The 144179-nt window shown below is 40.2% G+C and overlaps 2 protein-coding genes across 3 annotated transcripts; one reads left to right on the forward strand and one right to left on the reverse strand.

Annotated features, from left to right (window-relative positions):
• Positions 1 to 20560: 20560 nt before the first annotated feature.
• Positions 20561 to 40070, reverse strand: LOC126176856 (transmembrane protein 11 homolog, mitochondrial). Its single transcript, XM_049924042.1, has 3 exons — positions 39965 to 40070; positions 31665 to 31885; positions 20561 to 22066 (listed from the first exon to the last, which is right to left on the reverse strand). Exons 1-3 carry the CDS (start codon positions 39985 to 39987, stop codon positions 21783 to 21785), a joined length of 528 nt encoding a protein of 175 aa, XP_049779999.1. The 5' UTR covers positions 39988 to 40070; the 3' UTR covers positions 20561 to 21782.
• A 317-nt stretch (positions 40071 to 40387) lies between these two features.
• On the forward strand, positions 40388 to 78411 carry LOC126176854 (E3 ubiquitin-protein ligase MSL2). 2 transcript variants are annotated; one of them, XR_007535680.1, is made up of 4 exons: positions 40388 to 41201; positions 63338 to 63571; positions 72554 to 72774; positions 77643 to 77773. XR_007535680.1 is itself a non-coding variant. In XM_049924039.1 (3 exons), the coding sequence occupies exons 1-3, from the start codon at positions 40470 to 40472 to the stop codon at positions 77826 to 77828; spliced, it is 1152 nt and encodes a 383-aa protein (XP_049779996.1). In that variant the 5' UTR covers positions 40393 to 40469; the 3' UTR covers positions 77829 to 78411. The 2 variants fall into 2 exon arrangements, 1 of the variants encoding a protein (XP_049779996.1); XM_049924039.1 differs by lacking the exon at positions 72554 to 72774 and having other exon boundaries at positions 40393 to 41201; positions 77643 to 78411.
• Positions 78412 to 144179: the final 65768 nt, after the last annotated feature.

A 144179-nucleotide genomic window follows, 5' to 3' on the forward strand; every position in this document is an offset into this window, starting at 1 on the left:
TGCCTGAGAAGTAGTTGAAGTTCTGATGAAGGATGTGGTGAGCTTTTCAAGGCCAGGGTGATAGTGAGCGATCAGAGAAGACCTGGTTAACAGATGTAACGGTGTCACAGGAGCAGATGGCATGAGGGATCTGTTTATGGATGAGCCTGATAGAATACTGCCTGTCAACAAAGGCTACAGCAACTACTCAGTCGACTGTTGTGTGGTGCATAGAAACATGCAACAGAAGACAGTATTTACACTAACTTTCAACCTGTTGCTTTTTCTCTAGTTAAAGTGCACACATTCACACACACAGTCACACAGACACCCAAACACCAAATGCCTCTCCAATGGCTCCATAAACATGTCTGTTCATATCAAGTGCACCAACCAGCAACAGGTTTCCCAGTGATGGAGAAGGTTATGTCACAGGGTATCTGTTTACGGATGATCTGGATAGGATACTGTGTGTCATAGGATCTTGGTAAAGTTATTAGTATATTTTGACATCTCCTACTTTCCAATGCAGATATGGTGTCAGTGGGTGGTAAGGCAAGAGACTTTCTGACATGGAATGAGTGATAGGTATCAAAGTGGAGATACTGTTGATGGTTGGAGCACTTGATGTGAACACATGTGAGAAATGGAGACTAATATCTCGGAAGGTGGCTCATTGAGCTGAGAAGGACCACGTGAAGTGGATTGGGGAGTAGGTGTTGAGGTTATGAAGGAAAGAACAGAGGGTGTTTCTGCCATGAGTCCAGATCATGAAAATATTACAATGAACTGAACCACATAAGGGGTTTTAGGTGCTGACTGGGTAGGAAGGAGAGTCAGTCTCCACCTATCCTCGTTTGTTGTTCCCTATCCCTTCCCCCTCTTCCCACACTTCCACCTGCCCAGGCATCTGCTATCAATGATCAAAAACCAACAGTCAGTCTCGCCACAGCCACGGGATGTGTGCATTTGGGTATCTGTGTGGTTGTGTGTGTGAATGTGTGTACCTTAACTGGAGAAAGAGCAACAGCTCAAAAGTTAGTGTACATATGATCTTCTGTTGCGTATTTCTAGATGCCATAATCAGTCAGCTAAAAGTGATTGGTTGCCTTTCCTTTATTTCTTCCATCCCATTTATCTTGGTTACTGTCATTCTTTACTTATCTAACAACTCATTTGTCCATTCTTTATTCACTATTATGTCTATACTTTCTTGTTATATGCAGTTCTTCCTGCAAAACACATGCTGGCCACCCTGTGTTGTGCAATTTGTATACCCACTGTTGTAAAGGTCCACCATGCTAGTAACTGCTGTACTATAACTCCCTGCTCTCGCAGTCTGATGGCCCCTTTTTGAACATTTAATTCCAGTGCTGTTTCTAACATATTCTCCATTTGGACCTCGTACTCCCCAACTTAACTGTTGACTATATACGTATATTTATTTACAATCACATGCATTTATTTAAAGTCACACATGCCAATTTGTGATCGAACATGCCTATTTATGAGTGCACCTATGACTTCTTGCTTCTTTAAAACATTTTCTGACTGTCCTTCTAAATTCCTGAATACATAGTACCTACCCTTTATTTATGTTATAACACTCTGACCACAAATTTTCATCTTCTCCTTTTCAATCATTTTTTAAGCTATTTTTATCAGTCACTCCTCTAGTTTCCTGACTCAGAGTTCACAGATTTCAGCACAGAGCTGCAGCAGTGAAGTAGTCCACGTTAATGCCAGCTACATGGTTTGTTTGAACATTATTGCACACTGCAGCAGTTCCGATCTTAGAGAGTAACAGCACTCATAATCTGAACATAAGTTTTCTCACACAAAACCAAGTTAGTGAACGGGGAACATTTCAATTTTTGAAATCACAATCCTACCTTTCATACATTAATCCACTGTCAGTGATAATTTGTAATGGTCAACGTAAGACACATTCTGCATAATCTCTCATGATATAATATTTTCTGTCCTCTCATTAACTAACAGTGTTTCGTCATGGTCCCCCTGTGAGAAGGGAAGCTCCCAATCTCTAGTTTATAAGGTTATTTTGTTTCATTCACAGCAGATTCTTTCAACATTTTTGTGTTAGTGTATAGTAGCACAGTAAATTACATTATTCTAACATGTAATATACACATACATTTTCCAATATAGTTTAGATGGTCATATATGAGTTATTGAAATCCTTTGGTCAAAAATTCAGTGCTGATACAAGCATTCACAAGTATGTGCTAATGTTGTGTTACAGCTACAAAATTTTCCAATTTGAGGGGTTTTAGACTTGACACACACAAACTTATTATTGTAAATTTTCTTGTCTTAAAGTAGACTGAAATATAAATGACAATTTTCCAATGTACATATATAAAAACATATTTATTTTATTTTTAGCATTACGAAAATGATAGATTACTACTGGCCACAAAAAGACTCTTTCAGTTGCAGACAAGGGCAATGAAAAGACTGTTACACAATCAGCAAAGTCTTTTCAGAAAAGAAAACACACATACACACAAGCTAGCACATCTCATGAACATATGACTGCAATCTCTAGCAGCTCTAACCAGACTGCAACTATCATGCTCGGGAAAGCAGCAATCTGGAGTGGGGGAGGGATAGCAGGGTACAGGTGAGGGGAAAGAAGAGAGCTCTTTGGCAGGGCTTACAGGGACTACGTAGATGGCAGCATGACAAGACTAACAGGTGTAGTGTCGGGAGTCTGTGGGGTGATGGGGAGGGGGAGCGGTTGGTGGGAAACAGCAAGTGAGAAAGCAAAGGAACAGGGAAGAGAAAAAGATGGGTCAGTGTGTTGGCAGAGAGTAGTACACAATGAGGATGATGGGCATGCAAAGTGAGGAAGTAATAAAACTGAGGGGGCAGAAACTGTTGGATGAGAGTGTGGGGACTATAGGTTACCACAAGTAGTTCAGAAAAACTAGTGGTGCAGGGCAGGATCCAGATAGCCCGAAATCAAGCATCTTATGTTCAATTACATGTTAAGCTACAGGATGGTCAACTTTTATCTTGGCCACAGTTTGGCAGTGGTCACCCATCCTGGTGGATAGCTGGATGGTAGTCAGACCAACATAAAAAGCTGTGCAATACTGGCAGCAGAGCTGGTATAGTACATAGCTGCTTTCACAGGTGGTCCAGCCCCTGATGGTGTGGGGTAAGCCTGTGACAGGGCTGGAGTAGGAACTGCTGGATGGCTGGATTGGGTGGGTGTTCCACCCTGGTCTTCTACAGGGAAATGATACCTGTGGCAGGGGACTGGGATTGGGAGTGGCATAGGGATGGACTACGACATTGTGGAGATGGGGTGGGTGACAGAATACCATTTCTGTAGAGGTGGGAAGGACCTTAGGTAGGATCTCTCATTTCAGGGCATGAGAGTAGTTAAAGTACTGACAAAGATGTGGTTCTGTTTTTCCAGTCCAGAGTGGTATTGGTTGATGAAGAGGGTGCTTTGTTGTGACTAGATCTTGGGGTTTCTGGGAGGATTGGAGGTGTGTGGGAATATGGCAAGGGAAATCTATTTGCAGACCAGGTCTGGGGGATAGTTCCAGTCTGTGTGGGTCTTGGTTAGATCTTCAGCATAATGGCAAAATATTCTGTCCCCAGATGGTCAGGCTGTATGGGAGGAAGTTTTGGTGTGGAAAAGATGGCACCTGTCAAGATGCAGGTACTATTGGTAGTTGGTGGGTTTAATGTGATCTGAGGTGTGGCTGGAGTCATCACAGAGGAGGAAGACAACGTCCAGGAATGTGGAACATTGGGTTGTGGAGGACCAGGTGAATTGGAAGACAGAGAAGTTGTTGAGGCTGTGAACCAATGAGGACAGAGTGTCTTGGCCCTCAGTCCAGATAATGAAGATATCATCAGTGAACCTGAACCAGACCAGCAGTTCAGGGTGTTGGGAGGCTAGGGCAGTTTCCTCAAGATGGCTTATAAACAGTTTGGCTTAGGAGGGTACCCATGGCTGTGCCATAGGTTTGTGTGCACACCTTCCCTTCAAAGCAGAAGTAGTAGTGTGCTAGGATAAAGTTACCAAGACGTATGATGTATGAGGAGTGGGGTATTAGGTCTGGAGTCTGAAGAACATTGGGAAAAGTAGTGTTCAATAGAAACCAGACAAGGGGCATGAGGGATGCTGGTGTACAGGGAAGTGGCGTCAGTAGAGATAAACAGAAATTCACAAGGTGAAGGGCTGGGCATGGCGGAGAGTCAGTGAAGCAAGTGGTCAGTACCTTGACATGGGAGGCTAGATTTCGGTCAATTGGTTGGAGGTGTTAAGTCAATGAGGGCTGAAATTTTTTCAGTGAGAGCACAATAACAAGCTACAATAGGGCATCCAGGGATTGTGGGGTCTGTGGATTTTGGGGACCATGTAAAAGTTGAATGTATGGGATTTCATATGGCTTTGGAGGGAAATAGATTCAGGGGACAGGTTCTGGGCAGAGCCTAAGTCTTTAAGCATAGAGCTTAAAGGTAGAAGCCTCAAACTATGGTAAGCTGCTGTCCCCACAGCTTCCATCCAACAATTTCTGCCTCCTCTGTCTTATCACCTTCTCCCTTTTCAGATCCCCTCACTCTCATCATTCACTGCTCTCCACCAGTGCACCCACCCATCTTTTCCCCTTCCCTCATCCTTTCCTTTCCCGCTCCCAGTTTTCTGCTGCTCCCAATGCACACTTTCTTGCTGTACAGTCTCCTGAAGTGCATGAGGTGTTCGCACTTGTGTGAATGTGTGTATGTGTATGTTTTAATTTTTGAAAAAACTTTGGCTGAAACCTAGATGTGGAACAGTCTTTTGTTGTACCTGTCTGTAAGTCAAAATGTCATCTTTATGGTGAGTATCAATCTATCATTTTCCTAATATTGTTGTAATCATACCAATCTTTAAACATGGAAACAGAAAAGATTGTAACAACTACAGAGGTATCTCTTTAATCAGCGTTGTGGGTAAAATCTTCTCAGGTATTGTTGAAAGGAAAGTGCGAGTATTAGTTGAGGACCAATTGGATGAAAATCAGTGTGGGTTTTGGCCTCTTAGAGGTTGTCAGGACCAGATCTTTAGCTTACGGCAAATAACGGAGAAGTGTTATGAGTGGAACAGGGAATTGTATCTATGCTTTATAGATCTAGAAAAGGCATATGACCGGGTTCCTAGGAGGAAGTTATTGTCTGTTCTACGAGATTATGGAATAGGAGGCAAACTTTTGCAAGCAATTAAAGGTCTTTACATGGATAGTCAGGCAGCAGTTAGAGTTGACGGTAAATTGAGTTCATGGTTCAGAGTAGATTCAGGGGTAAGACAAGGCTGCAACCTGTCTCCACTGTTGTTCATATTATTTATGGATCATATGTTGAAAACAATAGACTGGCTGGGTGAGATGAAGATATGTGAACACAAAATAAGCAGTCTTGCATATGCGGATGACTTAGTTGTGATGGCAGATTCGATTGAAAGTTTGCAAAGTAATATTTCAGAGCTAGATCAGAAATGTAAGGACTATGGTATGAAGATTAGCATCTCCAAAATGAAAGTAATGTCAGTGGGAAAGAAATATAAATGGATTGAGTGCCAAATAGGAAGAACAAAGTTAGAACAGGTGGACAGTCTCAAGTACTTAGGATGCATATTCTCACAGGATGGCAACATAGTGAAAGAACTGGAAGCGAGGTGTAGCAAAGCTAATGCAGTGAGCGCTCAGTTACGATCTACTCTCTTCTGCAACAAGGAAGTCAGTACCAAGACTTAGTTATCTGTGCACCGTTCAATCTTTCGACCAACTTTGTTGTATAGGAGCGAAAGCTGGGTGGATTCAGGTTACCTTATCAACAAGGTTGAGGTTACGGATATGAAAGTAGCTAGGATGATTGCAGGTACTAGTAGATGGGAACAATGGCAGGAGGGTGTCCACAATGAGGAAATCAAAGAAAAACTGGGAATGAACTCTATAGATGTAGCAGTCAGGGCGAACAGGCTTAGATGGTGGGGTCATGTTACACACATGGGATGGTGGGGTCATGTTACACACATGGGAGAAGCAAGGTTACCCAAGAGACTCATGGGTTCAGTAGTAGAGGGTAGGAGGAGTCGGGGCAGACCAAGGAGAAGGTACCTGGATTCGGTTAAGAATGATTTTGAAGTAATAGGTTTAACATCAGAAGAGGACCAATGTTAGTGCTGAATAGAGGATTGTGGAGGAATTTTAGAAGGGGGCTATGCTCCAGACTGAATGCTGAAAGGCATAATCAGTCTTAAATGATGATGATGATGATGATTTTCCAACATGGTCTATCCATTGTCTCATTTTGCCTAACAGTTAGTCTTCCATCCTACAGTCCTGTGATTTTTTCTTTGTTGCTATTCTTTAAAGCATTACTCTTCTCAATGTCAATTATTTCTCCTCTTCTTTCCTTCATTTTATCATCCTCTTCCAAACTGCATGTGCCCTGAGTTCCAAACCACACTATATCTATCTCATCCACACACAACATAAGTCTACATGAGTGCGTGGGCTGTTGGTGTAGCATCTCATGCCCCAAATTCTTCTCACCAATTATCACCATTCCTATTGATCACATTCCCTCCCTCATCCTCTTGTATTTTTGTGTGTTTTTTTCCACACAAACTTGTGAACCTCGACTGACCAATCCCGTTTCCCGTCTTCCTTCCCTTTATCCCAAAACGCACATATTCCCATACCTCATCCATTTCTTTTTTCTGTCCTTTTTATGCATTATTGTTTATTTTCACATATTTTTAATAATTGTACATTTTTGTGCATGCCTGCACTTACTTTTGTGTGTCTTTTTGATATCCAGCTCCCCTCACAACCCCCTAATGCCTTCATATGCCCATTTACTCCGTTATTTCCTATTTCCCTATGTCATCTTTGCCACAATTGATACCTGCTCCATCTTTCTGCACCAGTTCAGAAAAGGATCCCTTTCCCTGTCTAAAACACAGTCCCACACCTATTCTTTACATGTTGTCTAAAACATGGAATCCATCCCATTGCCATAACCATAAAAATTCCTTTCTCTGGATCCCACCTTCTTCTTTCTCAGTGACCTTTTCAGATTATGCCAGTCCCTGGCCCTCACTAACCTGGTACTGCCCTGAACCACCTCTGCTTCATCCACAAGATACTGCTGCTGTGCAATCCCAACTACATATGGCACATCTCTGAAATTGAATCCCTTGCTCTCCAGCACCTGGAAGAGGATTCCAGACACTGTCACCACCCTAAGTTATCCGACATGCTGCATTTGGGACCACTACCCATCCCTTATCCTACCCACATTGTTCATTCTTGTAAACCCGTCATAGCACCCAGATCCTGTCTAGCTGGCCCTTTCAACTTGACATATCATCCCAAACTGCCTACCAACTCCACTAAATCCAGAACCAAAACAATCCCAAGACATTGTTCTTAACCTTTCCATCAAAATCCTCAGCCGCATAGATGTTTCGGTCCCATCCAAAGGTCCCACCTTTCGCCCTAAACCCAAATTTAACCATGTTGGACCTGTCAAAGACCTACTCTTCTTTACCTGCCCCCTGCAATGGAAGCACTTCTTTGCAATCAATCACTCCAGCCAAGGCCAACCTAAACCCAATACTGAACCCTGCCTCTCCCAGTTTATAATACTATTCAACTTCGATCCTACCCTCCCACATAACACTGCCCAGTCTTCTTCCAGGAATTTCTTACCTCCAATTTGGCCCCATCATTCTTCCCCATGTCCCCTCCTAAGAAAACCAATCTTTCAGCAGACTAAAGGAAGGCCATACAGTCTTTTTTAAAAAAAAATCCTGGCCTAATCAACCTACCCACTGACAAAAAAAAAAAAAACTGGCCTAATCAACCTACCCACTGACAACTACAAACTCTGCCAGAGTGATCCCATCCCAGAAGTCCAATGTAACCTCCAACACCTGCTTACAGCCCTAGGCCCTTCCCAGGGCCTCACAGCCCTGAATCAATTTCCCCCCTCACCCCTGTCACATCCTGAACACCCACCTTCCACACGTTTCCTAAAATCCACAAACCCAACAATCCTTGATGCCCAATTGCAGCTGGCTATTGTGCCCCCACTGAAAGAATTTTGGCCCTCCAACCATTTATGCAAAATCTAGCCTCCCACATCAAAGATACCATCCACTTCCTTCACCAACTCTCAACCATACCCTGGATCCGTATCCATCACCGCTGATGCCACTTCCTGATACACCAACATACGTCATGCCTGCGGTCTTATCACTAATGAACACACAGGTGCCAACTCCATGGGACCTGAGGGGGTCATAGCCCTCTCAAAATTCGTTTGGGGGGGGGGGAGGTTTAATATGTCTGCTTGTGTCTGTATATGTGTGGATGGATATGTGTGTGTGTGCGAGTGTATACCCATCCTTTTTTCCCCCTAAGGTAAGTCTTTCCACTCCCGGGACTGGAATGACTCCTTACCCTCTCCCTTAAAACCCACATCCTTTCGTCTTTCCCTCTCCTTCCCTCTTTCCTGATGAGGCAACAGTTTGTTGCGGAAGCTTGAATTTTGTGTGTATGTTTGTGTTCGTTTGTGTGTCTGTTGACCTGCCAGCACTTTCATTTGGTAAGTCACATCATCTTTGTTTTTAGGTAAATTTTTCCTTCGTGGAATGTTTCCTTCTATTATAGCCATAAAAAGCTATTTACATTGAAGTTTGTGAAATGGTGCAATCTTGCATTACCAAGTGGTTTGCTTCGACTGGACTCACAAAGGTAAAGGTCATTGCAGTTGAACAAGAGTGCTTGCTTTTAGTAAACAGAGGTGAAACAAATTTGGAAAAATTAACTGAGTTTTTCAAAAATGACCTAGACATTGAGAGATTGCACTTACACTTGAATATGTTAGCAGATATTGATAATAAAAAAAACTGGTCTTAAAAAACATGCCTGATGTAAGAAAGTACATCACACAAAAGCCTGCAGTTGGAGAAATGTTACGTGAAGTAGTGAAGTGGGTTAAGCTTCTCCAAGTAGTTCCAATCATGACAGCAACAGCAGAATGGTCATTTAGCAACCTTAGACATCTGAAGTTATATATCCGATCAACAATGGGATAGAAGCGATTGAACAACTTGGCTGTTCGTCATGCCCACCGAGATGTTTTGGATCAATTGGATATCTGACCAGTCACCAACAACTTCATATTCAGTAATGCAGTCAGACGGTTGACATTTGCACCTTTCTAAAGACATTCTAGCCCTAATAATGGTGTTCAGAGCAATACTAAAAATCTTTATAAAATAGAGAATTTAAATACATACATAATGTTAAATTTTCAGTTTCAAAATATTAGTAATTGTTTAGAACTGTATTACTATAGCACTGTATTAATTATTTTCAAATACTTAAATATTTTTAGGGTGTAAGACCCAATTAAAACCCACTATTTACATACATTTTGACTGAAAGTATTAGGCATACTGTATTAACTTTATTAACTGTATTAAAGCATTAACTTTGAGATATTGTTTTTATTTAATGAACCCTGAGTCTTATTCAAAGAAAGCTTAAATTAGCTATTACATTTATTAATCAAAGTGCTATTAATGTGCGATAGCAATATTTTATGTTTTATTCTTTTAATGATAGTTTAGGATTTATTTAAATATAATTTCAGTCTTTTCAGAGATATATATTCACTGCTCTGTAATAGTCTATAAGCATGATTATTACTGTAAATTAAATTAGCTTTTTACAAAAATACCATGTGTGTTAATGTTTTGTTTCTTTTTTCAAAACCACAAGATGTGTCAGGCTTGATGAGTTTCCCAGAGTGTCAAGTTATTGAGAGTCCAGTTTTCGGAGTTCTAATGTTGATCGTATGACCCTAAAATGATTAAAAAAACTTTAAAACTCACTATTTTTCAACTATAATTTAGAAAACTTCCCAGGCCAAGACCCCCGGGGGCCACCGCAACATTTTTTAAAAGTTAGCACCCCGAATGAACACTACCTTTCCCAGCATCCTTCAGACTCCAAACCCACTACCTTATTTCTCATACACCATACTAACTTCATCATAACACACTACTACTCCTTTGAAGGGAAAGTATACGAAACAAATCTGCAGCACAGCCATGAGGACCTGCAGGACACCTTTCCATGCCAAACTGTTTATGTGTCATTTACAGGAAACCTTTCTAGCCTCCGAAAACCCCCATATTCCTGGTGTGGCTTAGGTTCATTGATGATATCTTCATGATCTGAACTCAGAGCCAAGACATCCTACCCTCATATCTTCACAACCTCAACACCTTCTCTCCCTTCCTCTTCACCTGTTCCTCCTCAATCCAGTGTCCCACCTTCCTGGACACTAACTCCTTGCTCCCTGATGGCTCCAGCCAACCTCTGTATAAATTAAACCCACCAACCAACAACATACGTGTGTTTCAACAGCGGTCATCCCTTCCCACATCAAAAACCTCTCCCATAAAATCTGGCCATCCAGGAATGGCATATTTGCAATGACAAGAACTCCCTTGGCCACTATGCTGAATATATAACAAAGACCAACACAGACCAAAGCTATCCCCTAGACCTAGTCTGCAAATACAGTGTCCTTGCCATAAACAAATATTTTTCCCGCATGTCATTTTTTCCTATGGGGATTATTTAAACCGGTGACGGCCGTATTACGCTCTTCAGTTGTTAGAGGCCATATTACGATCTCCAGTTGTTAGAGAGCGTATTACGCTCTTCAGTTGTAGGCAACTGTTGTCCACCAGGGCAGTAGTGCACTGGCTCTGTTTAATAATGGAGCGATACACCTGCAGTGAGTAAACTGATATGGTTGGTGCATACTACGTAGCGCGCCACAGCAGACGAGCTGCACAGCTGGTTTATCAATAACAATATCCTAATCGCCGTTTGCTGTGAACCAACGTTTGCGTGAGACCGGGTCATTTAGCAGATTACCTGGATAGGGACACTGTCGCATGGTAAGAACGCTGCAAGTTGAGGAAGCTGTCTTGCAGCATGTTGAGTGGGATCCTTCAATCAGCACTCGTACAATTGCATGTAAATCGGGACAAATCAGACGAATGTAAGAACAGTCCTTCGAAAGCAATTGTTACGTTCATTTCACTTACAGCGTGTCCACAACCTGGAACCAGTTGCTTATCCACCCAGAGCACAGTTTTCACAGTGGTACCTGGAAGAGTATGAAATGCATCCTACATTTCCATCCTCTGTGTTGTTTACCGATGAAACAACGTTCGGGGGTGATGGAGTCTTCAACATGCACAATTCGCATGTTTGGAGTGAGGATAATCCACATACCACAGTTACAAGCGCCCATAAAGTGCAGTTCTTCGTTAATGTGTGGGTCGGTGTTGTTGGGGACTGTTTAATTGGGCTGTATCTGCTACCTACTTGTTGTCTCTTGGTCATAAAAAAATGGAAAAGTGTTTGTTGGTTTAATTAATATGCCGCCAGAGAAATCTTCCTCTACTGGTTTAAATACTCCTCATAGGAAAACGCAGTGGTTAGCACACTGGACTCGCATTCGGGAGGACGACGGTTCAATCCCGTCTCCGGCCATCCTGATTTAGGTTTTCCGTGATTTCCCTAAATCGCTTCAGGCAAATGCCGGGATGGTTCCTTTGAAAGGGCACGGCCGATTTCCTTCCCCATCCTTCCCTCACCCGAGCTTGCGCTCCGTCTCTAATGACCTCGTTGTCGACGGGACGTTAAACACTAATCTCCTCCTCCTCATAGGAAAAATTTACTTTAGTGGAAAATATTTGTTTTGACACCCCCCCCCACATGAACCATGGACCTTGCCGTTGGTGGAGAGGCTTGCGTGCCTCAGCGATACAGATAGCCGTACCGTAGGTGCAACCACAATGGAGGGGTATCTGCTGAGAGGCCAGACAAACGTGTGGTTCCTGAAGAGGGGCAGCAGCCTTTTCAGTAGTTTCAAGGGCAACAGTCTGGATGATTGACTGGTCTGGCCTTGTAACAATAACCAAAACGGCCTTGCTGTGCTGGTACTGCGAACAGCTGAAAGCAAGGGGAAACTATGGCCGTAATTTTTCCCGAGGGCATGCAGCTTTACTGTATGATTAAATGATGATGGCGTCCTCTTGGGTAAAATATTCCGGAGGTAAAATAGTCCCCCATTCGGATCTCCGGGCGGGGACTACTCAAGAGGATGTCATTATCAGGAGAAAGAAAACTGGCGTTCTACGGATTGGAGCGTGGAATGTCAGATCCCTTAATTGGGCAGGTAGCTCAGAAAATTTAAAAAGGGAAATAGATAGGTTAAAGTTAGATATAGTGGGAATTAGTGAAGTTCGGTGGCAGGAGGAACAAGACTTTTGGTCAGGTGAATACAGGGTTATAAATACAAAAATAAATAGGGGTAATGCAGGAGTAGGTTTAATAATGAATAGGAAAATAGGAATGCGGGTAAGCTACTACAAACAGCATAGTGAACGCATTATTGTGGCCAAGATAGATACGAAGCCCACACCTACTACAGTAGTACAAGTTTATATGCCAACTAGCTCAGCAGATGACGAAGAAATTGAAGAAATGTATGATGAAATAAAAGAAATTATTCAGATAGTGAAGGGAGACGAAAATTTAATAGTCATGGGTGACTGGAATTCGAGTGTAGAAAAAGGGAGAGAAGGAAAAGTAGTAGGTGAATCTGGATTGGGGCTAAGAAATGAAAGAGGAAGCCGCCTGGTAGAATTTTGCACAGAGCATAACTTAATCATAGCTAACACTTGGTTTAAGAATCATGATAGAAGGTTGTATACATGGAAGAACCCTGGAGATACTAAAAGGTATCAGATAGATTATATAATGGTAAGACAGAGATTTAGGAACCAGGTTTTAAATTGTAAGACATTTCCAGGGGCAGATGTGGACTCTGACCACAATCTATTCAATGTGACAGTTGTAGTCTGGTTACAGCTGCAGGAGATAACAGTCATGTGTGCTTGCTTCTGTGAATGAATGTGTGTGTGTGGGGGGGGGGGGGGGGGGGGTTAATAAGATTTTGGTGGAAAGGTAAATGTTTACCAGTCTTTTTGTTGTGCCTGTCTGCAACCCAACGTTTCATCTTTGCAGTGAGGATCAATGTATTGCTTTGCTAAATTATGACGGACCGAAAGATACTTTGCTAATATTGTAGGCATTTCAACATAGACTTTCCAGTGTTGTGTTTTACTTTTCTTATATATTTTACATGAAATTGCATTCTTATGAGTTGTACTATGTTTTCATACTATAAAATGCTCTGAAATATGTATTCCTTATTTTATTGCACCACATTACCTTGCTTATAAAACTGTGTTAACACTTTCATAAAGTAACAGAAATGTTAAAATGTTGTAGACAAACCCTAATCAATTGAACCCTTCACTACGTAGCTTTGCATATCTGCAAAGTGGAATTAACAAAATTTTCTTAGGTATCTTTGCTAGTTTAACATTGAAGTTCCCTTTACACAACTGCAATGCTGCATATCTAAAACTGAGTGCAAGAATTTGCCACTAGTCGACGCCACTGTCAATTTATATGACTTACGTTTGTCGTGTACACAGAAACTTCAGTTTTAGCATGAAGCACCATCTTATAATATGTGATGCAGTAACAATGGTGAATATGTCTTCATGATGTTCGTGCACATTTGTTTCCTGTACACTTGTTGACAAAGCATTACTGTGATGGATTCCGTTGAGTATTGGGATAATAGAAAACATAAGGTTTTGACATGAGATGAATTTATGGTGATGGTTTGCCCTTCTGAGAGTGAAGAAGGGGTGGAATTGGACAATTCTGATGAAGATCCAACAATAAACGTCCAAGGCCTTAAATCTCCAGATAGCGATAGTGATCCTGGAACTCTTCTTCTTCGTCATGCTTTAGGCTTTCCCTCGGCCTGTCCCAGCTACACCTGGACCTGGTCATTCCACCATTTTGCAGGTCTTCCGATGCATCTTTTACCTTGCAGAGTATATCACCAAAAGTGTAGTGGTAATCTTGATTTGTCCATTCATAACAGATGGGATATCTGTTTTTGTCGGTATTCCTCCACTTTACTGCTTATATCGACAATATTTAATTCCTTCCTTATACCTGTATTTCTGGTGTATCCTGCTATGTACCTGAGGAATTTCATTTCATTGGCTTGTAATCTTATTTTATCTTTCTTTTTCATTACCCAAGATTCACTCCCATATAGTAATGTTGGTACTGACATAACTTTATAAAATTTTATATATGTTCCAGTTCTTGCTTTACGTTGGAGGGCTCTTCTGATGGTGCCATTTAAGTAGTTAAATTTCTCAGTTTTGTCTTTTTGATCTAGGTCTCACCTGTACAACAGCATGGTTCCTAGAAATTTGAATATATCTACTTGCTCTATAATCTTGTTGTCTATAATTATTTTTGTTCTTACTGGATTTTTCTCCACAGAAAGCCATGGCTTTAGTTTTTTGTATTGCTATTGACATATTATATATCCAGTATGTTTAGTATAGTTCTTAGGCAGCTCACTGCAGTCCATCTTCATTATTCAAAATTAACACTTGGTCATCTGTGAATAACAAAGTCATAATTTAATCTATTTGGTTGAAGTTATATGTATAGTTCTTCAGTTTCTTTCTCCATTATTGTATAGTGTTGTCAATGTATATATCAAAAAGCAGAGGACACAAGCTGCAACCTCGTCAAACTTCTAAATTAATAATCTTTATTGTTTCTTCATTATCCCCAATTATTTGGATTCTTGTATTAGCATAGATCTTGTATTACCATAGATCTTTTGAACTTCCAGGAATTCAAACTAAAATTCCTGTTACCAATACAAGAAATACAAAAAAACATCGCATTTTATGTAAAAAGCAAAGTTTTCCTTCCTTTCCCAGCAAGTTCCCATTCACAGGAAAGGACAAATTACACCAGTCGGTTCTACAGCTATCTATATCATACAAATTTTTAAAATATTTCCTCATTGATGAAATTATATAAAAAATTGTGGATGAAACAAATTTATGTTATTCAACAAAATCCAAACGAGCCAATTTATTGTACAAATTATGGCATTTATAATTTTTTTGGTATATGCATCATCAGTGCTTTGGCCCCATGAGCCAACGTCCGTGATTTATGGTGATGAAAATTGTGTAATGAAGGGTTAACAGTATGGAAGGAGTAAAGCGTATTTTCAGTGTTTATAAATGAGTACGATGGGTGAGCCATTACGGGTGTGTGTTTTGGGTGTCATTTTTGGCTCCACTTTCTACTTATTAGTTTAAAAATTGTTTTTGTATCTCTTCTACCATTGGTTCTCACTGAAATGCAGCACAGATTATAGTCATAGTCAGGCCTCTCAAGCCTAGAGCCTGTGTGTGTATGCAAGATGCATAGTCATATTACAGACAAAAGTGAATAAAACACTTTTAGTTAAAAGAAGATGACGAAATGGTAAGTGATTTACACAAAATTATCTTTTGTAGGTCACTGGTAATAGACTTGAGTATAAAAGGTAGGATTGTGACTTCCACAGTATGCATGTGTAAGCAGCAGAAATCATGCCGATTGATTTTTGATGAAAAATTCTAAGTTTTTGTGAAAGTAACTGGTATGCAGGAGTAGGTTTAATAATGAATAAAAAAATAGGAGTACAGGTAAGCTACTGCAAACAGCATAGCGAACGCATTATTGTGGCCAAGATAGACACGAAGCCCACGCCTACTACAGTAGTACAAGTTTGTATGCCAACTAGCTCTGCAGCTGACGAAGAAATTGATGAAATGTATGATGAGATAAAAGAAATTATTCAGGTAGTGAAGGGAGATGAAAATTTAATAGTCATGGGTGACTGGAATTCAAGAGCAGGAAAAGGGAGAGAAGGAAACATAGTAGGTGAATATGCATTGGGGCTAAGAAATGAAAGAGGAAGCCGCCTGGTAGAATTTTGCGCAGAGCATAACTTGATCATAGCTAACACTTGGTTCAAGAATCATGAAAGAAGGTTGTATACATGGAAGAACCCTGGAGATACTAAAAGGTTTCAGATAGATTATATAATGGTAAGACAGAGATTTAGGAACCAGGTTTTAAATTGAAAGACATTTCCAGGGGCAGATATGGACTCTGACCACAATCTATTGGTTATGAACTGTAGATTAAAACTGAAGAAACTGCAAAAAGGTGGGAATTTAAGGAGATGGGAACTGGAGAAACTGAAAGAACCAGGGTTTGTACAGAGTTTCAGGGAGAGCATAAGAGAACAATTGACAGGAACAGAGGAAAGAAATACAGTAGAAGAAGAATGGGTAGCTTTGAGGGATGAAATAGTGAAGGCAGCAGAGGATCAAATAGGTAAAAAGATGAGGGCTAGTAGAAACCCTTGGGTAACAGAAGAAATATTGAATTTGATTGATGAAAGGAGAAAACATAAAAATGCAGTAAATGAAGCAGGCAAAAAGGAATACAAACGTCTCAAAAATGATATCGACAGGAAGTGTAAGATGGCTGAGCAGGGATGGCTAGAGGACAAATGTAAGGATGTAGAGGCTTATCTCACTAGGCGTAAGATAGATACTGCCTACAGGAAAATTAAATAGACCTTTGGAGATAAGAGAACCACTTGTATGAACATCAAGAGCTCAGATGGAAACCCAGTTCTAAGCAAAGAAGGGAAAGTAGAAAGGTGGAAGGAGTATATAGAGAGTCTATACAAGGGCGATGTACTTGAGGACAATATTATGGAAATGGGAGAGGATGTAGATGAAGATGAAATGGGAGATATGATATTGCGTGAAGAGTTTGACAGAGCACTGAAAGACCTGAGTCGAAATAAGGCCCCCGGAGTAGATAACATTCCATTACAGTGTGTAAACTTTTAGACGGCAGACCTCTCCCTACTCCTGAATCGGTAGAAGTTGGTAAACATCGGGAAGTTTCGACTGCTGCCAACATTACGTAGCTGACTGTGTTGTACAAGGTAGCCATTGTCATCTGCTTCGTTATTGTTTTGCGCTGTACTGTTCTGCGTGTTTTTATTGTGCAGTTGTGCTAAACATTATCAAAATTAGTGAAGAGGCAGTTGCTGGCCCATCTCGGGAGTCGCCAACAACCCCTACCGGTAGCCCTACGATTAGAAGGAAACCAGTATTATGTAGCGATGCTCGTAAAATTATATTGCGTGTGATTGAATGCTGCGAAAGGGAAAGGGAGCAGAAAAAATTGCTTCACCCCATTTACAAATCTTCAGTGAGAGCTGCTACATACACAGGACACAGCATGCGTAGCATTGGAAGATTCAAACAGTTTTCCAAGAATCATCCTGGCATATCACCACAAACGCCTGGCAATATGAATGAAAAAAAAAAAAAATTGCAAGCAGTGGGAATCACATGCTACAATGACCTGACTCTTAAAAACATTGTATATTATTGTTTTCGGGCATTCGGAAAACAACTCACAAAAGTTTCATTGCAATCGGATGAATGGTTTGTGAGCGCATAATAGAGAAACATACATACATTCATTTATATATATATATAGATTTTAATGTACATGACGATTTCAGTTTCATTTACGAACAACACTTAAAGCGAGTTTTACTTCCAAGCCTTTCGTCTGCTTTCGTGTAAGCATGACGCACAATTTGTAGTGCCAGCACTGCAACCGGTAGGCGTGCCTTGTCCCCTCCCCAACAGCTCCTCTCCCCTCGCCAGCCAATGCTTGCTTTCTCCTCTCCCCGCACTCCCCTCACAACTCTGCCGTCTTACAGTTAACACACTGTAAAACTACTGACAGCCTTGGGAGAGCCAGTCCTCACAAAACTCTACCATCTGGTGAGCAAGATGCATGAGACAGGCGAAATACCCTCAGACTTCAAGAAGAATATAATAATCCCAATCCCAAAGAAAGCAGGTTTTGACAGATGTGAAAATTACCGAACTATCAGTTTAATAAGTCTCAGCTGCAAAATACTAACGCGAATTCTTTACAGACAAATGGAAAAACTGGTAGAAGCCGACCTTGGGGAAGATCAGTTTGGATTCCGTAGAAATGTTGGAAGACGAGAGACAATACTGACCTTACGACTTATCTTAGAAGAAAGATTAAGGAAAGGCAAACCTACGTTTCTAGCATTTCTAGACTTAGAGAAAGCTTTTGACAATGTTGACTGGAATACTCTCTTTCAAATTCTGAAGGTGGCAGGGGTAAAATACAGGGAGCGAAAGGCTATTTACAATTTGTACAGAAACCAGATGGCAGTCATACGAGTTGAGGGGTATGAAAGGGAAGCAGTGGTTGGGAAGGGAGTGAGACAGGGTTGTAGCCTATCCCCAATGTTATTCAATCTGTATATTGAGCAAGCAGTAAAGGAAACAAAAGAAAAATTCGGTATAGGTATTAAAATCCATGGAGAAGAAATAAAAACTTTGAGGTTCGCCGATGATATTGTAATTCTGTCAGAGACAGCAAAGGACTTGGAAGAGCAGTTGAACGGAATGGACAGTCTTGGAAGGAGGGTATAAGATGAACACCAACAAAAGCAAAATGAGGATAATGGAATGTAGTCGAATTAAGTCGGGTGATGTTGAGGGTACTAGATTAGGAAATGAGACACTTAAAGTAGTAAAGGAGTTTTGCTATTTGGGGAGCAAAATAACTTATGATGGTCGAAATAGAGAGGATATCAAATGTAGACTGGCAATGGCCAGGAAAGCGTTTTTGAAGAAGAAAAATTTGTTGACATCGAGTACAGATTTAAATGTCAGGAAGTCGTTTCTGAAAGTATGTGTGTGGAGTGTAGCCATGTATGGAAGTGAAACGTGGACGATAAATAGCTTAGACAAGAAGAGAATAGAAGCTTTTGAAATGTGGTGCTACAGAAGAATGCTGAAGATTAGATGGGTAGATCACATAACTAATGAGGATGTTTTGAATAGAATTGGGGAGAAGAGAAATTAGTGGCACAACTTGACTAGAAGAAGGGATCAGTTGGTAGGGCATATTCTGAGGCATCAAGGAATTACCAATTTAGTATTGGAGGGCAGTGTGGATGGTAAAAATCATAGAGGGAGAGCAAGAGATGAATACACTAAGCTGATTCAGAAGGTTGTAGGATGCAGCTGGTACTGGGAGATGAAAAATCTTGCACAGGATAGAGTAGCATGGAGAGCTGCATCAAACCAGTCTCAGGACTGAAGACCACAACAACAACAACAACAACAACAACAACAACAGGTATTATTCAATACTTTTCCAGTCATTATAGCACATACTCATAATAATGACTTAAATCATGGTTATATCTGTTTGGGGGCAATGCAGTCTTGTTAGAAACAAATACAACTAACAGAGGGGAAATCCACCACCAGTTAAGCTTTCTGACTGCCAAAAACTAATCAAATGATGATAATCTACTGGTAGAGAGCTTACGATATTCATTCCATGGAATAATGAGCCTTTTATATTCTGAAACCTTTCTTCCCTTTGATTTGTTGGGTACTTTGAGGACAGGCTGAGTTACATTTGGAAGGGGTGGGGGTGAGTGGGTGGGGAGAGGAGGTTAAAAAATTTAACCAACTGTAATTCTTATCTACCACACTTTTGCAAAAGGTTGAAATTGATTGCCTTGCTTACAATGTTGTTTTTCCCATATTGTTGTGAAAGATTTTCACAGGGGAAACGTTCTTGAAACTATTTCACATCATTCTATTGTGCAATCATTATAAAAAAAATGAGATATGCGAAAACTAGCAAAGTTTTCAATCTTGCTTATGTGGCTTTTGATGACTCAGTACCTCTGCTATTCAGTGAGTTGTCACCTTTACTCATTAATTTATTAACAATCCTCATGGTTGTCAATACAAAATGCAATGCAGAGGTCCTATTTCCAAGGCAACAATGTGGTGGAAGTAACACTTTCCACTGCTCAAGGGCTACTTGTGCAAATGAAGAAGAGTTACATAATTGATTCAAAGAAAACTGTTCCATGAACCAGCAGGGAAGAGTCAGCTTAAGACCATACAACTTTTTTTTGACACAAACATTATTTAGCGATAATGGCAACTCTCCCAATGAATGTCGGACAATTATATTTAAAAAATTGCTTTAATTATTTTGCAACAGTAGCATGCAAACACATTTCTCTTTCTATGAGAGTGAAAACTTTTTAAATATGTACACTGAAGCAAACCACTGTAAATTTCACAATTTAATGTTTATAATTTCATCAACTGAATGTTTATAATTTCATCAACTGAATGTTTATAATTTCATCAACTGAATGTTTATAATTTCATCAACTGAATGTTTATAATTTCATCAACTGAATGTTTATAATTTCATCAACTGAATGTTTATAATTTCATCAACTGAATGTTTATAATTTCATCAACTGAATGTTTATAATTTCATCAACTGAATGTTTATAATTTCATCAACTGAATGTTTATAATTTCATCAACTGAATGTTTATAATTTCATCAACTGAATATCTGGGAAGAGAAAAAAGGAAGACGAGACAATTCATTTCATCAGGTTTAGTTTATTGAGCAAACCTTTTATAACAATGCCTGCCACAATATGACGAACATCTCATCAGTCATTACAGTCTTAACAAATAAAATTCTTTTCATACTAATGCTGTACTACACTTTGGTTTACCAAAATCTTCAGATCATTTGCACAAAATATGTGACCTCATAACACACTTTTGTACATTTGTCGAATATAAAAAAGCTGTATATTATCTTTCATAAACATCCACATGTAAAAGTAAAAGAAAATAATAATAATAGTACTCGAGAATTTGTCACATTATTAACAATAAATTTCTTCGACATAAGTTTGACTGAACTTATGTGAGAAAACAAAACAGTTTATACATTTAATATAAAATCATATTTATACAATAGTAGTTTTAAAGTGGGCCTAACTTGGACTTGAGTAAGTGTGATCGTAACATCTGCCCCTTGTCTTACAACTGCAATTACCTATACCTTCTCTCAAGCCTGATTTACAAGACAGCTCTGAGCAGCTAACAAAACATAGGATTTTTAGTAACAATTTTATGCCTGAAGACAAGAAATATTGCATCTCATAATGATATAACTGCTGGGCACAAGCTCAATACCAAGAAATGTCATATGCAGAAACAGAGGAGACTAGCACAAAAAACCTGCACCAATTAAAACCAATAAAAACAGTTCCTATTAATTACATTTATTCTTTGTAATTAACTGGACAGTCAAAATTAATATTTTTTACAAATGTTAATTACAAAAAGGAACTTTCAATGGGTGTATGATATATATGCAAACTGAAAAAGCAAGCAATCGAGAGGCTTGCATGTAACGAGATAAGGATTACGAAATAGAAAGTATATCAACAATATACAGCAGACCAAATTATTGTAAAGCTATTGTTTTCCTTCTTTCATATGCAGTAAGTACACAACATAGCATAAGAGCACTGTGTCCTTAGATTTTTTATCCAGTGCTCAGTACAATGATTGCTAGTCCCCACTGGCTCAGTCTCCAAATTGACACTGACGAACATGAGATGCAGTGCGAGCACTAAAAACAGTGCTTCAAACAACCGCATTACAAGAAAATCTTTACTAATATAAATTCCTCCAGTGCTAAATCCCCACCGTACATACTACAAAGGGATTTCTAGTCGGCAGCTCAACAACACACCGCCACGAGGCACCATGATTACATCCCTACAAGATCTCTTTCAGTTATGTCACTTCAAAGCACGGTAAAGCCTCCAACCCCAGAAAGCTGTAGCCACAAATGACACACCAACATGGAGCAGCTGAAACCGCATGCTGGGTCGGCGCACCAGTACAACTGCAGAAGCCTGTGTGCAAGATGGAGGGAGGCGCCGTGGCAGGCGCCGGCGGTCCCGCTCTACTTGGTACTGACAGCACGGGTCCAGTTGCCATGACACAGCATACAGACCAGTGCAAAGTAGGGACACTGCTGTCAGTGGTGCATAGGCACAAGGCCGGTCAGGCCATAAGAAACCTTAATAAAATTTAAAGATCTGTCAAAATCATTTCACATTGAAGTAACAAACATCAGATTCATTTTGGTTAATTTACATAATATAAACAAGAATGGAAAACAAATATGATCCAAAAAAGAATTACATATTACTCCATCAACAACAGGAACTAAAACTTTATTACATTTCTTTAACTAGTAAACCAGCACATTAGAAACTGTATGATTTTATATACAGATATCAACGATAACTTCATATGACAAAACAACCGAAAAACAATAGTGAAGGTCAGCCTAGTGCTCAGTGCTTTTCGAGTGATATGGCAAGGAGTCTACAAACTTCCTACTTCATTTAAAGAATCAATCCTCTCCCAAAAATTTTTTCTATTAATTTCGATCCACAACAAAAAAAATGCAGGCTGGAGCATGTGTGATTTAAAAAATGAAATTCCAGTACTCACTGATAGCATGGAAAGAATGATACTCAAAGTTCAGTAGATAAAGAAAACACAGTGAGCTTTAGATTAAAACATTTTGCTTCAAAAGCAGAGTTCTTTTTGGATGTAAACAGCAGTTTGTATTTTGAGAAATTGGGCAATATGGTAGCAACAGTTTAAGCACTGAATGGAACAAGAAAAGGATGTTGTACAAGACATATATCAAGGTCTCTCCAGAGCTTAACTCTCCAACTTGTAATATGTACTGTCAAAAGCACGCAATTTGATAACTAAGTATGATCATATACGAATTGTTCACTTAGCGTATACACACATCAAAAAAAGTTTTGCATCATCCCAGTTCCCAGAACTCCTGAAGATACATGTTGACTGTGGATATTGTATCATAGACACAGCCCCTTTGGCTGTTCAGAGATGTCACTAAACCTGCCCAAAGATGTAAACAATCATGCATGAGCAGTGCCTATTAGATGGAGGGTGTCCGACCGCCAATTAGTTCCCGGAGGGAGGTACACAGCTCGTGTTGTCTGTCATTCAACCATGCCTAGACAGTCGATACCGCGGTTCAATCGCATCTGCATTGTTACTTTGTGCCAAGAAGGGCTCTCAACAAGGGAAGTGTCCAGGCGTCTCTGAGTGAACCATAGTGATGTTGTTCGGATATGGAGGAGATACAGAGAGACAAGAACTGTCAATGGCATGCCTCACTCAGGCTGTCCAAGGGCTACTACTGCAGTGGATACCTACAGATTATGCCTCGGAGGAACCCTGACAGTAATGTCACCATGTTGAATCATGCGTTTCGTGCATCCACAGGACATTGTGTTACGACTCAAACTGTGCGCCATAGGCCGCAGGATGTGCAACTTCCCTCCCGACATCCATGGCGAGGTCCATCTTTGCAACCATGACACCATGCAGCGCAGTACAGATGGACCCAACAACATGCCGAATGGACTGTTCAGGATTGGCATCACTTTCTCTTCACCAATGAGTGTCGCATATGCCTTCAACCAGACAATCATCAGAGGCAATCCGGCCACACTGAACATCTTAGACACTCTGTCCAGCAAGTGCAGCAAAGTGGAGGTTCCCTGCCGTTTTGGGGTGGCATTATGTGGGGCCGATGTACGCCACTGGTGGTCATGGAAGGCACCGTAACGGCTGTACGATATGTGAATGCCATCCTCCGACCAATAGTGCAACCATATCGGCAGCATGTTGGCAAGGCATTCGTCTTTATGGACGAGAATTCATGCCCCCATCGTGCACATCTTGTGAATGACTTCCTTCAGGATAACATCACTCAACTAGAGTGGCCAGCATGTTCTCCAGACATGAACCCTATCGAACATGCCTGGGTTAGAATGAAAAGGGCTGTTTATGGACAATGTGATCCATCAACCACTCTGAAGGATTTATGCCGAATTGCTGTTCAGGAGTAGGACAATCTGGACCAACAATGCTTGATGAACTAGTGGATAGTACGCCACGACGAATACAGGCATGCATCAATGCAAGAGGATGTGCTACTGCGTATTAGAGGTACTGGTGTGTACAGCAGTCTGGACCACCACCTCTGAAGGTCTTGCTGTATGGTGGTACAACATGCAATGTGCGGCTTTCATGAGTAATAAAAAGGGCGGAAATGATGTTTATGTTGATCTCCACTCCAATTTTCTGTACGTGTTCCGGAACCGAGGTGATGCAAAACTTTTTTTGATGTGTGTAGTAATAAAATGTCTTTCCACATTTCACATGTATTTCTATCGTATATAGATCGCTACTACATAAGTGTGGATGGCACGCAGTGGATGGTACACACTATACCAATTTATACAAAGCACTGAAACACAAACTTCCAAAACATTCAAAACACAATCCACATACCACCCACAGGATGCCCTTTAATTTTCCATTTTCAACAGGTGTGGTGGCTATAGACTTCCATACCACTGTAGTGCTTCCATGTAGTATGAAGATAAGAGCAGTATAATTTCAGAATTTCCTTTGAAAACAAAGTATTTGTCTTCAAATGACACAGGACAACTTTCTTTTAATATCTCCTACTGGAGTTTACTAAACTCTAATGCTCTTTAACTAAAGAAATAAATCTGCCCTTGAATAAAAAATGAACGATTTTATGTCATCTCAAACAAGCAAGCAGTGTTCAAGAAACAACTGCACTAGTGTCTGGTTATTAAGCCTTTTGGCCAAGAGGTTCTCATTCTGAAAAGTACAACATAGCAGCTACCTCCACAATATGAGGTACACGTGGTGGAAAATTATTTCATACGAAGTTATCAATAACAAATTAACTGATGTTAATAAACACCAAAGTTATGTATTTCCGTTAAGGTTTGATATGGCACAATGTTTTAGCTGTGCAAGACACAGCCCCACCTTAACATTTTTTTAAAACCCAGAACAGCGTCTGTCCATATCTTCTAGTAATCGAGTGCTGAGGTCTTCGGTATTGGCACTGGTTACAGACTCTGCATACATTTCAGCGGCAACAACAGTCACTGAACTACGTTTACATTATGGTGGTAGAGATTAAAGATGACATGCCAAAATACCAATCTGGTGGGTGTTCCTGCATCCAAGCCAGTGAGTATTAGGCCAAAGACATGGGCAATATAGAGCTGATTCTAAAGTGCAGTGATAAGGAAAACTTTAATTTCCTTTTGTCATCCATAGTGTCAGTAGTATCCAATCAGACCTGGAGAGCAGCAAGGTACCATGATTCAGAATTTGTTTCAGAGCACAAATACAAAATTTCAAATCTTAAAGGGCAATTCATGCAAGCAGCTTTTGCGTATAGAATAAGCTATTCAATAATTTGAACAATGGTTTAGGTAAGTGGTTCTAGCATACAGAGTAGAAATTTAAATAGTAGTAAAGAATTCAGGACCTTGAGTCTCTAATATGGAAGTATAATGGGGAGCAGCTACAAGTCCTGGTTAAGGACAGCGTGGGAATAGAAGCACATATACAAATAACAGTTAAACTAAGAGAGACCAATAATGATACTGAACATACTAATAAATACTGAACTTAAGTTATCACAGGTGACAGAAAATAAGGGGGGCAATCAACAAGATAATGGTAAATGACTCAGCAACCATTTTCACTGGGGTTGATGTGAAAAAGTTACATAAAGATGTCCAGCATCTACTGCGGAACAAGGAGACACGGAAAATTATTTTTTTAGTATAAGAAATTAACAAACTGAGGAAGAGTGTAAAAGTTTTGATCGGTCTTGACAATGGCACACAAGAAAGTACAGAATTCGTCTGCCAACTGCCATTTTTAAAAATATTTTGTAGGATTTTACCTGACTCAACTCAGATATGCAGAGTCACCAGCGTCTCAGAATTCCAATTATTAAGCCCCTGTAAGCATGATAAGAGGTGAGGGTGGCCTATGTCATTCTTTTTGTCGGAAGTTAATGAAAATCATTTCTTTAAAAATGGATTACGAGTGATCTCAAACACAAAAACATTTGAAACTCCCTGGCAGATTAAAACTTTGTGCCGAACCGAGACTCGAACTCGGGACCTATGCCTCTTGCGGGCAAGTGCTCTACCATCTGAGCTACCCAAGCACAACTCACACTCCGTCCTCGCAGCTTCACTTCCACCAGTACCTCGTCTCCTACCTTCCAAACTTCACAGAAGCTCTCCAGCGAAACTTACAGAACTAGCACTCCTGGAGGAAAGGATATTGTGGGGACATGTTTCCAGAATGAAATTTTCTTTCTGCAGAAGAGTGTGTACTGGTACGAAACTTCCTGGCAGATTAAAACTTTTTGCCAGACAGAGACTCTTAATTCGGGACCTTTGCCTTTTACGAACAAGTGCTACACCATCTGAGCTATCCAAGTATGACTCACACCCCATCCTCACAGCTTTCATATCAGTGCACACTCCACTGCAGAGTGAAAATTTCATTCTGGAAACATCCCCCAAGCTGTGGCAAAGCCATGTCTCCACAATATCCTTTCTTCCAGGAGTGCTATTTCTGGAAGTGTCGCAGTAGAGCTCCTGTGAAGTTTGGAAGGTAGGAGACAAGGTACTGGCAAACATAAAGCTGTGAGAACAGGGTGAGCGTAGTGCTTCATTCCTTACAAAAGGTCCCAATTTTATGAACTTTTAGTATGTTGTGAACAGATGGCCTGTGGTGTAGGATCCAAGTTTTACACCTCTTAGACTCTACGCTAACCTGAGGAAAGATGAAAAACTGCATAAAGTCAGCAACTTTCTGTCTTTTCTACATTATGATTTTCCCTTGCATCCCTACGACAAAAACCACTTCGATCTCTCTTATACTGCATTAAATATTCTACCATTTTCATTACCTGAACATATTTTTGGACAACATACTTACCAAGATATAATGCTTGAAAGACACAGCAAAATTCTCAAACTGCAAAACGAACAGGTTTCAGCATTACAATTTTAATTGAATGTAAAAAAGACAGTAGAAGTTGCCTTTAATTGTCAACATTTATCATCTCCAACACCCCTCCCCCTGCAATTGAGCATTCATTTCTGCTTGGGTTGGAGAGTAGGATAGCAAGGTCTCCTATTGAAACCCTATCAGCCGGTACCCTTCATTCACCATCTCTATCTGGGCTGTTGTTGAAGGTGCGATTTCTTTGTGTAGGATTGTGGTTCAACTGTTACACTATGGATTCAGTAATTTCACACGTGTAAGCTATTGCAAAACTTCATTAAAGCTAAAGGGATGGGGTATTGAGTACTGCACAGTGAATGTGTCAAATTGATTACCTACTTGCTCACACCAGATCATTTGACCTGCACTGGGGCTGACTCATTGTCACAGCATAATGAGTCACTGTAAAACACCTATTTAGATTATGTGTAAAAACACTTAAAATTTAATGCATTAGTAGTTTTTGATAGGTATCCTATTGATTCTCATTACCAAAATACCAAAGCAGAGGAACAATCTCAACAGGTTTTACTGAACTTTTTCTCAATTCCAATGACTGAACAAAGGGCACTGTGGTTAAGCCGACAATATAGCATGTAGCTCTGACAATAATTAAAAATGCTATATCAAAGGCAGTTGACTTCAATAACATTACTATTGTATTTCCAGAAGAGCAGAAGGGGTAATTTCCCATCCTTCTGTACTCAACAACATCATGTAAATTCAGTGTACAGGATATTGTTTCCCTTCATGTTACAAGTAAGTGTGACATTACTTTAATCCTCTTTGGACAAGAAAAGAGAAAGTACCATTTACGAGAGAACTCTTTCCATGCCCAGCATGATATTTTCAAACAGCCAGATGCAACAGATGCCAAATTACTAAAGTAGAAGAAACATTTCTTGTGGCATTGTACAACGGAAATGTGGAAATGTAAACAAAGATAAACTGGACAATCTTCTCTAATGACAATCTCTAAATCAGAGGCAAATCCAAATTTCAACTTGGGGGACTGCCACCAATACGAGACACTGACCTGTACCATTCTTTTTTACCTACAAATTTAGGCATGGTTTGAGGATGAACATTAATAAGAAGAGGAATGAAAAATGAAGCTCCACACTCTTCACTGAAAATAATTTCATGTTAATGTATGAAATGATGTACCGAAGTGGCCTTGAGCTACTCTGGTCCTTTACCATTTGCAAACATTCTTGTGACATACATGCAAGAATTTGTCCAAACTGACTCTTACTGAGCTGGATACTGAAAGGACTTACAATGACAGGGAAATCCTAACCACTGACATCATTACTGCGAAGGAAGAAACTGATACCCAACTTGAATTGTCATTTGGACCCAAGAGGTCAAGTTATTAACTTGTTTTGTGCAAGTTTGTATACTCTGTTACATATTATTTCCATTAGCAGTAATCTTCATTTTTGAATTATGTCTTTAGCTGGTACGGAATTACACTGTAATGGAACTTTCTATGAAATATACATTGTATACATCAAAAGCTGTTTTCCTGAAGTTATATGCATGTACTGAATGAAAACCCCACTGAGGACTGGGAGGGAAGTGTGTTCTCAGAGTTGTTAAAGTTAATATTTAGAAGCACCAATTATAAGAAACCATAATTTTTGCAATTTTTGTGCAGGTTTAGTAGAAATGAGCAACCAAATGTAAAATATTCACCATTAAAGGCATCTGCAATTGTCCTTTTAAAAATGTTGTAAAACTGAAATTGTAATGCTAAAACCTGTCCTTTTGTGTAGTTTTTCGATAATCTGGGTTTGGACACTTTTTTCACGTTCTTTATTTTAAGTATGTGGTGTAAAAAATACAGGGTGACAATTATTGAACTACATGAAAAAAAAATATAAATCAGTTGACAAACTATGACGTACACACACTTTATTCAACATGTAAATGTCACTACAGATATTCAGATTTAGGTTTGATACGCCTGCCATAATTAGTGATGATGTGGCGCAGATGAATAGCAAAATTTTGCCTGCTAAAGTGTGGGAACATCGATGCTGCTCATGATTTCCTGAACGGCAGTTTTCATCTCGGCAATGGTTTTGGGCTTATTGTTCTACATCTTGTCTTTAATACAGCCTCACAAAAAGGCGTCACATGTGTTCAGATCAAGAAAATATGGCGGCCAATCGAGGCCCATGCCAGCGGCCTCTGGGTACCCCAGAGCCAGAAAGCGGCCCCCGAAGTGCTCCTCAAGGACATCAAATACACTCCTGCTTCGATGGGGTCGAGCTCAGTCTTGCCTGAACCACATCTTGTCAAAATTAGGGTCACTTTGGATAATGGGGATGAAATCATCTTCCAAAACCTTCACATACCATTCAGTAGTAGCCATGCCCTCAAGGAATATTGCATTAATTATGCTGTGGGTGGATAGCACACCACACAGTCACCCGTTGAGGGTGAAGAGACTTCTCAATTGCAAAATGCAGATTCTGTCCCCCAAATGCACCAATTTTGCTTACTGACGAATCCATCCAAATGAAAGTGGGCTTCATCGCTAAACCAAACTACACATACCATACTAATTCCCATTATGTCCTACGGCCAACCTAACGCAAACCATTCAGAAGTTATAATGATTTTATTTCACATGTTTAATAATTGTCACCCTGTATATTCATGCAGTGAAAATCCTAGAAAATTTAACGCACTACAAGAAATGTAAAAGGGCTTACTGTTGCAGGATGCACGGTAAAAAAAATATAGAAAAAACTGAAAAAAAAATGCCAGAATTTGCTATCTCCCTCCCGCAAAGCTCCGAGATTTTACACTAGACTACCTACATACAACATGCTAAAATTTCATAAAGTTCAGACCTTTTGTAAGGTCCAATGTACCCACAAAGTTGACCACTGTTCCTAATGAGATGACAACCCACACCTTCAATACCATAGGTTAAACGAAAATCTCATCTCCATGGGAGCGACAATCCAGCGTGTGAGAAGTTACTGTCTTTCTTCTCGTTTCCATGTCCATTGATCTTTCTTTTTCCACTTATTAGCATCTCTCATTTCCCTGTCTATATTCTTATGTCTCAAAGCAATAACTATTTTCTACTTTAACAATTTCAGAAGATGAAATCCCAGTACTGGTGATAACTTGATTAAAAATGAAAAACTAAGCCTGTCTTTCAGAGCTACTGGTTCCTTCCTCGTGGAGGAAAAAGGGATATGTTCTGGAAAATTCAGAAGGAAGGTCACTCACTAGGATTGAAGCAACAAAACCATGGTCTCCACCAGAGTTTTGACTTCCTCTTGTCTTGGCCTGAAATGACAAATATTCCTACCACTATCCTCCCCCCAAGTGGTGTTCTGCTGCTCATCCAACTGATGCAATTTCCTTGTCCATTCCTATACCATCTGTACTCCAGGTGCCTAGTCTCATGGCACACATCACTGTAATATACCAGGATGCAAGACCTGTCACATTCATCCACCCACTATCATCTACACCAGTCCTGCCATAGGAATTTTTTCTACCTATCAGGCAGGGCCACCTGTAAAAGTACACATGTAGTCTACCAACTTAGCTGCAACCACTGTGTGGCATTCGGCAGCCTACATGGCTATTAGCACTAACAAGTGGTCTATTAGCATGACTTGCCATCGCCAAACCGTGGCCAAGAGACAGCTTCACCACCCATTTGCTGAGCATCCCACCCAACACAATGTGCTTCACTTCAATGACTGCTTCACCACCTATGCCATCCAGATTCTGCCTGCAAACACCACCTTTTCTGAACTGCACATGTGGGAACTCTTTCTGCAAATTATCCTTCATTCCTGTAAACCTTCCATGGGCTCAACCTGCATTTATGCCTTTCCCTGTTCCCACCCCAACCTCTCGCACCCCCCCCCCTTCCCTCACACAGCTGCACAATCCCCCTTTCTCTGCCTTTTTCCCTCTCCCCTTTGGGTCCACAGCACAGTCTCCTGATGCTGCACTTAGCAGCCTACCATCCTGTATCTGCCACATCCCAGCACACTCCTACAGGCAGCACTATAGCACCTTCCCCCGCCCCTAACCACTGTGCTTCTTAGTACTAATGAAGACGATTACAACAGTCAATAAGTACTTCCATTTGGTGTTCTGCAATGATTGATCACATGAGACAATGAAATAATGTATATGAGCCAGCAACATTGCTGTCCACCACTGGCATCTGTCAGTCAAAAAGTTATTTTAATCAAAATATAAAAATAGGTCACAAATGCATTCAGCGAAGTGCTAGTTTCAACTAAGAATCTGATCAGCCTCACAACAAATCAACATATTTTATTGAAAGATGCACCAGAAGAAAATGACATCATTGCACATAGTTTTGTTACAAGATCCTTATGGAGACCAGAACCTCTATGACTGCCACTTAGGAAGTCCAACTTGTAAACTGACCCGAAATGAACAGTAACCATAAATGCTGCCAGGTATGATGTACACTAAACAGAGATATTAACTCCACAAATCAATGCCATAAATGAACTTAAGATCTTGTTTGGTAATGCTGTGGGTCTAATTTGTTCCTTCATATACTGCTTATTTGCAAGAGTAAAATGAAACATATTATAAACCAAATTTATACTATGTACGAAGCCCATCATTCCAAATAGCATTTTTTACACATCACATACATTCATACAGTGACAAAATATACAAACCTGCCCCTATTGAACATATACTGGACAAAACAGCTGTCTTCCGTAAACAGTTCCCAACAGCTATCCAGCGGGCTGTTTCATCTCCTAGCCTTGAAGGTTCAATGACAATTATGCTGCATCCAGCTTCCAGTGCTCTTTCCAGTTCAAGTTCAAAGGTTTCGTGCGCATTTTCACTGTCGTACACTTCATGGATGATGGCAATTTGTGAAGGGTCTAGATCTCTGAAACATACATTTAATTTCTGACATAAGATTTGCAGTTTATGACAAACAGTACAAAGTGCTTCTACATCCTGAAACCAAAACTAATAATGTTCCATATGTACCAAACGAGAAAACAAAAAAATACACATTCGTCAGTAAAAATTTTTGATACCAGATGTCAGCTTTGACGTGTAGAGAGGAGGAGGAGGAGGAGGAGGAGGAGGAGGAGGAGGAGAAGAAGAAGAGGGGTGGGGGGTGGGTGGGAGGTGTCAATTTCACAGTACTTTCCCACCAATACTGACTGATTGTGACACAAGGGTCAGTTTTCCTACAGTTCTGATGCATCACTTTTTTCATATTGTTTTCCTTTAATAACCCATCAAACCCCAAGACAGGAGAGTATGGCAAGATATAAGTCACTGTGTAACTGGAATCTGTCTTCAACTGAGAAGCATTTGGACATATCTTGACAATGGGATTGGGTTGTTTGGGGGAAGAGACCAAACAGCGATGTCATCGGTCTCATCGGATTAGGGAAGAATGGGGAGGGAAGTCTGCCATGCCCTTTCAAGGGAAACATCCCAGCATTTGCCTGGAAAATCACGGAAAACCTAAATCCTCCTCCCGAATGCGAGTCCAGTGTGCTAACCACTGCATCTTAACAATGTCTTTGCCATGTTAATTTGGGGTAGTTCTTAAAAAAAAAAATATTTTTTGGCCAGTGTGAGAGTGCCCCACCCAAAATGCAGCAGAGACCAAGGTCTACATTACACTGGAAGGTTACACCTTTTCGTTGTGACTGGGCAAAGCCTACAAATATGAATACAAAGTAATGGTTGGGTAACAGATTGATCTGTAGCATAGTATGAGGTCTATGTTCATTGCTGGCAAGATTTCCTCCGTATTTCATACAAGCCATTATGACAATATGTGAATCCTTTGTTCATGGTTCCATTATTTCTAATTGTTGTATGATGCACTGTAGCCAACATTCACTCCACATTTAATGAACTTATCTTTAAAAATAACTGAAACTGCATGGTAAATTTCAATATGTCATGTTACATAATAGACATATCTTCGACGGTGTAATGGTGCATATTACTACACATAGTATATGGTACACTGACTATGAAAAATGCACGGAGCGGCAGTACTATATTACTCTTACTCAAATTACTTGTAGTTTGTCATAGAAGCTATGTTTCAGAAGTGATGGTGATTTCTGGAAAAAGAAGCAGTGATACAGTTTCAAGTTAAAAAAGTATGTAACTTTTAGTGGGTGTGCATCCAGCTATTTATTTTACTAGGTATGGATCCACTGGAAGTGGTTTGCACTCTGTTTCCTTCAACTTTTGAAGTGACTTATGAGACGAGTTATACAAGGCTTACTGTTTTAACATTAACTTCAAATCATGGTGTAGTTTGACATTTGTCACATATACAAATCAATGATAGAGCTGAAAGAAATAAAAGTGACCAAACAACCACAGAGTACTGAACCCCAAACCTTGGATTTATAGTCTGACACTTAGTCACCAAGCCACACTAGAATCTTCATTTCATGAGACAGGGTGCAGTGAAAATTGTGATACAGTAGTAGTGCAGTGATGTCACCACTGGTTTTATATTTATTTTATGAATGTAAGTTATGGTGAAACTCTGCCTGGCATTTTCTCATATTATATGCTGTGAACTATGGATGAAATGCAACAGGCAAAATCCATATTGCTAGATTTCCAGAAAGTATCAACACAGAGCCCCACTGCAGACTGAACAATGGTACGAGCATACTGATTAGGTTTCCAGATATGTGAATTGCTCAGACTTCTTAATGACAGAACTCTGTAGTTGTCCTGGACAGCGAATGTTCATCAAAAACACGGCTATGATCAGGTGTGCCCCAGGGAAGTCTGATATAACTGCTCTTGTTCTCTATAAACATAAATGATTTGATATACAGGGCGAGCAGCAATCTGCTGATGACGCTGCAGTGTACAGGTAGGTGTCACTGTTTAGTGTCTGTAGGAAGATACAAGATGACAGACAGAATTTCTATATGGTGTGATGAATGGCAGCTTACTTTAACTGTAGAAAAAAGTAAGTTAATGTGGATGAGTAGGAAAATCAATCCTTTAATGTTCAAATGCAGTGACAGTAGTGTCCTTGACAGTCAAGTCGACTAAATATCTAGAGATAACACTGCAAAGTGACATGAAATGGATCGAGCATTTAAGGATAGTAATAGGGAAGGCGAACAGTTGACTTCTGTTTATTGGAAGAATTTTAGGAAAGCATAATTCATTTATAAAGGAGACCACATACAGAAAACTAGTGTGACCCATTCTTGAGTACTGCTTAAGTGTTTGGGATCCTCACCAGGTTGGATTAAAGAAAGTCACTAATGCAATTCACAGGTGTGCTGCTAGATTTGTTACCGGTAGGTTTGATGAACAAGCAAATATCACAGAGATGATCCAGGAACTCAAATTGGAATCCCTGGAGGGAAGGCGACATTCTTTCCACAAAATTCTATTGAGAAAGTTGGAAGCTTACTGCAGAATGAGTCTACTACAGCCAGTGTACATATTGTTTAAGGACCACTAAGATAAGAGAAATGGCTTATTTTCACTTGCACGTGGAACAGGAAACAAAGTGATTAGAGATGATACAAGGTACCCTCTACCATGCACAATATGATGGCCTGTGGATTATGTACAGATATAGATGCCTAATAACTGACCTTTACTGTAATCCAAGGTTGGTTAGTTATTTAGTTAGGCCAAGGTTACATTGAAAGTGGTAATTTGGTTGTGGGTTGGCAAAGCCAAGAAATGTGAGTTGACTATCATACTGTTATTATACATAATAGTAAATAATATACAGACAATAACAAATAATTTACAGACAGACACTAAATTTTTAATATCACGACTTGGGTAATCTGCTGTCATCAGGGACTCATTGACTGCACAAAAAGCGCATTTTCAAGATGGAACCTTACCATACTTATCAACAGTGTCCATTCTTCTGGTACAATTGGCGTGTACAATAAACCATTGTCCGTGTTCTGCATAACTGATCAAAGGTGGAAGGTTTGTTTCTTACGCAGGGTGAATTCTGGCAATGGCCTTAGTCCAGACCCATTCCCAAGATTCAGTTAAGTCTGACTGAGACGTGCGTAGCTCTGTGTCTGTTTTCAAGGATGGCTTTCTTGATTGAAGTCAGTTTCTTTCTAGGGTAACCATGTATCGATAGGATAGGGAGTTGTAGGTTTCCTTGTACACATTTCAACTCAGTAACTATACACTATAACCCCCCCATGAACCCTGGACCTTGCCATTGGTGGGGAGGCTTGCGTGCCTCAGCGATACAGATAGCCGTACCGTAGGTGCAACCACAATGGAGGGGTATCTGCTGAGAGGCCAGACAAACGTGTGGTTCCTGAAGAGGGGCAGCAGCCTTTTCAGTAGTTTCAAGGGCAATAGTCTGGATGATTGACTGATCTGGCCTTGTAACAATAACCAAAACAGCCTTGCTGTGCTGGTACTGCCAACGGCTGAAAGCAAGGGGAAACTACTGCCGTAATTTTACCAGAGGGCATGCAGCTTTACTGTATGATTAAATGACGATGGCGTCCTCTTGGGTAAAATATTCCGGAGGTAAAATAGTCCCCCATTCGGATCTCCGGGCGGGGACTACTCAAGAGGATGTCGTTATCTGGAGAAAGAAAACTGGCGTTCTACGGATCGGAGCGTGGAATGTCAGATCCCTTAATCGGGCAGGCAGGTTAGAAAATTTAAAAAGGGAAATGGATAGGTTAAAGTTAGATATAGTGGGAATTAGTGAAGTTCAGTGGCAGGAGGAACAAGACTTCTGGTCAGGTGACTACAGGGTTATAAACACAAAATCAAATAGGGGTAATGCAGGAGTAGGTTTAATAATGAATAGGAAAATAGGAATGCGGGTAAGCTACTACAAACAGCACAGCGAACGCATTGTTGTGGCCAAGATAGATACGAAGCCTACACCTACTACAGTAGTACAAGTTTCTATGCCAACTAGCTCTGCAGATGATGAAGAAATTGAAGAAATGTATGATGAAATAAAAGAAATTATTCAGATAGTGAAGGGAGACGAAAATTTAATAGTCACGGGTGACTGGAATTCGAGTGTAGGAAAAGGGAGAGAAGGAAACGTAGTAGGTGAATCTGGATTGGGGCTAAGAAATGAAAGAGGAAGCCGCCTGGTAGAATTTTTCACAGAGCACAACATAATCACAGCTAACACTTGGTTTAATAATCATGAAAGAAGGTTGTATACATGGAAGAACCCTGGAGATACTAAAAGGTATCAGATAGATTATATAATGGTAAGACAGATTTAGGAACCAGGTTTTAAATTGTAAGACATTTCCAGGGGCAGATGTGGACTCTAACCACAATCTATTGGTTATGACCTGTAGATTAAAACTGAAGAAACTGCAAGAAGGTGGGAATTTAAGGAGATGGGACCTGGATAAACTGAAAGAACCAGAGGTTGTACAGAGTTTCAGGGAGAGCATAAGGGAACAATTGACAGGAATGGGGGAAAGAAATACAGTAGAAGAAGAATGGGTAGCTTTGAGGGATGAAGTAGTGAAGGCAGCAGAGGATCAAGTAGGTAAAAAGACAAGGGCCAGTAGAAATCCTTGGGTAACAGAAGAAATATTGAATTTAATTGATGAAAGGAGAAAATATAAAAATGCAGTAAATGAAACAGGCAAAAAGGAATACAAACGTCTCAAAAATGAGATCGACAGGAAGTGCAAAATGGCTAAGCAGGGATGGCTAGAGGACAAATGTAAGGATGTAGAGGCTTATCTCACTAGGGGTAAGATAGATACTGCCTACAGGAAAATTAAAGAGACCTTTGGAGATAAGAGAACCACTTGTATGAACATCAAGAGCTCAGATGGAAACCCAGTTCTAAGCAAAGAAGGGAAAGCAGAAAGGTGGAAGGAGTATATAGAGGGTCTATACAAGAGCGATGTACTTGAGGACAATATTTTGGAAATGGAAGAGGATGTAGACGAAGATGAGATGGGAGATACGATACTGCGTGAAGAGTTTGACAGAGCACTTGAAGACCTGAGTCGGGACAAGGCGCCCGGAGTAGACAACATTCCATTGGAACTACTGACGGCCTTGGGAGAGCCAGTCCTGTCAAAACTCTACCATCTGGTGAGCAAGACGTATGAAACAGGCGAAATACCCTCAGACTTAAAGAAGAATATAATAATTTCAATCCCAAAGAAAGCAGGTGTCGACAGATGTGAAAATTACCGAACAATCAGTTTAATAAGCCACAGCTGCAAAATACTAACACGAATTCTTTACAGACGAATGGAAAAACCAGTAGAAGCCGACCTCGGGGAAGATCAGTTTGGATTCCGTAGAAACACTGGAACACGTGAGGCAATACTGACCTTACGACTTATCTTAGAAGAAAGATTAAGGAAAGACAAACCTACGTTTCTAGCATTTGTAGACTTAGAGAAAGCTTTTGACAATGTTGACTGGAATACTCTCTTTCAAATTATAAAGGTGGCAGGAGTAAAATACAGGGAGCGAAAGGCTATTTACAATTTGTACAGAAACCAGATGGCAGTTATAAGAGTCGAGGGACATGAAAGGGAAGCAGTGGTTGGGAAGGGAGTAAGACAGGGTTGTAGCCTCTCCCCGATGTTACTCAATCTGTATATTGAGCAAGCAGTAAAGGAAACAAAAGAAAAATTCGGAGTAGGTATTAAAATCCATGGAGAAGAAATAAAAAGTTTTAGGTTCGCCGATGACATTGTAATTCTGTCAGAGACAGCAAAGGACTTGGAAGAGCAGTTGAGTGGAATGGATAGCGTCTTGAAAGGAGGATATGAGATGAACATCAACAAATGCAAAATGAGGGTAATGGAATGTAGTCGAATTAAGTCGGGTGATGCTGAGGGAATTAGATTAGGAAATGAGACACTTAAAGTAGTAAAGGAGTTTTGCTATTTGGGGAGCAAAATAACTGATTATGGTCGAAGTAGAGAGGATATAAAATGTAGACTGGCAATGGCAAGGAAAGCGTTTCTGAAGAAGAGAAATTTGTTAACATCGAGTATAGATTTAAGTGTCAGGAAGTCATTTCTGAAAGTATTTGTATGGAGTGTAGCCATGTATGGAAGTGAAACATGGACGATAAATAGTTTGGACAAGAAGAGAATAGAAGCTTTCGAAATGTGGTGCTACAGAAGAATGTTGAAGATTAGATGGGTATATCACGTAACTAATGAGGAAGTATTGAATAGGATTGGGGAGAAGAGAAGTTTGTGGCACAACTTGACCAGAAGAAGGGATCGGTTGGTAGGACATGTTCTGAGGCATCAAGGGATCACCAATTTAGTATTGGAGGGCAGCGGGGAGGGTAAAAATTGTAGGGGGAGACCAAGAGATGAATACACTAAGCAGATTCAGAAGGATGTAGGTTGCAGTAGGTACTGGGAAATGAAGCAGCTTGCACAGGATAGAGTAGCATGGAGAGCTGCATCAAACCAGTCTCAGGACTGAAGACCACAACAACAACAAGAACAACTATAAACTATTCTGAAAATGGAGGTTGTGGATACTAATTGATTTGTAGCACAGCTAGAGTTGTACGTTCGGCTCAAATGTGACAGTTTGGTTGTGGTGACAAAGCTAACAAATGTGTAATTACCATTTATTTAAATAGATTTTATAAGCTAAAGATACAGTCGCTGTCCCCAATTAAAACTGTGGGGCCACGAGAGCCCCAATACTTTGACATCTAAAATAATAGTGATTCTATAATATTAGAGTCGCCATACTTGCTGACAGCGTGACTGGTGTAAGATGACAATTTTTACTGCATTCTTCAGTACTTCCATAAAGTGTGTGAACCATACATGCAAAAGTTATATCCTAGCACTTCTTAAGTTGAATAGGTAGAAAGGGTAACAGTAAAAGGTGAAATACTGGGGGGGGGGGGTTCAAAATGGCCAGTATTCTTCATAATGTACGGGAGAGTAACTGCTGCCACATACATGCACAGAAGAAGAAACTTTTTTACTATGTACATGATGCATATGATACAGTCACGATGGAGGTTGCAAAAACGTGAGTGTCCACAAACACAAAAATTTAAAGAAAAATACTGAGATGAATTCACACAAAGTACTGTGCCCAAATAACTTGTCTTAGAAGTGTACAGTAATGACTATTTCCACACAATTCTTTATTTTATTATATGAACTTGCTTACAAAATATAATTTTCCAAATGGATTTGGATGTATGAATTTTTTGCATTATGTAAGTGGCACTCCACAATTAAGTAAAGGAGTTTCATTAATCACAGACTTAATTTTCCAATGAGACGCTAAATTTATTGCTTCACTAGCAAAATAATGGTGGTTGATTTGTTTTCAATTAAACTTTCACATTAAGAAGAAACATTAGAAAATGAAGCCAAATGAAGGAACTAGTTAAACAATGTACCATTTCACTGCACAATATAAATGTATGTTTCTTAAGGATCATCCATCGTGAAAGAGAGTTTAGCAAACAAGAGTAAAATAAATAGTTTTCACAATCACAATTGTTGACGAGTAGCCAGAAGACTGCAGTTTACATTGTTAAAACCCCTCACTTTTCAAAGTAACAAAGTTTTTATTTACGATAAAATTGGTATTTTGTTAAAAAATAAAAAGACGAAGACTTTGAAAAATACATTGATAAATAAAATTAATTATGTAGTTTTCATCCAGTATTTGAAGACAGTAGATTAAAAAGTTACTCAAATGATCAACTTCGACAACTGACACATTAAGTATAATGTAAACTCAGTAAGATGTTGGATGAACCTCCAAACTGAACTTAAATTGGTTTACTGGCAAGTATTAATATTTCTTTGGTAAACGTCATGACTGACCGAACGACATTTTCATGAAACCTTCAACATGAACCAATGAAGACGCATTTCCAACAACCTTTCACAAATAACAAACAGCTTAGTCACAAAAACTTTAACACTTAGTCAATACCTCTACTAACGCAACCAACCTGCTATCCCCTTCATCCACCATCTTTGCATCAGAGATCCAGTATTAAAATGATTACCGTCAGTGATGACCGTGCTGCGCAGATAAACCTCAGCTGGATAGGTATGTTGTTTGTCCTATACCTGTATCGATAGAACATCGTTATAGTTTTTTCGAGTCGATCGATTTTATAAGCCACTATTTCAGTGCCACATTGATTTAATTAATGTTGCGAAATATATAGGCCTTCGCCATATTAATCGGTTCAGTTTTATCAGTTCGAAAATAATATTTATTTTTCGTTCGTCTACACTTGATACTCGGGTCGCAATATATTTTTAATAGGTATTGGGCTTTGCAACTTCTTAATTGCGTCCTGCTTCAGAACTAGTAACAATTGTAATGAAATGTGAATGATTTTAGTTTCTAACAAATATGTAGTATCTTCGATACTGAACTGCTGCGCCCGTGGAAGATGTAAAAGTTCGTAATTTCGAAACTGTTTGTAGTGTTGTTCCGCGACAGTGATGAATGCAACGAGTTTGTATGTTTCGACTTGTAGACTTGTATTACAAGCAGATTCGGAAGATTCATCGTCTTGGACGGACTTATTTCGTCTGGTTCCCTATCTAAGACAATCTTTGTCTTGCACGGTTTGTGGGAACTTGTTAATTGAACCGTATACTCCTACAGAGACGAACTGTCAGCATCATGTGTGCCGTTCTTGTAAGGGCGGAAGAAAAAAGCTCAAGCCATCTTGTAGTTGGTGCAAAAACTACGAAAAATATGTGGAAAATGTGCAGCTACGTATATTACTTCAATGCTATAAAAAACTGTGCGAGTATGTGACAAGCACATCGATTTACCGCAGTTTATTTGTGTCCGCAACCAGCAATGGGGGATCAGGTGATGGAACGTCGAGTCTTGTGGATCTCATACAGGAGGGTGCAGGTTTCAAAGATGATTTCAAAAGTAATGCAGGATTGTCGAAATCTGCTTACAGCATACTACCATGTGTTTATACTAGTACTTCAACACAGACTGGTGTTGCGCCTGCAACCATTGGGCAGTCTGAAGGAAATAACTGCTTGCAGGCTGTCGAACCACAAGCCATCCGAACTGTGTCAAATGGTTCTTCACTATACTCAGTGCTGTTTAAGGGAACAGGAAATAAAATAACTATAAAAAGGAAAGCCAATGATTTAGAAGGAGACCCGGGCGACGGTAATGGATGCAATACAGATGCAGTATCCACAATAGTACGTGTGCAAAACATAATTTTTCCTCTATAGAAAGAATAATTTTATTTGGTACGATGAAAGGCAAATCCATTTGTTCATACCCAAGGCCTCACAGAAAAGGTTTTCACCTTCTCTTTGCAATACTGGGCGTCGTGTAACGACTAAATCCCCAGTGATAAAGCTATTTTTGCTTTATTTAGAAAATGCAACTTACGTGATTGTGTTCGAATTGACTCACAAATGCATTTCAGGTATGTAGGTAACGAAATTTGTGTTGAAAAATTACAGTGAACTGCTACTGGTGCTTCTTCTGGGCTGACATGTATCATACATGTCTCAATTTCTGTTTCACTACATGCTGATCATTTACAACTATTCTTTTTCTTCCTTTATTTATTTATTTATTTTTTTTTTTTTTAAAGAAAGATGGACAGATGTGAGTTAGTAATTCTTATCCACCATCTTTTGCACATCGCAATAATAGAAACTGTTCTGCAGAATAGCAGTTGTCAAGCAGAAACTTTTTCATTTTGTTTTCAAATTTAACTTTGCTGTCTGTCGGACTTTTGTATCAGGGTGTGAAATTCTGGTTGCAGCATTGTGCACCCCATTTTGTACTAAAGGAAAATTTAATGTGAAATAATGATTGTCATATTTTCTTCAGCTATTGTAATTATGTACAACTTTGTTCCTCATGAGCTGCAGTGGATTATTTACAACAAACTTTGTGAGGGGATAACAGGCTATACTGTGAAGCAGTAGTCAACATAGGTAACTCAAACAAATGTCCACCAGATGATTGAGGGTGAGCACCATGTATTATTCTTACAGCTCATTTTTGAGCAGTAAAGATCTTTTCTTTCCAGTAAAGATGAATTATGCCAGAACATTATCCCATATGACATTATTTAATGAAAATATACAAAACATCAGGGAACTGTTTTCTTCCTCCCCAAGATTTGCAACAATTCTAACTGAAAATGTAGCGAAACTAAGTTGTCTTAAGAGTTCGAAAATGTGCTTTTTCCCAGTTTAAATTCTTATCAATGTGGACACACAAGAATTTTGAAGTTTCCAATTTATTCATTATTCCCCCATGAGGTATTATACATATCATTTATATAGTACCTCTACATGTGCAGAACTGAATATGTTGTGATTCTTGGAGAAAAGACAGCAAGATCATTTGCAGAAAACTAGTCCGTGATACTTTTAAGGTTATTGTTTAAAATTTCTTCAGGTGCTGTATGTGTGCTTGTATGGATTACAGTACTAACGTCATCTGCAAAAAGAACTAATTCTGCTTGCTGCATGTAAAATGGAAGATCATTTACATACATGAGGAGCAATGCCCAATGAGATAAATGGAACTGCATATGTATATAACAAAAATATTGTCAAGACAGATTTGTTGGTTCACCAACTCGTAACCTGTCACCTTCCACTGTAACCTAGACCATCACCATCTCCACTGGACCTGTGTAAGTGTGGTAAACAACATGGTCTAAGCCATCACCCCCAAGAAATAAATGAAATATTATAAACAGATGATGCAGGAGGCATCTAGAGTTGAAACAAACAAAATCTCAGGCATAACATATGACTTCACTCTTTATTGTTCACTAGACTAACCAGTTAGACCAACCAAAGACAGCAATACTCAGTTATCAGTTAGGTGAGAGTTTTTAAAGCAACCAAGAAAATTATGTATGAATTCTTCTTCCACACTAGCTATGGTTAGTAGCACCAAAAAGTTTCATTGTATATCAGACACTATAAATTTCTCACACAAATAAGGCACATCCAGCAATTAATTGGGAAAATTATAGTTTGTTAGTGGTGGGTATGATAAGACATTCTGTGAAGCTTTACAAAATGCCTTCCCTGAAAACTACGTAGAACAGATAGGTAGGAACCCTAATAACGATGGAAATATATTGGATCTAATCACGAAAAATAGACCTGACCTCTTTGAGGATGTCTACATTGAAACTGGTATCGGTGGTCGTGACATTGTGGCAATAAGGATTACAGAGGACAACTAACACAAGCAGAAAGATATATACATTCAGTGAACTAGATAAAAAATCAGTAGTATATCTCAATGAGGGAATTGAAACTTTGAGCACAGATCGGGAGCATGTAAAGGAAGTCAGTACAAGTTTAAAATAATAGTTGAACCCCACACTTGATAGATTTGTATCCAGTAGAACAGTTCATAATGGGGGGGGGGGGGGGAGGGAGAATCTCCATGGCATACAATCACGGTCTAAAGAAACAGAGGTTACTGCATGATAGGTGCAATATAAAGCATAGGGCTATAGTAGAGATGCTGAATGAAACTCGTTTGGCTGTGAAGAATGCAATGTGTGATGCCTTCAATGATTACTGTAGTAGGGTATTGTCAAATGACATTACACAAAATCCAAAGAAATTCTAATTGTATGTACAGGCTGCTAGTGGCAACAAAGTTAGTGCCCAGTCACTAGTGAATAAGTCTGGAACTGGAATTGTAGGGTAGCAAAGCAAAAGCTGAAATGTCTAACTCAATTCTCAAATGTTCTGTTGCTAAGGAAACCCAGGAGAATGCCCCAATTTAATCCTCATGCCACTGAAAAAATGAATGAAATAAGTGTTAGTGTCGGTGATGTTCAGAAACAGCTGAAGTCATTAAAATTGAACAAAGCTCCAGGTCCCGGTGGAATCCCGGATAGATTCTGTATTGAATTTCTGGCGGAGTTAGCACTCTCTTCTCACTATAATAAAGAAAAAACCATGCCCAGTTCTTGGGAAAAGGCACAGATCATACCAGTCTACAAGGAGGATAGTAGAAATGATCCACAAAACTACCATGCAGTATCCTTGACATTGATTTGTTGTAGAATCTTATAACATAATGGGGTATCTTCAACAGAATGACCTCCTCAATGCCAACCGGCACGGTTTTCGAAAACGTCGATCATGTGAAACCCAACTCTCACTTTTCTCACATGATGCTTTGTGTCAAGGCAACCAGGTAGATGCTGAAAAGCATTTGACTCAGTACCGCACCTATGCTTATTGTCAAAAATGCTATCATGTGGGGTATCAAGTGAAATTTGTGACTGGATTGAGGGCATTTTGAAGGGAGGACACAGCATGTCTTGGATGGAGAGTCATCATCAGATATAGAAATAACCAGGTGTGACCCAGGAAGGTGTGTTGGGATGCTTGCTGTTATGTTGTGTATCAGTAATCTTGCAGACAATGTTAATAGTAAAAATCAGGCTGTTTGCAGCAGATGCATTTATCTATAATGAAGTACTATCTGAGAGAAGGTGCATAAATATTCAGTCAGATCTTGACAAGATTTCAACACTGTGAAGTGTTTGGCAACTTGCTCTAAATGTTCAGAAATGTAAAATTTTGCACTTCACAAAACCAAAAAACATAGTATCCTATGACTATATCACTGAGTCACTGTAGGAATTGGCCAACTCAAACAAATACCTGGTTGTAACACTTTGTAGGAATATGATATGGAATGAACGCACAGGTTCAGTTGTGGGTAAAGCAGGTGGTAGATTTTGGTTCATTGGAGGAATACAGGGGATGTGCAATCAGTCTACAAAGGAGACTGCTTAAAATCACTTGTGTGGCCCATGTATAATGTTCAAGTGTGTTGGATCTGTACCAGGTAGGATTAATAGGGGTTTGATCAGTCATTCTTCCCATAAATGATGATGCTGTGGTGTAAGGGAAGGTGTCGTTGAGTGACTGTAGCAGGATACAAGATGATTGGACAGGATTTGTGATTGGTGTAAAGAATGGCAGCTAACTCTAATATAGATAAATGTAAATTAATGCAGATGAATAGGAAAAAGAATTCCGTAATGTTTGAATACTCCATTAGTAGTGTAGCGCTTGACACAGTCACGTCGATTAAATATTTGGGTGTAACATTGCAGAGCGATATGAAGTGGGACAAGCATGTAATGGCAGTTGTGGGGAAGGCGGATAGTCGTCTTCGGTTCATTGGTAGAATTTTGGGAAGATGTAGTTCATCTCTAAAGGAGACCACTTATAAAACACTAATACGACCTATTCTTGAGTACTGCTCAAGCATTTGGGATCCCTATCAGGTCAGATTGAGGGAGGACATAGAAGCAATTCAGAGGCGGGCTGCTAAATTTGTTACTGGTAGGTTTGATCATCACACGAGTGTTACGGAAATGCTTCAGGAACTCGGGTGGGACTCTCTGGAGGAAAGGAGACGTTCTTTTCGTGAATCGGTACTGAGGAAATTTAGAGAACCAGCATTTGAGGCTGACTGCAGTACAATTTTACTGCTGCCAACTTATATTTTGCGGAAAGACCACAAAGATAAGATAAGAGAGATTAGGGCTCGTACAGAGGCATATAGGCAGTCGTTTTTCCCTTGTTCTGTTTGGGAGTGGAACAGGGAGAGATGATGCTAGTTGTGGAATGAGGTACCCTCCGCCACGCACCGTATGGTGGATTGCTGAGTATGTATGTAGATGAAACCCTAATAATTGGTACAATAGGATGTACCCTTTGCCATGCACCTCACAGTGGCTTGCAGAGAGCAGATATACAAAGACATTTAAACAATCATAGTTTAATACAATTAACATTAATGATTGGCATGTTTGGGAGAACGTGCTGCTCTCATCAGGTAAACAACCATACACGAATCAAAGTGTTATCAGTTTGAATAATTTAAAAAACGCCAATGTGTTAAAACAGACTAAGTTCCCTTCATTTCCCTTCATGAACAGTTCTTGTCACTGCACGGCTATGACAGAGGACACTGTATATCGGAGAAAGTAGGCCTGTGGTATTGTGGTGAACGTGGTGGTTGATGAAGGTACTTTTAATGAAGGTGAATACAGTTCAATCTGACTTTCTTAACCTAAGAATTTTTTAATCTTGGTAGTCCAAACATACTTTGATTTTTGTTCTTTAACTAAAGATGCATGTGCTCAGAAATATGTTGATTGTTAATATCAATTATGCCAACAAATCATAGATGTGATGAAATTAGCTGATTTAAAATACTTTATTAATGGATGTGAGGTCTGATTGTAAACTTATCCCATATGTTCTAAAGTCTTATTAATTGTGATGATAGACCTGAGGGTGAGGCACAGGGCTGAGTAAATTTAGAAATATTGCTATATATAGTTCCTACAAACAATCGCCAATGAAAATGTCACATGTATAACTAACAAAAAAACTCAGAAAATAGAAGGAACATCCGTAATAACACACATTTTCAGATTTTTGACTTTACAGAGATCAAATGTCTGGAACCCATTATGAAATATTTAAAGCCCGTATTGTACAGAAACTTCTGAGTGGAATATAAGAACCTGCTAAACAGAAGTTTACAATACAGCATTTCATTACACATCACATAGTTCACATTGTGTGCTGTTGGAGTTAAACTCCTCTCCTGCTAGGATAATGACAAAAACATCTCCAATTTTGTTATATATGCTAATCAACATTCTACATCGTCCGCCGCTCGTGGTCTCGCGGTAGCGTTCTCGCTTCCCGAGCACGGGGTCCCGGGTTCGATTCCCGGCGGGGTCAGGGATTTTCACCTGCCTCGAGATGACTGGGTGTTTGTGTTGTCCTCATCATTTCATCATCATCCAGGAAAGTGGTGAAATTGGACTGAGCAAAGATTGGGTAATTGTACGGGCGCTGATAACCACGCAGTTGAGCGCCCCACAAACCAAACATCATCATCAACATTCTACATCACAGTGGACAAATCAGTCCTAAACAAACAAATCATGTGTACCTAAGACTGATAAAATGGCCATACATAAAGTGAATAGCAAACAGCAAGACTGGATATGAGAACACAACAGCACAAATGATATAGATGTGCCATGACATTACTAGTATGCAGAAATTGTTGAATTTTAATCACTGTTCATAATGTGACCATCACTGCATTAGCCAGTGCACATAATCTACAGTTTTCTGGATTTCAAAAATAGATTGGGCAGTTTGAGCATCCCTTGTTTGCTTTTTCCTAAATTCTTAATGATTTGCACATACATTTTTTTTTCCAAATGCCAAAATAATCATTATGTGGGCACAATGTGTGTTACAGAACTCTAAGACAGCTCTCCCCTCTCTCTATAGGAATTATGCCATTTACCAAAGACAATATATATTTAGTCACTGACTTGGTTCAATGTGTGGTCCACAGGACTACCTTCCTGATTTTTCTCTTATTCATTTTCAGTATTAAACAATCGAAAATCCAGGATGGGATAATGACAATATTATGGAAAGGATAGACTATTAACATACAGCGGAGATGTTGAGTCACAGACACACAACAAAAAGAAAAAGACTACTAAAACATATTAGCTTTTAGCCAGAAGGCCTTCTTCTGAAAATAGCGTATGCCGCCCCCCCCCCTCCCCCCGCACGCGTACCCACGCGCGGCTGCGTGTGCGCCCCCCCCCCCCCCCCCCCCCACACACACACACACACACACACACACACACACACACACACACACACACACACACACAGTGTAGTGCTGGAGTGGGAACAGAGAAAGGGAGAGTTGGGTGAAGGACAATGGGCTAATGAAGGTGGAGGGAGGAGGGTTGCAGGAACATAGGGAGAGTTCCCATCTGTGCAAATTCAGAATAGCTGGTGGTGTTAGGAAGAATCCAGATGGCACAGTGTGTGAAGCAGTCATTAAAATTATGAATGTGTTGAGCAGCACACCCAGCAACTGGGCGGTCTAGCTGTTTCTTCGCCACCATTTGTCGATGGCCATTCATGTGGACAGATAACTTGTCGGTCATCATGCCTATGTAGAACGAGGCTCAGTGGTTCAGGTTAGATTGTAGATCACATGACTGCTTTGACAGGTAGTCCTGGCATTGATGGAATAATTATCATGTGGTCTACAAGCTAAGCTACAGCCAGTGTGCCTCATTTTGTGTGTGTGTGACAACCAACAAGCTGTCGGTTCGCATACATGGCCACCAACAAACTGTGGGCAAGAAACAGCTGCACCACACAGTTGCTGAGCATGCTATCCCACACAATGTTCTTCATTTTAATGGTTGCATCCGGATCCATCCTACTAACATAAGCTTTTCTGAATTGTGCAGGTGGGCACTCTCCTCGCAATACATGCTATGTTCCCATAACACTCCTTATCTCAACCTTAATTAGATTAGTCAATGTCCTACACTCACCTGTCCTCTTCACTGTTCCCACTCCAGCACTACACAGCCCTCTATTCCACCAATGCACCCACTATCTTTTTATTTCTCCCTTTTTCTGTCCTCCCCCCATCCTGCCCTCCATCTAATCTTCTGACTGCTCCTAGCTGCCCTACACTCTCTTCACTTCATCCCTGTATGCTCCACAAGCAGCACTTTACTGTCCCCCACCCCCCTAACCTTTTGTCCCTCTCCTTATGTGTTTAGTAGTGTTTTGTTGTGCATGTCGGCGACTCAACATCTCCATCATTTATGTTATTGATAACTTCACAAGCAATGTGTCCAACTGAAATAATATTAACCAGATGGAGGCAGTAGTGTCATATCTCAAAGAGGAATTCAGAATAGTTACCTCTGTGCAAGAGCATGTAGATGAACTGAGGTTCAAATATAAAAGAGTAGTTGACCAAGCATTGTGTAGATGTGTATTACTTGTCAAAGCGAACCATAAATCTAGGCGTCACAAAAGTGTACAGCCACATTCCAGTTCAAAGCAATGTGCAACTACAGGAAGTGACCGCCGAAAATACTCCCACAGGAGGCTGCAATGGTCTGCTGTAAACATAATTAAATTTCAGTTATCTGCACCAAAGTAATGAAGTGTACACAAAAAATATCTTCCTAATGGTGTGGATAAATGTGTTACTAGACAAAAATATTTGTTGTATTATGAACAATACAATGAAATGTCTAACTTTACGAAAACTTCTCATATTTTATCTCACAGAATTGGACTCCAGTCTCAAAGAAAATGTTCAGTCTATAGAATTTTATTTTAAAAAGTGCTATGATAACTGAGTCATCATTTGCAAACCACCTACATCTACATATATACTCCGCTAGCCACCAAGCAGTGTGTGGCGGAGGGCACAATTCGCGCCAGTCATATTTCCCCCCTCTGTTCCACTTGCGGATCGCACAAGGGAAAAATGACTGTCTGAATGCCTCAGTAAGAGCTCTAATTTCCCTTGTCTTTGAATGGTCATCATTGTGCAATTTGAAATTTGGTGGTAATAGTATATGCTCTACATCCTCAGTGAAGATTGGATTTCAGAATTTAGTGAGCAACCCCTTCCGTTTAGCGTGCCGTCTATCTGCAAGTGTGTTCCACTTCAAACTTTCTATGAGATTTGTAATGCTCTCGCGATGGCTAAATGTACCAGTCACGAATCTTGCCGCTCTTCTTTGGACCTTCTCAATCTCTTGAATCAGACCCAACTGGCAAGGGTCCCATACAGACCAACACTACTCTAAGACTGGATGAAATAACGTATTGTAACCTATTTCCTTTGTTGAAGGACTGCATTGCTTCAGGATTCTACCAATAAACCGCAATCTAGAGTTTGCCTTACCCGTTACTAGTGAATCTGATCATTCCATTTGAGATCATTTCGAATAGTCACACCCAGATACTTGATGGATTTTACCGCTTCCAAAGACAGGGCATTTATTTTGTACCCGTACATTAATGGAGATTTTCACCTTGTTATATACAGTAGGTTACACTTACTAATATTGAGAGATAACTGCCAGTCATTACACCACACATTTATTTTCTACAAATCCTCATTGATTTGTTCACAACTTTCGTGTGATACGACTTTCCTGGAGACTACTGCATCATCAGCAAACAGTCTAATGCCACTGTCAATACCATCCACCAGATCGTTTATGTAAATCATAAAAAGCTGTGGACCTAATACACTGCCCTGGGGCACACCTGAAATTACACTTGTTTCTGTTGAAGTCACCCTGTTCAGGACGACATACTGCTTCCTGTCTGTTAGAAAACTTTCTATCCAACCGCATATGTCATCGGATAGACCATAAGCACACACTTTTTGGAGCAAGCGACAGTGCGAAACTGAGTCAAACACCTTTCGAAAGTCGAAAAATATGGCATCAATCTGGGAGCCTGTATCTAGAGCCTGTTGTATATCATGTACAAAGAGGCCAGCTATGTCTTGCATGACCACTGTTTCCTAAAACCATGCTAGTTTCTGCAAATGAGCTTCTCAGAGTCTGGAAAGGTCATTATGTCTGAACACAAAATATGTTCCATGATTTCTACAACAAATCAATGTCAGTGAAATTGGCCGGTAATTATGTGCATCCGATTTTCTACCCTTTTTATAGATTGCTATGACCTAGGCCTTCTTCCAATCCCATGGAACTTTCTGCTGTTACAATATCTGATAGATGATGGATAAGAATGGTGCTATGTTTGTAGCATAGTCAACATATAATCTAAATGATTAATGGAAAATCTCATATTAAGATGTGAAACAAATACTAAAAAAGATATATCTAAAAACAAAGATGATGTAACTTACCAAACGAAAGTGTTGGCATGTTAATAGACACACAAACACACACACAATCCAAGCTTTCACAACCAATTGTTGCTTCATCAGGAAAGGGGGAAGGAGAGGGAAAGGCGAAAGGATGTGGGTTTTAAGGGAGAGGGTAAGGAGTCATTCCAATCCCAGGAGTGGAAAGACTTACCTTAGGGGGAAAAAAGGACAGGTACACACACACACACACACACACACACACACACACACACACACACACACACACACACACACACACACACACACACACACAGACATTTTTAATGGCAAGACATTTGCCTTTACAAATGTCGCTTGTGTCTGTATATGTGCGGATGGATATGTGTGTGTGTGTGCGCGTGCGCGAGTGTATACCTGTCCTTTTTTCCGCTAAGGTAAGTCTTTCCGCTCCCGGGATTGGAATGACTCCTTACCCTCTCCCTTAAAACCCACATCCTATCGTCTTTCCCTCTCCTTCCCTCTTTCCTGATGAAGCAACCGTTGGTTGCGAAAGCTTGAATTTTGTGTTTGTGTTTGTTTGTGTGTCTAACAACATGCCAACGCTTTCGTTTGGTAAGTTACATCATCTTTGTTTTTAGATATATTTTTCCCACGTGGAATGTTTCCCTCTATTATATTCAAATACTAACAAAGAGATAGAGGGGCTGGCCAGTACTTAGCTCAGTACAGCCGATAGATTCACAAAACAGAACAGAAAATTTACATTCCTAGCTTTCGGAATTTTGTTCCGTCATCAGGGAGAAGAGAGGGGAAAAAAGGGAAGAAGGGAAAGTGGATTCAGTTACTCACAAACCAGGTTATGAAGCAACAGGGAAAGGTAAACAGGGAGGGTAGCAAGGATGGAGGCATGGTTGTCAGAGGGAAACCAAAGATCTTTAACTTCTCTGACAACCATGCCTCCATCCTTGCTACCCTCCCTGTTTACCTTTCCCTGTTGCTTCATAACCTGGGTTGTGAGTAACTGAATCCACTTTCCCTTTTTTCCCCTCTCTTCTCCCCGATGAAGGAACAAAGTTCCGAAAGCTAGGAATGTAAATTTTCTGTTCTGTTTTGTGAATCTATCGGCTGTACTGAGCTAAGTACTTGGCAGCCCCTCTATCTCTTTGTTAGTGTTTGTACAACATATAATCTTACGGGGATACTGTCTGGGCCAGATGCCTTCCTGGCGTCTAAGGAATTTAACTGTTTTACAATCCCAGATGCACTAAATACTATGTCAGCCATCCTTGCGTTTGTTCGATAATTGAACGTAGTTAAAAAAAAAGGCATACTACATTAGATTTACAAAAAAAATTAAGTATCAGGATCAAAGTGGCAGTTATAAATAGACTGAAGGTGGAGCCATACATATTACACTGCAAATAAATTGTTTAATATTGATACTGTGCTAGAAGTATTGTCAGATAAAACTGCCAATCAACGTTTAATTCTTGTGCTACACAGAACATTGGCTTACAGACATGTAGCACAGGAGCTCTCCACTAATAAGAATTCTGGAGTTTGTGATGTTACTACTTCCCTTCACTGTTTTTTGAATGTACACTTGATGGTGTTGCCACACTTGCCAGGTCTTCGGTTCATGTTGTTGAGTTACATCTAGTAGAACAGTTCGTGATAGGAAAGACCCTTCACAGAATACAATCACTGTAAAGAAACGTATTAGCATAGACCTTTAGATAAAAAGGTGTTGAATACAATTTAACTGTCAGAAGGGCAATGTATGAAACCTTCAGTAACTATTGTAAAAGAATTATAATGTAAGATTTCTCATAAACCTCAAAGAAAATTTTGTCTTATGTAAAGGAAACAAGGGTTAAAACACTCGTGGATGATGTAGGAACTGAAATTAACAAAAGCCGAAATGTTCTCCATTTTCAAATGTTCTTTCACAAAGGAAGATACAGAAGTATTACCTCAGTTTTGTATGCACACTTCTGGAGAGATGAGTGATGTATGACGGTGGTCATAAAATTTCAACCATTGCCGCCTGAATGTAAAGTTACACAAATCTTTTCGTTCATTTGCAGCTACATGTCTACAGTCTTAGTGTACTTTGAAATCTGCTCGCCAAAGTACTGTAGCGTGCTGCCCATTGCTAAAATGAGAAGTCATTTTTTTGTAATTTGGAAGAAGATAATGCTGTAACAATCCACGGTGGAATTGCATCGCAACAATGCACCATAATATGACACAATGCTGATGCTTAATGTGTGATCAGATGAGTCTGAATGACAGAGAATCAAGTGGAAGACCATCTCTAAGTGAAGAACCAAGAGTAGCGGATGCCGTGGCCCTCGAAGACCATTGTATCACTATCAAGGTGATATTGCTAAAAAGTGAAAATCAGCCGTTGACCTTTTTTCAACATCTTGAATGTGACATGGGTTCCATGGCTGCTCATACCCATTCCAGATGTCTGCCGAAGTGAAAGCAGTGAAAATGTTGCAGCTGTGGTAGTGTAATCCAGATAGCTGCGTTATCGGTGGGCTGCACCATTTGTTTTAAGGTGTGAAATTTTAATAAGTACCAGGGCTGCAGACGTGTACCTACAAACAAACAAAGTTACGAGGTGCATTCAAGTTCTAAGGCCTCCGATTTTTTTTCTAATTAACTACTCACCCGAAATCGATGAAACTGACGTTACTTCTCGACATAATCGCCCTGCAGACGTACACATTTTTCACAACGCTGACGCCATGATTCCATGGCAGCGACGAAGGCTTCTTTAGGAGTCTGTTTTGACCACTGGAAAATCGCTGAGGCAATAGCAGCACGACTGGTGAATGTGCGGCCACGGAGAGTGTCTTTCATTGTTGGAAAAAGTCACTAGGAGCCAGGTCAGGTGAGTAGGGAGCATGAGGAATCACTTCAAAGTTGTTATCACGAAGAAACTGTTGCATAACGTTAGCTCAATGTGTGGGTGCGTTGTCTTGGTGAAACAGCACACGCGCAGCCCTTCCCGGATGTTTTTGTTGCAGTGCAGGAAGGAATTTGTTCTTCAAAACATTTTCGTAGGATGCACCTGTTACCGTAGTGCCCTTTGGAAGGCAATGGGTACGGATTGCACCCTCGCTGTCCCAGAACATGGACACCATCATTTTTTCAGCACTGGCGGTTACCTGAAATTTTTTTGGTGGCGGTGAATCTGTGTGCTTCCATTGAGCTGACTGGCGCTTTGTTTCTGGATTGAAAAATGGCATCCACGTCTCATCCATTGTCACAACCGACAAAAAGAAAGTCCCATTCACGCTGTCGTTGCGCGTCAACATTGCTTGGCAACATGCCACACGGGCAGCCATGTGGTCGTCCCATCAGCATTTGTGGCACCCACCTGGATGACACTTTTCGCATTTTCAGGTCATCGTGCAGGATTGTGTGCACAGAACCCACAGAAATGCCAACTCTGGAGGCGATCTGTTCAACAGTCATTCGGCGATCCCCCAAAACAATTCTCTCCACTTTCTCGATCATGTCGTCAGACCGGCTTGTGCGAGCCCGAGGTGGTTTCGGTTTGTTGTCACACGATGTTATGCCTTCATTAAACTGTCGCACCCACGAACGCACTTTCGACACATCCATAACTCCATCACCACATGTCTCCTTCAACTGTCGATGAATTTCAGTTGGTTTCACACCACGCAAATTCAGAAAACGAATGATTGCACGCTGTTCAAGTAAGGAAAACGTCGCCATTTTAAGTATTTAAAACAGTTCTCATTCTCGCCGCTGGCGGTAAAATTCCATCTGCCGTACGGTGCTGCCATCTCTGGGACGTATTAACAATGAACGCAACCTCATTTTAAAACAATGCACATGTTTCTATCTCTTTCCAGTCCGGAGAAAAAAAATCGGAGGCCTTAGAACTTGAACGCACCTCATAATATACTCACCAAGGGGCGGCTGGAGAGCACACACAAAAAGGTTTAACTTATGCAAGCTTTTGGAGCCAATGGCTCTGTCTGCTGGCAGAAGAGTTGGAGAGGAAGGAAGAGGGGTGAAGGAAAAGTACTGGAAAGGTTTAGGAAAAGGGGTACAGTTCGAGAAAGTCACCCAGAACCCTGGGTCAGGCGAGACTTACTGGACAGGTTGATAAGAAAAGTCTGTCTTCCTTCCTGTCCAACTCTTTTTACCCGAAGAATGTGCAACTGGCTCCGAAAGCTTGCATAAGTTAAACTTTTATGTTTGTGTGTTCTCCTGCTGCCACTTGATGAGTAGATTTTTTGTATCAATCCAATTACACTATATTGTCAAAAATTGATTATTTTTGTTGTTATAAAAATAATAATTAGTTATGTAAAACTGTGCCCAACATTTGGCAGGAAAAACAGGTCACAAGCACCTACATGAAGTGTAGCAGAAGTGACCCACAATACTTCCATATAATACCAATGTTATCCATCAGTTACAGAGTTTTATAGCATAATCTCAGCTGAACATAATAGGTATTTCAAACAGAATAATCTCTGTGTCATCCTGCCTGGATTAAAAAACAAAAACACACACACATTAGTTGTGCTAAACCCAACTCGTGCTTTTCTCACATGACATACTGAATGCCTTGGTTCAAGGTAATCAGGTGGATGCAGTACTTCTTAACTTCCATAAAGTTATTACCCAGTACCACACCAACAGTTATTACAAATATATGATGATAGGGATGTTGTTGTTGTTGTGGTCTTCAGTCCTGAGACTGGTTTGATGCAGCTCTCCATGCTACTCTATCCTGTGCAAGCTTCTTCATCTCCCAGTATCTACTGCAACCTACATCCTTCTGAATCTGCTTAGTGTATTCATCTCTTGGTCTCCCTCTACGATTTTTACCCTCCACACTGCCCTCCAATGCTAAATTTGTGATCCCTTGATGCCTCAAAACATGTCCTACCAACCGATCCCTTCTTCTAGTCAAGTTGTGCCACAAACTTCTCTTCTCCCCAATCCTATTCAATACCTCCTCATTAGTTACGTGATCTACCCACCTTATCTTCAGCATTCTTCTGTAGCACCACATTTCGAAAGCTTCTATTCTCTTCTTGTCCAAACTAGTTATCGTCCATGTTTCACTTCCATACATGGCTACACTCCATACAAATACTTTCAGAAACGACTTCCTGACACTTAAATCTATACTCGACGTTAACAAATTCCTCTTCTTGAGAAACGCTTTCCTTGCCATTGCCAGTCCACATTTTATATCCTCTCTACTTCGACCATCATCGGTTATTTTACTCCCTAAATAGCAAAACTCCTTTACTACTTTAAGTGTCTCATTTCCTAATCCAACTCCCTCAGCATCACCTGACTTAATTTGACTATGATAGGGATTATCAGACAAAATGTATTGCTCAGTTGACAGCTTCTCGGTAGGAAGAATGGAGCATATTATTAATGCTGTATATTAATGACCTGACAGACAGTATTAGTAACAACCATGTCATCTGTAACAAAGTATTATTTGAAAAATACTGCACAAATAACCTGGTCGATCTTGATAACATTTCTAAGTGGTGCAAAGATTGGAGACTTGTTTTAAATCTGTGAAAATATAAACATGTACACTTAGAATAGTGGTATCCTATGATTGCAACATGAATGAATCACAATTGGAATCAGCCAACTCATATTAATGCCTGGGCATAATAATTTGTGGGGATATGAAATGGAATAATCACCTTGGCCCAGTTATAGGTAAAGCCAATGCCAGACTTTGGTTCATTGGTTGATTACTAGAAAAATACACTCAATCTATGAAGGAGTCTCCTTGCGAAACACTTGCGCATTTCATCTTAGAATATTGTCCAAGTCTGTGGGGCCCATACCAAATAGAAATAACAGGGGATTTTGAACATAAACCAACTTCAGTATGGGTACTCACAAGTTTGCTTGACTAATGGGGGAGCATCACAGAAATGCTGAAAAACCTGAATTGGAAAAACTTTAAAATTGGTGGCAGTTATCCTGTGACAGCCTCCTTGCAAAGTTTCAAGGACCAGTATTAAGTGAAGAATATACGAATATTCTTCACCTTCCTATGTACCACTTCCAGAGGGGCTGCGAAGACAAGATTAGATTAATTACAGAGCACAGTGAGGCATTAAAGCAGCCATTCTTCTTATTCTCCGCATATGAATGGAACAGGGAAAACCCTAACATGTGACACAGTATTAAGTACCTTCTGCCAGGCATTTCACAGTGGTTTCCAGAGTATGTATGTAGGGTAGTTGTGCATTTGTCACTAGAGCTATTGGAATGGAAGTAAGTTTTTGTGATCTAGAAGACTGTGTATTAGGAGGGAAGCTCACATGTAGCTCAACTCGTTAGTTCCACCTTCACAAAGTAGTACCTGTGACTACATGATTACTAATGGCTTGTAGCTATGATTTTTATTCTTGTTATGCAATTTAAATTGTCTGTGGGTATGATCAGTTTAATGGACTGCCAGTTTGGAGTTTACAGGTGTACTCTCTCATGTGTCAGAATACAACTTGTATAGAATAATTTCTTCTTCCTTCTGACTAAGGCTCTTGATATGCCTTGGCCTGGTTTAGAACATCATTCCATTCATCCCTGTCCAACATTATGCGTCTCATCATCTGATGCCAACAAGTTTTAGTTCATGTATGTCATCCAAGTATCAAAGTCATTGTCTTCCCATGCTTTTTCGTCCTACGGATTTTTGTAGCAGTGCTCTTTTTGTTGGGTTCTTATCTACCATGTTAAAAAATGGCCGACCCATTTCAGGTGGTTTATTTTAATGAACTTTATGATTTTGAGGTCTTTTGTCAAGTTCAAAATTATATTTTCTACACCACACTCCACCTTCATTAGTTGCCCCATATATTTTTCATAACATCTTCTGTTCGAAAGATCCTACTATCTCTTCACATTGTTGTCTCAATGTCCAGCATTCTGAGCCATATGTTAATACTGGATTATTAAAGTTTATACGGTTGGCACTTTGTTCTCATGGACAGATTTCTGAACTTGTGGGGCCAGCCCATAGCATTTATTAGCTAAATGGGTGTGTCACTTTATTTCCACAGTAATATTGTTCTGTGATGTAATCCATGTTGCAAGACAGGCAAATTCTCTAACAGGTTCTGTTTGTGCTTAGTCAATTTTGAGTGTTGTATTTAGTTTTGGTCGCATTATTCTCATGTATTTGGTTTTATTGATGTTCACTTTCACTTGTATTTCTATTGTTGCTGTTACCAATACCCTGTACATTTCTTTAGCAGCTAGTTCTGTTCTTACAATAATATCCAAATCATCTGCATAGGCCAGAACCTGCACCATTCTATTGTGTATTGTGCCTCTTGAGCTGACCTTATAACTTCTCTTGTAACTTTCTCTAGTGCTGTATCAAACAGCATACATGATAGCGCATCCCCTTGCCTTAGTCCACAGTTAGTCTCAAAATTTGGTGTTAAAATTTCCTTGTATCCATACTTTAAATACTGCATTTTTGATAGTCAGACTCATGGGGCCTATTAACTGTTGTGGCATGCAGAGTTTATTCATGGCTTCAATAAACTTTATTTCTGTATGGTGCCATATACTATTTTAAAAGCAATAAACATATGATGTTCCTGTATAGTGTATTCCCCCCTCCCCCCCTTTTTTTTTCAATATTTGCCTCAGGGTGGATATTTGGCCAGTAATTGATTTGCCAGATCGAAAGATTGATTGATATCTTCTGATTGCTTTTCCTGCAAAGGATTTTGTATAGTTAAAAGTGGGGAGAAGAATATTTTATTTCTGTTGTTCAACAATGTAATTCTTCTATACTTTGTACGTTCCTGGCCGTCCCCTTTCTTATACATAGCTCATATTACTCCCATCTTCTAATAATCTGGGATGACTTTTTTGCATCCAATATCAGAGATCAGGATGTTCAGGCATCTAACTAGATGATCTCACCACACTTAATAAGCTTGAATTCCAGGTTGTTGTTGTCAGGTGACTTATTGTTGGCTAGCTTCTTTACTGCTTGCCGAATTTCTCGCATTGAATGACCCTATTTTCCTCTTCCTCTACCTGTTGGTTTTTGGTTAGTTCCCATGCTTCAACATTCTGTGATTACAGTGAGTCCTTAATCTGCTCTGCCCATTGATGCATTGCTTCGGCCTATGTTGCTAGAAGTTTGCCATTTTCCCCTTTACATAGTGTTGTGTTTGATTGAAAGCCCCTTCTTAGTTTATTGGCCTCTTTATAGAACATCCTGCTTTCATGAGCATTACTCAGTAATTGAATATCTTGCATCTGTGTTTTGAAAAAGCTTACCTTCTTTGTTATTAGAATCTGCTTTTCTGCGTGTGTTTTTTCACTGTAGTCATCTTATAGCAGTCTTGTTCTTCTGGCTTGCATTTTTTTGTTTGCTTTGTTCTTGTTGCCTCCTCACACTCTTCATCATACCTTTCATTGCTTTTGGTCTGTTATCCCATACCAATCGCTTCCTCTGCAGCATTCTGTATTTCATATCTAATTTTATTACACTGTAAAATCCAGGATGCAATGTAACAATATTATGAGAAGGAAAGTTGCTACTCACCATATAGCAGAGATGCTGAGTTGCAGATAGGCACAACAAAGATTTTCACACTTAAAGCTTTCGGCCAATGGCCTTCTGGCTTTTGGCCAATGGCCTTCTGTCAATCTGTTTTCCAGATTAATAGCTAATTGTTCAGCTTTACAGGGGCCCTTAATTTCTAAGATATTATGCTTATTTTGTCTTTTTCTCCTTTAACTGTACACACATTCAAAATTCTCCCCCCCCCCCCCCCCCCCCCCCCAGGAGGAGGTAATGATCAGAGTCCATATTAACATCTGTGGAACTACAGCATTCTGTACGCCAGAGCCTTGCCTGATGTTAATTAATATATCAATAATTTGGTTCTTAGTATTGTTGTCTGGTGACACCCAAGTCATTTTATGTATATTCTTGTACTGTAAATGTGCTAGAAGCTGTTAAGTGGTGCTAAATTTATAAGGTGCAGTCCATTGTTATTATTCTATATATGGAGGTTGCATTTACCAATGGTAGCGAAGAAGACTCACAAGTCAGTCCTACCCTACCTTAGCATTCATATCTCCTATTACAATTTTATATCAGTTTTTGAACACTATTGATAAACTTGTTGCAGTTCCTCATAGAAAGTATCCTCCTCCTCTGCTGTTCTCAGTAAGGGCAGGTTGTAGGTAAGAGTTTCCTTTTTATTCATACATAGCATGTCCTTGGATGTACTGCTTTAAATACTGTCACTAGTTGTTCAGTGCTTTGATTGGCTATAAATCCCACACCAAATATGTGTTCACTATTGTGGCTTTTGTAATATATAGTACACTGCTGTTTATGATGGTGTCATTGTCCAGTCCATCTTATCTTTTGCAAGGCCATGATATCCACCTTGTAGACTTTCACTATCCAGTTAGGCACCCAATGTGCATAATGTCTGTACATTCCACAATCCAGTTCTCAAATTTCTTCTTACTTTGCCTTAGGCTCCACCTGGCTATATTTCCTTGCACTTTTGTCATAAGACTTTTTTTCTGGGTATGGGTTATTAACCCATAGCCCAACCCGTATTCTTCAGAGGACTGTTTCTCCCACTTTCATTTGCCCTGATCCTGTTTCCCACTGGGATTGGGATCCAATCTTCCACAAGGTTGCTCAGGTTCTCAGGGTTCACCAGCTTGGAGGTGAGAGGTGGAGTTGTGTAGGTGAAACTAAGATACCTTGACTTGCTTAAAGTCATATTTTACGCACCATTACCCCATTTGAAACCCACAACATGACTTTCACCTTGAGCATTATTTCATATATGGGAGAGAGAGGAAAAAATGTGCTTCAAACACCACATGGAACCATAGGTCACTGGTACATGGTTCAGAGAAGGTAGAAATATATTACTTACAAAATAACTTTGTATGGTAAAATATTGTAATGATCAAGTTGTCAACTTGCTAGTTTGGTAGTTAGTGTTACTTGACGTTCAAGATTCTTATTATGAACTGTAAATGAACAGGACTGCCAACATATTCAATGTCTGCAGTATATCACTCCTACCACACAGAGTTCATGTAAACTTCATTATCAGTGTCACCTCCTCAGTGGAACTGCCCTGTCCCCCACCCTTGTACTCTTTGTGGACCCATTACCCCTCTTCTTCAGCATTGCCCTCTCCCCTCCTGTGAAATCACTCCCAACTCACCCCTCCATAAGCCATTCTTCAACACATCACTGACACTGGACTCGCATTTGGGAGAACGACGGTTCAATCCCGCGTCCGGCCATCCTGATTTAGGTTTTCCGTGATTTCCCTAAATCGCTCCAGGCAAATGCCGGGATGGTTCCTTTCAGAGGGCACGGCCGACGTCCTTCTCCGTCCTTCCCTAATCCGATGAGACCGATGACCTCGCTGTCTGGTCTCCTTCCCCAAACCAACCAACACATCACTCAGCAGACTCCCCAACTTCTCCCCTGACAGAGTATTCAGTATCACCCTTTGGCATAACTATTTCAGCATTCTACACATACTATTTTAATTAGTATCCTAAAGTCATAAAAATGTGGAAATATTGAATCTACTAGGGCCACCCATCTCTCGACTTCGTTAATCCTTGGCTTTTTCCAGTGATGAAAAGTGCTTTCCATGGGTGCCGGTTTTCCAATGAGATCTATCTCATCAGCTCTTTTCCATTGGATGAAATAGGATACTAACACAGGTGCCATGAAGGCACAGTGGATATTGTAAAAATGGTATTCATGTACAGGGGATTTATACTGGAAAGTAACAGTGGATTAAATTTATTGGTATAGTGGTTTGTCAGAATAAATTAGCTGAATTCCGAAACATGGAAACACCTCATATGTCAACATAGAGTGAATAATGCTATCCTGCAGAGCAAATATTTGGATCACTACATAGCCTGCTGTGCGTATTAGAACTCCTCTTTCAAAGTGTAGCAACTGAGTTGCACTTCGATTGCCATGATGCCACTGCTGGCCACAGTAGAGCCTTACCCCTGATGCTGTGTGCCCATTGACAGCCACAGAAGAGCCTTACACTTGACACCATAGCCTAGCTTGGCCTGATCTGGTGATGAAACATCCATCACCATGCATTTTCAATCTGCAGTAACACATGCTGAACAACTGCTTATAACTCTGCAGAGCAGGAAGTAGTTTCGATGCTCTTCAGAATCAAGGGGTATTTATTATTCCTAATTGATAAACTGGTGTTGCTCTTCCTTAAAATTAGACTGTATTTATCTTACTTTTGTATAAGTAGTTCAGACAGCTTAGCCAAAAAAAGTAAACAACAATTACAGACACACAAATATGAACAGAAGTAGGTTGTACAACCAACATAGTTCTTTATGGAAAAAGTATATTTTTTATGTGAGGGGAAGTATTATGGAGTTTGCTACTTTTCCTTTTAAAGCAACGCATCATAGTTGAAAACCTGAGATTGCTGGATGACAATTGTGATGCCTTTTCCTTAGATTTTTAATTTATACATAGCAGCATGTTATTCATAGAGGAAAAACACTCGGTACTACAAATACAGTCCATCAAAGCAAAATAAAAATCCCATGCCAAAAACTCCAGAAGGCTGTGGCATTTGGTATAGCTTTTAATTTTGATCCTGTATGTTTTCGTTATGAAATATTCCTATGTTCAGTAATTTTACCTTCATCTCTTGCAATGAGTTGCTGATGTGAAAAAAACTAAGTTCTGCTCAATCTCAAATGAATTGTGACATTCTCTTCCTCCTTTATTTGATGTTGCAGAGCGTGCATATATGTTCTTCACTTTGAATGGTGATGAAACTTCTATTTGTGAGTCATCCTATTGCCCTACTGAGCAAAAATTCAAAGCGTGTTTTTGTTCTACGTGTGCTGCATAAACTTGGTGAAAGGAAAATCCCTTCTCAAAGTGCTGTTATTTACAAGAAAAGTATTGGAAAAGTCTCCAGATATTTTAAGATATGCAGTTTTTATTTTGATATGTAGAACTATATGCCAGTAGCGATTTTATATATTTTTCCATATATTCTAATCACGAACAACGCGCTGGAGAGAGTAATTTGGTATCGATTCAGCGTGTGTACTGTCATCTTTATGAACTAAAACTATAATTGACAATATTTTGACTAGATCACCACCACATTTCTACAATGTTCAAATTGAACTATGTTCATTGTTTGTGTGATGGTGCTCCTGGCAGTTTAAATTGGCAGCAAAGCAGGATAATTTTGTTTTTTCAGTATAAATTGGTTAATACTTGTCCTCGGCAAGAAGTGCTCTCTGCTGGTAGCTTTGATCACTCATGAGGTTTAGTGTATGTCATTGTTTAAATAGTTTGTGTGGGTTTGTTACTGCTTACTTTTTTTCTCTCCAAGATAATAATTGTACTATTGTGTAACAACACAAAGCTCTTGTGCTTTGTTGCTGTAGTTCCATGCTGCCACAAATTTGAATGTTTGACATCTTTCTTATTCAAGATTAGATTTACATACAGTATCTGAATATACAGGCAAATGGTGCTACAAACAACTGGGATGTGTTCAAGAAACCTGCACCAAGAGCGACAACTGTACGTGGGCCCGGTGGGGCGAAGAGACGAGGTTGTCGATGTGGAAATGCAACGGCGACTCCAGGCAAGCTGACTTGCTGTGGGCAGCGATGCCCATGTTATGTCGAGAGTAAGGCATGCGTCGAATGTCGGTGCCGTGGCTGTCGTAACCCTCACAGACCAGGAGGCAAAAAGGTGAGGATCATCCATATCTGAAGCTAAATCTGTAGGTGCTATTCTTGTAATACTGTCTGGTATAAAAGTGGAAGTTAAAAGTAGAAAGAGAACTAATAATATTTTGTCAAGGAAGAGCTTGAAGCGAAGCAGCACCAGAGTAACACCACAGACCACAAAATAGTTGGAGGAGTTCAAATTTTGTCAATCACTTCTAGTGGAAGAAAGAGAGAGATGTATTGAGAAAAAATGACTTGTAAAAGGAAATATCATTCAGGAAATTCTCCAAATATTACAGGCTACAAGAGGTGTGCAGAACAGGATGAAATGTACATGAGTAGTAGAATTGCAACAAATGCAATATGGAAACATGATAACATGGAAATGATTGAAAAATGCATGAAGCGAAAGGTACAGAAATTAAAGAAAAAATACAAAAAAATGTCAGAGAGGAGAAATAGGGAGGAGGTAAGCTTAAGGTGGAATGGTGTAAAGCAGAGGAAAGGTCTTAAGGAGATATTAGAAGGGAGAATGGATGGTTGAGAGAAAAACACAAAACCTAACCAGTTGTCAGTGACAGCTGGCTGGAGTGGCCGAGCGGTTCTAGACGCTTCAGTCTGGAACCGCACGGCAGTTACGGTCGCAGGTTCGAATCCTGCCTCGGGCATGGATGTATGTGTCGTCCTTAAGTTAGTTAGGTTTAAGTAGTTCCAAGTTCTAGGGGACTGATGACCGCAGATGTTAAGTCCCATAGTGCTCAGAGCCAGTGTTTTGTTGGTGACATGAACAGAAACAGAGGTTGTGTTTAAGCCAGGAATGTAGTGTGTGATGCACACAAAGCTGGTGCTGGCAAAGATTTAAACTCTAAATCTTTGAGAAGGAATCCAAGTCATCTCTGTGGTAAAGTCGTTTTTCTTGTCCTCACAGCAAGCATTGTGAGGTCAGAGTAAAAAGACCCTCTGTGTTCATTCGTTCTTCCCATCAACTTTGTCATCTTGCCTACATAAATATTGTTGCCAAAATAATGGAAAACACACACACATACCAGTACACAGCATCTGTTTGAGGCAGTAATACTGCATGTTTTTGCTCTTTTAATTGGTGCATGAAATTAGTATGTTGTGTAACTGATAAGATGTAGGTGTTATAAAATAGATCACTCTGACATTAAGTAAGGGCAGTAATTGGAACAATTGTGTCAAAGCCTGCTACTGTGTCAAAGCCTGCTACTGTGTTAGTTTTATTGACAGCACAAGGTAATAGAAAAAATGCAACCATGAAAGACTGGGTGCGTTTACTAAGTCCCACTGCGAGATTCTCTGAACCACAATTTCAAAATCATCATGGATTCTTAGCAGTTTGGCTTCAGACCAAAAAATTCAAGAAAACTTTTTTTAACTTTTTGTAACTTAAATTTTGTTGGTTATTTTAGCCTGCAGTTATAAGCAACACAGTTCCTAACTCCAAGTCTTTTAAGAAATTTGATTTTCTAGGTATTTGGCATGTCAAGTACAAAATTATTTCTACAGTATTAAGAAAATCCTGTTGTGGTCTTTAGCGCGAGGACTGGGTTAATGCAGCTATATATGCTAATCTATCTTGAGCAAGCCTCTCTATTCTGAGTAAACATTGCAACCTTCATCTATTTGAACCTGCTTACTGTATTCAAGCCTTGATCTGTCTTCATTCATACACTATTTATACCTATTTAATCTTAAGCTTCCTCCTGTAGCCCCACATTTCAAAACCTTCTATTCTCTTCTTATCTGAGTTGCTCTTTGACCTCATTTCACTTACATACAAGGCCACACTCCACGTAATTACCTTCAGAAAAGACCACTTAAATTTATATTTGACGCTAAAAAATTTGTTTTCAGAATTGGTTTTTCTTGCTATTGCCAGTCTATATGTTACATACTCTCTAATTCAGCCATTATTGGTTATTTTTCTGCCTAAATAGCAAAACTCATCTGCTGCTTTTAGTGTCTCATCTGGTAATCTAATTTTCTCAGCAACAACTGATTTAATTTAACTAAGTTCCACAGTCCTTGGTTTACTTTTGTTGCTCTTTATCTTATATTTTCAAGACACTGTCCATTCCATTCATCTGTTCTCCCAAGTCCTTTGCTATTTCTAAAAGAATTATAAAATCATCAGAAAACCTCAAAGTGTGAATGTCTTCTCCATGAACTTTTATTCCCTTTCCAAATTTCCCCCTGGTTACCTTCACAGTATGCACATTGTACAGATTTAATAACCCTGTGTCCCTCCCTTCCCAGCTACTGCTTTCCTTTCATGTCCTATATTTATACCTGCAATCCAGTTTCTGTACAAGGCTGTAGATAACAACTTGTTTCCTGTATGTTATCGACAAGGTGTTATTTTCTTTCTCCATTAAAAAAAATCGCTCTGGTGCATAGCCCATGTAGTAATACTGTGAAAAAAATCTCAGTAAACCGACTTCCTACAGAGTCTTTAATTTAACATCAACACTTTCCAGCTGTCGATTTGTTTCAGAGTCTATTCTGCGTAACTTATTTATGTATTGTTTCACAGATTCATTCATGGCATCAACTCTGTCAACTACATCATCCAATTGGGCCTATGTATTGCCAGACTCAAGCTCTGACTCTCTCAATTGGACTCTGATGTTGGGAGATCTGATTTTAGTTTGTGGTTTTTTTAACTCTATGAGATCACAAAGCTCTTTAAATATATATTCATTATCATATTGTACAGAAAATCATTACTTTCTTACAGCATCCATATCAAATTGTAAATCTATTTACACCTCAGTTATCCTGTTCTCTAGCTTTTCCGCTTTTTGGTTGCTGGAGTATCAACTTTCTCACAGAAATCTACCCTCAAAGATATGTTCAAAGCAACAATTTCGTCTTCATCTGCAGTAATTTTGTCTGTCCCACTTTAAGTATTTGACAAACCTCCATTATCTATCTTTAATTGACCAAGGGTGGACATGATATGATTTAAAACATCAGAACATTTTGTTGGTTATGCATGAAGAGGCGTGCTGTGTCACCTAAACATATCACACACTCTCCCAGTTTGCCACTAGCCACAGGATTCACTTTTACCTCAACAGTAGCTATTGTAGCATGTATGTTCCCACTGAAGAAATACTTGATTTAAAAAAAAAATTAAAAAAATTAACAGTTACTTATCTTGTATATATCCTGGGTGATACATGATGTCAACAGCTTTGAGATATGAGCACAAAAACATTCTGTGGAGGCAGAAGTCAATTTGTGATATTCGCAGCATTTGCTCTATGAGAGTTTTGACGTAATTTGGTAAGTGCTCAAAGTTTTTTTATTGTTGAATACCTTACTCCTTTCTGTACCACACTAAGACTGATTTACGGAGAGAGTAAGTTTATCTGCTTCTATTATTATACAGCGACGGAAAAAAGATTGTAACATCAAAAAAACAATTAATGTAAAGTCATTAAATTTCAAGAATACATTTGTCTAGATAATTTATGTAAGTGATTAACATTGAAAAATCACAGGTTAATGTAAGTGTGACATAAGCCATTGCAAATGTAAAATGCTGATGCATTAATAACCGGTGTAATTGCCAGAATGTTGAATACTTGCATGCATTTTGTTGCACAGTTGCCAGAAGTCAGTTTGTGTGATGGAGTTCCATGCCTGTTTGACTTGGTTGATCAATACAGGGACAATTAATACTATTTTTGGATGACACTGGAGTTATTCTGATGATGTCCCTTATGTTTTTGATTGGAGACAGATTTGATGATCTAGCAGGCCAAGGCAACATGTCAACGCACTATAGAGCATGTTCGATTACAATAGTGGTATGTGGACGAGGTTTATACTGGGGGAAAACACCCCTTGGAATGCTGTTCGTGAATGGCGACACAGCAGGTTGAATCATCAGACTGACATATACATTAGAAGTCAGGGTGAATGGTGTAACCATGAGAATGCTTTTGCTGTCAAATAAGATCACACTCCAGGCATACATCCAGTGTGTCTATCATCCAAACAGATTGGTTGCAGGCCCTCAGCTGCCTCCTCCTAACCAAAACACAGCCATCACTGGTACTGAAGCAGAACCAGCTTTCATCAAAAAACACAACAGATGTTACCCTGCCCTCCAATGAGCTCTGGCTGGACATCACTGAAGTCGCAAATGGTGATGATTTGGGGTCAGTGGAATGCACGCTGAAGGGCATCTACCTCTGAGCTGTCCTTGAAATAAGCAATTTGTAATAGTTCGTTGTTTCACTGTGGAGCCAATTACTGCTCAAATTGCTGCTGCAGATGCAGTGCGATGTGCCAGAGCCGTATGCTGAATACGAGTGTTTTCCCTCTTGGCAGTGCCATGTGACCGTCCAGAGCCCAGTCTTCATGCAGCCGTACAGCCTCATGAATGCCACTGCCAGCAATCACATACTGTGGCTACATTACTGCCAAGTCTTCCTGCAGTATTGTAGAAGAAACATCCGGCTTCTCTTAGCCCTATTACACGACCTCGTTCAAACTCAATGGGGTATTGATAATGGGGTATTTCACCTTAAAGGCATTCTTGATTAACATCATTTCACCACATCCAATCTCAAAGGTAACTAACACTCATGATTGTTACAGTGTTTATTTAAAGCAGACGTGATTTGCATCCTCATAGTGGCGCTACTAGCGCCACTCTAACGCATCTGGCAAGAAATTTGAACAGACATCATGTTTCATATGTAGAAACGTGCCTACCAACTTTTGTTTATGTCGCACAACCCCTTGGTGTTGTAATTTTTTTTTCTATCAGTGTATTTATTAATGTTACTATTGTTTTTGAGCTGCAGTGGATTATTGACTGCAAACTTCTTAGGGGAGAAAATATACTTGTGGGACTATTATCAGTATACCCAGTTCTTTAAAGACTTGTCTACAAAAAGTTCTGGAGTGAATGCCACATATTATCTCTGTTACATGTTTCTGTGGAAAAAAGAAAAAAGCACACACACACACACACACACACACACACACACACACTCTTTTTCTCCTAAGTCTGTTGCTGTTCATAATGCAGAAGTTCAGTGTTTAGACATTTAAAAAGCACTGTAACATGTGTCATTCAGTTCATGGTCTTATCAATATAAACTCCAAAATGTTTATGATATTCCATTTCATTTCTCAACAGCAGCATATCAGAGGACACTACAATATTTCATTTTGTTGTAATCTGGGGAAAAGCATAAAGAGGTTGCATTCTTTACTGCAACCTACATCCTTCTGATTCTACTTAATGTACTCATCCCTTGATCTTACTCTGTGATTTTTATCCCCCACACTTCCCTGCAGTACTAAATTGGTGATCCCTTGGTGTCCCAGAACGTGTCCTACCAACCAGTCCCTCCTTCTAGTCAGGTTGTGTGACAAATTCCTCCTCTCCCCAATTCTATTCAGTACCTCCTCATTAGTTATGTGATCTACCAATCTAATTGTCAGCATTCTTCTATAGCACCACATTTAGAAAGCATCTATTCTCTTGTTGTTTAAACTATTTACTGTCCGTGTTTCACTTCCATACATGGCTGCACTCCATATAAATACTTTCAGAAAAGACTTCCTGACTCTTAAATCTATACTTGATGTTAACAAATTTTTCTTCTTCAGAAATGCTTTCCTTGCCATAGCCAGTCTACTTTTTATATCCTCTCTACTTCGACCATCATCAGTTGTTTTGCTCCCCAAATAGCAAAACTCATCCACAACTTTGTCTCATTTCCTAATCTAATTCCCTCAGTATCATCTGATTTAATTCAGCTACATTCCATTATCCTCATTTTGCTTTTGTTGATGTTCATGTTATGTCCTTCTTTCAAGACACTGTCCATTCTGTTCAGCTGCTCTTGCAAGTCCTTTGCTGTGTCTGACAGAATACTATGTCATCGGCAAACCTCAAAGTTTTTATTTCTTCTCTATGGATTTTAACTTCTACTCTAAATTTTTCTCTTGTTTCCTTTACTGCATGCTCAGTATACAGATTGAATAACATTGGGGATAGGCTGCAATCCTGTCTCACCCCCTTCTCAACCACTGCTTCCCTTTCATGCCCTTTGACTCTTATAACTGCCATGTGGTTTCTATTTGAGTTGTAAATGGTAATTCACTCACTGTTTTGTGCCCCAGGTACCTTTAGAATTTCAAAGAGAGTATTCCAGTCAACATTATCAAAAGCTTTCTGTAAGTCTGTAAATGCTATAAACATAATTTGCCTTTCCTTAACCTATACTCTATGAGAAGTCATAAAGTCAGTATTACCTTGCATGTTCCTACATTTCTCCCGAATCCAAACTGATCTTCTGTGGGGTCAGCTTCTACCAGTTCTTCCATTCTTCTGTAAAGAATTCGTGTTTGCATTTTGCAACAATAACTTAATTAAACTGATAGCTCGGTAATTTCCACACCTGTCAGCAACTGCTTTTTTTTTGGAATTGGAATTATTATATTCTTTTTGAAATATGGTGGTATTTCACCTGTTTCTCACATCTTGCTCACCAGGTGGAAGAGTTTTGTCATGGTTGGCTCTCCCAAGGTTATCAGTGTTTTAATGAAATTTTGCCTACACAGGGGGCCTTTGTTTTGGCTTAGGGCCTTCAGTGATCTGTCTGATTCTTCACACAGTATCATATCTCCTATCTCATCTACATCCTCTTCCATTTCTATAATATTTCCCTCAAGTACATCTCCCTCTATATTGTCTTTCCACCTTTCAGCTTTCCCTTCTTTGCTTCATACTGGTTTTCCATTTGAGCTCTTGATATTCATAAAGATGATTCTCTTTTCTCCAAAGGTCTCTTTAATTTTTTTCCTGTAGGCAATATCTAACTTTCCTCTAATGAAACATGCTTCTAAATCCTTACATTTGTCCTGTAGCCATTCCTGCTCAGCCATTTTGCACTTCCTGTCAGTATCATTTTTTAGACATTTGCGTTCTCTGTCACCTGTTTAATTTACTGCATTTTTATATTTTCTCCTTTCATCAATTAAATTCAATATATTTCATCAATTAAATTCAATATCTCTTGTGTTACCAAGGATTTCCGCCAGGCCTTGTCTTTTCACATACTTGATCCTGTACTACCTTCACTATTTCATCTCTCAAAGCTACCCATTCTTATTCTATTGTATTCCTTTCCCTGTTCTTGTCAATTGTTCCCTAATGCTCCCTCTGAACCTCTTAACAACCTCTGGTTCTTGCAGTTTATCCAGGTCCCATCTCCTATCCTACTTTTTCCTTCCTTCCTACTTTTTGCAGTTTATTTAGCTTTAATCTACAATTTATAATCAATAAATTGTGTCCAGAGTCCACATCAGCCCCTGGAAATGTCTTACAATTTAAAATCTGGTTCCAAAATCTCTGCCCTACCATTATATAATCAATCTGAAACCTTCCACTGTCTCCAGTCTCTTCCATGTATACAACCTTTATGGTTCTTAAACCAAGTATTAGTGATGATTAAATTATGCTTTGTGCAAAATTGTACCAGGCGGCTTCCTCTTTCATTGCTTTCCCCCAGTCTGTGTTGAGCTACTGTTTTTGCTTCTCTTCCTTTTCCTACTATCGAATTCTAGTCCCTCATGACTATTAAATTTTCATCTCTCTTAACTATCCGAATAATATCTTTTTTATCTCATCATACATTTCTTCAATCTCTTTATCACCTGTGGAGCTAGTTGGCATATAAACTTGTACTACTGTGGTGAATGTGGGCTTCATACCTGTCTTGGCTATGTAATGCATTCACTATGCTATTCATAATAGCTTATCCAAATTCCTATTTCCTTATTTATTATTAAACCTATTTCTGCATTGCCCCTACTTAATTTTGTGTTTATAGCACTGTATTCACCTGATGAGAAGTCCTGTTCCTCCTGGTACTGAAATTCACTAACCTCCATTATATCTAACTTTAACCTACCAATTTCCCTTTTTAAATTATCTAACCTACCTAGGGGAACTGACATTCCACACTCTGATCCATCGAACACCAGTTTTGTTTCTCCTGATAATGACATCCTCCTGAGTAGTCCCCACCTGGAGACCCGAATGGGGGACTATTTTACCCAAGAGGATGCCATCATCATTTAACCACACAGTAGAGCTGCATTCCCATGGGAAAAATTACAGCTGTAGTTTCGCCTTGCTTTCATCCATTCACAGTACCAATACAGCAAGGCTATTTTGGTTGGTGCTACAAGGTCATATCAGTCAATAATCTAGATTGTTGCTCCTACAACTACTGAAAAGGCTGCTTCCCCCTTCAGAAACCATATGTTTATCTGGCCTCTCAACAGATACCCCTTTGTTATGGTTGCACCTATTGTATGGCTATCTGCCTCCCCACCAACAGCAAGATACATGGTTCCTGGGGCGTGGGGCATGAGGTTATATATTAATCAATGTCTGTTTCCTCATTTCTTCTTTTATAAGTGTTAACAAGAGTCACTAATACAGCTAACAATTACAGGTGTGCGTACAACCAATAAACCAGTGTGACAGACAGTTTAGAAATGTTTAATAAACAGTGATGTGTACATAACAGTTAGGCAACAAATGATGCTGTAGAAATGCATCATACTAATAATTATTTGGATAAAAATGTGACTGAAGCTGAAAAAGTGTTATTTTATGATAGTATTGACTACCTTTATATCCAGTGAAGACAATGAGTGCATCCCTACAGACTGACAGTTCAAGTGAATGTCACAAAAATCTTTATTAATTGGTGACACCACCATCATGACCACCACCACTTTGATTTCTTCAGGTAGCGTTTTTGTTCTGATTGTTATCACAGTCGTACTGACAGTTGTTCTGTTTATTCTCACCAATATTTTCAAGAACTGTATGAGACATGCTAGCTTACTATTCTGCATCTGTTCTTTAGAAATATATTGGAAAACAGTAAGACTGTGAACGTAATCAGAATTTAATACTTATGGTACCTTCCAACAGATTCTGGAAAGCAGCTGGCACCATGGTGTTTCCTTCCACTCTCACACACTGAAAGGGTGTGACAATCTCAGGGGTCTAGTGTGCTCTTTGCGAGTTGCTGACATCAATCATTATTAAGTCCAAGCAAGCTGAGAAGTGAATTTTGATTTTCCTCTGCAGTGAACTACTCTAGGGATAATGAAGATACTGAGAGAACTTATTGATGGCTCAAGTAATAAAAGGTACTCTCACTCCATTATTCAAGATTCCTTCCACACCTTTGAGAGTTGTAATACTTCTTGTGTGACATCTTATTTTCAGGGAGTCTAATCTTGGTCTGGACACATTCTTTTGCCAAATTTCTTGTTACTGCACTGGGAGATACAGTTAGGGAATGTGGAGATGATTTGATTTTGAAATGTTTATTTCTTCAGAAGCAAAAAGCTGTTTATTTGTAACCATACAATGACACTGTGTCGTCATTGAAACATTGTGGCAGACTGCTGAGTTACACACAAACTAGGTGCTGTTGGTTGTTCCATAGGTTGGTTAGCACTGTTTGTGTCATTTAATGCTATAACCTGCAACTTGTGTAATATAAGCCCTTTGCTGTTGAAGTTCTTCTCATACTTTTCAGTTTCTATGGTTTGTCTATATATTCTTGCATAATGATCATTACATGTATAGAAAACATAAGTTTTGCAGAATCAAATTGATGTTCACCTGGTACAGGCATATGAGTTGCTACCACCAGTTTATCTATCTTGACTAGAAAACAGTTTTTCATGTATTCTTGAAGTTAGGTGTTAGCAGTTCCAGTATACACCTAGACTGCACTTGTAGAGGATATTGTACTCACCAGTCTTGGCTGCAATCAGTGAGTGGTTTCACCAACTTAACTCTCACTCTTCCTCTCTCTGTCACCCCCTCCCCCTATATCTTCTTCCTCCACTCTTTCCCTTCCTGTTCAACCACTATTTCCCTCCCTTTTCCCCCCATTCCTTCTCTCCCTGTTCCACCACTATTTCCTTTCCACTTCCCTCATTCTTCCTTCACCTTGCCTTTCCCTCTCTCACTATTCCCTTTCATCTTATCCTCTCTCTTCTTCCCTCTTCCACCCATACTCTCACTACCGTAAATGCCATTCCATCTTCCCACACTCCCTTACCACCTCTTCTCCCACTCTCATTCCCACCATCCCCATGTCTCACTCTTTCTCCTCCCCTCCCTCTCCCTCCACTCCCTCTCCCACCATTTCCTTCTCCCCACTTCCCTTCCCCCCACTCCCTCTTCTTCGTCACTCCGTCTCTCCTGTCACTCTCCCTCTTGCCCTCTTCTGAGTACTCTTCACTTTCTCCCCCCCCCTCTCCCATGCACTATCCTGTGTCACTCTCCTCCTCCAACCTCTCACTTCTGTCCATTCTGTCAATACCCTCTACCCTCCCATTTTCTTCCTGCTCTCTCACTACCACTCCCTCTCTCTGTCCCCGCCCTCTCACCACCCTCCACCCTACCCCCTTCTTACCCCCACCAACTCGACCCCCTCCCACACACACGCACTACCTCCTGTCTTCCCCACACTATCTTCCTCCCACTCTCTTCTCCCCCCCCCCCCCTCCCACAAACACACACATTCTGCCTCTGTCTTCCATCAAGCAAGGTGGTACAGTGGTTAGCACACTGGACTCACATTGGTGAGGATGATGGTCCAAACCTGCATCTGGCCATCCAGATTTTGGTTTTCTGTGATTTCCCTATATCACTTCAGATAAATGCCGGGATTCATTCTCTCTCTCTCTCTCTCTCTCTCTCTCTCTCTCTCTCTCTCTCTCTCTCTCTCTGAATAAGTTATATGTCCTCCTTGTTACAGAAACTCATTTTCTCATTCTTCCTTGTTGGCAGCTTTAAGAAATTCCACGTATTTGCTGCTCCAATAAACACCTATTCCAGCATAGGTTTCTTGACCTGAATTTTATCAGAACAAATCTGTTTTCTGCCTCTATGATTATGCATTGCATTTCAGCTCAGCTCAGTTGGAGCATTGTTCTTCGTCACTGACCTTTTCATATGTTCACTTACCCCGCTACAGACATTGTTGAAAGAATAGTGAATTAAGATATGTATTCCAATGACCATTTTCTATCCTGGGAAAACTTTCCAGGCAGAGTAGTCCTTTAAAGGAAACTAGTGAAATGAATGCTCAGTAGAAAAAAAATAGAGACCCTACTCTGTACATAAACATATACACAGTGTCCAGGAATAGCTTGATCTTATAACATTTTAGCTAGATCCATCTTGTCTCTGATTCATTCACATCGAAAACTTAAAGACATCTTATGAAGTAACCTGCACCTTTAGTTCTGAGAAGTCCTTTTCACATATGTGGTAATGCAAAGATTCGAGTCCAAACAATTGTAAGAAAATGTTTTGGGTGGCAATTGCAAAAGCCTTTTGAATAATTATACGTATTTTTTATGTCACGCAAACAGGTCCAGGTGATTGCAAGCAGTTACAAGCCTCCTCTTCCAATTGGTTCTATTTCCTGCTATCTACAGCAGGTCCTCATTAATTCGATCTCTCTTATTTGGTTTGCCTAGTGGTCTTTTTCCCCAAAGAGCAAAATCCATGGATTTCAGTCATTGATGTTTATCTAGCTGGAATATGTCTTCCCATAAAAGCCGTTTGGTTCTCACAATGTCTACAATATTTGACATATTGTAGATGGTGTCCAGCTCACAGTTACGCTGGATCCTCCATTCCCCAGTGATTTCATCTGGTACCAGACCATAGATCTTCTGTAAGTCTTTTTTCCATGTACTACAAGTTTCACAACCATATGGCCCTACAGGTTAGTTCAGTGTCCTGTACAGCTGTAGTTCAAATTCCTTGAGAGATGGCACAATTTAAAAAGCTGACTCAGACTGAAGTGTGATCAGTTTGCGACGTGGGCCCTCGCTTTTTATTTCTGCCTCCCAAGATACATGCTCCATAAAGATTACCTCCTAATATTTAAAATTATGAACCCTTTTGAAAAACCAGGTGAGGTGGTGCAGTGGTGAGCACATCATACTCCCATTTGGGATGATGACAGTTCAAATCCACCTCTGGCCATCCAGATTAGGTTTTTCCATGAGTTTTTGAAATCGCTCCAGGAAAATGCCAGAATGGTTCCTTTGAAAGGGCATGGCCAGTTTTCTTCCACATTCTTGAAACATTTGGAGCTTGTGATCTGTCTCTAATGACCTTAATATCAATAGGATATTAAGCCCTACTCTTCTTTTTCTTATGAAGAAACCATTTCTGACTACAAGTGGCTGGAGTGGCAAGAGTTCTGTTCATCACCAGATAGTTGGTCTTTGCTGTTGTTGCTGCCTCCATGCTGTTGCTCATCTGTGTCAGTTCTTCCTTAAATCTGGACAACAGGGACATGTCATTGGCAAACGTGAGATATGTGGCTTTCTCACTTTCTAGCTTGATCCCATCCTAATTCTGGTGGAAAGCTTCTGTAATTAGCTTTTTGAGCCCCATGTTGAACAGTATCAGTTACACACCATCTCCTTGTCTCAATACTGTGTTTATGTTAAAGCTCTCTTTGTCTTGGTTCATGAGCTTCACTTTGCCTTTATAAATAGTGAGACAAACCCGAACTAGAATGAGATTTTCACTCTGCAGCAGAGTGTGCTCTGATGTGAAACTTCCTGGCAGATTAAAACTGTGTGCCGGACCGAGACTCGAACTCGGGACCTTTGCCTTTCGCGGGCAAGTGCTCTACCAACTGAGCTACCCAAGCACGACTCACGCCCCGTCCTCACAGCTTTACTTCCGCCAGTACCTCGCCTCCTGCCTTCCAAACTTTACAGAAGCTCTCCTGCGAACCAGGAGAGCTTCTGTAAAGTTTGGAAGGCAGGAGGCGAGGTACTGGCGGAAGTAAAGCTGTGAGGACGGGGCGTGAGTCGTGCTTGGGTAGCTCAGTTGGTAGAGCACTTGCCCGCGAAAGGCAAAGGTCCCGAGTTCAAGTCTCGGTCCGGCACACAGTTTTAATCTGCCAGGAAGTTTCAAACCCGAACTAGATTGATGAGTTTCCTGGGTATTCCAAATTCAGTTAGGCAATTCGTCAGCCTCTCCTAGTGCATACACATATGCCTTCTTAAAATCTATGAAGAGTACTTCATGGTCTTCACCATATTCCCACATGTTTCTGAGCTGTTGTACAACATAGATGTTGTCTACAGTCAAATGGCCCTTTCTCAAATCACCCCAATATTCACAGTAACTTCTTCTACAAACAGCTGGATTCTATCCAGTACACAGTTTGACAAGATCTTATAGCAGATGTTCAGGAGAGTAATTCCTCCGTAGTTGGCACAGTCCATTTTGTCACCTTTCTTTTGTGTAGGACAGATGACTGTTGTCTTCCAATTTTCTGGAATCTCCTATACGGTCCAGATCCTCCTGATTAGTTGGTGGATTCTCTTGTTGAGTCTCTGCCCTCCAGCTTGAATGACTTCCACTGGGATTATGTCTTCTTCTGCACTTTTGTTTTAAACTTCATCCGGCATAGGTGGTGAAAAATGAAAATCTACAATGTCAGGAGGTTGGAATTTGAGCAGATCTTTAGGCTTGTCACAGTTGAGGAGCTGTCTGTATTATGTTTCCGTCTCTCAGCAATATTGAATTCATAGCTAAGTATGGCCCCAGTATTATCCTTAACAAACTTTTGGTGGCTGTGGTATAGCTTCTTAAAGAAGTTAACTTTCTAGTTTATCTCTTTAGCCACTTTTCCCAAGAATTCTTGTTGAACCTCCACTATCATCCCTCCAATGCATCATAGAGTAACTGGTCTGATGATGATCTCACACAGATTGAAACTGGTCACGTTTTAAAACAAAAATAAATTATTTTAACAGTTAAGACTTTATTTTAATTTAAATTTTTAATTTGAAAAATCATGATAGATGATTTATAAGGTCTCTGTATTATCATATTTTTTCTTTGTTTTCATTTAAATTAATTTGTTCTGTATTTTTGTTTGTAAGGGCACTAAAAATCAGCTCTGACACATATTACCTGCTTCCGTATTGAAACCTTTATTTGTGTACTGCTTTCACAGGTGCGCCCAGTGATACCTGAACTGCAGAGCTTGCAGCTGGCCCTGGAAGAGAGTAACTGTGACAACAGCGCTGCTGTGCAGGTGGTGTATGCAGATGATCTCCAGTCTTCGCTGCTGGTTCCTGATGTGAGACATACAGCTGACTGTTCGCCAGATGACACAAGTGACATCGAAGTGGATGTTTAATATGGTGTCTTAAGTTTTGGTCATCCTGATTTCAGGATTGACATTTTCTGTGCTGCGGCCCATTCTCATATTTCTGTAATGTGGCATATCTTTTTGTACAGTGCAAGAATATAGATTGCAGAAAAATCCAGCAGAAGAGAGTTCTTTACGTATGGCATTAAATTTCTGTGTCATGATTCCATTCCAAGACTTTGGTTTTACTGTAAACTATTGGCTTAATGTACTCTTTAGGTAGCTGCATCAGCAGGTGTTTTGTAATTATTTAACATATTATTCCTAGTGTGACCTTTAATCTTTCTTGCCTTTTGTTGTGTGCAGATGAGATACTTTGCAGTTGACAAGTACTATTAAAATTGTAAAGTACGAAATTTATTCATTGTTATGCATAGATCATCTTTGTCATTTCTTGAAATATATGTATATCAGTAAAGGGAATTATTTTGAATTAATTCCATTACCCATAATGTGAAATAAACCTTATCAAGTATCTGTATCACCCACGGATACAGTTTTCGGGTCAAAAGACCCGCTAATCATCCATTGGACCAGGTGCTGCTTCAATAAAGTAAAGAAGTGAACTGATTTTGGTTTGAATATGTTAATTACAAATTTGTTTCGTCCAGCCAAATTGAGTTCCTTAGGAGCTTTTCAAAAACAAGTGTAGACTTGTTCCAGGTTTCTCTTTGTATAAAGATAACTGCAGACCAGACGTGGCAAATTTTGTGTCACTGGTGAGATACAGGTGCGATGTTTCTGGTATATATTCTCAGATTTCAAGTCTGTTAATTTCTTGTGCACTACTGGCCACTAAAATTGCTACACCAAGAAGAAATGCAGATGATGAACGGGGATTCATTGGATAAATATATTATTTTAGGACTAAAATGTGATTACATTTTTACGCAATTTGGGTGCATAGATCCTGAGAAATCAGTACCCAGAACAACCACCTCTGGCTGTAATAACGGCTTTGATACGCCTGAGCATTGAGTCAAACATATCTTGGATGGCATGTACAGGTACAGCTGTCCATGCAGCTTCAACACGATACCACAGTTCATCAAGAGTAGTGACTGGCATATTGCGACGAGCCAGTTGCTCGGCCACCTTGACCAGACGTTTTCAATTGGTGAGAGATCTAGAGAATGTGCTGGCCAGGGCAGCAGTTGAACATTTTCTGTATCCAGAAAGGCCCATACAGGACTTGCAACATGCGGTCGTGCATTATCCTGCTGAAATGTAGGGTTTCGCAGGGATTGAATAAAGGGGAGAGTCATGGGTCGTAACACATCTGAAATGTAACTTCCACTGTTCAAAGTGCTGTCAATGCGAACAAGAGGTGACCGAGACGTGTAACCAGTGGCACCCCATACCATCACGCCAGCTGATACGCCAGAATGGCAATGACGAATACACGCTTCCAATGTGCATTCACTGCAATGTCGTCAAACACTGTGACCGTCATAATGCTGTAAAAAGAACCTGGATTCGTCCGAAAAAATGACGTTTTGCCATTCGTGCACCCAGGTTCGCCGTTGAGTACACCATCGCAGGCACTCTGTCTGTGATGCAGCATGAAGGGTAACCGCAGCCATGGTCTCCGAGCTGATAGTCCATGCTGCTGCAAATGTAGTCGAACTGTTCGCGAGGCTTGTCTGCACGATCCGTTACAGCCATGCGGATAAGATGCCTGTCATCTCGCTGCTAGTGATACGAGGCCGTTGGGATCCAGCACGGCGTTCCGTATTACCCTCCTGAACCCACCAATTCCATATTCTGCTAACAGTCATTGGATCTCGACCAACGCGAGCAGCAATGTCGCGATACGATAAACCGGAATAGTGATAGGCTACAATCCGACCTTTATCAAAGTCGGAAACGTGATGGTACGCATTTCTCCTCCTTACAGGAGGCATCACAACAATGTTTTACCAGGCAATGCCGGTCAACTGCTGTTTGTGTATGAGAAATTGGTTGGAAACTTTCCTTATGTCAGCTCGTTGTAGGTGTCGCCACAGGCACCAACCTTGTGTGAATGCTCTGAAAAGATAATCATTTGCATATCACAGCAACTTCTTCCTGTCGGTTAAATTTCGCATCTGTAGCATGTCATCTTCGTGGTGTAGCAATTTTAATGGCCATTAGTGTAGATCTGAGTTACTGTACCTGAAATGTATTTTCTGTTTTGATCATGGACTCTGTTGCTGCTGCATCTTCACATAATAAGGAATTCTCATTAATGAATTTAAAGTGTTGCATCGATAACAATTTTGTATATTGTTCCATAAATACACAACAACTTCTACGCAAAAATGTGGGAAACATCACATAAGAGCATGAATGTCAGTTTGAAACAGTGATGAATGAATGAATGAATGAAGGAAGGAATACAATGCAAGCTTATTCTATCTGTGCATGGGTCTTCCACAATATTATAATGCTATGGGCATTTACTCTGGAACAATGACGCGTGGAGAGTGTACAAATGGCCATTCAGGTATTTAATCTTGTGGCATTATTGCTCTTGTGTGCCGCAGAATTTGAATCCGTGCCAGACGGCATGGAGGTCGAAGACCCCTAGAGGTCTCTGCACCATCGCACCATAAGCTGTGATGGCACACGCCTCCTGGCCCACATTTAGTGTGAGGGTGCCACAATGGAATACGTGGTCCTGGCGGCCAATAGCGGCACCCCCAATCATGTATTTAAGCGCCTGCCTCTCGCTCAGCCAGCCAGTCTAATCTTGCATGCGTCTCCGGACTTATCGCCTTGCCTTAGACAGCGTCTTTACTTTCTAGTTTTGTGTACGAGTGGACATGGTTTTCTTGTGATTCTGTTGTTTTGATTTTGTCATTGTTAGTTAGGTCCTTCATTGGTTGTGTCCGTCCTCTCCCGTTTGTGTCGTTGTTTGCGGGCCGCTCCTTGGGTCCTGCCGTGCTTTCCGTCACGTCAACCCCGCGACCATCCCAGTCGCAGTTAAAACATTTTGGCGACGAGGTAAACGGTGGGCATCGTTGGCATAAAGGCGAAGTTAGTCTGTCTGCTGGAGCAACAGCAGCAGCTCATGCAGCAGCAGCAGCTCCAGTTAGACATCTTACAGAAATCACTGCAATTGCTAACGGACAAAGTCGATGCCCGGGACGCATTACCACAACAGCTTCCGAGTCCGATGCGTTCCCAAGTCCGCCGTCATTCCCACCATTTAATGACACTAAAGAATACTGGAAGACGTACTTACATTGACTGAAACAGCATTTCACGGCTTTTAGAGTCACGGACAACTCCTTGCAGCGGTCGTTGTTTTTGTCTTGGGCCTCCCCAGACACGTTCTTTCTTCTCCACAAGTTGGCACCGTTGTCCGATCCTGTGGCTCTCTCTTTCCTGGAGGTCTGCATTTTGCTGACAAACTATTTTTCCCAATGCTACCAAGTGGTCGCTTCTCACCTGGAGTTCCACCAGTACCATAAACAGTCGGGTCAATTGTATCGTTCCTGGCTCACGGACTTGCAAGGTCTCAGCTGTCGCTGCAATTTTACGTGCACCAATCAGCAGTGTAAGTATGCAGACTCCCTGATCCAGGATGTGGTGGTTCAGCTGGCTCCCGATCCTGAAGTCCGTAATGCAGCGTTGAAACTCGATAACCCCTCGTTGGACGAGATCCTCCACATTGCCCACTCCTTTGAAATTGCTCAAGCAGCTAACAAGCGTCTTATGGCGCTATTGCTGGGGCAGAGTATTTTTCAAAGATCGACCTGGCTGAGGCATACCACCAGTTACCTTTGGATCCCAAATCTCAGAACATCATGGTTATCAACACGCCTTTCAGATTGTACAAGTACAAGTGCCTTCCCTTTGGTATCTCTTCGGCCCCGGCCATTTTCCAGCGGTTCTTGGAGCAGCTTACACAGCCTATCCCTGCCTGTGTGAATTACCTGGATGACATCTCGGTTACCAGGCGTTCCTGCCAGGAACATTTGCAAAATCTTAGTGCCTTATTTCACGCTTTGCAATCCGCGGGTTTACGCTGTCCGCTGGACAAGTCTTGTTTTTTTCAACCAGAAGTGGAATACTTAGGCCACTGGCTTAGCAAAGATGGCATTCGCCCTTCAGGTCGTAATGTCGCGGCCATCGAGGCCCTTCCTTGCTCCAAGGACTCATCTGAACTCCAAGTGTTTTTAGGCAATATTACTATTGCTTAGAGTTTACCCCCAGGCTTCCTCTGTTGCTCAACCCCTCAATCATTTGCGTCACAAAGGAGTACCTTTTGATTGGACTCCTGCCTGTGACCAGGCTGTTCTCCGTTTAAAGGCAGTCCACCCCTTGCCTTACTGCCTTCTCTCTAGACCGCTCCTTGGTTGTGGCGGCTGATGCATCAGCTTACGGCATTGGGGCCATCCTCGCAAATCAAGATGCCGATGGCTCCGAACAGCCCATTGCTTATGCCTCTAAGATGATGACCCAGCGCAACAGAACTACTCCCAGGTTGAAAAGGAGGCCCTGGCAATCGTGTGGGCCTGTGAATAAGGGTGCAAGGAGGGTTGGACGCCTGCCACGGTCATCGCGGCCCATGGGCGATGTGTGACATCGGTGCAGACGTCGCAAGGGTTGGAGCACTGCCATCATAATCAGCTCCGCCCTCGTGCCCCCGCGGGACTCGCGCCGCTGCCTCCTCTCCTACCTCCTTCAGGTACGGACATGGTCCTCGAGTCACTGCCTCTGCCCATGGTTGCCGTCTCCCCACAGGCCTGCCGCCAGCCCTCCCCACTCCCAGGTGGATCGGCCGCTTCCTCCCCGGCCCTCTGGGTCGGCCGTCGTGGATACCTCGGGCTTCTTGTCCTCCCTGCCGACGGCAGTTGATGAGCCCGGCTCTTCTTCCCACTATCACCCACCTCGTAACCGTCCAGGGCATTTCCGCCCCTACACACAAGTTTCAGGGGGGAGGGATCTGGTACTGTGCGCCGCGGAATTTGAATCCACACCAGACGGCATGGAGGTCGAAGACCCCTAGAGGTCTCCCATCGCGCCGTAAGCTGTGGCGGCGCGCGCCTCCTGGCCCACATTTAGTGTGAGGGCGGCACAGTGTAACATGTGGTCCTGGCGGCCAATAGGAGCCCCCGATCACGTGTTTAGGTGCCTGCCTCTTGCTCAGCCAGCCGGTCTAATCTTGCATGCGTCTCTGGACTTATCACCTTGCCTTAGACAGTGTCTTTACTTTCCAGTTTTGTGGACATGGTTTTCTTGTGATTCTGTTGTTTCGATCTTGTCATTGTTAGTTAGGTCCTTTGTTGGTCTTGTCCATCCTATCCCGTTCGTGTCGTTGTTCGCGGGTCACTCCGTGGGTCCGGCCACGCTTTCCGTCATGTCAACCCCGCGACCTTTCTCGTCGCAGTTACAATGCTACCTCCACCTACAAGACATGCCACATCCTGTATAGTGTCCCCAGAATTTTACGAAAGTCTGGAGACATTTGTGTTCCAGCCGTTTCGAACACGCGTTATTTTAAAGCAAGGCATAAGTATGAGCATAGGCCATTTATTGTTTGTGCAGGCGAAACTGGAAGGGAGATAGTTCGTCAGCACTGGCAAGTGTTCAGCGCGACCTGCAAAGAATAAACACATATGGCCCGGAAGCTCCGTGGCTGGCTGCAAAGAGTAATGTAGCTTTGTATTGTTGAAAAACAAATGGAGTGACTCGAGATAGTGACTGTTTTAGTAGATGTTGAACTGCTGTTGAGAATACATGGACTGGACATGGATAGTCAGCCACGATAAAAGCTTATGTACTAATTGTGTTCAAAAATGTGTAATTAACTGATCTTGGATGCCCGGTAATGTGTGGGCTTACGTCATAATGTTTAGTTGTGTTTTTGTACAAAGTGGAAATAAATATATTCTGGTGCATTGAATGATATTCCACGAGTAGCGTATTTTTAAATAAGAAGAGAGCGAGAGAGTGAAAATTTCCCCTTCCTAGCAGTGAAATTTCGGAGAAGCGTCCAGTGCTAGCAGAAGACATCGGCGCTGCAAGAAAGCAGAACCAGCATTCTTTTAACAAGTCCATGAAAATGAAAATGCTTAAGCTGTATAGAGGGAGCTTAACATTACACCGGGCCACCGCAATCCCTCAGTACACCATACCAAGCAAAAATATATAACAAAAACTGTAGAAACTTTTGCTCTCCCAAATATTAAATTACTGTATTGCTTCTAGTTTACGAGCATTATTTGTTAGTCAGGGAGATATAAGGTTAGACATCTCACTATCAAAATGATATGTAACACACAAATGTTGTCATGATAATTACATAAACCAAAGTAGTTTCCATATGATTGATTCTTTCAGCAACTATTGCTTGTATCACACTGTTAAGACTTAAAAGTGGACAGGAGCTCCTTTATCAATAAATAATTAAAAATAAATTGTGGTTTGACTGGATTATCTTTGACATTGTTTAAAAAGATAATAAAGAAGAGAGAAGCCATTGTTTCTGTTAAAAAGATAATGAAGAAGCGAGAAGCCTTGGTTTCTGTTAAAGAAAATTTGAGTTTCTCAGCTGTAATGGTGAATGGCGTTTTTTCCTTCAGTAAATATTAATGTGTGTGATGTGGTCATTTTATTCTACTCCAACAATGGTTAGGGTTGCAAGAGCACAAAAAAGAAAATAGAGAACTGCATTAGTATCAATTAGCCAATCTAATGACAAATTCGAAAAACGTTTAGTGATGCTGAGTTGTGTTTGTGAATCTTGCAGAAAAGAGAAGCTTTCTTTCAACAACAGTAAGATGATTAGTGAAACATACAGATATGATGGAGAATAGACACAGCATTAAGAAACTAAATGGAGTGAATTATGCTTCATGGTCCCAACAAAATGAACATAATTCTAACACATTCTAATTTATGATTTAAAATTGAGCCTGGCAAGATGAAACCTAGTGAAGGTGCATCAGTTACTGATAAAAAGGCATGTATATCACATCAAGATAGCTGGTAGTGAAAACTACAGTTCACAAATGTGATGAACAGCAAATAGATATTCAAGTTTGACATCCGAAAACAGTGTGGGAAGGATATGTCTCAATAGATCGCAAATTTTGCACTGTGCAACTGAGACAGAAATTGAATTCACTAAAACTGAAGAATTGTGAGTCTATGGAAAATTATGTTTGACTGATAAACAAAACTTTAGCTGATCTAGTGAACATTGATGACAAAATTGAAGATGGATATCTAGCAATGATTATTCTACGTGGACGTTCAGATGAAGTGAGTTATTGCAGTTACAGCTTTGTGCATTTGTTAAATAATTGATTTAAGTGTGCTGCAATTAAAAGACATTTACTTGCTGAAGATGCTAGACATTATGAATATAGTGAAGATAAACATTCTGCAATGTCCTTGAAAGCTAAAACTGCACTCAAAGAAACTGAAAAATATGATTTATGGATCAACATAATAAAGTACAGGAACAAACAAAGAAAGAAGTAACATGAAAACGTACTTTTGTTGGTTACAGATCTCACAATGTTGGTCATATATCCAGAAAATTCCCTGAATAGGAGAAATGGGAAAAAAGAGCAAAAGGAACATGGTGCTGTTAATTTTGAGTGTGTGCTGTGACACAGTTACATTAAGTAGTGATAGCAGATAATGGGTTCCAGAGCAACTCATCATATGGCCCCAAAAGACACTTATTTTTCAGCCATTGGTAAAAATATTTTAGTTGAAATCATTACTTTGGCTGGTAGCAAAAAAGTAGAAGGTGTGGGGAAAGGTACATTAAAGGTGAAGATGATTAACAGTGAAATGTTTAGCTGAAGATTTTTTAGCAAAATATACTTTACTTGTGCTTGATATCAAACATGCAATGTCATCTGTTTGACAGCTCACTAAAAATGATAGAAAGGTTATTTCCAATGAAGAAGGATTGGTAGCAAAAATTTCATATTCTTTGTTCAAGAGCTTAAACTCTGAAAGTTCTTTACTAATTCCTTCCAAATATTGACAAAATGTTGGATTCAAATATGTGCATTTTTGAATACCTATTAGAGTGCGATATGGTGTGTGCCTTTATGTAGTATATAAAGAAAACACACTTACTTGAATCCAATGTTGTGTCAAAATTTCAAAGGAATCAGTGAAGAACTTTCAGATATTCAAGCCTTTGCGCAGAGAACAGAGAGTTTTTTTGTACCAATATATCCCCTTTATTTATTATATATATAAGGTGAACAAAAAATGCCCCACACAATGAGGAGCTGGCAACAGTGTCACATCATGCAGCACATTGGAATGTACAGAGGAACATGTCTCTCTCCACATTATTGTACCAGCCATCATAACTTGGCGAGTAGACTGCTGGGACAGCAAACATATGCCCACCATGGAGCCATGGTTTGAACCCTTGTCAGGTTCCATTTTTATTTTTTAGATGTCTGTTCCCTAGTTCTCATCATTTATAAGCAGGAAATCATTTTTTTTACATGACAATCGCCTTAGCACACGACAGTGGGATCCCTTAAACTGCACACATGTCTACTAACCACACAGTGCACAACCACAACTGGTCCTGTCAAGTTTATGCAAGCAGCTTCTCAATGGAGTTCACAAACAATGACTGCACTGATTGCCTTTGGTGCTGGGTGCATCCAATAACCAACTTGCTGCTGATGCTCGTACTATGCTACAAGATACCCTCAAAGTGCCGTCCAGATAAGAATGTTTTTTGTCATCCGAAGCAGTGTCTTCCGGAAACTGGTAATCTTCATCCACAAGTTATGGATGGAGGTCATCCAAGTACTAGATGTACTTCACGAACAGAGGAAGCAATTCTTGAAACCATTCACCAGTCACCCCTACAAAATATCCATTATATTGCAAGGCAGGTCCAGGTATCTCAAAGACTGTTTGTTGAAGTGTTACACAATGAGCAATCGCATCCATATGATTATACATTAATTCAACACCAGTAATCTGAAGGCCCTATTCAATGAGTGCAGTTTTGTAAATGGCTTTTGCACAAAGTGGGAGATAACAAACTTTTTATAAGTGATGTGATATGGACTGATAAATCTAGCTTCACTTGTGAAGGTATTTTCAACTTCCACAACAGCCATTATTGGTCAGAACACAACCCACATGTCACTCATGAACGTTTTGGGTATGCTTTGATATAAACCAGAGCACTGGAATCATGGGAGTGCTGCTTTTTGGCCCTTAACTATTGCTGTATAAGTTGAATGTGCCTCTGTATCATACATTTCTATACAATACTTTGCTTGATGCTTTAGAAAAGGTTCCACTTGGCGTTCGATGATTTTAGCATGATGGTGCACCACCATACTTTGGAATGAATGTGTGTAACTATTTAAATGAAGCACTTACAGGGAAATGGAGTGGTCTGGAGGTCCAATGTTCTGGCCTCCATGTCCCCTGGACCTTAATTAGCAAGATTTTTATTTGTTGGGACACTTAAGTGAAAAAGTTTATGGTAGTCCACGCATAGATGTACATGACCTAGTAAATTGCATGCATGCCATTTTGCCAGTGGTGGATGCAAATGTGTTCATAGGGTCCAGCAAAGTATGATTCATTGAGCGGCAAAGTGTTTGGAAATGCAAGGTGGTCACTTTGAACATCTTCTTTAAGTGAACGTCGCTCATATGTGTACATACTGGCTCTTATGAAGAGAAGGCTGGACGTCAAACATGCAGAAATGAATTACTGAGCATGGAAAAATGTGCAATCTAGTGTAGCTCACTTATTGTGTTTTCTGTACCTCATTGGATACAGATGGTAATGCTTATCCACTATTAATTTCTACTGGCTTTTGTGTCATGGACAGAGTGGTTGTTTGTTTGTAAGAAATCAATGTTATGTCTTAATGTTAAAATAAAGGTAACAGTGACAGAAAGAAATATACAATATACTGTATTGTGGAGCTGTAAATTGGATACATTTTGATGATTTAACTTGGGGAGGGGGGGGGGGGGGTTGAAGTTTGGGTCAAACACAACTGGAACATCAGGAAGTCTGCATATCTGTTACCCAAGGCACTGCCTCGTGTAACTGAACTAATAGGACAGGTCCAACACAGTGCACAGCTCATGCTACCAGTTCTTGTCCATGCTGCATACAGTTACAGGATTGCCAGACTCAGTTTTTAAATCAAATTTCTCTGGCAGGATTATGTTATGCTAGATACACTTTTGTCTTGAATTGGGACAAGGAATCACATGCCAGCTGCCAAGCGCTCCTTTATATCTTTCATGATGCTGCCATAGGTATGTAAAAACGTGCATATTCAAATGCAGGGTTCTGTCAAAATTTCAAAGCATTCAGCGAAGATCTGTAGGAAATTAATGATTTTGTTGAAATGAACATTTAAATTTTTATTGATTTCTCGTGCAATTGTTACATATATATTAATATATGTGACACTCAAGTTAGTATATAAAAATGCACATATTCGAATGTATCATTGTGTCAACATTTCAGAGCATTTGGTGAAGAACTTTCAGAGATTTATGATTTTGTACAAATAATCATTTACATCTATATAAATAAAAATAAAAATGTTTGTGTGTACAAAATTTAAAACTCCATAAGTTCTTCATCAATTGCTTTGAAATTTTGACTCGGTGTTGCATTTGAATATGAGCTCTGGTGGTTTCCAGTCAATTAAGGGTGTCAGTGTGGTACTGGTGTGCAAGACTCACACTCCCCCTTGAATATTGAACTTACTTGGAGTTGCTTCACCGATCTTCTTTTCAGGATAGCCTGCTGCGATGTCCCGCACAACTTCTTCTCCAAAGATAAAATGCTACTTTGCAGGAATATTTTATACTTTTAAAGTAACTCCGTACACTCAAGAATACTTTGAACTTAATCTCACTGTATTTTCATCAGACTTAACAGTTTTCATACAACTAAAACATTTTTCATAAGCTCGACACCTCCCGGTCCGTCAGAAACTATCACATTCATTTTTCCATAAATACAGTCTACAAATCTCTCCAAGTTTAACAAGACAACTGTTCGGACCTTATGAAAGTAAGAGAATGAATGAATAAGTAATTGTCTCTTCTCTTCTTTCAACAAAATTCAAATGTTCACACAATAATGTTTGACGTCGCACAGAGTACAGCGGGTTTATTCTTATTCCTTGAGCTGGACGTGTAACGTCTTAGGCGGGCTCAGTGACTACCTACCAGCTCCGATCATCCGTCCGATACATGTCCGTCCTGCACACATCCTGCACACATGCAATTGTGGTGCAGTAGACACAGTTCCACTTTTCCACACTCATCTCTAAAATAACACGTGTTCGAGACGGTTGAAATGCGAGGGTATCTAGAATTTACCCCCGAAATTCTCTAGGCACTACAGTTTAACAAGACAACTGTTCGGACCTTATGAAAGTAAGAGAATGAATGAATAAGTACATGTCTCTTCTCTTCTTTCAACAACATTCAAATGTTCACACAATAATGTTTGACGTCACACGGAGTACAGCGTGTTTATTCCTTGAGTTGGACGTGTAACGTCTTAGGTGAGCTCGACGACTACCTGCCCGCTTCAATCATCCATCCGATACATGTCCGTCCTGCACACATGTAATTGTGGTGCAGTAGACGCAGTTCCACTTTTCCACACTCATCTCTAAAATAACACGTGTTTGAGATGGTTGAAATAGGGTAACTAGAATTTAGCAGGAAATTCTCTAGGCACTACAGTGTGTTTGTATATACCTGCTAGGGCACTACTTATGATATACATGTAATAATTGTAAGGGAAATCAATAATAATTTTAATGTTCATTTTTACAGAATAGCAAATCTCTGAAAGCTCTTCACCGAGACTGCTTTGAAATTTTGACACAGTGTTGCATTCGAAAACACTCCAAACGAACAGGCCAGCAAGGCCCAAATATATAAACAAATATTTAATAAATAAAGGGCAAATTTTATTAGGAAAAGTCTCAAAAAGTTCTTGACCAATTTACTTTAAATTTTTGCAGAACACAGTAATGAACATTTGGACAGGCATAAAAAAATGAGGCTCAATGTCAGAGAGAAGGGGTAATAGCAGATGGATACAGGGATGAGAGGAAATGGAGATGGGGAGGAGGTGATGTACAGAAAGAGGGGGAAGAAGTAGAAGATGGACAAAGAGATGGGGAGGAGGAGATGGACAGAGACAGGGGAGAGAAAGAGACTAGTTCATGTATCCATTTCCTATACATATTAGAAATGTTTGCTGTCTTCCTTCTTTCTTTTCCATTTAACAAGACCGGGTCACAGCAATGTGTGCCCAGGAACAGCTAGTATTACATCAATAAAAAGCCATATACAGATGACAGATCAATAAATGTGTTGAGAAATAATTTAACACAGAATTGCTACACTTACACCATTGTTGGATGCTGCCTATCAGTAGAGAAAAATCAACAACATGATAGAAAAAGAAACTGTCATAGGAGAAAGGTGGAATAAACCCATGTGATGACTGTTTGATGGGTAACTGAAACAAAGATTGTTTCCAAAAAGTGTATCACACTTTAGAATGTGTTCATAGTAAAGTAGATAAATGGCAGAAGGTATTGTGAGCATCTGTAGCAGCATAAATTGATACTGTTTTTGAATAACATAATATAAATTTTAAAATTTTCCCGGCGAATTGGCTGTTCAAACAAATTTCGAGCTTGCAGCTGGTCATCGTTCAATACTTCACACGATATTTCAACTGGGCACCTGCCAGTCATCTTCAGGTGAGCCGTCGCAGACTGGCAAAAACGTCCTCCGTTCCACAATATATAGCGTACTGTAACTATTCTGCGCATGCGTCGAAAACTTGATAGTTGAACCACACTGCCCGCCGGCAGCGCCCTCGCTGGTGGAATAGCGGAACTCAGTCGCCCTCTGCGTTGCTGTTTGCCACGGCCGTCGACGCACTCTGTTGTGTTCAATTTGAACAAATTGTGGAAATGATGGGATTCCGTGCACTGTCCAGCTGGTAGCCATTGTCACGGTTTAACAGATTTTCCTGCAGTCGTATTTCTACGGATTCTTTAATAATGGAGTCCCAGAAAGACGTTGCAGTGGACAAAATCATTGTTTTCTCATACTCCATTGAATGTCCAGTAGAAATACAATGTTCAGCAATAGCAGACTTGCTTGGCTGCAAAAGGCGGGTGTAACGTTGATGTTCAGTGCAGCGTTCTTTCACGGTGTGTGTGGTTTGACCTATGTAAGTCATACCACATTGGCACGGTATCTTGTAAATTCCGGCCTTTCGTAGTAACAGATTGTCCTTAACTGATCCCACAAGGTCTGCACTCCTCGATGGTGGGCGGAAAACCACTTTTACCTGAAATTTTCGGAGGATTTTTGCTATTTTAAACGAAGTGTTACCAACGAAAGGAAGAAAAGCTAAAGATTGTTCCAGCATGTTCTCCTCTTTATTCACTGCCTGCTTCTTAGTTTTAACTTTTATTGCCCTGTTAATCTGCCAGATGGAATACCCATTTTCGCTGAATACTGTCTTTAGATGGGCGAGTTCTTGAAGTAAGCTATCCAGATCTGAGACAGTATGAGCTCTATGAACAAGTGTTCTAAGCAAACTCATGGTTTGCGATGGGTGATGGCAGCTCAATGCTTGCAGGTACAAATCAGTATGAGTAGGTTTCCGGTAAACTGAATGCCCTAGAGAACCATCATTCTTCCTTCGAACCAGGACATCCAAGAAAGGCAAACAACCATCTTTCTCTATTTCCATGGTGAACCGGATGTTACTATGAATGGAGTTGAGGTGATGTAGAAACTCCATTAATTTATCTTCTCCATGAGGCCACACTATGAACGTGTCATCCACATACCGCCAAAAAACTGTTGGCTTCAGGGCAGCTGAAGATGAGAGAAAATTACAAGCACAGTTGATAGAACTTCACATAATAACTTAGCTGCTCCATATGATGAGATACTCAACTTTGATATCCTTAGGAGCTGTTGCTTCAGAAAGTCCAGAGTCCATCATTGCTGATGTACTAATTTTTAAATAAAACACAGTGTGTATAACTTTTGTTGCTTTGTGTTATGACTGAATAGTATATACATTGAGGGTAGATATGTTTTATCACATGACAGCCTCCAAAACAGCCACACACAAACAGCTTCTGAAAGGCAATAACACAGACTTGCTGACTGACTTTCTTGCTGACTGTCCCTTATTTCGACTACTACAGCCTTGCTGACTCTGCCTGCATGGCTCATGTGCCACTTCATTTTATACAAAACAAAACAATTGAATACATCATTAAATGTAAGATTTACAAAACAATGATTGAAAGCCACTAGATGATTTTTTTTACTTACATCAAAAAATGGGCAACATATTGCCCTACATGTTCTGAGATGCAATTTGGAAGAGTTTACTTAATTTCATATACAATTTCAATGAGTTTTACAGTACAACAATTTAAATTACATTTTAGTTAATTATGAGGAAATTAATTTGAATAAGACATTGTCATTGGTGTCTTGGATATTTCTCAAGCAGAGCTATCATTTTAAATAATCATAATGAATAAATATCATAACTTTGTGGAAATGGGGTAGAAGTAAATTTTCAGGAATTTGTGATGCAACATGACTGCGTAGTTCATATCATGAAATTTCAAAGTCGGGTTATTTTCTAATGGCTTACTCCTCTTAGTTGGTAATATAAATCAGTTTACAGATTAATATACAATTTAATCTGAAATAGTAAACTTGTTTGTACTAATTTTTTGAGGGGCAGTTTATTATTGGAACTGAGTATAGACATAACAGTACGAAGTCCAGAAAGTTAAAAATTCGAGCTAAAATGACATCTTCAGAGAATGCTGAATTTCAAATAGGAATGGGAAGGTAGTCCCATTTCAAAGAGATATAAAGTAATAAGCAGCATGATGTATCCTCGTGTGTGGAGTAGGAACAATAGGGTAGGTGTACCAAGGAAGGCTTGCACCTGTGATGAGGAAAAAAGACATGTGCACAGGGACACCATCAATATGAAAAGTGTGGAATTAGGCTCAATAAGTCTTTCTGTGGAAATAGGTGTTATATATACTTTTTACAAAGGTAGAAGACCAAAGAAGGCTTACTACAAAGCTGTAGATTAGACAAACTGAGTTTTTTTTATACCAAATGGAGGAATTTTTAAGAATGAGAAAAGTGTCTGAGCCTTGTCTGCTGGCCATAATCAAAGTTCAGGAGATAGAAGCACTGGGTACATGAAACTCAAAGGTTACTGGGTACCCAAAATGTACCTCCAACTGTACAGTTAGAATGACCAAAAGAGGTACAATTATTTTAAAATGCATATATGTAGCAGCCTGAATGAGTTGTGTTGGAGTATGAGCTGATTATCATTAAGAAATTTTCTAAAAATGCAGCAGCGACATGTGAAAATCTGTACTGGACCAGGACTTTAACCAGGTTTGAGTCTCAGCCCAATACAAATTTTGACATGTTGCTGTTGCATTTAAGGCACTGACTGTATACAGCTGAGATCTGAAAATCTCTCTTTCAACACATTTTCCTTTCTATTAGAGTTGAAACAAAGAGTATACAAAACTAAGTTGTTTTGAATTTACAGTAGATGCTATGGATAAGAATGGTATAAGTGTGTTACACACACAAAAGAAAATAATTAGATTAATAACTAATGCATAGATATAACTTTGTTGAAAACATGTTGATGCTTATGTGTTTGAACCATGGATAAAAAAAAGAGTACAAAACATTATGTACCAACAACACAAAATAAGAGGGTAGGCCTAAAAGGTAAATTTAATTTAGGGACAAAATCTGGGAGAGCATATATGATCACATTATTTTTATATACAAATAAGAGCTATTACTTTAACGTTAAGAATAAGATTGAAAGAGTAGTGAAATTAAAACTGACAAAAATCTAATATAGTCAGCAGAAATAGGCTGAGATGTTATTACGTGTTGGAGCAGAATAAAACTATATATCACACATTAATATTTACTAACAGAAAAAAACTGCATACACCATAAAAGCAGAAAATGCTAAAACACTTTTTAACAATATGAACACTCCTCAATTCATCATTGTCTTTTTAAAAAACAAAGAAGATAATCCACTCATGTCACAAAAAAACAGAATAAATGAAGCTCTTGTCCACCTGTTTAACTCCTAACACTCCCACGCACCCCCTCAAAATAATATCTAAAAGCAAACTCTAATCAAATATATAATTTCAAATGTGACACGTCCTTACAATGACGTTCATGAATATTCTGATTCTGTGGCTTTGTTAACAAGTCTGCTTGATTTTTATCTGTTGAAATGTATTGAATGTCTATAAGTCCACCCATTATTTTCTTCCTGATGAAATGGTGTTTTATGACAATCTGCTTTGTTCTTGATTTACTATATAACTCTCAGAAAGTATAATTGGTGCTTGATTATTATACCTCACAGCTGTTTACTCTCCAGTCGTTTGTAACTGGTCAGGGCTCTTCCGTAACTTTCTTATCCATACCACCACTATCGGCATTCTGTCATCCACTCGTATTTTGCTTCCATTGTGCTCAATACAATTGTTGAAACTTCCTGGCAGATTAAAACTGTGTGCTGGACTGAGACTCAAACTTCGGACCTTTGCCTTTCACGGGCAAGTGCTCTACCATATGACCTACACAAGCATGACTCACGCCCCGTCCTCACAGCTTTACTTCTGCCAGTACCTCATCTTCAACCTTCCAAACTTTGCAGAAGCTCTCCTGCGAAACTTGCAGAACTAGCACTCCTGAAAGAAAGGATATTGTGGAGACATCGCTTAGCCACAGCCTGGGGGATGTTTCCAGAATGAGATCTGGAGAATATGGTGGCCAATCGAGGCCCATGCCAGTGGCATTTGGTTACCCCCCAAGCCAGAATGTGGTCCCCAAAGTGCTTCTCCAGGAGTACATCGAGCGCTCTCCTGCTATGATTGGGTCACACTCTCTCTCATATGAATCACATCTTGTCGAAATGAGGGTCACTTTGGATATTGGGTATGAAATCATCTTCCAAAACCTTCATGTACCGTTCGGTAGTCACTGTGCCATCAAGAAATAGCGCACCAATTATTCTGTGACTGGACACTGCACACCGCAGTCACCTGTTGATGGCAAAGAGACTTCTCAATTGAGAAATGTGGATTCTCAGTCCCCCAAATGCACCAATTTTGCTTATCAACGAACCCATCCGAGTGAAAGTGGGCTTCGTCACTTAAACCAAACCATATTCACATCAAAGTCCTGTTTATCAATTCTGTGCACACTAGTGTTGACAAAACTCAAGTGCTGTTCCATGGCCCTGGGACTTAATTGCTGATGGGTTTGAATTTTGTATGGGAAGAGATGCAGGTCTTAGATGACAATTTGTCACAGTATCTCCCAGTTGATTCCCACCTGTTGTGCAGCTCATATGATTGATTTCCTGGGGCTGGTTTGAAACACAATGCATGTCTTACTGATGTTTTCAGGCATTTTCACCCTTTTCAGATGACCGACATTGCCAACACTGTCATCACAGATGCTACCCATTTTCTTAATCTTGTGAATAAAATTCTTGATTGTTAAGACATCTGGACCAGTTCTCTTCAACTTGAACTTGGTTGAAAATTTCCTTTGACCTGAAGTTGGGCTGTTATTACTCGCATGTAGGCCTTCACAAGCGATACACGCTCAGGCATGCCATACTGTGACATTTTCACTTGCCAATTGCCAACAACAACAAAGTATGTGCACATGCTGCGAGGTACTGGGCGCTACACATTGAAGTTTGAATAGTTTGGCTTGAGCCCCCATGTGCTATGGCACAAAAAAATATATATTTGTTACATTCAGCTTAATTGAGCGGCCCAGAGACATGGCTGGTCTCAATGTTTGGCTACGTTTTTCGCCATAGGGTGCCAGCTCACACCTGTTGTAAACTCAATTTTTAAGCTGAAATAAAATACCAAAAAACAATGCAGGCAGGTATTGCAGTGACATTTAAAAATATTGAGTCACTCATGTTGATTTATAATTTGAACAAGTAGTTTATTTTTCTTCAATATATTCACTAAACACTTAATGCAGTCTGAGGGCTTTTACGTAAGGACGGCCTTTAACAACCGATGCTACAACATTTCACTATAAAATTCAAATGTCGCAATCATGCCACTTGATAGTCAGTTCACAATTCACAAAATACACTCTTGTCTGCAGTCCTAAACCACTGTATTGCACTCCATTTGATTGCTTTCAAACGTGGCTACCAACCCACTACTTCCCCCAGATGGGCAGCACGTCCGTCTCTTAGCGTTGCTCAAACCCAACTCCCTGTCATCAAAGATGGCTACCCTATCCAACCCTCAAAATGACTGCCTAACTCAAAACAATGTATGACAAAATTACAGATATTCTAAAACTAAACACAAAAACATATACGATATATTGAAAAATATGGAAATTTTCTGGGCAATAACAATTTAAAGTCCACTTTTTTGTATCTGCCACCATTTTTTCACAAATAATGTTTTTGTGGCGTGATATTGCTTTTCCCAGATTTTTTATACTTAACATAAATAAACAATTAAAAATACATACTTAATTACTCATCTACCTCTTTAAACTTTAGAATGCTGCCACTAGTTTCATCTCTCTAAATTTATTTATTACCAAAAACACAGTTTCTCTCAGTCAAATCCCATATTCTGAACTCTCATTAAAAGTTGGTACATGTTTTGCTACATCAGCTATGATTGCTCAATGCAGCTCTACTAACCACATCTCTAGACACTTTGTTTATATTAATCAGCCAAAGCACTGCCAAGATATTAGCTTTTGAACTTTTATAAATTCAAAATTTTTTAGACAACATTAACTTTTAAACTATTACATATTTTTGTGGCGTGTATAGATAATTTAGAAATAAATAAACTGGAAGCAGTCTTGATTGCGTAACTTATTTAATATGGTGACCGGTTTCGATCTTTTTATCAGATCGTCTTCAGACCATGAATGTCTAGCAGAGGCGGTGGTGCATGGCAACCGTCTTGCTTCTGGCTAGTGGTGTACCGCCTTATAAATAAACTGGAAGCAGTCTTGATTGCATAACTTATTTAATATGGTGACCGATTTCGATCTTTTTATCAGATCATCTTCAGACCATTAAAGTCTGGCAGAGGTGGTAGCACATGGCAACCCTCATGCTTCTGGCTGGTGGTGTACTGCCCTTACACCACCAGCCAGAAGCAACAGGGTTGCCATGTGCCACCGCCTCTGCCAGACATTCATGGTCTGAAGATGATCTGGTAAAAAGATCAAAACCAGTCACCATATTAAATAAGTTATGTGATCAAGACTGCTTCCAGTTTATTTATAATAATTACAGATTGCTGTTTTCCTATATAAGAACTATGTTCTTTAAAATGTTAGATAATTTAGCTTTACATATATTTCTGTCCATGAGTGCCAACTCGCACCTCTGTGTCACTCTTAGTTCTGTTTTTATCATATTTTCTCTGGCATATAAATTTCTCCAAGCACACCAACACAGCCATATGCACCCCTGCCAAGCATCCTCTTGAGTTTTTCCAGCGCTGCATACATGCTAGCTGCTCACCATGGCCCCCTAGCAACCACCAGCCACATGCTATGTGGTGGGAAACTGCCGCTGTAATCTTCTTCCACAGCTTGTATGCTCACAATGAAAATGCTAATTCCCATCATTCCCTGTGGCCAATTGTGCAGTTTGAACATCCTAACGCAAACCGTTCAGAAGTGATGACAATTTTATTTCATATAGTTCAATGATTGTCACCATGTAAATGTCATATATTAGGCTCTCTACCTGTTCATAATTTATTCGGCTTTTTTTGTTATTAAGGTTATTTGTAACACAATTTCTTATCTATGCTGCAGTGTACATTAGCTCACCCCAAGAACTCTTCATTAAATTGTTTTTTGAAAACTGCAGGCTAACCATATCCATTATCATTCTATTGAGTTCAGCTACACCAATTTGTTGCAGTTTATATGTCATAGTTGCTTCATGAACAATTTCTAAAGATTCACAGAATTGTCACTATTTGCATGAACAGAATTCTACACTACTGTCAGTGCAGACTCTCTTAAAATATTTTTCGGTTTATTTTTCCATTTGCATGTTCTATTTCTCAGATTCTTCAAACACTCCATCATTTTCTATAAAACACGCAAATATATGTACTTGCATGTCTGAATGAGCATAAATTTTTAACACAGACAACCATCCGAATTTACTTCAAAATAAATTCACTTAACTTGGCTTCAGCTGTGTTAGGTGTAGGTGTACTACCTATACAGTGATGAATGTAGGAGACTATGGTATAGGGACGCAGACGATGTGACATATGGAAGTTTGGGTCAGTGTGGGAAGTGTGCACAGATAGCCTAGTGGTGAAGGTGACTGCTCGTGATAAGTTGGAAATCCAGGTTCGTGTATGATCTAAATCAAGCTATTCTCACTTTTTCTAATCTTCTCCTCATCATGCGATGTTACTAACATCTGTGTTCAGTAGTATGTACCACAATATGAGGGTCTGATCAACAAAGACAAACTTTTTCCCTCCTTCCCCCTCCCTCCTCCCCACAGATTATTATTAACTCATTTCTATGTTTACAAGATCTTTCTCAGAGTACACCCCTCCTACTTGAAATCACTTTTTAAAGTTTCTCTGCCAGACCTCGAACACATGGTGCAGGCCATTCTTTGTCAGTTCCTTAAGAATCATCTCATTTTTCTTGAGCAGTGCCTCAGAGTTCTGAAATCCAATGCTCCAGAGCTTAGCATTTAGTGATGGGAAAGGAAAAAAATCATCAGATGAAATATTGGGGCTATAAGGTGGTGCAGTATACAGGCAATGGTGAACTGAACCAGAAATTGCATGACTCAGTTTGTGACATGAGGCCATGCATTGTCATGATGAAGTCGCCACCCAGTCCAAGAAAGTTCAGTTCATTTCCTTGCAATGTGCTTCCTAATTTTAACCAATACTGACATGTACTTTGCTGCTGTAACAGTAATGTGAGGTGGAACTGCATGTTGGTAAATCATTCCATGACAGTCAAAAAATGTGGTCACCATCACTTTCCCTGCAGATGGGACAATTTCCACCTTTTTTTATATTGGTGAACCTGGTGAAGTCCATGCTGTGCTGGCTTGTTTTTTGTCAGGATCATAATGATGCAGCCACGACTCAGCACCAGTGATAACAGGTTCCAGAAATGCATCCCCTTCATCAGCAAAGAGATGCAGCACCTCGCAGCTTGCCTCCATTTGCACAGCCTTTTGCTCAGGAGTCTACAGACATGGCAACCAATGGCATAAACACAGGTCATACAGTGATGATCATGCATAATCATAAAGACATTGCCATATGAAATTCTCAAAACTTCACTGAGGTTATGTAACATCATCCACTGATCCTCATGGTGAATCACAGCAGCTATGCTGGTGTTAACTTCAACAGCAGAAGCCAAAACACCAGGCCCACTTTACTTAATACAAACAAGTTGGACCTCTTTGAAGTCCTTGAACCACCTAAACACTGTTGCATGAGGTAATGTATCTTCACCATATGCTAGCTGCATCTTTTCGTAAGTTTCAATGGCTGTGTGGCTTAAAAAACACAGAATTTTGCTGCACCATACTGTTCCTCTTGTGTCACCTCCACTGTTTAATATGCAGAATGCAAAGGGCATCTGTAAAATAAGAGCATTAACATCAGCCTACTGATATGAGAGTGGTGCTGCCTATGGACATTATACAAAAAAACTCCTCTCCCCAAATATTCATGGTACAGATAGGAAAATATTTTTACACATCAGATCCCTCAGCTCCACAGAAGTTTCAGTCCTATCCAAAGCCCACACCTTTAGCCCTACACCCAAATTTAACCATGTTGGACTAAACAAAGACTTACTCTCCTTCTCCCGATCCCTGCAAAGGCAGCTCTTCTTAGCTGCCAATCCCTCTAATCAAAACCACCCTAATTCCAATACCGAACCCTGCCTCTTCCAGTTCGTACCACCATCTAACTGTGATCCTCCCCCCCCCCCCCCCCCCCACTGGTCACCTTGCAGGAATTCCTTACCTCCAACTTAGCCTCACCATCCTTTCCCAGGTCCCTTCCTCAGGACACCAACCTTTCAGTAGAAGAACGAATGGCCACACACAACCTCGAAAAAAATCCTGACCTAATCACCCTACCTGCAGACAAAGGTTCCACCACTGTTGTCACAAATCACAGTGACTACCTGGCAAAAGGCCTCTGCCAATTGTCTGACTCCACCTATAAACTTTGCCAGAGTGATCCCATCACAGAAATCCAACACAAACTCCAATCTCTACCTAAAGACTTAGGCCCTTCCCTGAACATCTCCCCTGAATCCATGTCCCTCCTCACCCCTATGACACCACCCACACTCACCTATTACATGCTCCCCAAAATCCACAAATCCAATAATTCTGGACATGCCATTAAGGCTGGTTATTGTGCACCCACTGAAAGAATTTTGGCACTCATTGACCAACACCTCCAACCAATTGCCTGTAATCTCCCTCCCATGTCAAAGACACCAATCACTTCCTTCACAACACTCCACCATCTCCACCCCTTTACCTCCTGAATCCTTACTCATCACTGTTGACACCACCTCCCTATACACCAACATCCCCAAACACCCATGGTCTTACCACTACTAAACACTGCCTTTCCCAATGTCCTTCAGACTCCAGCCCCATTACCACATTCCTCATATATTTTACTAACTTTATCGCAATCCACAACTACTTCTCATTTTACAGGAAGGTATATAATCAAATCCATGGCACAGCCATGGGCACTCACATGGCACACTCCTATGCCATCCTTTTTATGGACCATCTAGAGGAGACCTTCGTAGTCTCTCAAAACACCGAAACCTAGTCTGGTTCAGGTTCATTGATGATATCTTCATGACCTGGAGCCATGGCCAAGACATCCTGTCTTTGTTCCTTTACATCCTCAACACCTTCTCTTCCATCCACTCCACATGGTCCTCCTCAACCCAGTGTGGCACCTTCCTAGATGTTGACCTCCTCCTTTCTGATGGCTCCATCCACACGCATGTCCACATTAAAGCCTACCAGCCACCAACAGTGCCTGCATTTTGATAGTGGTCAACACCTTCACACCAAAAAATTCCCTCCCTTATAGCCTGGTTACCTGGGGACGGTGTATCTGCAGTGATGAATCTCCATTGCTCAGTATGCTGAGGGTCTCACTAAGGCCTTCACACAGTCAGTCACTATCACCCAGACCTAATCTGGGAACAAATCTCCCATGCCATTTCTCCTCATAACCCCAATCCTCCCTCCGCCCCAAAAAACTAACCACAAAGGAATGCCTCCTTCGGTGCCCAGTACCACCCTGAAATGGAGCAAATGAACCATATCCTTTGCCAGGGCTTTGGTTACCTATCATTGGGCCCTGAAATGAGGGACATCCTACCTGAGATAGTTCCCATCCCTCCTAAAGTGGTGTTCTGTCACCCATCCAACCTCCACAACATCCTAGTCCGTCCCTATGCCACTCCCAATTCCAACCCTTTGCCACAAGGATCATATCCATGTGGAAGACCCAGGTGCAAAACCTGCCCAATCCACCCACCCAGCACTTTCTATTCCAGTCCTGTCACAGGTTTATCCTACCCCATTAGGGGCTGGGCCACCTTTGAAAGCAGCCACGTCATTTACCAGCTCTGCTGCAATCGTTGCACATCTTCTGATATTTGTACGATTACTAACCAGCCCCTGGAATGAACAGCCACTGCCAAACTGCATCCAAGAGCAAAGTAGACTACCCTGTAGCACAATATGCAGCTGAATGTAACACACTTGATTTCAATGGATGCATCACCATCTGAGCCATCTGCCTCCTTCCCCCCAACACCTGCTTTTCTGAACTGCACAGATGGGAGTTATCCTTACAACACATTCTCCACACCTGTAATTATCCCAGCCTCAGCCTACAGTAACATACTCTCCCCACATCTTCCACCAATAGTTTCCACCCCCTCTGTCCTATCATCTCCTCCCCATTCTCGTCTCTCACCCTGTTTGTTTGCAGCCCTCTGCCAATGCATCTGGATGTCTTTCCCCACACCTCTCCTTTTTGGTTCCTTTTCCCTCACCTCCCTGTCCCACAACCTTCTGAAGCTGTGCCTGTTGGCAGATTAGTCACTGCAGACTCCACCTGGCAGTGTTCGTCTCTCTCCATCTGTATGCTACTATCGCTATCCCTTCCCCATCCCCATCCCTTCCTACATGATGTTCCATTCCGGCCCAAGATGCTGGGAAGTTGGCGATAATGTGTGCATGAGGTGTGCTTGCTTTATGTGTGTGTGTGTGTGTGTGTGTGTGTGTGTGTGTGTGTGTGTGTGTTGTGTGCATTTCTCTCTTTAATGGCAAAGGCCATGGTCAAAAGTTATATGTGAGTGTCTTTTAATCATGCCTGTCTGCAACTTGATGTGTCTTCTTTATGGTAAATAGTGATTTATCTTTTCCTACACTGTTGATAAACTGTCACTAAAGCTATGGGGAAAAAATCAGTTTCAGTCTTTGTTGATCAGCCCTCGTATTTCTGGAAAAATTTATATTTTATAGGGATCACTCAAATAATAGTGAGACAGATGGAAAAAAGTAAATAAACTGTTTATTATTTCAGAAGGAATCACCATAATTGTTAACACATTTATACTACTGTGAGACAAGGGCCCCACATATTGGTAAGGTTGTTTCTACTGTGCTGCAGAAGTTGCACCAGAAAGCAGTTACACATCCTCCATATAGCCCTGATCCTGCTCCATGCGATTTCCATATTTTTGCTGTCCTGAAGAAAGACATCGGTGACTGTCAATTTGCTTCGGATGGAGAGGTGCATGCCTGGGTATAATCAAGGCTCAATAGGCAACCCCAAACATTTTACCATGAAGACAATGACATCTTGTCTCACAGTTGAATAAATGTCTTAATAGTTATGGTACTTACATTTGAAATGAAAAACTTCCTTTTTTTCCATCTGTCTTGATTTTATTTGACTGCCCTTATGATATTGAATCAGAAGATAATGAAAAACTTTCTGTGATGAATAATTAACTATTTTCTGCCCTTTATAGAATGTATACATGGCAACTCAGACATTTTTTTACAAATATGAATGAACATTACTGTTCTGAAGTAGTTCTTCATATTTCAACAAAGTGTATAATGCTTGTGAGAGAAGGCGTTAAATATAGTGCTACAATCCCATGTGCCTATGCAAATATTTCTCTCAGTGAACTTGTAATTCTGGTGTTGTTATTGAGGTCTGCAGTCAAAAGACTGGTTTGATGCAGCTCTCCATGTTGTTCGATGCTGTACAAGTGTCATCATCTCCAAATAACTACTGTGAATTACATCCTTCTGAATCTACTTACTGTATTCATCTTTTGGTCTCTCTCTACAATTTTTGCTCCCCACACTCCCCTCCAGTACTAAATTGGTGATCCTTTGGTGTCTCAGAATATGTCCTAGCAAACAATTCCTTCTTCTAGTGAGGTTGTGCCACAAATTTCTCCCAAATTCTATTCAGTACCTCCTCATTAGTTATGTGATCTACCCATCTAACCTTCAGCATTCTTCTGTTAAAATTTCAAAAGCTTCTATTCTCTTCTTGTCTAAACTGTTTATGTTCCATATTTCACTTCCATACATGGCTACATTCCATACAAATACCTGTAGAAAAAACTTCCTGACACTTAAATCTGTATTCAACATTAGCAAATTTCTCTTCCGCAGAAAAGCTTTTCTAGCAATTGCCAGTCTACATTGGCCATTGGCAGTTATTTTGCTGCCCACATAGCAAAACTCAGATACTACTTTAAGTGTCTCATTTCCTAATCTAATTTTTTCAGCATCACCTGATTTAATTCAACTACATTCCGTTATCCTCCTTTCAAGACACTGTCCATTCCACTCAACTGCTCTTCCAAGTCCTTTGCTGTCTCAGACAAAATTACAAACCTTGAGGTTTTATTTCTTTTCCTGGGACTTTAATTTGTACTCCAAATTTTTCTTTGGTTTCCTTTGATACTTGCTCAATGTACAGATTGAATAACATCAGGAATAAGCTACAACCCTGCCTCACTCCCTTTTCAACCATTGCTTCCCTTTCATGCCCCTCGACTCTTATAACTGCCATCTGGTTTCTGTACATGTTGTGAATAGTGTTTCACTCCCTGTATTTTACCACTGCTACCTTCAGAATTTCAAAGAGAGTGTTCTAGTTGACATAGTCAAAAGCTTTCTGTGTGACTACAAATGCTATAAATGTAGGTTTGCTTTTCCTTAACTTATCTTCTACGAGAAGTTTTAGGGTCTGTATTGCCCTCACACATTCATACATTTCGCCTGGATCCAAACTGATCTTCCCCAAGGTTGGCTTCTATCAGTTTTTCCATTCTTCTGTAAAGAATTTTTGTTAGCATTTTCAACCATAACTTATTAAACTGACAGTTCGGTAATTTACACACCTCTCAGCAAACTGCTTTCTTTGGAATTGGAATTATTATATTCTTCTTAGGAAGAAGCTTGCACAGGATAGAGTAGCTGCATCAAACCAGTCTCAGCACTGAAGACCACAACAACAACAACAACAACAACAACAACAACATATTTTTCTTGGATTCTGAGGGTATTTTGCCTGTCTTGTACATCTTACTCACAAGATGGAAGAGTTTTGTCATAGCTGTCTAACCCAAGGTTACCAGGAGTTCTAACGGAATGTAGTCTACTCCCAGGGCCTTGTTTCGACTTAGGTCTTTCAGTGCCCTGTCAAATTCTTCATGCAGTATCATATCTCCCACCTTATCTTCATCTATATCCTCTTCCATTTCAATAATACTGCCCTCAAGTACATCTCCCTTGTACAAACCCTCTATAAACTCCTTCCACCTTTCAGCTTTCCCGTCTTTGCTTAGTACTGGTTTTCCATCTGAGCTCTTGATATTCGTACATGTGATTCTCTTTTCTCTAAAGGCCTCTTTAATTTTCCTGTAGGTGGTAACCATCTTTCCCCTAGTGATATATGCTACTAAATTCTTACATTCGTCCTTTAGCCATTCCTGCTGTGCCATTTTGCACTTCCTGTCAATCTAACTTTTTAGATATTTGTATTCCCTTTTGCCTGCTTCATTTACTACATTTTTATATTTTCTCCTTTCATCATTTAAATTCCCCTATCTCTTGTGTTGTCCAAGGATCTCTACTAGGCCTTGTCTTTTTACCTATTTGATCCTCTGCTGCCTTCACTATTTCATCTGTCAAGACTACCCATTCCACTGTATTCCTTTCCACTGCTCTTATCAGTCATTGCCCAGTGCTCCCTCTGAAACTCTCAACAACTGCTGGTTCTTTCAACTTATCCAGACTGTAATTCTGGTAAACTTCTTTAAAAAAATAAAAAAATAAAAAACTTATTGGGAAACAAATCGGGGGGAAAGAGAATGGTTTCCTGATGATGACTATTGAATATGGAAAGGGGGAGGATAAAACTGCTACCCAAAAGAGAGAAGTAACAAGGGCAACAAAAGATAAGGAATGTTGAGATCTAAGAAGGAAAGGAAACCACACTAAAAAGATATATCCTTCCCACCCCCATCCCAGGATCCCTCCCTGGCGTGTTCATCACAAGTGGGCTGGAGGACAGTGATTGTTGTTGATAGTTACTTCACTGAGAGGTAGAGCTGTAGAGTAAAAAAAAGTATTGCAATGTTTGTATCATTTGCAAACAAACCAAACTTAGCATCTGGCAATGTAACAGATGAGAGGTCATTAATGTACACAAGAAAAAGCAATGGACCCAAGATGGAACCTTGAGGAACACCACATGTAATTAATTCCCAGTCAGATGAATACTGACTTCTTACTGCACAGGTATTTCGCAATGACGCTCTTCATTTCCTGTTAGATAAATAAGACTCAAACCATTTCGAGCGTTGCCAGTGACACCATAATATTCTAATTTACTTAGGAGAATGATGTGGTTCACACAGTCAAAAGCTTTTGACACACCTCAGAAAATGCCAGTAGCCTCTAATTTATTATCTAATGAGTTAAGTACATTTTCACTGTAAGTGTAAATTGCTTTCTCTATATCACAACCCTTAAGAAATCCAAACTATGACTTTGACGTATATTCTTTGCAGCCAGATGCTTAAGGAGATGCTTGAACACAACCTTTTCAATATTTTTGAGAAAGCTGGAAAAAGTGAAATTGGTCAATAGTTTGATAGTATCTCTTTATCCCTCTTCTTGTAAAGAGGCTTAACTTTAGCACATTTTAGCCACCTGAAAATGTTCCACTCATAAGAGATGGATTACACAAATAACTTAAGATAGAACAAAACTCACATGAGCACTTCGTGATTAACTTTGTTGATATGTTATCATAGTCACTGGAATACTTAGATTTTAAGGATTTTATGATGAATGCTACTTCTTTGGGAGATGTGAGTGTCATTTACATTTTACTGAAATTATTTTTAAAGACTGGTCTCAGATACTCCATTGCACTTTCACCAAACCTGGAAACCCGAAGCTGTCAGTAACAGAAAGGAAGTACTTGTTTAAGAGATTTGTAACACTACATCCACTTGTAACCAAAGTCTCATTTTCTTTTAGAGCTATCTGTTCCTCTTCGTTTTTGGCCCCACCTGTCTCTGTCTTCACTATATCCCGTACAGTTTTTATTTTTTTGCCTGATGTAATCATCTTTTTCTGCTGCTTCTATTTCTGGATTATTTGCTTCAATACTTTGCTGTATTCTTTGTAATGGATTACAATTCTAACACCAGAAGGGGAGGATCATTGCACCCAAAACAAAAAAAAAATGTGGAAATGTAATGATGAACTAGGGTCTTCTAAAGCTTTGGATGACTTAAAGTGGTGAAGTATGTGTATAAACTCTCACTTCTTTAACGATATGACTTACTTGAGATTGTCAGCCAACTTTCCTTGCTGGTTACCTTGCTGCTGCAACCTCCTTTTCTCTTCTTCTCTGAAGTATATTTGCTAGGACCAGGAATTTCTCAAGACACTTTCTACTCATAAAATAAGCAGACGTACATAATTTCTTTTTCTTCACTTAATGACATATATTTGAACATCAAACTTTTACAAATCTCAGTCACTACATAAACAAATACCATCAAGTACGTCTCTTCACATCACCAAAGCTTAGAAACAAAGTATGTTTACCTATGAGGTAAGGTTGGCTTGATAACCATGTCCTTTTTCAATATGAATCTGAATACACGTCTTTTCCTTTCCAAGTCCAAATGAGCATTAATTAATAATATCTCAACTGTTCTTATTTTTCCACTACGATTGTCAAAGTTATAAAACAGTACAGAATACATCAACACTCCTTGTTCTTTCACTATGGCTTCAATGGCGCAACCGGAAAACACTTGTCGGTGCCATTCGACCGGCAAATCTATAGTCGTCTCATGATAAACTTCAAACCTGCACACACAGACAGGTGATGCACAGTAAATAGGCTCCCTCTCACTTATATTTAAAATATTGTGTGTTCAAGATGGTAGAAGGCCAGGTGGTTCTAGAATTTACATGGAAATTCTCTAAGCACTACATATCCCCCCCTGAGATTGAACACATGATATTTTGTACATAATCATTATGTACATTATTATCATACATAATAACAATTCACATTTTAAAAGTATTCATTTATTACATAGTTTTATATACATTTTCTTTTTTTTTTTTTCACCCATAAATCTTTATACTCTAAAGAACAAGCTTCTGCTTGTTGTCTTTCTACTGATTCCTTACTCTAACTTGTTTTTTTTTTTTAGAATGTAAGCATTTATTTATGATTTCATTCCACATTATTGTTGTTGTTGTTGTTGTGGTCTTCAGTCCTGAGACTGGTTTGATGCAGCTCTCCATGCTACTCTATCCTGTGCAAGCTTCTTCATCTCCCAGTACCTACTGCAACCTACATCCTTCTGAATCTGCTTAGTGTATTCATCTCTTGGTCTCCCTCTACGATTTTTACCCTCCACGCTGCCCTCCAATACTAAATTGGTGATACCTTGATTCCTCAGAACATATCCTACCAACTGATCCCTTCTTCTGGTCAGTTGTGCCACAAACTTCTCTTCTCCCCAATCCTATTCAGTACTTCCTCATTAGTTATGTGATCTACCCATCTAATCTTCAGCATTCTTCTGTAGCACCACATTTCGAAAGCTTCTATTCTCTTCTTGTCCAAACTATTTATCGTCCATGTTTCACTTCCATACATGGCTACACTCCATACAAATACTTTCAGAAATGACTTCCTGACACTTAAATCTATACTCGATGTTAACAAATTTCTCTTCTTCAGAAACGTTTTCCTTGCCATTGCCAGTCTACATTTTATATCCTCTATACTTCGACCATCATCAGTTATTTTGCGCCCCACATCGAAAAACTACTTTAAGTGTCTCATTTCCTAATCCAATTCCCTCAGCATCACCCGACTTAATTCGACTACATTCCATTATCCTCATTTTGCTTTTGTTGATGTTCATCTTATATCCTCCTTTCAAGACGATATCCATTCCATTCAACTGCTCTTCCAAGTCCTTTGCTGTCTCTGACAGAATTACAATGTCATCAGCGAACCTCAAAGTTTTTATTTCTTCTCCATGGATTTTAATACCTACTCCAAATTTTTCTTTTGTTTCCTTTACTGCTTGCTCAATATACAGATTGAATAACATCAGGAAGGCTACAACCCTGTCTTACTCCCTTCCCAACCACTGCTTCCCTTTCATGTCCCTCGACTCTTATAACTGCCATCTGGTTTCTGTACAAATTATAAATAGCCTTTCGCTCTCTGTATTTTACCCCTGCCACCTTTAGAATTTGAAAGAGAGTATTCCAGTCAACTTTGTCAAAAGCTTTCTCTAAGTCTACAAATGCTAGAAACGTAGGTTTGCCTTTCCTTAATCTTTCTTCTAAGATAAGTTGTAAGGTCAGTATTGCCTCACGTGTTCCAGTATTTCTACGGAATCCAAACTGATCTTCCCCGAGGTCAGCTTCTACTAGTTTTTCCATTCATCTGTAAAGAATTTGTGTTAGTATTTTGCAGCTGTGGCTTATTAAACTGATTGTTCGGTAATTTTCACATCTGTCAACACCTGATTTCTTTGGGATTGGAATTATTATATTCTTCTTGAAGTCTGAGGGTATTTCGCTCGTTTCATACATCTTGCTCACCAGATGGTAGAGTTTTGACAGGACTGGCTCTCCCAAGGCCGTCAGTAGTTCCAATGGAATGTTGTCTACTCCAGGGGCCTTGTTCCGACTCAGGTCTTTCAGTGCTCTGTCAAACTCTTCACGCAGTATCATATCTCCCATTTCATCTTCATCTACATCCTCTCCCATTTCCATAACATTGTCCTCAAGTACATCGCCCTTGTATAGACCCTCTATATACTCCTTCCACCTTTCTACTTTCCCTTCTTTGCTTAGAACTGGGTTTCCATCTGAGCTCTTGATGTTCATACAAGTGGTTCTCTTATCTCCAAAGGTCTATTTAATTTTCCTGTAGGCAGTATCTATCTTACCCCTAGTGAGATAAGCCTGTACATCATTACATTTGTCCTCTAGCCATCCATGCTTAGCCATTTTGCACTTCCTGTCGATCTCATTTTTGAGACGTTTGTATTCCTTTTTGCCTGCTTCATTTACTGCATCTTTATATTTTCTCCTTTCATCAATTAAATTCAATATTTCTTCTGTTACCCAAGGATTTCTTCTAGCCCTCGTCTTTTTACCTACCTGATACTCTGCTGCCTTCACTACTTCATCCCTCAAAGCTACCCATTCTTCTTCTACTGTATTTCTTTTCCCCATTCCTGTCAATTGTTCCCTTATGCTCTCCCTGAAACTCTGTACAACCTCTGGTTCTTTCAGTTTATCCAGGTTCCATCTCCTTAAATTCCCACCTTTTTGCAGTTTCTTTAGTTTTAATCTACAGGTCATAACCAATAGATTGTGGTCAGAGTCCACATCTGCCCCTGGAAATGTCTTACAATTTAAAACCTGGTTCCTAAATCTCTGTCTTACCATTATATAATCTATCTGATACCTTTTAGTATCTCCAGGGTTCTTCCATGTATACTACCTTCTTTCATGATTCTTGAACCAAGTGTTAGCTATGATTAAGTTGTGCTCTGCGCAAAATTCTGCCAGACGGCATCCTCTTTCATTTCTTAGCCTTTCCTTCTCTCCCTTTTCCTACTACCGAATTCCAGTCACCTATGACTATTAAATTTTCGTCACCCTTCACTATCTGAATAATTTCTTTTATTTCATCATACATTTCTTCAATTTCTTTATCATCTGCAGAGCTAGTTGGCATATAAACTTGTACTACTGTAGTAGGTGTGGGCTTCGTATCTATCTTGGCCACAATAATGCGTTCACTATGCTGTTTGCAGTAGCTTACCTGCATCCCTATTTTCCTATTCATTATTAAACCTACTCCTGCATTACCCCTATTTGATTTTGTGTTTATAACCCTGTAGGCACCTGACCAGAAGTCTTGTTCCTCCTGCCACCGAACTTCACTAATTCCCACTATATCTAAATTTAACCTATCCATTTCCCTTTTTAAATTTTCTAACCTACCTGCTCGATTAAGGGATCTGACATTCCACGCTCCGATCCATAGAATGCCAGTTTTCTTTCTCCTGATAACGACGCCCTCTTGAGTAGTCCCCGCCCGGAGATCCGAATGGGGGACTATTTTATCTCCGGAATATTTTACCCAAGAGCACGCCATCATCATTTAATCATACAGTAAAGCTGCATGCCCTCGGGAAAAATTACGGCCGTAGTTTCCCCTTGCTTTCAGCCGTTCGCAGTACCAGCACAGCAAGGCCGTTTTGGTTATTGTTACAAGGCCAGATCAGTCAATCATCCAGACTGTTGCCCCTGCAACTACTGAAAAGGCTGCTGCCCCTCTTCAGGAACCACACGTTTGTCTGGCCTCTCAACAGATACCCCTCCGTTGTGGTTGCACCTACAGTACTGCCATCTGTATCGCTGAGGCACGCAAGCCTCCCCACCAACGGCAAGGTCCATGGTTCATTCATTCACCATTATTACTTAGGAAATGTGAGGACACTTTCTTTAACTCCAATCGCAAACTTCACGTGTTCATGACATTTGAGTACTTTATTCTAATTCCTTGTACTACTTCTTTAGTATGTAATAGTTTCGTTATTTATAGACTGTAGTTTGGAGGAACTCTGGGCAAAATAAAAGTGTTCCTTTTGACACTTGCAAAGTTACATAGAATTCAAACTTACCAGAATAATCCTATAAACACGTGACTTCAGTCGCGATACTGTCCCCTCCTGCTAGTATCAGTACTTATACCTTACTTGTGGATTGACAGTATGCACTTTCTCTTTCCATTCTGGTAGGTACCTCCCTTTATGAACCACCCCTATTCATTCAGCTACAGGTCATCTTATCTCCTTGTAGGTATGCCTGCCCTAAATATTTAGCAAATGCCGGGCACACCCCCCTTATCCTTTCTGAGTAGGTCTCATGGTTCATTACCCCCAGTATACATTCCTATGTATACTGTAGTTAAGTATTTCCTGGTAAAGCTACAAATCTATTCTACACTTCACATTCACTTCTTAATACCTCATCAACTCCCTAGAGTCCTCCTCTACTCATCAACTTCTATACGTGTAATAGATACCCTGTCTGGATGTACTATACAGTACATAATATGTTTACTTAGGCTATATGAATCCCACTATCCTACAATTCATATTCATCAGAATATTTGTTAGACTGACCTTCCTTAATGAGTATCACAATTAACTCCTCTTTGGCTTATGTTCTCTTTCATTACTCATGCCTCCTTCTTATTGACACTCATTGTACATTGTAGAATCATCATAGTTCACACACACACACACACACACACACACACACACACACACACACACACACACACGTGTGTGTGTGTTGAGGTGATTTAGAACCGTCATAATTAAAAAAAAAATAAATAAATAAATAAAAAATAAATAAAAAAAAACCGCCAGGTGCATATTTCCCGATTTACACATTTCTTTCCCCCTACCACACTTGGCAGTTCTCACATCTTTCTAATCTGTTACCTCACTGTTTGTGTATCTGTCTCGCTATGTGCATATGTGGATATGTGTGCATATAGTCTGATTCTTCGGCTTTCTTATCGAAAGATAAGATGTAGATTATTAGAAACCACAGAAAGTAGAAGGGACATCTGCAATAGAAGTATGTGAATATGGAATGAGGGAAAAAAATTGATAGGTCCTCAAATGAGAAGTACGAAAGGAAATAAATAGAAATCGTTGCTAAGATCAAAGAAGAGAAAGAAGATAGTCCCAAAGACAGGGAACCCTTCCCCAGGATCCCTACCTCGCTGGTACTTGAGTGAGAAGCTGGAGGAGGTTTGGTGTTAAATCATCTCCTACAGAACGGACATTCCCACCTTCACCTTTGAGGTCCCTGAAGGAAATCTTAGCAACCCTATTGAAATGGTAAATGGTGAATAATCAGTCACACTTGTTTGTGAGGGTTGTTTGAAAGGTATGATGTGGTGTGCATTTTGTGTTAGTCATGATTTATCTGTTGGTGTAAATCATGCTTTTATCTACAATACCCACCCCTTTCAAAACTGATATAAACCTTGCCATCTGCATCACATCTCATAAAATGTATCCAATATTCTATACAAAATATAAATTAATGATATGAATATAATAGAGGGAAACATTCCACGTGGGAAAAATATATTTAAAAAGAAAGATGGTGAGACTTACCCAACAAAAGCGCTGGCAGGTCGATAGACACACAAATAAACACAAACATACACACAAAACTCTAGCTTTCGCAACCAACGGTTGCCTCGTCAGGAAAGAGGGAAGGAGAAGGAAAGACAAAAGGATTGGGTTTTAAGGGAGAGGGTAAGGAGTCATTCCAATCCCGGGAGCGGAAAGACTTACCTTAGGGGGAAAAAAGGACAGGTTTACACTCGCACACACACACATATCCATCCACACATACACAGACACAAGCAGACATTTGTAAAGGCAAAGAGTTTGGGCAGAGATGTCAGTCGGGACGGAAATACAGAGGCAAAGATGATGTTGAAAGACAGGTGAGGTATGAGCGGCGGCAGATTGAAATTAGCGGAGATTGAGGCCTGGCGGACAGCGAGAAGAGAGGATATGCTGAAGGGCAAGTTCCCATCTCCGGAGTTCTGACAGGTTGGTGTTAGTGGGAAGTATCCAGATAACCCGGACGGTGTAACACTGTGCCAAGATGTGCTGGCCGTGCACCAAGGCATGTTTAGCCACAGGGTGATCCTCATTACCAACAAACACTGTCTGCCTGTGTCCATTCATGCGAATGGACAGTTTGTTGCTGGTCATTCCCACATAGAACGCTTCACAGTGTAGGCAGGTCAGTTGGTAAATCACGTGGGTGCTTTCACACGTGGCTCTGCCTTTGATCGTGTACACCTTCCGGGTTACAGGACTGGAATAGGTGGTGGTGGGAGGGTGCATGGGACAGGTTTTACACCGGGGGCGGTTACAGGGGTAGGAGCCAGAGGGTAGGGAAGGTGGTTTGGGGATTTCATAGGGATGAACTAAGAGGTTACGAAGGTTAGGTGGACGGTGGAAAGACACTCTTGGTGGAGTGGGGAGGATTTCATGAAGGATGGATCTCATTTCAGGGCAGGATTTGAGGAAGTCGTATCCCTGCTGGAGAGCCACATTCAGAATCTGATCCAGTCCCGGAAAGTATCCTGTCACAAGTGGGGCACTTTTGGGGTTCTTCTGTGGAAGGTTCCGGGTTTGAGGAGATGAGGAAGTGGCTCTGGTTATTTGCTTCTGTACCAGGTCGGGAGGGTAGTTACGGGATGCAAAAGCTGTTCTCAGGTTGTTGGTGTAATGGTTCAAGGATTCCGGACTGGAGCAGATTCGTTTGCCATGAAGACCTAGGCTGTAGGGAAGGGACCGTTTGATGTGGAATGGGTGGCAGCTGTCATAATGGAGGTACTGTTGCTTGTTGGTGGGTTTGATGTGGACGGACGTGTGAAGCTGGCCATTGGACAGGTGGAGGTCAACGTCAAGGAAAGTGGCATGGGATTTAGAGTAGGACCAGGTGAATCTGATGGAACCAAAGGAGTTGAGGTTGGAGAGGAAATTCTGGAGTTCTTCTTCACTGTGAGTCCAGATCATGAAAATGTCATCAATAAATCTGTACCAAACTTTGGGTTGGCAGGCCTGGGTAACCAAGAAGGCTTCCTCTAAGCGACCCATGAATAGGTTGGCGTACGAGGGGGCCATCCTGGTACCCATGGCTGTTCCCTTTAATTGTTGGTATGTCTGGCCTTCAAAAGTGAAGAAGTTGTGGGTCAGGATGAAGCTGGCTAAGGTAATGAGGAAAGAGGTTTTAGGTAGGGCGGCAGGTGATCGGCGTGAAAGGAAGTGCTCCATCGCAGCGAGGCCCCGGACATGCGGAATATTTGTGTATAAGGAAGTGGCATCAATGGTTACAAGGATGGTTTCCGGGGGTAACAGACTGGGTAGGGATTCCAGGCGTTCGAGAAAGTGGTTGGTGTCTTTGATGAAGGATGGGAGACTGCATGTAATGGGTTGAAGGTGTTGATCTACGTAGGCAGAGATGCGTTCTGTGGGGGCTTGGTAACCAGCTACAATGGGACGGCCGGGATGATTGGGTTTGTGAATTTTGGGAAGAAGGTAGAAGGTGGGGGTGCAGGGTGTTGGTGGGGTCAGGAGGTTGATGGAGTCAGGTGAAAGGTTTTGTAGGGGGCCTAAGGTTCTGAGGATTCCTTGAAGCTCCGCCTGGACATCAGGAATGGGATTACCATGGCAAACTTTGTAAGTAGTGTTGTCTGAAAGCTGACGCAGTCCCTCAGCCACATACTCCCGACGATCAAGTACCACAGTCGTGGAACCCTTGTCCGCCGGAAGAATGACGATGGATTGGTCAGCCTTCAGATCACGGATAGCCTGGGCTTCAGCAGTGGTGATGTTGGGAGTAGGATTAAGGTTTTTTAAGAAGGATTGAGAGGCAAGGCTGGAAGTCAGAAATTCCTGGAAGGTTAGGAGAGGGTGATTTTGAGGAAGAGGAGGTGGGTCCCGCTGTGACGGAGGACGGAACTGTTCCAGGCATGGTTCAATTTGGATAGTATCTTGGGGAGTTGGATCATTGGGAGTAGGATTAGGATCATTTTTCTTCGTGGCAAAGTGATATTTCCAGCAGAGAGTACGGCTGTAGGACAGTAAATCTTTGACAAGGGCTGTTTGGTTAAATCTGGGAGTGGGGCTGAAGGTGAGGCCTTTGGATAGGACAGAGGTTTCGGATTGGGAGAGAGGTTTGGAGGAGAGGTTAACTACTGAATTGGGGTGTTGTGGTTCCAGATTGTGTTGATTGGAGTTTTGAGGTTTTGGAGGGAGTGGAGCTGGAAGTGGGAGATTGAGTAGATGGGAGAGACTGGGTTTGTGTGCAATGAGAGGAGGTTGAGGTTTGCTGGAAAGGTTGTGAAGGGTGAGTGAGTTGCCTTTCCGGAGGTGGGAAACCAGGAGATTGGATAGTTTTTTAAGGTGGAGGGTGGCATGCTGTTCTAATTTGCGGTTGGCCTGTAGGAGGATGCTCTGAACAACTGGTGTGGATGTGGGAGAGGAAAGATTGAGGACTTTTATTAGGGACAGGAGTTGATGGGTGTGTTGATTGGCTGAGTGGATGTGTAGGTGAAGGATTAGGTGGGTGAGGGCAATGGATTGTTCGGTTTGGAACTGGTATAGGGACTGATGGAAAGAAGGGTTGCAGCCAGAGATGGGAACTTTAAGTGTGAGGCCTTTGGGGGTGATGATGATGATGATGCCAAATGTCAGACAGGCTTTGGAATGACTCCTTACCCTCTCCCTTAAAACCCAATCCTTTTGTCTTTCCTTCTCCTTCCCTCTTTCCTGACGAGGCAACCGTTGGTTGCGAAAGCTAGAGTTTTGTGTGTATGTTTGTGTTTATTTGTGTGTCTATCGACCTGCCAGCGCTTTTGTTGGGTAAGTCTCACCATCTTTCTTTTTAAATATATACAAAATATAAAAATAGTTATTTAGCTCTTAATTATATATTATATTTTATACACATATAAAATACTCTATTCATTTCATTTCATGCCAATATCACTTTCTTTCTTATTCTGTGATTCTTTTGGATTTTTTTTTTTTTTTACTATTATTATTATTTTATTGTCATATCCAGTTTTCTAGGTAATAAGATTATAGGATAGTTCAAGATTTTAGAAATATATGATAGAATAGTTTAAGATTTGCAAGGAATTCGGTGCAGGAAAACTATTATAGAAGAAACACCAAAAACAACTCAGTATCTGACGGTTGTCACTCCGCCCGTGAGCTCAGAACGTTAATGTCCCTGGGGGATAGATGACTCTGCCCGAATCCCATGGATCTGATATTAACTTCACTTGAGCGAGTAAAGAACAGTACTTCTCGTTAAATTTTGTTTGAAAGTATCCCCATGAGGAAAAGTTCTCGATGTTTACTGTTCCCCATTCAGAGGCCTCTCCTAGAAGGTAACACAAAGCTAATTTGAACTTTTTAGAATCTTCACAATTTTTCGGTAAAGCTCGGTTAAATCTTTTCAAAAAATGTGTTAAATGTACCTCTCCATTGGGCTTAAATTTAGGGAATTGTCTCGATAACCCTGAATGAGATCCCCATTTCAAATCAGTAACTATTTCACTGGTTAACACCACATTAGGTGAAGTTACTCGTTTTTCTACTTGTTCCTGGATAAGTTTGAACTCTCTCCAGAGTTCGTCGTGCCACAGACGAACATTCCCAGATGTTATTCCCTCGGTAACGTCTCTTTCTATGATTTCTTCAACTTGGTATTCCAAACTACTTACATTTATGACATCAGAGCTTGCTACCTTCTCTTTGAAGCTTCTTTCTACACTGTCTACTCGAGTACTTACGCCTGTAATTTGCAACTGAATGGCAGGCATTAATTTGCTATGCTTATCAACGCCCTCTTTCAAAGTGTGCAATCCCTGCTTTACAGCATTAAAATGAGCATTACATACATCCCCCAATGATCCTAACTTTCCATTAATCTCCATTCTACACTATTAAATTTTTCCTCGATATTCAACTCTAACTTTTTTGTTGAATTCTGCAAATTATTAGTCTGTTTTTCATTGATTTCAGCAAACATTTGATTCTGAATGCTTAAAGAGTTTCTCAGTTCCTTCTTTAAATCTAACTTCAAATTTTCACCTTTATCATTTAGAGTGTCAAATTCAGTCTTTAAAATATCCATGCCTTCGCATAGATTACCAAATTCTCTACTCTGTGCATTAACCTTGGCACTTAATAAACCTAGATTGGTTGCTTGACTATTCAAGGTTTCACTCTGGTCATTAATAACTTCACTTTGAGCATTTAAACTAGAATGTACCAAACCTATTTCTTTCCTTAGAGTTTCATTTTGAGCATTTAATCAAGAATTTAAAGTTTCATTTAATTGTTAACTCTGGGCTTCTAGTTTAGAATTTAACTGAGCATTTACTGGTCTAACTTAAGACTCTGGGCATTAATCAAATGTACTAACTCAGCCCAACCTGGCATTTCTCTACTGATTCTCATAGCCATAGCTGGTTCTTGAGTGTCTTCTACTTGTTCCACATTATCCATATTCTTATGCACTTTGGATCTAGTAAAGATTTAAAACTTCACTCTAAGTATAACAACTACATGAGTACACTTCACTCAACAGTTTATTCAACTTTACACTCAAACAATAAAGTACTGTTTTATGGTCACCCGGCGTAGAGTTTAGGCTGTTGCAGCGAGCAGATGTGGAATCAGCACTGGTGAGCAGCAACTGGTACCAGTGGCGTAGGATGTTGCTTTCCACGTCTGCATCCTAGTGATGCGTATGAGAGCTGTCTACTCCCCACACGAGATCTTCTTAGTTGAATTGTTCTTGGTGTATCTCTTCTTAGTCTAATACGTCAAGATCTTCTCTCTTTTCTTTTAACATTATGACTTTCTTATGTCTTCTCTTTTGTTGCATTGGCATTTTAGGCTGCATCCAATTCTGTGAACTGATTCTTTTGTCTTGTTGTGCTCAGTTGCTACGGCAACATATAATATCTTCTTGTCTCATCTTCATCTCAAAATTCCTGTTTTCTTCTGTCCTTTCAAACAGATCACCACGTTCTAACTCTTTGCGACATGTGAGGGAAAAAAGTAATATTTTCTTATCTTTGTAATCTGATGATCACATATACAAATTTTAGTAGCACTGTACTCATTGATTAACAATGTATTTGACTCGAAACCAAACAGAATTTTCTGTAGAACATAGATATATGACTGCCAGAAACCAACTAAACAACATTTATGAGTTAGTTAGTTTAATAACCATTCCTCTTCTCACTATGAATCTCAATACTCTTCTTATCCTCTCCATGTCCAAAATGAACATTAATTAAGTCTTTTTCCAACTCCATTGTTCTTTTGTCACTACAATCATCAAAGTTACAGAACAGCACTGAATACATAAACATTCCTTGTTCTTTCACTACGGCTTCCACAGTGCGACCTGCAAACACTTGTCAGTGCCATTTGACCACCATGTCTATAGTCGTCTCATGATAAACTTCAAACCTGCACACACAGACAGGTGATGCACAGTAAATAGGCTCTCTCTCACTTATATTTAAAATATCGTGTGTTCGAGACACTAGAAGGCTGAGTGGTTCTAGAATTTACATGGGAATTCTCGAAGCACTACAGTCTTCATACACACCACTACACAAAATTTACAAAGAACATAAATGTGAATCATCTGAGAACTTGTGATACATAACTACAAGCACTTCATGCCTGTGGTGTTGGAAAGTATATTCCAGTAACCATTTTGGGATACGCCTGCCGACCCACACAACTCAGTTTGCTTAATATAAGCATGAGGCTGTCTACCTTCTATCTCAGACCTTCCTTTATGTCTAAAATGGTTCAAATGGCTCTGAGCACTATGGGACTCAACATCTTAGGTCATAAGTCCCCTAGAACTTAGAACTACTTAAACCTAACTAACCTAAGGACATCACACACACCCATGCCCGAGGCAGGATTCGAACCTGCGACCGTAGCAGTCCCGCGGTTCCGGACTGCAGCGCCAGAACCGCTAGACCACCGCGGCCGGCCCTTTATGTCTCTTTCTGATTTTCCACAAATATTTAAATTCATCATGGTTCATAACATAAAGTTTGAACTTGAAGATACTACTGAATTTCCCTTTTTTCATTTTGTAAGTAATCTCTACGTTTTGGTTGGTGAGCATCTGTTGTTACTGCTCCCAGTTGCTGCATTGTCATTATGGACTCAATGAAAACAAATGTAATCCTTTATAGGCCGGTCACCAATCTTCTGACTCATGGATTTGAAAAACTTTCTTCTTAATATTATTGCTGATAAGTTTGATTTTTATTTATTGAGGAAAATTATTTCTCCTTAACTGTTGCAAATTATATGCATATATTTTCACGCATTCTTGTAAATGCACAGAATGGTTTCAGAAAAGGCAAATCTACATAATGGCTCTCTTCAGTTTCCTAAAACTTGTTTACAAAGCTATTGAGGACAAGGAACTAATCTGTGGGTTGTTTTTGGACTTTTCAAAAGCATTTGATTTTAAAAATAAAAATTTACTGCTGTTAAAACTGTATAATTATGGTGTCAGTGGTAGTCCCCTTAAGTGGTTCAAATCATATTTAACTGATAGGAAACAAAGAGTACAAATTTTCAGGATGGAAATGTGTTCCATTCTGAATATAAAGGAGCTAAAAATGGGGTGCCCCATGGCTCAGTATTGGGACCATTGTTATTCTTGATTTTTATTAATGACCTACCACAACATTTCTCAACAGCTGATACCATATTATTTGCTGACGATACCAGCTTCATTATGAAAGGGAAGAATGATTATGAGATTCAGCAAAAAATCAACAAAACAACAGAAGTGACAGAAAAATTGTTTAAAGATAACTGTCTAGTTGTCAATTACAAGAAAACTGTATGGATGAACTTCAACCATATAAGGAACAAAAATAGGACCAATGTAAAATTCACATTATCGATTAGCCAAATTCAGCAAAAGAATCACATAAAATTTTTAGGATTGTGGATGGATGAGCATCTAAGATGGGAAAACATGTAGAAATGCTTAACAAAAAATTAAGCCTGTAGTGTTACATATTAAGAGTGCTTAAAGATTGCTGCAATACCGAAACAGTGTTAAGTGCTTATTATGCATACATGCATAGTCTACTGAAATATGGTATAGTATTCTGGGGAAATACCTCTTTTGCAAAGCAGTCTTTGAAGCTCCAAAAGAAAGCTGTAAGATTAATAAGTGACGTTGCTTACAGAGCACCATGTAGAGGTATCTTTAAGGAATTAAAAATCATGGCCTTACCACCTATATTTATATTTGTAAGCATCTGCTTCATAAAAAACCATCACATTTCAGCTTTGAATAGTGAGATCCACAGTTATCAAACAAGGAACAGGGATCACTGTCATAGGAATGGCAAAAAAAAAATCAATATCAGGACAGTGCTGTTTACAAACCAAAAATTCTGTACAGTGCATTGCCAGATAGTATAAAAAAACAACATTAATGCATTCAAAAAAGAGCTAAAAAATCTACTAATAAACAACAGCTTCTACAAAATTAATGAATACCTGGAATTTTGCTATCTGGCAATGCACTGTACAGAATTTTTGGTTTGCAAGCAAATATATAATTTTATAATCTAATTAAGCATAATAATGTTTTTGTTGTAAAGATGTGTTGATACCAATGATAAGATTTTGTACATGATGTAAATATGTAATATTTTATACTGTTCTGTACTTTGACAAGTACTATATCATGAATGTGATAATATGGGCACTAAATAAATAAATAAATCCATGCATCTCTTCTTAATGTTCTGCTGTTTACTCTCTTGTCAGTGATAGCAATGGTAATTTCCCAGTAAATATTCTATTAAACTTTAATTTCTTCCCTGTATCAATTTATGGTTATTCTTCTTTTTCACTTTTATTGAATTCCAGCTTTAATTATTCTGTGTCCTGTCACCAGAGTCCAAGCCTGTATATATTCGCAGATTTGGAGTCTGTCAATGTATTGTGGTTTGTCTTTGACCATGGTGGTGAAGATCTTTCGGACTTCACTGCTGCTGCAGTCTGGAGTACTGCTGGAATTATAATCTTCAAATAATAAAGAAATTCTCATAAACAAATTTGAAGTTTTCTTATATAACAACCTTATATATTGTTCGATAAATATGCAACAAGTTCTTCTATACAAAAATTGTCGGCATAGAAAATGCGCTTAAGAGTATAAACTTCAGTTTGACAGATTGTTAACTGAATGAATGACTATAACACAAGCTTCTGTTTCTCATGAATCTCTCACAGTATTGCTACTGTAACATGGTCTTCTGCAGGGTAGGAGTGGGCAACTGGTTATTTGCTGAAGGTTGTCAATGGAATAGGTGAAGTAGCAGCCATTCATTTGATAGAACACTTTGTTGTTGACCATGAACGGACATGGTTTATCACATCTGAAACAGACAGACTGTAGAAGATGGGATGTGATTCTCAGACCACAGCACATGAGTACAGACATTCTGCTGCATGCATTTCTTGTGAGCGGCAGCGGCAACACCACTAGAGAGAAGGCCTGTGCACTGAGCAGCCCGCCTATCAAGAGTAGTAATACAAGTCTTTTCAATTCAAGAACATTTTCTACTGGCAGGCACTTCTAGAAAAAAAAAATTTTTTTCTGGCTAAATATTATATTTTTAGTGGCATACATCACTGTTTTAACAAAATTAACCATATCAGTTATTTCATACATTTATACACTCAAACTTACTTGTTTTGATACTGAAAATCTGAAACTTATACAGTGGCTAATGGCTTCTTTGTTAGGCCTACACACATGTGTTTAACTACATACAAATTAGTGTGTTTATTAATGAAAACATCAGAATCATTCCATGTGATATCAAATAATAAAAAATTAAATTTGAACATTGATGATTTAGAATTTTGAAACAGTCATTTTATTCTACCTGTCAGAATAATGAAAGAATCCATATTTTTAAAATTTTTTATTTTTATTTTTATTTTTGATATTTTCATTTTAGAGTTCTTAATTTTGAAAAGCAATCAATGATTGTAACCCTCCCCCATGAACCAAGGACCTTGCCGTTGGTGGGGAGGCTTGCGTGCCTCAACGATACAGATAGCCGTACCGTAGGTACAACCACAACGGAGGGGTATCTGTTGAGAGGCCAGACAAACGTGTGGTTCCTGAAGAGAGGCAGCAGCCTTTTCAGTAGTTGCAGGGGCAACAGTCTGGATGATTGACTGATCTGGCCTTGTAACAATAACCAAAACGGCCTTGCTGTGCTGGTACTGCGAACGGCTGAAAGCAAGGGGAAACTACGGCCGTAATTTTTCCCGAGGGCATGCAGCTTTACTGTATGATTAAATGATGATGGCGTCTTCTTGGGTAAAATATTCCGGAGGTAAAATAGTCCCCCATTCGGATCTCCGGGCGGGGACTACTCAAGAGGATGTCATTATCAGGAGAAAGAAAACTGGCGTTCTACAGATCGGAGTGTGGAATGTCAGATCCCTTAATCGGGCAGGTAGGTTAGAAAATTTAAAAAGGGAAATGGATAGGTTAAAGTTAGATATAGTGGGAATTAGTGAAGTTCGGTGGCAGGAGGAACAAGACTTCTGGTCAGGTGCCTACAGGGTTATAAACACAAAGTCAAATAGGGGTAATTCAGGAGTAGGTTTAATAATGAATAGGAAAATAGGAATGCGGGTAAGCTACTACAAACACCATAGTGAACGCATTATTGTGGCCAAGATAGATACGAAGCCCACACCTACTACAGTAGTACAAGTTTATATGCCAACTAGCTCTGCAGATGACGAAGAAATTGAAGAAATGTATGATGAAATAAAAGAAATGATTCAGATAGTCAAGGGAGACGAAAATTTAATAGTCATGGGTGACTGGAATTCGAGTGTAGGAAAAGGGAGAGAAGGAAACGTAGTAGGTGAATATGGATTGAGGCTAAGACATGAAAGCCGCCTGGTAGAATTTTGCACAGAGCACAACTTAACCATAGCTAACACTTGGTTTAAGAATCATGATAGAAGGTTGTATACATGGAAGAACCCTGGAGATACTAAAAGGTATCAGATAGATTATATAATGGTAAGACAGAGATTTAGGAACCAGGTTTTAAATTGTAAGACATTCCCGGGGGCAGATGTGGACTCTGATCACAATCTATTGGTTATGTCCTGTAGATTAAAACTGAAGAAGCTGCAAAAAGGTGGGAATTTAAGGAGATGGGACCTGGATAAACTGAAAGAACCAGAGGTTGTACAGAGTTTCAGGGAGAGCATAAGGGAACAATTGACAGGAATGGGGGAAAGAAATACAGTAGAAGAAGAATGGGTAGCTTTGAGGGATGAAGTAGTGAAGGCAGCAGAGGATCAAGTAGGTAAAAAGACGAGGGCTAGTAGAAATCCTTGGGTAACAGAAGAAATATTGAATTTAATTGATGAAAGGAGAAAATATAAAGATGCAGTAAATGAAGCAGGCAAAAAGGAATACAAACGTCTCAAAAATGAGATCGACAGGAAGTGCAAAATGGCTAAGCAGGGATGGCTAGAGGACAAATGTAAGGAGGTAGAGGCTTATCTCACTAGGGGTAAGATAGATACTGCCTACAGGAAAATTAAAGAGACCTTTGGAGATAAGAGAACCACTTGTATGAACATCAAGAGCTCAGATGGAAACCCAGTTCTAAGCAAAGAAGGGAAAGCAGAAAGGTGGAAGGAGTATATAGAGGGTCTATACAAGGGCAATGTACTTGAGGACAATATTATGGAAATGGAAGAGGATGTAGATGAAGATGAAATGGGAGATACGATACTGCGTGAAGAGTTTGACAGAGCACTGAAAGGCCTGAGTCGAAACAAGGCCCCCGGAGTAGACAACATTCCAGTAGAACTACTGACGGCCTTGGGAGAGCCAGTCCTGACAAAACTCTACCATCTGGTGAGCAAGATGGATGAAACGAGCGAAATACCCTCAGACTTCAAGAAGAATGTAATAATTCCAATCCCAAAGAAAGCAGGTGTTGACAGATGTGAAAATTACCAAACAATCAGTTTAATAAGCCACAGCTGTAAAATACTAACAGGAATTCTTTACAGGCAAATGGAAAAACTAGTAGAAGCCGACCTCGGGGAAGATCAGTTTGGATTCCGTAGAAATACTGGAACACGTGAGGCAATACTGACCTTACGACTTATCTTAGAAGAAAGATTAAGGAAAGGCAAACCTACGTTTCTAGCATTTGTAGACTTAGAGAAAGCTTTTGACAATGTTGACTGGAATACTCTCTTTCAAATTCTAAAGGTGGCAGGGGAAAAATACAGGGAGCGAAAGGCTATTTACAATTTGTACAGAAACCAGATGGCAGTTATAAGAGTCGAGGGGCATGAGAGGGAAGCAGCGGTTGGGAAGGGAGTGAGACAGGGTTGTAGCCTCTCCCCAATGTTATTCAATCTGTATATTGAGCAAGCAGTAAAGGAAACAAAAGAAAAATTTGGAGTAGGTATTAAAATCCATGGAGAAGAAATAAAAACTTTGAGGTTCGCCGATGACATTGTAATTCTGTCAGAGACAGCAAAGGACTTGGAAGAGCAGTTGAACAGAATGGATGGTGTCTTGATGGGAGGATATACGATGAACATCAACAAAAGCAAAACGAGGATAATGGAATGTAGTCGAATTAAGTCGGGTGATGCTGAGGGTATTAGATTAGGAAATGAGACACTTAAAGTAGTAAAGGAGTTTTGCTATTTGGGGAGCAAAATAACTGATGATGGTCAAAGTAGAGAGGATGTAAAATGTAGACTGGCAATGGCAAGGAAAGAGTTTCTGAAGAAGAGAAATTTGTTAACATCGAGTATAGATTTAAGTGTCAGGAAGTCATTTCTGAAAGTATTTGTATGGAGTGTAGCCATGTATGGAAGTGAAACATGGACGGTAAATAGTTTGGACAAGAAGAGAATAGAAGCTTTTGAAATGTGGTGCTACAGAAGAATGCTGAAGATTAGATGGGTAGATCACATAACTAATGAGGAAGTATTGAATAGGATTCGGGAGAAGAGAGGTTTGTGGCACAACTTGACCAGAAGAAGGGATGGGTTGGTAGGACATGTTCTGAGGAATCAAGGGATCACCAATTTAGTATTGGAAGGCAGTGTGGAGGGTAAAAATCGTAGGGGGAGACCAAGAGATGAATACACTAAGCAGATTCAGAAGGATGTAGGTTTCAGTAGGTACTGGGAGATGAAGAAGCTTGCACAGGATAGAGTAGCATGGAGAGCTGCATCAAACCAGTCTCAGGACTGAAGACAACAACAACAACATGATTGTAACATTTTTGTCATCCTCTGCAGTCTTAAAAGACTACATCTCCAAAACTATTTGAATTACAGGATTGAAATTTGTTCTAATTATTCACTTTCTTCTAAAGTTTAATTTGTGCTACTTTAGAGTCAGAAGAATGTATAATTTTCTGAAAGCAATTTTTTTAACTCTTAAAATTCAAACATTAGACTTTTTTAAAGTTTCTTTTACACTTTCTATAATGTGTGTGCTAAATCGCATGACAGTATTCCAATGAGAATGTGCTGAAATAAAATTAATCTCACTGAAATTTTACTTTGCCATCTCTATCACAACTTTTGCAGACTGATTGATAAAACTATGGTTCGTAAAACTAAAGTTAAAATGATATTAAAAAAGTTATTCATGGTGCTTTTTTTTGCAGCAGCCTTGTATAAACTACAGTAGTTTAAAAGAAAAAATGCCTTCTGCAAGCTGCAAGAATTTTTTTTATCTTACTTGTGCACCCAGAACCATTTCACATTATTTACAAGGTGTGTTTACAGGATGTTAGATCAGTGTCTACAGCTGTTTGTTTTACAATTAATGAATTACAATGAACATAACAGAAAAGAAGCACTGCCATTAAATAATAATTAAACAAAACTTTTCAATTTTATTGACCCAAGAATGAACTTCAGCAAAGATCAATTCTTGAAACAAAGTTACCAAAACACAGGAGGGAGAAAGAGGAGCAGGTAGCTGCAATGCAACATGTGATGCACAAGTCAAGCTTATATGTAGCAACCTTTCTGAAATAGGAGGAGCGCCATTTTACTCAGAATGCAATAAAAGTCATTACAATCTGAGGACTCGAGCACCAAACTTCGCTGGCATGCATTACTAGATTTGTGTAATGGTTTCAAAAAATTGTTCCTTCACAATTAATGCACTAATTTAATTTATACTAATGAATTTTTATTTTTATATGTGTTAGAGGTTTCATCTTTTTGATGCTTGTGTTTTATCTTTCTTTGATTTTCTAAGAACACACACTATGAATAAAAAGTGGTCAAAATTTTGTTGCAATCCCTTAAAAATAAACTAACACTGGATGATTGATCTGAACTTGGATACTGAAGAAAGAATGAAAATCTGCACTTCACACAGAGAGAAACTATCAATGAAAGAAAACCTGACCCACTGATAACTGAAACCAAAGTCTTATGGAAAGGCACAACTGAGTTGTAGCACAACTGATGACCCTGAGTTTGTGGATGCTGAAGAAGGCTTGCATTTGTTGAACTATTCTTTGGCTCCAATACGGAAGTCCTCAGTGATAAAGAAATGTATCAGCTCAAAGAAATATTGCAAAGATAAAGCTGATTAAATTACATTAAAATTAAGTGAAACTTTCTTTCAGGAAGAAACAGGTGAACATCAGAAAGCATGTGACTCTGATGATACACAATCAGAAATAACTGATTAGTTTAAAGACAAGTTTCACATTTCTAGTAAAATTGTGCTGACTTCTCTAACAAAAGTTGGGGCAGTGCCCTCATATAGAAAAGTTTGGAGTAAGAAACTAAATGGTAAGAAAGAAAATAGTGGAAGTCAAGAGCATACACTCTACTCCAGATCCGAAGCCTGGACAGTCCTTCTCTGGTGAAACAGTTCTGTTAGTGGAAGAGTTTTTTGTAATGACAATAGTAGCAGGTGAATGCCTAACAAAAGGGATTACATTTCTACAGGGTGTTACAAAAATGTACAGCCAAACTTTCAGGAAACATTCCTCACACACAAATAAAGAAAAGATCTTATGTGGACATGTGTCCGGAAACAGTTAATTTCCATGTTAGAGCTCATTTTAGTTTGTTCTTCCACCTGCGCTCAATGGAGCACATTATCATGATTTCATACAGGATACTCTACCTGTGCTGCTAGAACATGTGCCTTTACACGTATGACACAACATGTGGTTCATGCACGATGGAGCTCCTGCACATTTCAGTCGAAGTGTTCGTATGCTTCTCAACAACAGATTCGGTGACCGATGGATTGGTAGAGGCGGACCAATTCCATGACCTCCATGCTCTCCTGACCTCAACCCTCTTGACTTTCATTTATGGGAGCATTTGAAAGCTCTTTGTCTACGCAACCCCGGTACCAAATGTAGAGACTCTTCGTGCTCGTATTGTGGACAGCTGTGATACAATACACCATTCTCCAGGGCTGCATCAGCGCATCAGGGATTCCATGGGACAGAGGGTGGATGCATGTATCCTTACTAACGGAGGACATTTTGAACATTTCCTGTAACAAAGTGTTTGAAGTCACACTGGTACGTTCTGTTGCTGTGTGTTTCCATTCCATGATTAATGTGATTTGAAGAGAAGTAATAAAATGAGCTCTAACATGGAAAGTAAGCGTTTCCGGACACATGTCCACATAACATATTTTCTTTCTTTGTGTGTGAGGAATGTTTCCTGAAAGTTTGGCCGTACCTTTTTGTAACACCCTGTATAGGAAAAGATGGTGATGGCAGTCCTATGTATTTTCAAAACAGAACAGTTTTAAGAAATATAAGATAAGTGTACAAACTTTTTAATTGTATGATACCTGGAGCTAATGGGACTCACACTGTTTGCATTTGTGCAGCTCATCAAAAATTGAAAGTAATCATAGCTGGAACAAACATGAAGATAATGTAAAAATAAAAAAAAAGAAGATCAAACTCTAAGGTGTCAAGTACCACACCATTGGTTGATTTCACATGGACTGACCCATTATTCAGTATTTTTACAGTAATAGCTCCATTAATCACAATAGTTATGGGGAATACAGGGTAGTAATGAATAACAATATTATCATAACTTCTATGTACAGTCTATATTGCAACCAAATCCCACTTCACAAATTCTGTGCACACTGTAAAATTAAAGCTTAATTCAGGATCCATCTGCTTTTACTAAATGTGTTTTTCTTTCTAGGGACAGTATCCTTCAAAATACTCTGATTCTTCTTTCTAGTGAAACCGTTAAGAAAAACATTCGTTGAAATCCATATTACGTTTTTGCAAATATCTTGAGCACTGTGACTACCACATTCTCTTTCCCAGAGCAGTTCATTCATTAAGACTGAATTCCAAGCCAGGTCTGAAACCAGTTCTCTTTGGTTCAGAACTTTAAGAAACTCAGTTTCAAATTTATCAAACAATTTTGTAACTATCATGTAAGTAGTGACAACCACACTGATAACTTGAGAGCAAGGAATGAGTAGTTTCTGCCACTCACATTCTGTATAAAGAAATATATTTCCCGATCACCTAAAATGTCATCTAACACCAAAATATCTTTACAGAACTCACACTTTGTATGTTTCAAAACAGAGTAGGAATAATAACCTGCTTTGTATGTCAGAACATGCAAATCATCATTACACTTTTAAGTAATTCCTGATGGATTAACTACTATTTTATCATATGCGGAAAAATCTCTGTACCCATATTTTGTACCTCAGAGAAAATGTCCTGTGTGGACTGTATACTGATCTCACCATAAACAGTTGATTTTAAATTTAACCTAATTACAGACTGCAAGTGAAGCTTCTTTTCTACTTCATACACCTGTTTCTTGCTGACATTGTACTGACCTCCACATAATTGCCTATACTTTCCAAATCTCTCTTCAAACAAATCAATCTGAAACTTTCCATGCAGAAAGTAAGAAAACTGCAACTCATTAATGTAATATTCAGACAGTTTTATAAAGACCCGCTGTTGTTTGCATTAATGCTGAACAAGAATAAATGTTTCATTCTGGAACAGTGTGTGCACTGATATGAAACTTCCTGGCAGATGAAAACTGTGTGCCAGAACGAGTTCAAATCTCGATTCAGCACCAGCTACTGTACATTGTTCTACAGAGCTCAAGAATTCATCATTTAACCTGTTACCTTTAAATGGTGTTTTCACATTAGCTATTTTCCACCATTTGACAAACAGACCAATGTAATTTGCTGTTTCTACACAATGAGGTAAGGAGTGTTTTAGACCAAGGGTTTGAAGGGCATTAGCTGTGACATCATTGAAAATTTACAGAGCTAGTTTAGCATTGCTTTCAAAGTCGGACGATAACAATATTTTGCCAGTTGTTCATGTTCAAGGTCATACACTACAATAAGGTGTCAAAACAGGCGTGATGAATGCAAGAATCATTGTCCTGAAATGTGGAGTAAATCATACAAGAATTATGTTTTTGCTTTAACCAGTTATGCCAGATCCACTTCATAATTATAAAAAACAAAGATCTTGTTGAATCTTTAGGATGGTTATATACATAAGAGACTGAAGGGGGATTTGGAAATGATAATGACATTGCCTTTCTGTTAACAGAATTATTGTCTGAAATTACAGACAACTACAGACAACTCTTTGAATCCTGTATCTTCAAGACCCAATACAATTCTTTTAATCCACTGAATCAAACTATCACCTGGTAAAATATAAACAACATCTTTAAAATTACTCAGTATACTGCTGATCATGAAAACATATGCTGAATTTGCTGTTGAACATTCACCATCAATCATACCAACAACACTTCCTCCTTTATAATCAAAATATTCTTTTAGATGTATTTCATCTATTAGAAGGTTGACATGATATTCATGTGGTTTAAGAAATTTATATTTATCTCTTGTATATGATGAAAATTGATTTTCACAATGCTCATTCTGGGGAGCTAAGTTAATGCCAGAACACACTCTTTCAATTATTGATGGATGAGGGCCTACAAAAAAAACCATAACCCTTATTAAACCTACAAACACATGGAGAAATACTGTAAGAGAAACAAGAAAATATCGTGAATGAGTGAGTATATGAAAGGGTCTCTGATGATAGTAACTTCAACTGTTTGATGAAAATGATTATGTTTTTGCTCTTTTCATCCTCAGATTATTGAAGTGTCTGCACAATGTCACACACAAAACTCAAAATTTGCTCAATATTATTTGCCACATTAAGCTGCATATCAGCTTTCCCCACACAGTCTAGCAGATTACCTAATTCAGCAATGCTTGAAACCCTTGTTACAAACTTATCCCTAATTAGGCCTAACTTGTTTATTTGCTTGTTCAAAACAAATACTGATACATCAAGGGTTTCACTAACAAGAACAGAGTATTTCATCACAGGAGCAGGAACTGTCTGAATGTTAGCAAACAATACAGATGCAGGTTTTGTAATGATACCCAGTTAATTTTAACATTGACAATTTGGTCTTTAACTCACGCAGTGATGCAATGGACTGAGCTTTTAAATATATTTCCCTTCTGTTCAGACTCTCTTGAACAGCTGCCTGAATATTTTTCTCTTCAAGATTCTGTCTCTTTACCTCAGGGCTTTTTGGTTTTCTCAAATAGACAAGGCAATTTGGTAAAACAGATGGAACTGTTGTTGAAAGCAGACTTGGTCTGGTGAGCATGCGAGGAACTTCTTCATTTCTTCTGTTATCTCACAATATTCTTATAATTCATGAGGGTGAAAATGCTGTTCACACAACTATAACCAATAACCCACATGATAACTATGCAGAACTGATTAATAGAAAATAGAAAATGGAAAATTAATAGAAAATTAATAGAAAAGAATTCATATTACTGAAAGACTTGCTTAAAATATTTTTTTTTTTAGAAACTATGATATTTTTAAACACTGAATATCATATTTTGTAAATATTTCTGGCAGATATTTATGAACTATTGGCTGAGTTATCATAATGACCTCAGTGTCTGGCCATTCATATTAGGCTACCTGTTCTTTCCCAAGTCCCATTATTCAAAAAGCAGGTTGAATTCCTTACTCCTTTTTTGCAAATATCTTGACCATTGTGATTACCACAGTCTTTCTCAGAGCAGTTCATTCATAAAAACAACCCAGAAAACTTAACACGGAAAATAATAAATGACCATGTGCCTCAACACCCAGAACCTGATCAGGAAATCTGTAAGACTGATCAAGCTAGAGAATGATTGGTCTTGCTCACAACAATGAGCATCAGAATATGATAGAAAAGAGGAGACACTAAAAACAAGTGAACAGAATAGATCCAGTGTACTTCCCTGCAGCATAAGTGAGCTAATTTTGCTACACACAAATCTGCTGTCCATAAGAAATAAAGTTACCGAACTCTGATAAAGTTCTGATGAAATTATGTGCAGCATTCTATGTGTGAATGGAGACTGAATAAAAGTACAGAAATAAGTTTGTTTGTACCATATGGTTATCCACTGGCAACAAGTTATGTTTTTGAAGCCTTTGCTATGGCACTGCACACTCAGAAACTTCTTGTTGTATATCCATTTACTAAATGTCAGCTTCTGATAAAGAAACATCTGCAAAATAGTTCTCCACTTTATTTTAACAACTGCCAAATATAAGCATTAAAAAATTTATGTCACAGGGGTTATTAACACAGAAATAAGAGAAAAAATGTGGTGTGTTTCCTAAATGTGTTAAGATCAATGAATTTCTATTGCTGAAATCAAAAGCTGACTAGGAAGGGAGCATGCCTTGACAATCGGCAATGTGTGTAGAAATTAAGTAGAATGTGACACCATCACATTTGGAATACCTAATCATTAAGGCATATGGCTCAAAGTTGGAAATCGGCCTACCGATAATTCCAAGATGTTAACTACATATACACAGTTCTCAATTAAGGGAAAACTGAAAGAATGAGAAATGAGTTTAAACTAATTGAGTTGTCCAATATACTAACCAATGAGAAAGATATTAATGAATGCTTCTTCATATTCCTTTCCAACATGAAACTTACACTAGACAGAAACTGCCATCTGGTTTCTGAAAGATGCAGAACTTGCAATAGTGACAAACCACAACATACAAACAATGGTACACATTGCAGTACAGTGAAATCAGGTGATTTTACTCATGCTGAAGGACATGTCTGATGACAGTTGTGAGAACAAGAAAAACTTTATAAGCTTAAGAAAAACATTCATATCTGAAATTAAAGCAGCAAGAATCAAAGTCAATGAGGAGTAAATTTTCAATGTGAAAAATAACTGTAAAGCAATGGGGTAAAAAGTGAAATAAATATGGGAAAGGAGAAAATCACTATCCCAGTCAACTGTCAGACTCTCAATGAGTATTTTGTGATTTCTGAAAGTTCCCTTTGTGGATTTTCTGGCTATAGTGACTGACTGGGCAGAGAAAACTCCAACCTATTATTAAACACTACAGAAAATCACAACATGCACATCGTAACCCAAGAACAACAAGTCCCCAAAGACCATTTACTCTGCACTTCATAGGTGGCAGTTACTGGCGGTCGATGGTCACCACAGAGCCCCCTGCCTCCAGGAGTCTGGAGCACTGGGAGACTGCGAGAAGGATGTGGGCATCTTCCTGTGTAGTGGTGTTGTGGGATGCTCACTGGTTGATAGAGGTGTGTGCGGAAAGTCCATGCTGTTGGTGCAGGGTGGACTAGCACTGGTATAGTCCACCATCCAATGTGTGTGTGTGTGGGGGGGGGGGGGGGGGGGGGGGAGACTGGTTGACCTACACATGCAAACTGGACTGGCATGGAAGATGTCAGTGTTGCAGTACAGGCAGAGAGGGGGATGCGAATATGGGAATCTTGAGCATCCTGTCGGTGCTGAACGTTGCAGCTATGCCAGCCGTATCTACCCCGTTTGGGATGGGGACTGTGCACAGGATGGTGATATGTGACGTGTGAGGGGACTCGTGCGAAGTGCCCCTTATGCAGAGGACGAAGATGGATCCCTCATGGAGCTGCAAGGAAAGCTCATCACATGGGCACTCAGAGGCACTGATTGAGATGCAGATTTGGTTGACAGTGGACATTGGGGGCACCAGGGAGGTGGTGGGGGAAAAATAAGGTAGTTCAGGAGAAACACTGGAACACTTGCGATAGGGTAATGTCACAGGCAACATGTGGTTGGGCCTGAGGTTGTTAATTGTCACATGCAGTGCATGAGCGAAACGAGAATAGAGTATCGTCACATGCCAGAACTGAGCTGCCCACAGGTGTAGGCTCGGTGAACATGTGATTATGGCTGGGCACAGGGGAATGGGCAGTCTGTGAGAGATTGAAGTCATCACCTGATGGAGTAACACTCGACTCGAGAGGGTGTGGTACAGATTTGTCAATCATCCAGGTTGGTTTCACGCGTTGAAGGGAACCTGTCTGCCAATGGCCACTGATGACAATGTCCATAGTATTGTCCATGCGAGCCACTACTCGATGTAGGCCAGAGTAAGGTGGCTGTAATGCCATTTGGACTGTGTCATCCCATAATATAACGAACTCACAAGGGTCCAGTGCAGAATGCAGAAAGACCTGAGGACAGGTGTGTGGTCATGAAGGCGGCGTGCAGATCACAGCTACGTGTGTCCGGACATGCTCAACTAGAGCGGGGAGGTCAGACAGGTCAATGATTGCTTCATCGTTGACAAACTCTGTGGGGAAAACTAGGGTCTTGCCATACAGGAGCTCTGCAAGTGAAGCCTGCAGATCTGTCTCGTAAGCCATGCATATTCCTTACATAAACCACACAAGGGCGTCAGACGACTCACTGCCGTGGCACATGAGGGCCGCTTTCAGAGTTCTGTGCCATTGCTTGATCAGTCCATTGCTCTGTGGGTGGTAAGCCATAGCACAGAATCTATCCACCCCGCAGAGTATGCAGAGTTTGTTAAACAGCAGGGATTCAAACTGCCTTCCCTGGTCGGTGCTGATGGATGTAGGGCAGCCAAATTGAGCTACCCAGGAGGATACGAATGCGCATGCTATGGAATCCCCTGTGATGTCCTGCAGGGGTGTTGCCTCTACACAATGTGTAACACGGTCGATGACTGACAGGGTATACCTGAAACCATCAGATATGGGTAATGGTCCTACGAGGTCCAGATGCACATGTCGGAAGCAGCCTTTTGTGGTGTTGAATTTACCTAGACGGGGTTGTGTGTGCCTGCCGACTCTGCTGCACTGGCACTGTAAACAAGCACGAGCCCAAGTATGACAATTCCTCTTCACACCCAGCTGCACAAAGCCTTCTGTAACAAGAGGCACAGTAGCCTTAGCACCAGGATGTGAAATGTTATGTAATGTAGTGAATACTTGGTGATGCAGTGCAGAGGGAACAAAAGGCCAGGTGGTGTACATGGATGTATTGCACCACAATGACCTGACTGAGCCCAGTAGGTTGCAGGGAACAATCTGGAGGGAAGTATGTGGGTCCTTTCGGAAATTAGGGTTGTCTGGCTGGTTGAAGCAAACACCAGAGATACAAACATTCCCAGTGTATTAGTAGCACACGGGGTAAAGTGCTGCACTTCACACGCGAACATCCATTTTGTGGTCATGGCGTCCTGCACTGCCAGAAAAACTGGAGGTTGCGACATTGTCTATTGGCGCAAAACCGGTGGTTCACGGTGAGTGAATGCAACATATTTTTGTGACTTGGTGTCACCAACGTGGGTCTTCTGGCAATAGTGACTGACAGCGCAAGAAAACTCCAACCTATTACGATCAGGCACTTTTATTAAGGTTTGTGTAATTACACAAAACACAAGAAAAACACTACAGAAAATCACAACACACACATCATAACCCAAGTCCACAAGACCGAACCAAAGAACAACGACTCCCCTAAGACCATTTACTCTGCACTTCGTAGGTGGCAGTTACTGGCAATCAGTGGTCGCCGCACCTTGTATCACAAAGGGGTGACATACGTGATGTGGAGGCCTTCCTTTTGCAATCACAGAGTAAAGCAAATAGAAGATTCACTTGGAGAAGAATTACCGCTATAGACCTTATCTACTTGGTAAACATGCTGAATAGCTCCAGAACAGAGAACTGTCATGAGCTCAACAACAATGTTCTAAAATGAATAGTTGTGGAAATTAGAATGTAAATGCTCTATCTTGTTAATAAAATTATTGATGATAGTACTTCCCCTGAATGCTTTAAAATTACAGATGACAAAGCCTGGTAAACATGCTGAAAAGCTAACAGGCTGAAATATCTAAAACTGCTGACATAATGCCTTGTAGGATTTCCATGAGCAGCTCAGTTCACATAGTAATAAACTTCATATATGTATTGCTCTAAATCAGTAACATACTGCCAAAAAATTAACACAGTAAGTGCTAGGTGTTGCATAAATCTGAGGTTATGCTTCATGTTATTAACTTCATCCTACAGTATAATCATAAATAAATTTTAATGACTTGCTTTTGTTGTTTTGTTGATTGATAAATTTTTCCTGGGGATAGCCTGTTTCCATTTTTCTAACAATTCTTCTTTCTTCAGAAATGAAAAAACTTGCATTTTCAGGCCTGTAGGGAAATTGCCTTCACACCCAGTCACACAACATCTGTAAGGCATTTTGTCTCTCACTAACACAAATTAACACTCTGTATCACAGAAATAAAGTTAAAAACATTATAGAACAGTTACACTGTGTAGCATTCATACACTCCTATGCTCAGAACAACACAAGTCGCTACATTTTGTTATGACTACTCATGATATACCCATCATGCCATTCACAGCCAGTGTACAGGCCTTCTCGATCTAGGTGGCGTTGGTAGTGGTGGCATGGCAGTGAGGGGATATCCCTGTGCCCAGTATGGATACTCAGGCAGCAGTCATCAGTTTATGACCTGGTGGCGGAAGCATCATAGATGCAGCAAGACCAACACAGGCTGTGCATCATCGGACGGTCCAATTGTGACAACTTGCTGATGAGCTGGTCCTGGTGGTTTGAATCCTGTTTCCACATTCTGACAGTTGTGAAAGGTTCCCTGTATCAAGGCCACATTGAAAGGTCTGGAGTGGAGTCAGTGGCCTGGAACAGTGTAATTGGTAGGTTGGTCAATCATACAGCGAGAGTCCGTCGACAGGAGCACCAGCTGCAGAAGCCATGTCTGCTGATGTTGCTAAACTGGCAGGGCATTGGCCAATGGTCTGTGGCTGGACTGCAGTCTCAGCTGCCAGTCTCTGGGCCATTAACATTTGCTCCCTTCTTAGATCAATTTAGTCCTCCAAATTCCTATTTTCTTGGTCTGATTGTAACACACACACTTACATATCTATCATTGTTTCTTCATTTCTCAAGTAAGACTTCAGCATGTCCACCTTTTCATCTTCATTTTACACTAGAAACAGTATTTCACTTGTATAAAGCTTAAGTGCCAAGTTTCTGTGGCCCTCTTAGCTCACAACCTCCCCCCCCCCCCTTTTTTTCTCTTTTTTTCACAACTTGTTATTGTTTACTTGGTTGAGTCACTTCTTCACAGGTACCACCTTGACTATGGTGAACTGTAGATTGAAGGAATGTAAGGGCAGGATTTGGGCAATTCTGTGTCTGAGATGGCAGTACACATTAGTTGTTATTATCAAAATTACATAAATGGCTGATGTAGTTGTCCTTATTGTTGTGAGTTGGTGGTGTCATGTGTACCGATATTTTCTTATGTGATCTAGTTGACGTTTAATTATCACACAACCTTTTTGTGCTGCTATCATCACGTCCCCGATGGCCAGAAGAGATGGGTCTAATATGGTGTTTAGGAAAGTCAGGTTTTCCTTGCGCAGGATTTCAAAGTATAGATCTGGCAGGTAAATCAATAAGTAGCTGGTTTTAGAATTGTAATTCCAGTAATGGTAGCCAGAAAGTGGGACCTGAAATGTCACATTGCTTACCATTCATTAGCAATCCCTTACCTTGTAGCTCTCTGCACTGAGTACTGCTGAATTCTCCTTGGTCATGGCAGGTGGCAATGAATACTATTGGTTTCAGTATGGAGTACAGCCAGTACAAGTCTGTCTCCTGGAAAAATTCAGTTTCACTTGTAACGACATCCCTGGGGCATTTGGTTGCAGGTTCTCATGGCGAAACAGAGTATACTCCCATGATTCAGGTACAGTGTGTATTTGCTTTGTGGAGCAAACAGTGACTATCCTGGCTTGGCACTGCAGTGGCTCCAAAGTTGAGAGTAGTACTTTCTCAAATCACTCATCATCTTAAATGACTGAATTAATATAGAAAGCACCTGTTATAAAGAATCTCCAAACTTTAAGTTACATGCCAAAGTGTCTCACACATATTACTCACTCATTTTCAATTACTGCTAATTTATGCTCTATGTACTTCTTTACCAGCTACATATAAAGCAAAACACTTTGTTTAAATTAGACATGCTAATGTTCTATTAATAGTTCTCTAACTTGCTATCTATAGGCAAATGTTTGCCATGAACCTTTCTCATAGAAATAAAACAATATGAATATAGATGTAATAACTAACAATTAATAAGTACATACAAACATTCAGCTCATAAAACTACTTCATGGTCTTAAAATGTATGGATGTGTTGGAACCATCTCAGGTTACACTCTGTGTCACTTGCTTATAACTACCTTTCTTTCTTCTGGTTTCTTACTCAGTTTGCTTCCCCCTTCAGAAGGAGCTGCTGGCAGTTGAGGCAGTGCTCCGGAAATTGAGGCAATGCTGCCCCTGTCCACCTTGAAATGGATGTATTCCAATCATAAGGACAACCAGAGTTAGAGCGGGGAGTTGTATTTTAACATTAATTGGGGATGTCTTTTTGATTACCTGGTACCATGAAATGAATTTCTTTGTTTTCCCCTTTGGAAAGTGATGGCTATATAACATAATCCACTAACCCAACATGATACACTACTGGCCATTAAAATTGCTACACCAAGAAGAAATGCAGATGATAAACGGGTATTCATTCGACAAATATATTATACTAGAACTGACATGTCATTACATTTTCATGCAATTTGGGTGTATAGATCCTGAGAAATCAGTACCCAGAACAACCACATCTGGCCGTAATAACGACCTTGATATGCCTGGGAATTGAGTCAAACAGAGCTTGGATGGCGTGTACAGGTACAGCTGCCCATGCAGCTTCAACAAGATACCACAGTTCATCAAGAGTAGTGACTGGCGTATTGTGACGAGCCAGTTGCTCGACAACCATTGACCAGACTTTTCAATTGGTGAGAGATCTGGAGAATGTGCTCGCCAGGGCAGCAGTCGAACATTTTCTGTATTCAGAAAGGCCTGTACAGGACCTGCAACATGCGGTCGTGCATTATCCTGCTGAAAAGTAGTGTTTCACAGGGATCGAATGAAGGGTACATCCATGGGTCGTAACACATCTGAAATGAAACGTCCACTGATCAAAGTGCCATCAATGCGAACAAATGGTGACAGAGACGTGTAACCAATGGCACCACATACCATCACGCCGGGTGATACGCCAGTATGGCGATGACGAATACAAGCTTGCAATGTGCGTTCACTGCCATGTCGCCAAACATGGATGTGACCATCACGATGCTGTAAACAGAACCTGGATTCATCTGAAAAAATGACGTTTTGCCATTCGTTCACCCAGGTTCATCATTGAGTACACCATGGCAGGCGCTCCTGTCTGTGATGCAGCGTCAAGGGTAACCACAGCCGCGGTCTCCCAGCTGATAGTCCATGCTGCTGCAAACGTCGTCGAACTGTTCGTGCAGATGGTTGTTGTCTTGCAAACGTCCCCATCTGTTGACTCAGGGAACGAGACGTGGCTGCACGATCCGTTACAGCCATGCGGATAAGATGCCTGTCATCTCGACTGCTAGTGATACGAGGCCATTGGGATCCAGCACAGCATTACGTATTACCCTCCTGAACCCACAGATTCCATATTCTGATAACAGCCATCGGATCTCGACCAATGCGAGCAGCAGTGTCGCGATACGATAAACCGCAATCGCGATAGGCTACAATCCGACCTTTATCAAAGTCAGAAACATGATGGTATGCATTTCACCTTACACGAGGCATCACAACAATGTTTCACCAGGCACTGCCGGTCAACTGCTGTTTGTGTATGAGAAATCGGTTGGAAACTTTCCTCATGTCAGCACGTCGTAGGTGTCGCCAGCGGCGCCAACCTTGTGTGAATGCTCTGAAAAGCTAATCATTTGCTTATCACAGCATCTTCTTCCTGTCAGTTAAATTTGGCGTCTGTAGCCCGTCATCTTCATGGTGTAGCATTTTAATGGCCAGTAGTGTACTTAATTTTGCATTTTTATTGTGAGTGTTTACCTGTCATTCTAGTTTTCTGTTCATTTTTTCCATATGATGCCATATCCCTTTTAGCCTTTTAGTAAGTCCCGAACAGAGGATTCGTCCTCCCCTGGAATAGGTTGGTGGATATTTTAACTGTACTCGCTTATGAAATCCTGTAATAGGGTGTCCCAGTTAGCGTGACTACTATTCACATAATAACTTAGCATTATTTTGCACAATGTCCTATGCACTCTCTCTGTTATACAGTTCATTTGAAGATGAAGGGCACTAGTTCATAACTTCTTAACGCACAAAAGTTGATATAGCCGCTTAAACAATTCAGTCACAAAGTTCATGCCTTGGTCTGTTATTATTGCTTCTGGTGCAGTGAGTTTCAATAGCCAATGGTTAATGAAAGCATAAGCTACTGTATCTGCTTGTTGGTATGGTGTGGTGCTCATGGCCAAGTAACACAAACGATTAACAGTTACGGTTAGCACCTCGGTTTCCTGCTGCTGCTTGTGTAAAAGGGCCAAGGATGTCAAGGACAATTAGCTGAAAAGGTTTCTCTGCCTCAGTCAGTCGTTGCAATGATATTTGCTGACACAGTTCAACTCTTTAAGCACAAAGGATGCAGTTCTTCATGAGGTGTTGTTTCCTCTGTGGCTGCCAGTAATTTTCCACAAAGCAGTGGTCTGTGGCTCATCATCCATTGCACCCAGCTGAGACAGAACCGTAGGTTTACTTCAGTACTTCATCCTGTTAACAGGCTGGCACAATAATACAGCAGCTGCATTGTGTTTATTTGTAAAGCACTCCATCATCAGAGATGAACTGCACTTGTTTTACATAACACTGACAACTAGGGGCAGCACCCTGAGCTCTGCACAACTCTCCTGTGCTTATTCCGATGCATTCTACATCACTTAATCCATTGACACTACCTTGAGACTTCCCTCGATGATGCACTATCTCAAAATCTAATTCGCAAAGTCTTCGAGACCAGTAGTTTAGCTTACTGGTCGGATCCTTCGACCTCAGAAGCTATTTTAGTGCAACGTGATCTGTTATGATCTGGAAGTGCCTCCTATAAAGATAGCAATGACAATGTGTGATACCAAAAATTAGTGCCAACATTTTTCTGAAGTTGCATAGTCTTGTTTCTGCTTTATACAATTACCTGGAAGCATATAATATGGGGTGTTCCTTCCCATCCCCCTCTTGGCTCAGAATGCAACTGAGAACATGGTTACTCAAACCACATGACACAAATTGTCTGTTATTATAGGTTATCTGTCTTGAGCTGACTACAATGTAATTAAAAAGAATTGCACCAGACACGTATTGCTTTTATTTACAAAGCATCTTCTGTGGTACTCTGTAAATTGGATACACACATTTATGTAATTATTTTTTGATTATTTTAGGCTAAAAACAGTGTTTTCTTTATGAAGTTGGTCTGCAAGCTACTTACGGTGTTTCTTTACATAGTCTGCACCTTCCCTAAATGGTCAATCAGTTTAAAGAGTGTGTGGTTTGGCAAGTTGATCTGATTATTTATGAGTTGTTTCTTTTCTGCTATGGTTTTTTGGATGTGGTAGTTTTCTTGTACAGTGAGAACGTGTTTTTTATTCTTATTTATCCTTATGATTTCCATGTCTTTGTCTCTGGATGTAATTTTATGTTGGTGTTGGTGTAAGTGTTCTGCAAAAGTTAAATCATTTGTCCTATACTCCCATTCTCTTTGTATCTGGTGTCAAATGTCCTCCTGGTTTGAACTATGTATCTGCCATCACATGTACTGCATTTCAGTTGGTATATTCCTGATTTCTGATACAGATCAGTTTTTCCTATTGTTTTTGGGAAGTATTTCTGAATTGAGTTGTTGGTTTGGTGTGCTATTTTTATGCCTTGTTCTTTGTTTCTTTGATGTATTGATGTGGAAGTGTACTGTGTGTCTTAAGATTTTGTTGTTTAATGTTTATTGCTTCAGGTATTGGTATACTGGAATACATATTCTCTACATCAAATGACAGGAGGGTGGCTGTGTCTGGAACTTTTATATCTCTTACGTAGTTAATCAATTGTGTGGTGTTTCTTATAGCCCTCTCTTCTTGTAATTTGTAGTTTTCTGGTAAGGTTTTCAACATGTATCTTGCAAGTGGGCAAGTGGGAGCATTTCTATAATTCACAATACCTCTGCGGGGAGATCTTTCTTGTGCAGCTTCGGCTGGCATCGAAGAGACAGTGCACTGGGGTTTGTTTGTACCAGTTTTCTTTTTCATTGTATTCTTTTGTATGTTCAATGTCTTTTAGAGTGCTTCTCAGCTTCGTTTGGAATCTGTTTGTTAGATCTGATTTTAATTTTATAATTTTATTTTTTGTGATGAACTCTTGTTTCTTACTGATGTATTGCTCTTTATCCATGAGAACCACTGTGTTTCCTTTATCTGCCTTCGTGATGTTGGTGTTGTGTTCCTGTACTTTCTTTCTAAGTTTTGTCAGTGTTATAGAATCTGTATTGTTTCAGTTTCTTCTGTTTTCTTTCATCTGTGTTATGTTTTCGATTTCATTACTGACTAGCTCTCTTGTCAGACCAATGTTTACCTAATTTGTTTTGTTTCTGTTTTCCTGTGTGAGAATGAGTGTTGCCAACCTATGAAGAGTGTGTGTGTGTGTGTGTGTGTGTGTGTGTGTGAGAGAGATCTGCTGCTCTCACCACCCGCCGCTCCCAAGTATGCGACGGCAAAAACTTTGCTTATTGAACACCCTCCAGCCGAGGCCATCCACCACATCAGCCATGACGAGCATCTTGATGACCACACACCTTTGCAGCTCTGGTGACGCCTTTGTACACTGATTGATGACCAAGAATTACCCGACACCATGCTGTGGACTCTGTGGACGATCAAACTACCATCAGTCCTACAGCTTCACTTGCTATCGTTTGTTGATGACCCTCTCGAAGTCCACCTACACATGGCCAATCGGGCCTACGCAATCATTCATCACCAACACCGCATGTCAAGGACGACTTCGCCTACTGTTGGCACCTCTGCTTTCTGCTTTGCTGGTTCCGTGCGCCGCCAGTAGAGGTCAGCGTGTACACCTCAGCAGCTTAGCGATCTGCCAGGAGCTGCCTCCTGGTGGCCTACAGGAGGTACTACCTGCATCCTCCTAACAGCAGCTGACCTCGCCCGACCAGCAGCTCGAGTGTTCTAGAGCTTCATTGCAGCCAGCTACGTCCCCCACTCGCCTTGCAATGCCTCGCCTCCGAACTTACCCACTTTGCTGGTACCATGCAACCTACAGGGAGACAGCTCACAACTTCTGCAAGCCTTGTGCGTACCCAGATGACTTGGGCAGGCACTTTTAAGCACCATGTCCTGCCATGATCATCAGAGGCGCCTACCTCCCAATGACGCACTGCTTGCACCAGCACCTTTACATCATGGACTTGTCATCAGGCATGTGCTTTCTCGTCGACACCGGCACTGATGTCAGCGTTACCCTGGCTAAGCATGTGGGCAACACGCTTTCTCTTGCTAACCTCACACTGGTCGCCATGAATCACTCTCATATCGCAGTCCTCAGCTCCATCAAGATGGCGCTCCGTCTGTGCCCAGGCGCAACATTACCTTAGACCTTCCATGTTGCTGATGTGGATGAACCTGTGGTCGGGTTGGACTTTCTACACCATTACAAACTTTTGCTAGACCTAGAGGCTGCTACGCTCTGCCATGCGTTTGGTTCTACCACTCCGTGCTCAAACAGGTGCAGCACGGCCTTGCTCTCTGCATCCTTGGCCATGCTTTCCACATGTGCTTCTCTGCTTGAAGATATTACAGCTCGCATCTTTGTTTTATTGGATGTCAGCAAGCAGATCGATTGACTACATGCTCATACTGTGGAGTTATACTCACACATTGCTACCGCCTCCGTTGAACTGGCTCATGCACTGATTACCTTATGCTGCCTCTCTGCAGAGCCACTCCCGTTACACAGCCTCCCTCTCCTATAGTATCTTTGCTCTGCCCTGCTCCTGCGCCGAGCTGCACCTTTCCTGCTGCCAGTTCTGCGCCAATTCAGTTGGACCTACAGGACGCACCCACCCCCACTTTGTGGGATCCTTCGCATCACGAGGCCATCATGCCATGCCTACCATCACCGTCTCCCACCAAGGCCCTACCAGCATCACTCCAGCCCGGTTTGGATGTCCATGTTCCTGCTTCGCGGGATCGGTTGTTTTCTTGGCCACTGCGCCAAGTGCTCAGCTGTCGCCTACTGCGGATGCTTTGTATACACCATCCTGGCACTCCAAGGTCAGTCAACCATGGCTGCCCTTGCCCCCCCCCCCTTACCCAACCACACATGCTTCCCTTCACGGGTCTCTGCTATCAGCAACGACACCTGCCACCACATCCACACCATGGACAGTCTGCC

This window comes from Schistocerca cancellata, chromosome 3, assembly GCF_023864275.1.
Source record: "Schistocerca cancellata isolate TAMUIC-IGC-003103 chromosome 3, iqSchCanc2.1, whole genome shotgun sequence".
NCBI classification, from domain to species: Eukaryota; Metazoa; Arthropoda; class Insecta; order Orthoptera; family Acrididae; genus Schistocerca; species Schistocerca cancellata.

Coding starts and splice junctions, on each gene's coding strand:
- LOC126176856 (XM_049924042.1), bottom strand. CDS start 39,987: ATGGTGGATGAAGGGGATAGCAG. Junction 31,886..39,964: donor GTGGATGAAGGGGATAGCAG/GTTGGTTGCGTT, acceptor TGTATGTTTCAG/AGATCTAGACCCTTCACAAA. Junction 22,067..31,664: donor TATATGTTCAATAGGGGCAG/GTTTGTATATTT, acceptor AATTTTATTAAG/GTTTCTTATGGCCTGACCGG.
- LOC126176854 (XM_049924039.1), top strand. CDS start 40,470: ATGAATGCAACGAGTTTGTATGTTTCGACTTGTAGACTTGTATTACAA. Junction 41,202..63,337: donor CAGATGCAGTATCCACAATA/GTACGTGTGCAA, acceptor CTGAATATACAG/GCAAATGGTGCTACAAACAA. Junction 63,572..77,642: donor ACAGACCAGGAGGCAAAAAG/GTGAGGATCATC, acceptor CTGCTTTCACAG/GTGCGCCCAGTGATACCTGA.